We start from the raw sequence: 115,120 nt of genomic DNA on the forward strand, positions 1-115,120 counted from the left end.
AAGGACTGAAGGAATGGTAATGGGATACCTGCAGTATTCCTAGGCATCCTGCTTTCAGCAGCTAAAGACCTCATAGTGGGTCTCCCTGCAAAGCTTCAGGCTGGAAGGAAGGCACAGAAAAAGGGGATATAAGGAAAAGTCATTGTCTAATATGTTGTTTCCATCACAGCTCTTACAAGGTGCTGTTTGGAGCTAGGGGGAAGAAGCCTGCTAGGTGATAACAGGATGCAAAGGTGGTTCTTGTCAAGGGTATTTAGAGACACAGGAGAAAGGTTTGAGTACCCATAACATGTTATATTGGGATGAACAGGCCACAGCAGCAGCACACACAAAGAAGCTCCAGGAATCTTTCTAAAAATGTTTCCAAGGTAAAAATATTATCTTCATCCTGTTTTTATTTCAGAAGCAGTACAAGGACTCACAAGTTTTATAGTGATATCTTGGCCTAATCAAAACTTACAGAAGCTTCTTTAATTTCTTTAGAAAATGCACAGATTTTCACCTGTAAGCTCAAGAAAGTCCAGTTTTAAAGGTTAAGATGAATTGCAATCCTATTAATTTTCTAGAGCTGGAAGGGTCAAGATTTCTGTGATCCCAATAAGCCATTTTAAACAATCCATCAATGCCCTCTTTCTCTGCTTTTTTAGGTCTGCCCTACACCTTTCCATAGGAAAAAAATATGTTATGGGTTATGGTCCATCGTTATTAGGTGAGCCTGAAGCATTTGAAAGTACAAAAATAAATGTATTTTCCCCTTTTATTTTTATTGAGATCAACCCAGATTCAACAGCAAAGTTTATATCGGGGGCTCCTTGTCATGTCAGGGGCATCACCAGGGCACTGTTATAAGAAATGAGCACAGCCAGGCAAAGCAAACCTGCTCCAACCCGGAGCCACGATGCTATGGAGGAAAAACCCCAGCTTTAATTTTGTCTCATACTTGGGGAAAAAACTTATCCAATAACAAATACGTTTCATGACTAATAACCCACCAAAACCTGTCTTGGCATGCGGAGCTTCCCACGGTTGTTTTGCAGGAGATACAGAATCCAAAGATCACGGTATTTCAGGATATTTCCCCTGCCGTTTGTCTGTGCCAGTTCAGCGACTCCGCTCGCAGCCCGGCACTACAACAAGTCATTTTTCGACATTTTTAGGTACCCGTGAATGTCACTAGATGGCAGCAAGAAACTGCATTTGGAAACCCGACGGGTTTCTTCCACCTGCGTGCCCCCAGCATCCCCTCTCCCGCGGGCAGGGGAAGCTTCTGGGGGCTGCGAACTCACTTTGCCCGGGGGTATTAATCCCTTTTACCCGGGACACCTGTCCCTCGGGATACAGCTTGCTGCCTATCGCAGTCCAGCAGCTTTACAAACCCTATAGCATCCTTAACACACGCTAAGATCCCATAGACGGAGCCCAAAACCTCACAAGTTTCACAAAGCAGGCAAGCATCACCTTGCCAAGAAGCTGGAGGGATGTTCCCATATCCAAATTCTCTTTATGCTCTTTTTATCACACCTGCCTCACATCACTTCTTGCTTTCCCAGCAGTGAGTGTTGTACATCCAGGTGGCAGATAAGGATCTGCTGGAAACGCCCTCAACCAGCTGCATCTCCTGTCCATCCCAAATCGGGACCTCCAGCAGGAAATGCCTCCTCAGAGCATCTTTCCTCCACTGCCCCTGGTTTCTTTAGTGGATGCCTTCTCCAGCTGTGCTTACAACAGCAGAGGTCACATGCACTTGGTGTCAGCAGAGTGCTCTGCCTTCCTCAGCTACCAGGCATCTGTCCTTGGCCTTCCATTCACCCCCCCCCCCCCCCCCCCCCCCACCATCTCTGTCTCTTCCCCTCTGATTGGGCTGTTTTCTTCTAAGGATAATTTGGAGCAGCTTTTCCATGGTGTACCCACACACTGACTTCTCCTTCAGCTCTAAAGCTTCTGTTTCTTTCACCAGCCTCTCTCTTGATTTATTTTCTATTGGAGCCATCTTTTTATATAAATGTACTGATCTGCATGACAGAATTGCCTCTGGCTGCCCCAGCTCATCCTTCTGTCCTGACATACCTACAGAGATGCCCTCCTCACCTGTCTGACAGGGTGGAAGGCCAGAGGAGAGAGCGTAACTGGAATAACCCATTGGATTTGCTTCATTCTCTTTTCAGTATTCACTTAGAGGCAATGGACAACTTTGGTCACCCACCTGACCATGCACTGTGCGTTTCTTCACACCCTATCCCATGAGAGCTCCTCTCAGAGGGCAGGAGGGTCACTCATATATCCTGCCTGTGTCAACAGATTGGTGCCTCCTACCCAGGGGTAGAAAGAGCAATGTATGACAACAGGCTCAAACTCTTCTGTGGCACAAGAACTAGGAGCGAGGAGGCTGCTCACGGGTTTGCTTTCCCCAGCTTTATTTCCCACACAGAGGCACCCAGCCGTGCATCTTCTCAAACTGTGCACCCTTTGTAAGCCTCTGAAAGCAATGACAATCAGTGGCCACCTTGAGAGATTATTTTAAGGCCCTTCAAATGCTGCTTGAGGGAAGCTGAGGAGGTTGTACTGGGGTATATCATCTGTCATGCTCCATTTTTAAGCTCATTCTTTAGGTGAAGATGACAGGACAGGACTGAGGCGAATCCTTTATCTACAGCAGCACAGTGCTTATGTTCATGCCACACAATATAAAACACATATGCCCTGTATTTACTTCTGCAAGCTGCCTGTCTCTTGCTGGGGGCCCTCAAACCTGCCAGCATCAGCCTTGAGCCCCTCCTGAGTCAGCCACAGATGGCAAAGACAAGCACACAAATCAGTTATTCCCCGGTCTCCTGTCCATATTAACCACATTTCCATCCCTTACTGGCAAAAGGGGAGATGATGAGCACCTCTTACCAGAGGAGGGACAAGATCTGACAGACAGCCAAAGCTCCAGTTACAATTTCCCTTTGACATCAGATGCATTTAGCATCATGTGCACATGATCCCCTTTTCTGTCCTCTCCTCTCCCCAGCACCCAACCTCTGACACTTATTCCAGAGCAGCCCACAACTCAAGGAACCCCATATCTCATCTCTCTTCTGCAGCCTGCTCTGCCACAGGTGCCTGGCACAGGAGCCGGGACCTACTTGGGCAGGGCTGGGGTGTGAGTTGGGAGGTGCTGCATCCTTGAGCTAGAGTCCCAGTCCCATGGCAGGGGGTGCAAGTGTGAGGGCTGCCGGTGCTGACAGAGTCAGAGGTCATTTGGCAGACCTGTGCTTTGTACCTTAAAGCTGCACAAAGTCAGCTTTTTTTGGCCAGCTAAACTGACTTCCTTCTCTCTTCTGCTAACACTGCACAGGTTCCTTCCTTCACTGCACTGGGTTTCTAAAGACCAGGGGAAAATTATAGAAAAGCAAAGTGAAAATAGGGAGTTATTTCATACAGTCTATGTGTGTTTTTCCTTCCTTGTTAAGGCTGCTTTCCTCCTCTCTGCTAGAGCTGCCCCTTCAAAACACACTCTCTGACCTTTGATGTCTCACCCAGACCCAGCTAGTCTGCTGCTGTACCCCTAACTCTGGCATTTTCAGATTATTCTGTTCAGAGATCCCCATTTCACTCAGAGGCTGCAATTTCACCTTCTCTCTCTTTTTCCTAGCATTTAATCCAACCTGCTGCAGCACTACCTCACTAATATTCGCTGGTAGCAGCCAACCTTCAGCTTCACCAGCTTTCTATCCAAACCAGCTACAGTCCCAGGGAAACCTCACAGGCAGCAGAAGGGAATCCTTGGCATTTCCAGACCCTTCAGAGCCCATGCCAAGAAGAAAATAAAGCCTTTAGCAGAAAAAGTATTACTCTGTTTTCTGGTGCCCATCCAGAGATAAATAGATATTAATTTTCTAAAAGGCACAATACTGGCTATCACCATCAGCTGTATTTACCCCCCGCTGGGAAGGTCACTCCCCAGCCCTTGCTACAGTGGCTGCTTCACAGTTCCAGAGCACTCATGCAGCTTTGGCTCCAAAATGGGATTCGGCTGAAAACTCTGGATTAGTCTTCTGCTTTGTCCCGTGGGGAGGGCAGCTGCCTGGCAGAGGGGCAAGAACATCAGTGATTTCTCTTAACCCTGCCCCTTGCCATCGCCTTGGGTCACATCTGCAGAAAGGGGAAGAGCAGCAAAGAAAAGTCCCTAGAAAGCCCTTCAGTGCACAGAAGAAAGCTAGGTTGTTTCCAGACTTGTAAAGGCTCTGTTCCTGCAAATAATAGTGAAATTTTCCATACAGAGAAGTGTCTGAAATATTTCAGAGATATCCTTTAACTTCCATGAAAACACAGAGCCTCACACATCACAGCTGAAGTGCACAGCAATCCATGGTAAAACCCTTATCCCAGTTAATGGGAAGTTGCATCACCCCAGCAACACAAATCCTGTTTGGATGTGTCAGATGTTATGGCATTTGGACAACATAACCTACTTCCTCTGGCTGAATTTTCCCTTATTTCCAGAGAATCAACCACTGCAGCACAGCCAGGCAGGGGAGCAGAGCTTGCACTCAGCTGTGCTGCAAATCGGTATTTAACCTTGCCACTCCTGCAAAGGGGAAATTGCTGTGAATGAATCTGTGTAGGGCCAAACCTTGCTAGTTTATTCCATTTCTATTCCCACCCTTACTAGAGGTCAGAGAACAGAGAGATGGACACCATCCGGCAGCTTGCATGGCCCCATCCCCTCCTGCCCTCTCTTCCCAGATATGGGGAGTTGGCACTTGCAAGAAGCCATGAGGTGCCCCATTATCCTGTCAGCAAGCCCACACACAGGCATGATTCAATTTCCTCTGCAACCCATCCAAGACCCTTGTTCTCACTGTTGACAGCCCCCAGACTTGACCCATCTGTGGCCGAGTGCATCATCATGGCAGGACCATGGCACCTCTGAGAAAGGGTATCCTACTTTCTGGTGCAGGAATGTGGCTCTGCCCAGTGTCTCAGCTTCACCCTTCCTTGAGGCCACACAAGGAAGGTCTTTGGGGGGAGTGGGGGAGGAGAACAGGGAGTGACAAGGACATTAACACAGCCTCCCATAATCGCTCAAGGATGCTCAAGTCAGGGGCCTACAAGTCTTACACAGCAGAGCCTCATCTGCAGGGTCAAGTCAAGGAAGATGTGCCCACCTGAAAGTCCCACTAAAGGCTTGAAAAATTCCCCCAAATATGTTGGAGAAGGAGAAGAAGACTAGGCACTGGTGTCCAAGATGTCAGCTCAGGGCTCCGTCCCACCCCAGTGCTGGATCCACTAGGAAAAAGGCATGACCTCATGTGACATCCCATGACAGCAGGGCAGAAGGGTCCCCACATGCCTCCCCTCTGTGGGTAGCTGTACCTCCCTTGTGCCCTGTGGAGCCTGCCCCAACACCCAGCTCAGCAACACACGCAGGTCTCCATGGGGTAACACATGCTGTGGTGTCTATCCATGTGCCAGTCACTGAGCTACCACTTTGAGAAACCCACCTTCCAGATACTCAATACCCCCCTCCAACATCCAGAATCACTTCTGATTCCTCCAGGAGCGTAAAGTCTGACAGGGTGCCCACATCAACTATTTCCCAGCAGAGACTGGGCAACATTCAAGGAAAAACAGCTAAATGACTTGGTGAAATCAGCTGGTGAGAATCCCACATTGTTTTTTGCCTCTGAGTCAGACAGTGATTGTAACCTGCTTTTTGTTTCCTGGCCGCTGTTTTGACTGTTCGCCCATGTAGTCCCTCACTTACAAGTTGTTTCCATGCCGTGACACAGGCAGGAGATTCAGAGCAAGGAGCACAGCCAGCAATTGATGCCTCTCTGCAGCTTTTCTGCTCTTCTGGCTGCTCTGTTGCTTCCTGGGAACAGAGATGATGTAGCACAACCTGCAGTCACATTCCAATGGTGGTTATGATGGAAAAGGAAACACTTTAAAGTCCAAGACAAATCTCTCTGACACTCATCACTGTTCCCTCTTGCTCTCCTTCTCCCTTCCCACACTCACTTTCTCCTCCGCACAAAGTCACTGGTGAGCAGTCACTGGTCCTGTGCTGCAGCTGCTCCTCTCACACATCCCCTGCCCTGTGCTCCTCAGGGATGCAAGCAGGGTGGTGGGCGGGGTTTTACCTCAGGGTGTTTGACTCTCAATATTCCCAGTTTAGCCCAGAGATGCACTGAATGGAGCCCATGGATTTACTCTGGGTACCACAACAGTAAATGGAAGAATCCTATATCCGAGGCAGTATTTGGTTTTTCTTTTTCCTCTCTCTTTCCCAGCTTTCCCCCACTGCTTTCCCAAAGATGTAAGTGAAACACAAATGATACAGCATGAAACAGTACAAATGGTTTCTGGTTAAGCCCTGTTTAAAAATAAATGGCATCTTTGCTTTTAGTACATTAGCATCCATTTTTTAAAACAAATCTTGGGGAGGAAGCTATTATACTTCACGTGACGCAGTCCACAGAGTATAAAGCAGTCTCCTCTTCTTCTGTCCTGCCAGGCCATGGGAATGCTGCAACCCAGCAGCAACCCCAGCAGGCCCACATCAGTACCAGCTTTACAGGAAGCTTTGGATGTGCAAAATCCTGTAACAAGAGGCAGAGGGCACGTCTTCAGCCAAAATTACTGTAATTTCAAAGAATGAGCCAGGGCTAGGGGGGACAAGGATGATGGTGACACGTGATTTGCAAAGAGCAAAATAACTTCATCTTCTCCTAGAAAATGCCTCCATCCTGCCCCAGCAAAGCAATGTCCTACATAGCCACAGTGCCTTATAACCCCTGGACTTCTCCAGGCCTCAGGCAGCTGCCATGTATTTACTCTCAGATGCACTGGAGCATAATCACATCTGGGAAGAAACTGGTCACTTCAGGTGTTCCAAGGTCACCATGTGCATATAAATATATAGTTAGATAATGGCAATTATATAAAATTATGCTCTGTATGATAGTATAATGATAACATATGAGTAATGGGGCTTATAATAACACCTCCACTGCTGTGGTTATAAACAATCCTGGTTGTCACTGGTGCTTATCCTTCCAGCGTGACCTCAGCTTAATGACAGTCGCGGACATGGACTGACACCAAACCCTGGTTCTGAGAGGGACTCGCCTTCCCAGAGCAGTGGAAGCAGGATCACCAAGTATCTTGCTGTTCCTGTACAGATCAGCCTGGGGTAGAAGAGGTGAACTGCAGACATACCTCCCTGCAAGGGTATGTGTGGTGGGGGCACACACTTCCCTCTAGGCCACCATCACAGCCTGGGCCAGACAAGCCCTTGTAGATACTTAGAGCTGTAACACCCCCCGATCCCAGCCTGCACAGGCTCCAGGGTCTGCTGCAATCACTTGGGAGTGAAGATGTTTACTGTTCACTTAGAAAAGCCACCAGTAATCTTTCTTTGATTTTAACTAGAAGGCTGGGTCTCACCGTGCCTCAGTAACACCCAAAGTACACGGATGCAGGACCAGGAGACACGAGGTGCTTAGGAAGAGAAGGGGGCACCACCCTCCATTCCCTTGGGTGCTGTCAGCAACAGATGAGGCTGCTGGAGGAAGGCAGGCATGCAATCCCACCAGTCTCCGTGCCCACTTCCATACAGGGCTCGTCTCCTGCAGAGCTGTCATCCCACAGAAGTTTATACACAGGCACAAACTTGGCACAAACCATATTGGCAGCAGTGGGACACACATGCACATAACACTAAGCACAACCACAGGCCTAGACCTGGCACTATCCAAACCCAAGCCACAGCTGGGAAGAGTGACCAAAATCCTTAGAGGGATTATGAACCACCAGAAGCTTAGATTTAGGGGGTTGCTTTTAATTAACAAAGAAGTACATGCTTGATTTTTGCTGAGTGACTCCCTGTTGTTTACATACATGCTCTCTTATTTGAATTCTTTTTATTGATCCCATATGCCTCAGCTCTGGAAGCTGAACCAAGTCATCTTACAAAAATTAACAAAAATAATGTAGTCTTACACATTACTCCCATGATTTGTTCCCCTACACAGGTATTTGTCTTTCCCTACTTTGAAAGTGTTTTCCTCCATCTGCAATCAGGTTTGTTTATTCTCTGCAATATTCATTTCCAGAGGGATGTGGAGGGGCTTGGAGGAAGGATCTTGCCACACCAGGAGCTGCCAGGAAGCAAATGTGAGCAGAGCCCTGGAAGGCAGGTGAGACACTGGGGCAGCAGCAGTCAGGCTTCTCCCTGGGTCCCCAAATCTGCCTCCTCTTCCAGGCTCTTGTGAAGCATCTTTCATAGGCCCTGTTCAGGTCCCATAATGGGATTCAGGACATTGGGAAAAGCTTCTACAACCATGCCCACACCCCTTGTGTTTCCTCTATAAACTGGTCTCACCTTAAGCACACTGATAGTTTTACTGACTCATCTAAGATGGGATTGGTCATTGTTGAAAGAAGTTGACTCCTACATGGAGAAGAGAGGTGAAAGGACCAAATTCATGGCAAAACTCTCCCTTCATCTTGCCATGGTAGGACCCTGTCCAAGCTCCATACAAGTGATGAACAGGTCCCAGCCTAGCCCTGTGCAGCAGCACAGCCCTGTGAAGGAGACACATTTACCACCTTTCACAGCACTCAGCCAGAGAGATCCTCCGGAGTGGCTGCACTGGGTGCCAATTCAAATAATGACATAACAGCATGAACAGCTGTGACACTTGTCTGGAAGGAACAGGCAGAAAGAAAACTCACAAACATCACAGTCTGTATGAGGGACGTGACATTATGGGAAATCACTCATCTTCATAAATAGAATTAGTAAGAGGGTCATATTAACCAGCTGAACTTTAACCAGGACACCTCTAGTTAACTAGTGAAGTTTTCCTCCAAAACCTACATGCAATACAGACTGAAGCCTTTGATTAAACACACACATTAACATACCAGATGTCACACACTTGGTGGAAGAGAGAAGAGGAAAGTTTTCTTACAGCCAGCCCAAGCCCCGACACTGTCTCCCAGAGCTCTCCTGTGGCCGAGAGCCCTAGACCACACATCGGGATGATGTGGGGTGATGTGAAGACAACACAGCTGAGAGGTAGTAGAAATGAGTGTAAAACCCAGCCAACCCACCACTACCACAAGCATTCTTCTGGTTTCTGGGCCACCACAGATATATCAGGCCCTGCTGCACTTCCTCACGCAGCCAACAGGGACTCAGGTCTGGCTACAGCCCAGAATACCCCTGTTACCACTTTGCAACCACTACCCCTGAGGAGCCACCACATACTGCTGCTCCCTACTGAACCTTGTGATGATACAGGCTGGAGGCCCCAGGGCCTGTCACATTTTAGTTGTTTGTAGTTATAGCCCGAGCAAAGATAGAAGTTTCCTTTCCATTCTGATTATGTTTTTAAAATGACACTACCTCATTTAGTGCCACTGGCACTACAACACCGCTCGTGTCAGCTGACTTTGGCAGCAGACATGCTGCAAGCCTTCTCCAGCTAAAAGATCATCAGGAACACTGTCCCTTCCAGGCAACAGCTAAACAGGCAAAGTATAGCTCAGCAAAACTGAACACAGTGTGGCAGAAAAGAGATTAATTCTCTGCTCCTGGCAGTGCTTAGGGCAGAACAACAGAGTTTAGACAAGCCTCAGTATCCCAGGGAGTCAGATATCAATCCCTTGATCTTTGCCATTGCATGTCTCACCCTCCACTCTGACTGGGATTCCCAGGGAGACCAGGAGGAAAAACCTCCAAATGGGAGCAAGTACAGTTAAAAAAAACATCAAAGCTTTCTTGAGAGACATTCAGGAAGGTTCAAGGTCCTGAATTACCTCCTCTTGTATCTAGAGCGCTACTCCTGGGAACTTTCACAGGGCATTTCCAGGAGCCCTCTTCCTAGGGCCTGACCCACAGACCCCCATTCCATAGAATGGTTTGGGTTGGAAGGGACCTTAAGATCATCTAGTTCCAACCCCTTGTCATGGGCAGGGACACCTTCCAGTAGACCAGGTTGTAAAAGTCTTATCCAGCCCAGTCTTGAACAGTACCAGGGACAGGGCACCCACAGCTTCTCTGGTCAACACAACCAAGCAATGGGATGAGACACACTCACACAGGGCAATCCAACAGCTCCCAGAGCACCTTCCCCACTAGCTGTAGTGCCCAGGATGAGCAGGAACTGCTGGAAGCAGCAAGAGTCATCTACCTCTCACAACTGGGAGACACACACACACTACTACAGGCATCTGCACCCACCTGGGCTTAAATACAAGTTTTTTAGCCAAGATCCAGGAAAACACTATTACCTACTAACTGGGGCCAGTCCTCCAGGTTTCTCAAAGTTTGTCATCTTGACACTGGCACAGATCTCAAGAAGGTGAGACCGTGAAATTACCAATGTGCTTGGTAATGGATTATGCTAAAAAAGGGTCAGCGTCAGGAAGGATTTTTCATTTGCTACATGATACTACTAAGGAAAAAGATACAGGGTGCTCTTTCTCAGAGGCTTTGCCCTTCTTCAGACATGTTTTATAACCCCATTCTGAGAAATCAGAGATCCTGCAATTTCCCCTTCTTGGATAAAATACAAGCACATCTTCAAGGTGTGGACACAAGACTTGCTTGAAAGCTCTGACACAGTTATTCCAGCATCCCTGCTGAATTTTAAAGTGCAGCTATGTCTAGATGCACTGCTTGCTAGCCCAACTAGTGCTCAGATTAGGAAAAGGAATGACAAAAAAGGATTTAGTTTTTTTTATATTGAGTATCACAGTACAGATTTGAAGCCTTGAGTTTGCCTGTTGGACACCTGTGAGACTGAGCATGGCAGTGGCTGTAGACATAGCCACTACATAGGTGTTAACAAGGTGTTCTCTGGCCTGAAAAGCTCAGCATGAGATGTCCCATGCAAGAAGTAATCCATGGTAACAAGGGGAAAGTGTTTCCTCTGAGAAGTATGATTTTGTGGGTGGTATGGGATGCTGGTTTGGTTTTATTTTTGTTGTGGGTTGCATTGGGTTTTGGGATTTTTTGGCGTTTTTTAATTATGAGATATCCATGGAAAGCTCTGTAGAAAGACAAGCCTTTTTGTTCAAATTTTCCATGATTTCTGGTTTCCAAAGACTAAGAAGCTTTCAGACCAAAAAAGTTGTGGAGCTTGAAAGGACTTGCAGAGCAGGCACCAGGATCAAAGGACAGTGGAAAATGTACTTGCAAGGGCAATCCTTCTGAGAGGCACACCTTCAGTGCCTAAAGAGGAGGAAGGATTCCCAGGAGGACTCATGGGCCTCATGGAGAAGCATGACAGAATGATGATGGAGTGGGTGGCACCACCCATAGGGTCACCCCAGAGCAAAAATGGGAGACCAGGAAAGGTGTTTTAAGAGGGTGATGTGGGTTGTGTTTGTCAAACTGGAAGGGTGGATCAGACTGAGGGTAGTGTAGAAGGGGTTGTGGGTGTGGGTGGGTGGATGGATGTGCACACACAGAGGTTAAGAAGGTAAATGACATCTTTTGTAATCTCAAAAAAGATGGAGAATTTAAAATCAAGGGATTTGGTTACAAATAGCTCTGAAATAAAAGATTTTTGAAGAAAACTAGTCTTCATGACAAGTGCAGGAGTTGGGAAGGGAAATTGCACCTTGAAGCTGGGATCAAATCAAATTTGCATCCATTCACTTTTTTTATTTTCTGAAACTGGCCAGGAGATGTTTGGGTTGCTTAGACTAGTGTGATTTGGAATTTTAAATAATGGAAATTCAGAAATGTGTATCTTTTTCTTGGAGAAGATTGGTTGGTATTTTTCTTCAAAGTTGCCAGGTGAGGAGCTGGCAGTTCACTCATCTACCAGGTGGGAAGCCAGGCAGTTTGCCCATACTGGCAGCTGGTAGGCACATTGGCTGCCAGCAGCTGGTGTCCATCATAAGTCTGACAGAATGGACACATTCCCATCAGAAAGCTTGTTCCTCAGCAAACAGCAAGATCTTCTGAAGGAAAAGTGCTGTGCTGGAACCTTTTAAGTCTGCTGCAAGTCAACACCTGTGTTACTGTGTGGACTGGTAAGTTGCTCCTGCTTTGTTGCACATTCACAGAACAAGACAAGAGCCTTCAACACACACACACGAAAAAAATGACTGTGTTTAAGTGGAATAATATCAGTGCTGAATTTACTCTAAGCAAACTGGTGGGGGAAAAAAATGCACATGCATGACCAGAATTTTGACCTGCAAGTGACAATGGTGGTATTCTCCCCAACCTTCATCCTGAAAACCTGTTCTCAGAGGCAAAACTATCAAGACCTTTCAGATAATGTATTGAGGTGAAGAGCCCCACAGATGACACACAGGGTTTTCAAGGATGTGTCACCCAGTTGGAAAATCCTACCTTCAGATACTGAGTAATTGTAGCTAAACTAGAAGTACTTAACAGTAAACATCACCCTCATGTGTGATGCTCAAAACCACAGCTGTGATTGTCTCTTGTAAGCACTGCAGGATGTGGGTGTGGAAGGAAATTAAGGAGCACGGATGTCTGAAATTGCACAGCAGGATGTAGCCTCCCAGCAAGTCCCTCAGAAACTCGGAGCAGGAGGCCCCTTTCTGCTGCAAGGACAGGCAAGGCTGAGGGAGCAAGCAAAGAGAAAAGGGGGCTGTGAAGGAGCAGACTTTGCTTTGTGCAGCCTGCCACGCATCCCACATCCACCGCCTGGGGTAGCTTCAGCTCCTCCAGGTGCTCCTGGTATCTCCCAAGCCACAGTCTCCACCAGACTTTGCAGGAGAGTAGATCTTTAGTAATGCTGCACTCCATCTACAGAGAGCAAGCACCAACGCTGTCTGCACACCACTGCAGCAGCTCCCAGGGCTAATCCAGAGCCTGCCCCACACTCTTTAAAAGGATTTTAATGTCATTTACTCTTGAGAAAGTAAGTAAGAGCCATGACTCTTGATCCCACCTCTTCTACCTTCTTTTATCCTCAAAATTTCCATTAAGCACCTCTGATGTATTCAAATTCTTACCACAAATTTTCTATGTTATCTTTTTAAAAGCAGTTGAAGATTACAACAAAACGAGACAATGTCTTTACACTGATTTTTTAATGTTGCACATATTGCATTTTGTAACATCAGAAGAAAAAAACCCCAAAGTAAACCTTGAAGACAGAAAATAAATATAATTTTATGAATATATGCGAGAGTGCAAAAAACTGCATCTGTAAAACATTTAAATGCTGAATCATACCACAAAAAAAAAAATTTACAAAAGCACTTATTTTTTAATGCATGTCAGCTTTCTTCTTATAAACACAAAAATATTTTAACAAATCTTACAAAGATCAAACCCTTTTGCCCTTCACCAGGAGAAAAGTGGTGAAGAAAGTGTATTACCTGGAGGAAAAGAAAAAAAAAAACAAAAAATGGATAAACAGAATGTAAAACCTGCGAGGGGCAGGACAAGGGTCCGTGGCCACTGCTGGCTCACGCCGCACACACAAACACACCCAGTGCCAGACTTGGACACTTCCATCTACACACACTTAAAACACAGGCTTTTTTCAGAAATAAGCAACGCTGGGGCAGTTAAAAGAGCTCTCACATGGTGACCTTTGGTGCCTATGGATGCCAATGCCAGCATGGTACGGAACAGTTCTGCTTCTCTTCATTCCCAAGCCTTGCTCATTAGGGAATGCTTAGACCAGCTGAGCTCCAAACAGCTCATGTGAACTGAAGCTTCTGTGAAACTGGACCAGGCCAATAGCAAGAGACTTGGAAAATGAAAGGAACAGAGATTTGCTCTGGATTCTGGGGAGTTCTGGAGGTGGGTGGGTAGCTTTGGAAAGGGCCAGCTTGAGACAGGGTCCTGATGAAACTCCAGGATACGCTTGCACATGGTGAGAAGGCCCAGCATGACACATGCCATAGAGATGGTGGCACTTGAAGCCTCACCTGGATGAGTCCCTTGTGCACCACATCCACTGCATGGGCCCCAGAAAGCCATAAAGCTCAGGCACCTTCTTGAAATTTAAGCAATTCGCTGCACACGTGCTGCAGCATCACACATTCAACCTGTCTGGGATCTCCCGGCACGTGGCCAGCAGAAGCTGCAGCTTCTGTCTGGACATCCAGAAGGCACAAGCAAATTACTGACATCCTTAATTTTCATCCAAGAAAAGAGAAAGTCTCTTGGGAAGAAGGGAGAAGAATTAGGTTGTGTCCTCTAAAGAGCTGGTAGACCTTGTCAACCAGTATCATCTTTTATAGCTCAGATTGTGATGGTCAATAAAATTCCTTGCTAGGAAATTGCCTTTCCTAACAATAGAGATTTACTCAATTCAAAGAACTAACTTGAGGGATCATAAAAAACTCTCTGATATAACTACAAATTAGTAAGCAACATTTACTCTGGACTGCACCAGATCATAGGAATTTACCTTGCCAGGAACACTATGACTTTCTCCACAGGAAGCAGAAAAGCCTTCCAGTACGAATGCAATTAAAATAAATCTATCATACGATAAAGGCAATGATAATTCATCCTTAATATTTTATAATTACTAATTATAAATTATATTTGCATTGTATAAATTATAATAATAAATTATAAAACCACATTGGTTATGAGAAACTTGAGTGTCAAGACACAAAACAGACCTTTGGACTTCCTGTTCAGCAACACGATTCAGCTCTCACTTCATTACTTTACTAACTAGAGGACAAATGAAAATGAGAACAAAGTTCTCCAGAGCCTCAGCAGTAAGTTCACCTTCCAGCAGACTGCAGAAGAACCAACTCTTGCTGTTTCAGAAAAGGTACATCTTTATTTCCAGCCATGTAAATTACTATCTCATCCCACACACTCACATGTGAGAGATGTCTGACAACTGTTTTATAACTAGCACACTCTGTTCAACTGCTTCAGCATATTTATAAGATTATCCTCCTGTGTAAGTATACCCTAAAAAGCCTGCAGAGAGTTTGGATCCCTAAATTATGAATCTATGCAAGTATTTTTGATTTATATAATAAAAATATGTATAGAGGATGTAGATTTTAAAATTTTTTTCCCAGCACATGTCCAAAGTCTACTTAGCAATAGAAGCATCTCTTCTGTGAAGCTCAGTTGTAAGGCTCCCTTACCTATGAGCTCTAACAAAGCAGTCCTTATTTAGATCTTACAAGAGAACTTCTGAAGTCTCAATAGGTTTTTCTAAACAAGCCAAGTCTGGAATTTCTATCTTTGGTCAGGTATCTCAGCATCAAATTTCTTATTAAAACCTGGGAGAAAATGGTTGCAAGATTTTTATCCTCATACAAAGAAATCTACTAACTTTGCTCTAAGAATCTTTGGCCGGAAATACAGGATGAAAAATATGATCATAAAAGGAATTAGTTTGAGAAAGAATGACTGGGAGAAGATTACAGTGCAAAACAGATTTCAAATTTTTAAAGCAGTAGGCACTACAGCACAACCACCCATTGTGGTACCAGAGAACAGAGCAGCCTAAAGTTGATTTTATTGTCCCATTGTGGAAATGCAGTTGTTTCTGCCCACCTGTATTTATTTATTCATGCAAATATGGAGGCAATATCCAGTTTTTCTTAGTTCATTCAAGTAAAATTTGTGCACATTTTAAATTTATCTTGGGACATCATGCTGTGTTACTGGACAGCCAACAAGACGTAGCATTTAGCATCATTAAAGCACGGAGAAACATTCATTACTGTTATCCCTCATGCTGCTCTGGGGTAAGTAACTCCATGCACCAAAAATAAACCATCACTTACTGGAGGGCAGGACCGAATACCTACCATAGTTCTGGAGTGAATACTGCAGAGATGCATTTAATGCTGTAGCATGACAAATATCTTCTTTTTATTAAGAGATGGATTTGGGAAGAGGTGTCATCATCCTCATTTTAACACAAGGACATGGAATGCTGAATGGGATCTTCAGCTGTATTTAACAGAGACCCAGTGACTTGATGGGAAATGATGTGATATGTGGCCATGGAGATTTGTGGCCAGATGCAGTACAAATCCAGATTTCTAGCACTGCTCTCTTAGGTTGAGGAACTGACCTTTAAACACGTAGAGCCCAATTTTCATAAGGCCTGAATGCTCCTGGTTCAGAAGGAATGAAGTACTTCCCACTTCTGTTCTCCAAGAGAGACATCTGTGAATGCTCTCAATGTAACATTAAAGGCCTAAAACCCCCAAGGTGTCTCTCAGTGGTTAAAAGGCCCAAGAACAAACTGGTGATGAGTCCAGGGTGGGCAATGTGCTCCTGTGTGGTACCTGCACTGCCACAGCCCTGAGCTCGCCCCTGGCTGCTGCCCTCATGCCAGCCACCTGCCACAGGGGCAAGAACAGAGATGGGAAGAGCAGTGAAGCCTGGTAGTAACATGCACCAAATAACATCACACTGATGGAGTTCAGGAGGGTGGATCTACAGATATATTGATTAAGAAGAGTCCCATGTAGTCAGTCCTGGCTTTTTTCTTTCTCCCTAATTACTACTAGTATTATTTGTCATGCTTGCAATAAATCTTTTATAAAGTGACTTTAATGTTTCTTATAAAGTTAAAAAAAAAAAAAAAAAAAGGCAACACAAAAGCAAAAGCCAACACTGTAAAAAGATTCCTGCTAAAATGTTTCTTTGGAAACTCTGTGAGCATAGCCAGTTGGTGCAAAATAGCTGCATTCTGGAAAACAAAGCAATGGGGCTTTACTGCTCCCAGCACTCTGCACAGCTACTGCTCGACTCGGCCAGGTCAGGGTCTACTTAATGCACATGCTCAACTATTCCCATGCAATGAAAAGCCAGGATACATGGGGCACTGGACACAGCCTTTTAAAGAAAATCATTGTTGTAAAGCCTTAATTTTAAGCTCTAAAGTGTCTAGGGCTTCCTTCTTGGTCCATTTGTTGCACCTACCCAGCCAAACGAAGGGGTGCCTGTAGCTCATGCTCTCCTTATCCAGTTTTTGTGTAAAGACTCCAGCTAAAGTCTGGGCTACCAATCCACATCCAGACTTTTTAGATGCCTGGACTAGGGCTGAGACTGCCAGGCTGTGTTAACTCCTGCATGAGTAATTTATACCAGTTTTGGTACCCCCACCAGGCATCTAAACTGATGCAAGAGAGCTGCCTTCAGCTGCGTTTCTTTAACAGAGGGAAGAACCTGGGAGTTTCATTAACACAACAGTATTAATAAAAAAAAAAATCAGACACCTTCATTCCAATAGGCATTTTAGCTAAAACAGACCAGCAGAAAGAGGGAAGAGGACAAGGAAAGAAACCAGACTAGCAAAGGATGCATCAGTCATGGGTAAGATCACAAAACATGAAAAACTCTCAAATTTTAACACGCAAAAGATATTGGTGCATTGCAATGCTGGTTATGGTTAAAGAGACTGTACAGTTCCTACATCTTTGTCCTTTATGCTTCGTTAAAGTAAGACTTGCAACTTCAAGTTCATAAATAAAATGGAAATGACAGTAGTGCCATAAAAACATAGGTAGAAAAATAGTGCAAAGCCAAGGGCTGGACACTTTAATCTGTCACAAGTACCCCAAAGCACTACCATTAGTGCTCTTCAAGAAAACATATACAGAAAACATTCTTTATTTATTATAAATGGCAGTTGCCTGCATTGCACTCTGTATTTAGAATGTACTGACTACCTTTCTGCTTCCCTTCAAAGCTGAGGATGAAGAATAAATATAGCCTTTTGCACTGAAGAGCACTGCCTGCCCTCCAGCCACGACTGGTAGCAAAGTCAGACAGTATTTAGAAAAGAAATCAATTAAAAAGTAAAACAGACAGTATCATTTAAGGCCTCTGTCCTTGCTAGTCTGCTCAACAGACTACACTTTCTCAAAAGAAGAACACCAACCACTTCTGTTACAGTAACCAGAGAGCAAAGTTAAACAGAAAAAAGGTCACATTTACAGCTGCCAAGAAGGCAAGGTTCCTGAGGCTCGGCCAAACACCACACACAGACGCTCCTCGCAGCACTCTGGGTGACCTGCGCTGTGTGCTCAGAGAGGGGCAGCCGGGCGGAGCGCGAGCCCGACACCACGCTTGGGCTGAGCATCTCCTTCAAACTTCACAGCCCTTATGGAAAGGGGTTTGGAATTACAACCAATTCTATAGTGCAAACTCGTATCTGTTCCCACAGATATAAAATGCACAGACTGGAGTCCAGAACAAAAGCGCTACCGGCCCCGGTTGTGAGGAGCACCATCCATTAAGGAAATAAACTCCAGGGAGAAGAGTCTGATCTCAGCCACTCCTGAGTGAGCCTGGAGTAACTCCACCTCTTCAGGTGTAATTGATACCAGGGTCTGAATCGGTTTGGTGGTGAGGCACCAAATTAAAATGAAGCACTTATTAAATGACAGCCTTCCAGATTTAGAGTAACTAAAAAATATCAGTAACAGAGTTTGTTAACCTTGAGCAGGACAAAAGAAATACCCACCAATGGATGGAACTCACATTTACACAGCATTTCTCAAGTATTCACTTCAGCAGGTCCATAAGGTTTTAAAGGAGAGCTTGTCTTGGCCTGGTTTCAATAACTTTTTAACAGGGTTCTTGCTGCCACCCCACTTTCAACGTAAACTGCTGAAAAAATATACTGACTGCCTAGAAAACACATTTCCCATATGTACTTGGTATATCCGTGCCCATGCTGCCACTCTGTACACACACAGCCAAGATCCCAACACTCTGCACAAATGGGAATGGTATCACAGTCTTTCTTACAGTATTACCTTCACTGTGAGTTTGCTACACCCATGGTACTGACAAAAGGCATGCCCAATCGTAGGGAATTATGCATATTCCTAATATTTCCTGGTACATAGGTCATGTTTGATGTGAAGAAAAAGCAGCTTTCTCAAGGTAGTGCAGCATCTCAAAAGAGAGCCCTATCTTAGAAACAGTTTTGTTATTTGTTTACTTCTGTAGTTGAGATCAATGGTAAAAATCAAATGGATTTCAATGCTGAAAGAAATGTCATGGCAGTCAATTGACAGGAAACTACCAAACATATTTTCTTAATGGTTTGTTACCTTTAACGGGACACAAGCTAGCAGACAGAAGAACCTAATCAGGCTTCTCCCTCTTTTATAAAAGACCCAAAACTTTGTGAGAAATCTGAGTGTCGTCAAGAACCAACAGCAAGCATGACAGTAATGACTGGATCTGCAAAGGCAGAGTAACGCAGCAGGATCAAGTCATGTGCAGCTGATGGAAAATGGGAATGTTCTATTAGTCTTGAATGGGAGATCATATTTATGGTATGAACTACTGAATGGCGTCCTGTTTTCCTCTTCAGGAAGCAAAAACCTACACCATATGTACTGCACAATAATCTAGACTTTTCCCCCGCTAGGACTTGTTAGTGATAGAGTAGCCTGTAAAGAATAGGCACTTATCTCAAGGATTGGCAAATAAAAGGGAGCATTATTTGGTAGGTACGGCACCAAAACACAACCATTGTGCTTTCTCACATACAGATGCTGTACAGATGGAGACTCAAAAAGACACAGAGTTTTAGGTTGTTGGTGGGCTGTGTTTTTTCTTTTTGCTCCGGCAAGATTTGCAAATGCAACAGATGATGCATGGAGATGCCACAAGCAGCAAGGGAGAGGTCACCAGTGCTATGATACCTAGTCCAACGAGGATCCCCACAACCTGAAAGACACGGGGGAGAAAAATATGTATTTAGACAGCATGAAAAATAAAACACACATGTGCATGCAAAAACATAGCATAGGTCACAAAAAAGAAAAGATGAAAACATGAAAATAATCATTCTGGTCCTCCTCTGAAGGGTAAAATCTCTTTGCTTCATGCATGTATGAGAGCTCTGCCCAGCTGGCTTGGAACACACCTGTGTTCTGTTCCACATCACTGAAGCCCGCGAGTGGCCCAGCTTGTTTCTGCAAGGGCCTCTGTCGTAATGCCGTAAGAAGATATCATTCTGAAAAACAAAAGGAGAAGCTGTAAGAGCAGGTTACAGAACTGCAGGGAGAGGTTCAAGACCGGAGTGGAAACACAACCTTCCTGGCACTGCTTCGAAATTGCCAGCTGCCAGCAGACAAGTTCACCTGTCTTCTAAATAATTACCTAGAGAAACTTCTCTATGTTTGGCATATGTTTGGCACCTGAGCTATCATACAGCATCTTTCTTCCCCCACTTTTAAATAGCACAAGCACATGAGTTTCACCTATTGCACAAGCACCTGGCTTATAATTTGGTGATGATAAAGGAGACTGAAAACAACAGGCATTTCTGAAAACTAGCAATGTGAGGGATCATCTTCCTGAGATATTCTACCTTCTGTCCTCCTGCTACCTACACTTCACAGAAATCTTCTTCTAAGACTTAATAGGAAAATATAAAAAGTACAAAAATCCTGTTTCATTTCTCTTTTATCATTAATACTTATTAAATTACTCATTTTTTTTCTTCAGAAGGTGACTCATGCCCTGCATTACCCTCCCTTAACCACTGTGCTGTAACCTGATGCTGCTTCCCCTTTCATTTTTGAGCCCTACTCTCTAGCTTTGCAGGTATTACCTTCACCTACGCCTGGAGCTCCTGTAACCCCATACATTTAGAAAAACTACATTTGAATCGCACAACTAAAGAGTTTCTTTCTCTCTTTCTCCCTTTGAACTGACAAAAGCTCAAAAGGGCATGTCTGCAGAGTCTGCAAGAATCTGACACTCTTCTAGTTCAGCACAGTGTTAAGCAATCACTGTGTACTGCATGTACTCTGAGGCAAGCCCTAAGACTCGTGTTGAAAAAGCACGTTCACCCACACAGAAAGGGGACAGAACACTAAGGGAAACCTGTTTAGCATGCTGAGTAAAAGAAGGATGAAGAATGAGGAAGTCTCATTGTTTGCTGGCTGTGGAGTACAAAAAAGAAGACAAAAAAAGCCATGCAGGACAAAACATTTTATTTCAAGTGCTGGTAAAAGTCCTTTTCACACTCCCACGGTTGTTACTGATGACTGTGCCAAAAGGGCAAGCTGCCATATACACAAGTGCATTACTTCCAGGACTCTTATTTCTGCTAGGATACTTGAAGTCCACACAAGTTGAGAGTGGTTTGCAACCTCTGAGAAATAACTAGCAACATGCACTTTACAGTCCATGTTCATGATCCAACATTTTTATCCTCAAGCCTAATAACCATTCTCTTCAGCAAACATGGCACTAGAGATGGGGCAGTAAAGGAAACCTAGCTCCTCCTCCCTAGGAGGGAGCCCTTAAGCACCATACCATGGAACAACCCCCTTCACCCAGTACCATACCATTTTTTGGATAGTCTGTTTCCTTTGCTGTTGAAACAGGGGGAAGGCATTTATTTCCCTCACTCTCAACCAAACTGTTTTTAGCTACTAGAAGAGGAAATCAGAGCAAGGTATTGCTGGAACTAACGTCCAGAAAGCAACAAGTCAGTCCCATTTCCCTCAAAGAACAAACATGGATCCACAGACATGGCTATAACCCTTTATGGAAGAAATAAAAACGACACTGATATAAATAAAAGCACTGGGTGAGAGAAGAGAAAGAAACTGAGTAAGAAGCTGAATTGAGCCAAGAAATTTGCTAGGACAACAATGAATTAACAAAGAGCTTGCACAGAGCCTCAGACTAACCCTAACCCTGTTGCTCTTTATCTTGGTGTTTTTTCTGCAATACTTACATCCAAGTTCTGTAGACAGTACCAGCAAAACGTGTGCTTGCAGTTCTTGCACATCATCTGAGCACAGCCCTCGTTTCGCTCAATATAGATCCGACAAACTGGGCACTGCTTAATTGGTGCCTCTGTCGCTGCTCCAATAAGGAATCTAGAAAAGTAAGGAAACATTAAAGTGAGATGTGAACATAACTGTTGGTATTCAGGTCCACTGCCTAATGTATATTGTGCTTATTTTCCAGAGAATCTCATGTTGTTGTCCTAATGCACTCAGTGTGTGAAGCTTCTTATATTCGGTACAATACAATGAAGCATACCCACTACTAGGTGTAAGACTACTAATATCACATAAAAGTGAAAATCCCTTGCCTTGTTCTTTTATGCTACATAAAACCAGCACTCACTACACCCACAATTAATCACCTAGAGCATTAAAACTTAAGACTTTGTTACAGACACCTTGCACAATTCACTTAACAGGACTGGATTATGCAACTCGTAACATTGTCCTTGTCTGAATAAAATAGGCTTAAACTCCACCAAAGTCAGAGATCACACCTAGAGAAGAAAAATCATGGCAAAAGCTTTTTGGCAACTCCTGTTCCATGAAGTCTCTAGCAAGCAGAATGCTCTAGGTTTTGTCTTTCATTTCTTGAAAAAATATGATAGAAAACTCAGAACACGTGACTCAACATAACCTGATTCTGAAAACAAAGATGGATAGCCAAAGACATGACAATTTAAACACAAAAGGGCTTTCTTTCTGTAGATAAATGACTCTTACAACCTGATCTGTAGGTTGTTTTGCACTTAAGGAAAATGACCATAAATCAGGCTACTCACATCAAGTGAAATTTACACTCTGTGTAGGAGTTACGGTCTGTCTATGCAGAGATTGTATAAATATTAAGCAGGGACGATTTCTTAATCACAGTATAGGCAAAATTTGGATCCTGCAATATTGGTATATTGGATTTTTCGTATGGGCACAGGTCATAAGTCTAGCATGTGAACAAAGCCTTTAGGCAGATTTAAAATCCTGGAGGGCTTCATCTTTCAGAAGTGTCAGTTGCAACCCAAGCTTGACAAATACACAAACAATAGTATGTATTAAAAAATAAAATTTATCATTTAAAGTAGTATTTAGACTGAAACTGTATTTAGGAAACACCAGGAGAGACAGACAGTCTCAGAGCTGAAGCTGTGGACCTAGAAGGATGTCATTCCATGAACCTGATGCGAGGCCCTGTGATGAAAAGAACTGAAAGACTGCATGGCCTCCATGGATTCCCATCTTACCCCTGCTCGGTTGGTACTGGAGTAGTTTGGTTTTCCTGGCACAGGTGCTGCGGGTGCCATGCCTCCTTGCAAGAGGAGCAGAAGGTCAGGTGGCAGGCAGGGCACTCCACTGGCACCGGTGCTCCCGACTCACTTGGTGAGATGCGGCACACTGTTTGGCAGTCGGCTGTGGGGCACCATGTTCGCTGGGGGTCCAAGTGGACTTCTGAAATGCAACAGAGAGAGAAATAAAACTCTTTATACAGCCCCCTGCTTGTTCCAGTGACGTGTCTAGGTATACAACATCCAATTCTGCACAAGGGTGTGGGAGCCAAAGAGCTCTGCACCCATGCCGAAGGGCATTTGGGCCTTCTCTTCTTTAGGCAGGTCTGCATTTGTGCTCTGCTCAGCAGTTGCACTGAAAGCATTGCAACAATAGAAATACACTACACAGAACATGTTCCTTGCCTTTTCATAGGGAAGTTCAAAATATGAACCTAACTGCTGCTTGCTGAGAAGCACATGTCTTTTGTAACACTAGGTCACTCCATGTCCTTCACGTGTGCAAGCCATGCAGTAACTTCCATATAAACAGCAGAAAGACTGCAATTAAATTAATGTCAAGCTACTTTCCATGCCTTATTTACTCTCCTCTATCTATAAACTCCAGTTAATATTCACTGTATCATATCACTACTATTTGTCTGGTATCAGATTATTACAGAAATCAACATTCAGGGTGGAGACACTGAGTTACGGTCATCATCACATGGCAGAGAATGATAAATGTTGATCCTCTCTCTCACTTCCCAATCTTTCTTCAAGGAATTTGGACTTGCAACAAAAACCCAGCTGGGACACATTCACTGTTGTTCATTTGCTACTCAATTCCATGAGATGCAGCCGAACACTCACACCCTGCAGAGCTTCCCCAGAAAAGGGCTGTCATGCCTGCAGGAGCTACCTGCCCCTCCTCCCTCCCTGGGAGCTCTCTGGTACCACCACTGAAAATAAATAGATGGAGGGGATGTCTCAGAAGCCAGTGGAAATCCTGACTGTCAGATGGCAAAAGCCATCACAAGCAGATAAAATAAGTTGTCCCACTTGAAACAAAAAGGTGCACAAGGGCCTCATATATACGTTCTCTGGCAAATTTTGCTGAAACCACATGCGGATGTTCATCTTCTCTGCTGCCTGCAGGACACACAGGTACATGGTGCTCTGACTTCAGGTAATTTCTGCGTCAGAGCACTCCAACAGATGTGGAGAATTTCTATACCCATGCAAAGGTTGTCACCTATAATTTAAGCAGTGACAGCAAAACACCTGTATCATCTACCTTCAGCCACTTCATAAATCTAGTTGCATTCTTTCCTCTTACTCTCTTGCACATGCTTTCTCTGCCTCCCAAAACAAACAAACATTTTGCTTTCAATGGAATGAAAGCCAAAACAAATTAGTTCTCAGCTTCATTTGTGGGGAGAAGAGACACATGGCCAAGCAAGTAACTTTTCACATTTTCATACTTTTAAAAAGTAGTGTCCTGACTGAGAAATCTTTATTTTTCTAGGTTCCATTGGTGTCTCTTAATAGAAACTCTGAACTGGGTAAGGCCATGGCCTAGTACTTGCTATTGCATTTAGTCCTTCACACAATAGGTTCTGTATGTTTTCTGTTGAAAACGCAGCTTTGGAAACCTAAATTCCCCTATCCTGTTTTTGGGAGAAAGACGCGGTGTCTGGTTTTGACATCATTGGGAGGAGGAGAGTTGGGTTGTAAACCTGTTTTTTAACAGTTTGTTACAGCAAGATGTAATGCATGAGATGAAACTCCCTCCTCTCCCACTTCCTCCATTTTACAAAGAACCTACAGATGGTGTTTTGCAATCCACGCTGTCTCATACTGTTTGGTTTACCATGGAGTACAAGCAAAACCAGAAAAAACTAAAAAGGCACAGCCAAAAAAGGGAAAAAGGCTATCATCCTGCTCTGGCAAGTTGCTCCGTCTCTTCGTTAGGGCCATTTCTCTCCCAAGCCTTTCCCCTGCTTCCCTGCAGCCAGTTCAGCCACAACTCCCTCTACTCTTAGGAGAAAAGCTTTCCCAAACAGTGCCAGTTTTGGGCAGGGATCTGGCCAGTTTTCATAAAACATGTGAGCAAGCAGGTGAGATGTGGGTGGCAGACAGGGGAAATGCAGCACCCTGAAGAAAATAATTTCCAGCTCAGGAGAGGTACTCACTGAAAGGATGAGTTCATGATTCTTTTTTGCAGAGTATTAGCAACATCTCCTTTTAAAGTGGACTACTTTCGAGTCAGGCATAAAATGGAGATTCTTTTCATCTACCACTTGGCCTACTGAGCAATTGTCACAGAAACAAACAGAATGCATGTGTCCTACCTATTTACCATTTCTCTGTTTCTTTACTTCTGTTGACTACCTCAACCCCATCCTAAATAGACATAAAGCAATACCTGTTTCTTCTACTAAAATATGCTTCACAAAAGCTCTGTGGCTTGGCCCTGACTGGATGCAGAGAAGTTACAGATATGCAAGAAAGCTTGTTTTTTATTTGCATTCTAAGAACACAAAACCCACAAACAAGAGAACAGCATATTTTCAGTGCATTCCTTATTAGATTTACTGATTGTCTATAGATACACAATTCTATGCTAATTACTTCTCACTACTTTTTCACACAATGTTATTGGTCCATTAAAAAAAGAAAACAATGAAATTCAGAAGAAATATATTCTATTAACATAGCTAACACACAGATGGGGTAGCACAGATGGGGTATGGGGGAAATAGCTTTTGGATGTGTAAGTCCTTATTGGGGTTTTCAAAATTTTGCTCAAAATTTATCTCACAACGGAAAATGTCTGGGAGGGCTCTACCAATCACTTGAAAATCAGTAAGGAGTCTCTGGGTAGATTCTGGGTCAGAATTCATCCCCAGCAGATGCCATCAGCAAGGTTTATTGCTAGTTTCAGAAAAAGACTGCCAGACCAGGGCAGGCAGGCTTTGCAGGTAAGGCTCAGGTCTGAGAACAGAGCTTCATGCCAGCAGAAGCTAATAAGCCAAGTCCCACTGATGAGTGCAGAAAGATCAGCCTTGGGGACAGGACTAAATCCAGGATAGGCAAAAGGTCTTGGCTAGGGCTAGCATTAGTGCTGGGTGTCTGGGTCAGAGCTTTAGCTAGCAGGAATCGTTCCCAGACATCAATAAGCTGGATTTATTGCTGGGGCTGAAAGGCAAGGCAAAAGGGCTATGTCTACGTCTGCTGCTTGGACATCAGTTTTACTCATCATAAAGGAGCAAGGACAGATCTTAGAATCATAATGAAGAAAGATAGCAGAGGTGGAACAGGATTTGTCCGACTTAGGCAAGAAAGAAAAGTAAAGGAGGATTTAAAAAAGAGACAAGTTTCAGGCTTCTCTGCATGGGAGGCAGTAAAAAAAAAAGACGTAACAGTGAGTTTGACAAAAGATCATGAGTTCAGCTTTGGCTAGTTACAGAGTAGGAGATACCAGGAAACCAGTAGTTTCAGAATCTTCAGTTAAAAAAGGTTTTACATAAAACAGATGTACTGCAAGAAAGTCTCTTAACTCTTTAATATGGTGATTTAACAAGCTCTGATTTCCATTGTCTAGGACTGTAGACAAGCCACTGATTAGTTCATGAACTGGAGAGACTTCCTAAGGAATTAAGGAATAAACAAGAAGGTGGTAAAACAGGAGAGAGAAATAAAAAATGAAAGCAAGGTTTGGGATTTTTTTCCTTTCTTTTTTGACCAAGTGCCTAAAAATCACAGCTACGATCTGCACTTGCCCATAAACTTTGGGGTATATTTGAGTATTTGGCAGTTTTTGTACTTTATGGTCATTCACAAGGACTCATGTCAGATGAGATTCTGTAAAAACCTATATATTCTTCTATCTGATCAAATTTTCAAGTGCATTGCTTTGCCTAACTTTTATAGACCTCTGCATTGTCTTATGCATTCCCAGTCCACTGCATCTAAGCAGGCAGAGGAAGAACATAAATACAATCTCCCAAGGAGAGTTTGAAAACAGGCAGAGTCAGGGCAGTGTCTCAGACACACCACTCCGCATGGTACCATGCACTGAGGCCTTTGAAAAACACCGCACCTTCCAGCTGAGACTTTCAAGCTGCTGACAGTCTTTAAAACCAGGAATGGGATCTCATCCTTCTGACTAGCAAGTTTCTTCTTCAGCCTTGGCAAGGAACCATCTCCTGATGCAGAAGGGTGATCTCTGGGCATAGGAAAGCTTGGCCTCAGTGAGACCTTCACTTTCAAACTTGTTCACAAAATAGGCCTTACTCAGGAATGAGGGGACCTACTAATCCTCGGGAAGAAAAACGTGCTATTGGAAGAACAGTGAAGCCCCAGGCACGCAATTGGAGACTGTTGCCCACAAGCTTGAGTAAAAGTCTGATAATTCAGAAAGATGCTGCTTTTTCGATTCCTCAATACTGAAAGAATTTTGAATTTGTCTGTGGAGCACAGTCAGACCTAGTGACTGCTCTTAAAACTATTTCAAAGCAAAGGCATCTCCTCTGTCTCTTCCTTAACTCACTCAACAGGCTCTGTCTTTGCAGTATATAACAGTGCTGCCTCCACTGACAAAAGAGAAGGTAATAGGAACAAAAAGGATCGCACCTCGTTCAAACTTCAACCTCTTGTATAACTGAAACTGGTCAACAGGAACCAAACAGGCAATCTGAAATGAGAAACAAATACACAAAATAAGTATTATAAACACAAACTTTAAAAAGTAATAAGCACTGTGTTCAACACACCTGCTTTCCTGAGCTGGCTCTCAAATTCACCTTTTTGTTCCCGCTTGCTATCAGCACCATGTTCCTCCATACCCTGACTACTTCTCCAAAACTTAAAAGCAGTTCTTGACCTCCTCTATTTCAGCCACACAGTCCAGTAGTTCAGCCCATGTCTTTCTTACCATGCACAGGAAAACCTTCTCTGTGGATTCTGTATTTACTTCAGGCTTGTCAATTTTATTTCATGTTGGTTTAGTGTAACAAAGGGTGACATGTTGCCAGCCCTGGAGACTGCAGCATGCTGTTTGTGCACAAGAATATAGCTCAAATGAATGGTTCTTCATTCGTGTCTCCTGGCATTAATGACAGGGGTCACTTAGCTCTCAGGAACTGAAAGCCAGTCTGGTTTCCATTTTTTATTCATTTCATGGGGTTTGGGCCAAGACAGCTAATGCCATCGCTGTTGGAATTTGCCTTAGACACGGAGTAGCCTATTGGGAACCCAACTGAAGTTAAAAAATTTAGTCGGCATAGACAAACAGGCTTTGCTGATACATTTTACACATTACCATAATTAAACTAGCAGCCTAAAAGGCTAAATGCTCTAATCTCCAATTAACAGTCTATGTAAGAAGACGAAGTGCCCTATTTAAACCTAATAAGAAACCTGCACACAGGGTACGGAGGGTTTCAAAAGAAACTTCACAGGCATTTCAGGAGTCACATGTTTGTCAGATGCAGAATGTGGGATCATTCTCTTTATCTGATCTGTTTGTAATATTGTACTAGCACTGGAAATACTTTTTCTCTTTCACTGAAAATAAAACTAGACTAATATAAGACCGGGGACCTGATCATTTGAAGCACTGTGAGACAGTGTAGAACTGACAGCTTCAAAGTGACAGGCTTTCAAATCCCATATCCAGTATCCAACCACAGTCCCTCAGATTACTGTAAAGGGCAAAATTTGCCCTCAGTCAAGTGGACACTGGCCCTTGCTGTCCTCCTGGGCTGCGGGATATAGCATTCATGAGAAGAAATACAAAGTCAAAAATCCAATATATATTCAATATCATGCTGTGAATACATTTTCTTTCACAGATGGAAAAAAGAAAATTAATTTGTATTATAAAATATGAAATTGCTTTATTAATATCTCAAATCGATTGGACTTGATTGCACAAAACTGCATTTTGTAGCAGATGCTTGGATCATTTGTTTAACCTAAACCAGTGTAATACAAAAATGAATCCAAATTATGTCAAGATTTAATAATTTAAAGATTCATATGACTGTAATTAATTAATATTTAAGATTAATATGACTGTAAGACAGATTTTTCTGGAAAACTCTTCACCTGTTCATCCGAAGTCAGCTGAAACACTCTTGGAAAACAAAAAATAACTAAATCAAATGGCTAAAAAGAGCAGTTTCAGAAAAGACACATCATTTCAGTATTGCCCACTCCTCCTCAGGGCAGCTTCACATATAAATAGTTTGGAAAATGAAAAGAGTCGTCTGCATTTCTCTAGCTGGGTGAGCATTGGCAACCACTTTAAATTTTTCTTCATTACAACTAAATTAAAACAGTGAGTCTCAATGCTGTAAGAGCCACTTGAGTGAATTGTTTAGTTGGCCAGGGTCCTTCTGTACTTGCTTTTGCTTTTAACAGACAGTTTTTTCAAGAGCAGTTCTATTGAGCCCAGAATTTCCCATGTATTAAAAATCAGCCTTTTTGATTACAGTGGGAGTGGAGTTATGCATCTTAACACAGGTTTCAATAGGAAGCAGAGGCAGTGCTGAAAGCTTCCCATTCTCCTGGGGAAAACTTGAGCTTACCATGCCAGCTTTCCCCACTGGTTTCACTTAGCTCCATTCTTTTCCCCACGTATCCTCTTCACAGCTCAGCTTCCCCCTCCCTGCTTGCAGCTCTGGGTATTGAACGCACGCAGCCCATCACCTGTGCCTGACTCCCACAGGCTTGGAAAGACCAGGTCCTGCAGCACCCACGCACAGGTCAACCTGAGAGGTGCTGAGCCAAAGCCTCTCACAGATTTAGTACCTTTAGGCATGAGGAAAACAACGCAGAAATTCCTGCTGCCTGAATTCAGTGTCATGTAACAGCTGTATATGCAAACTTAATTAAAAGAAACATGAATATCAGGTCCCCATAAAAACCAGCAAATCCTTTCCTCAGTGAACTTTTAATCTCATTTACACCTTATCGAGAAGGACAGTCATAAGCACAATAAGGGGATTAGGTGTTTATCTCCTCCTGCTTGGCATCAGTCTAAATGTCCATTTCCAGACAACTTCTCGAGCCCCACCTGGGTGTCTGTCCATCCCAAACACCTCCTCTCCTGCACAACCACTCACTCAGCAACCCAGCAGATGGCAAGGAGCCAGAAGAGAAAGACCATGAGCATATCAGAAAGCAGGCTTTTCTTATTCTAGGCTATGAAATTATTCTGTGTAGGAAGAAATGCTAGAGGACAGGTTTGGGAATTTTTTTTTTTTTTTTTTTTTTTTTTTTTTTAAATACTGGGGGTTTTAATAAAAAAAATACGGGCAAGAACTCTCCAGAAAATATCTTGCTTTGACACTTATCAGACTGTTAGGAGTTGAAATAAGTTTTCTGATTTTCCAAACCCTGTAAGCAGTATCTGCAGTTAATATACTCTTGCTATAGAGCACAAGAACACACAAGAGCTATTGCTAAGAACAGCAGCATTCACCTGAAGTAAAAATATCCATGGACAAAAGCAAAATTTTGAAGGCTTACTACCACAAAGGGCTCCACCCGGACCCCTACCAAGCATCCAAAAAGATCATGTCATCAAATGTGTCACAATAACAAGGATCCCTGCTACTACATGAGACAAAAGAGCAAAGAAAGGAAATTGAAAAGGTTCAAAATAATTTAGTTCAGTATACACAGGGGCAAACTTTTCCAGGCAGTGCAGTAACCAGGACCCAAGGAAGAACAACTCCCCTGTTTTTAAACACTGGCTACCACAGTGGAAAGGGAAAATCACTACTCCACCTATTCTCAGGCTTTCAAGGGAGATGCAAGGAGGCAATCTAGCAAATTGAATAGATCTTACTTCCTTTCACACCCATATGAATCAAACCTTGATAATGCCAAGGGAGGGAAGTTCAGCAGGACAAGAGCTTCTAGCAGACAGGCAGCAAGGGTAGATCCTGCACAGGCAGCAACAACAGCAGTTTTGAAAGGGTGGCATTGCCCACCTCTGCCAAAGCCCCACTCACAGAGGCACTGTCTTGTTTTGCAAGGAGTGTAAAACGGTTTCAACAGGGGCTGTGGTTTGCTTTTGAAAGGGGTATGGGAGTTCAATCTCTTTATTTTGAGAAATTACACCCACAACTTTCTTCATCAAGCTACCATGCTCACTAGAGTCATAATTAAATACTAAATTATTCATGTTCTCCATTAAAGAACTCTTCTCTTATTTAACGACAAATAAAAACAAAATTAAGGCTCTCTCACTTGCTCCCCTAGGTTTTATTTTAAAACAAGTAAGTAAGAAGAACAAAAATTTTTATTCTGACCCTGAAAAAGATAGGTCAGCCTGCAATGTTTTCTCACGTTCCTTCTCATTTTACCATTTCAATCTCCTCGAGCAAAATGTACACTGACTTTGAAATTAAAAATATAACTGATATTTTAAACCGAGTCCCAGTGGGATTTTGTGTTTGGCTATGTATGGAATATAACACAATTAAGAATTTTAAGATCTGGGTTACTGTCCTATTTCAGCATTGCTTTACAAAGTGCTGACAACCCTCTGTCAGGTTAGCACTGGTGTAGATCAGGGATTTACACAGACAGATGGACAATGAGCAGGATCTGCACTGCATGCAAAGGCATAATTCTTTACAAACTTAAGAGCCCAAATCAGTACCTCCTTTAAATGACTCTTGCACAGTTTTAATCCAAATCAGATTATGTATACATGGATCACTGCATCAATGTTACAAACCTTAGAACAATACAGGAATCACAAACAGCAAAGCACAATGCCCTAGATATTATCTAAGTGAGCATTGCATTAAAAATCCCTGTATACAGTGGAGATTTACCTTGATTCATAACTTACACTGGTGACTGGATTTGCACCAAGCAAAACCATTTCAAACCATGATAAATTACCCCTTATTTAGATTAGGGATATTAACTGGTCCAATTAAATCAATGGAGCAAGTTCCCAAGAGAGACAGGAATATTCTAGACAGAAGAAGTCTGCATGTTTAAAGAGAACTGCATTAATATAAGATGTTTCTTCTACCTTCTGCTTCCAGGAAGAAATCCAAATAATCTTTGTTTATTGTACCATTAGAGCTTGAAAGGGCAAACATTTTGTTTAACAAGACTGCTTTTAAACTTTCCTTGTTTTGTGTAACCAGCTATTTGAAAGAGAGTCTGTAGCCAAAACCATTGCCTGACCACCACCACCCCTCATTTATTTCTGCTAAAAGACAGCTATACTACAAGCAGCTGCTATCTAGATTTAATAGGTCAAGATACGACCTCGGATTGCACTTGATTTCAAGCACTTCAGTGGAACAGTTCCTTCTGTTTGAATGTACTATTTGTCAAAACAAAAAAAACTGCTGGGAAATATACCAGTTTCAACTAGATTTTGTTGAAGGAAAAAGCAATCCAAGCCAGAGGGGTTTCAGAAAACATATTTTCAAAGTACTGGAAAGTACAATTTTCTAGTTCAAATAACTTTTCACTTTATGCACTTTAAAAATCTGAAACATTTTTTTCCGAGGTCCAGAGGGACCCAAAAAGTTAAGCCTTAATTCCCAACATCTCCTGTGAATAAGCAGTTTACTCCCCAAGTACTGATGAAATATTCAACTGTTTTAGAGAAACACATTCCTGCTATTCACACTTGCTCATTTCTTCATGAGACATACAAGAAGAAATTCTATTCTGTGTTTAAATTGTTAACCAGAGTTTTTGCCTCCCTCCATCCCCCAAAAGAAACAGAAGAAGCACATGAATCAGAAGCAAGGCAAGACCTTTGAAAAAGCTCTAGTTATTTAGTACCAAACTAGACAAACCCTTCAGAACTTTACTGGGAAGATAAACAGGACTTCATTCTGATTTGTCTTAATGAAGCAAAACAGGTCACTGGAAAGCATTGAAGAAATGTTACACACCTTGAATAAGGACCTTGAGAGGGAGAAGAAGAGGAACTTTCATAGCTATACTGTGTTGATAGCTATACTGTGTTATAAATGCTTATAAGCTTTATTATTAATTCTTCAGTTTTCTTATTGAAGAAAGCTCAATCCAAAATGCACTGAAGTCAATGAAAAGGCTTTCCTTCGCTTCAAATTATGCCTAAATTCACCTTTATCTCCCTTGTGCAGGCTATGGCAAAAGGCACTTAAAAAAGCAAACAAAACAACTGTTCTAGCTAACATAATGAGATGCATTTAGCCCAAAGTATAGGAACCAATTTAGCACCATGTCCATGACAAAGAGATTGAACTGCTATTTTTTCTCCAAACTGTAACAGTACCTGATGAACAGCAGTCACAGAATAGTCTGAAATGAACATGACATGAAAAATACACCTTTTCAAAACACTGATGCTATCACAGAGGAGAAAAAAAAGGACCTTTTATTTTTGTTTTTCCCCACAGTACAGGCAACATGTCATTCCTCATAGCACTGTCCTGGTGAGGAACCTTGTCCTGCCAGAAGCCAGAGACAAAAGCTGCAGACCCTCCAGAGGTGAGAAGCCTCATACTTTTACATCAGGAGTATGAGAGTGTGTAAGGAATAAACTGTAACTCTAAACAGTATTTCCACACCAAACAATAGCCATAGTTAAACACATTCTCTATCATCTGATAAGGTTCTGGATTTTTAAGAAATAGCTTTTAAAAGCCACATTTTCACAAAGAAAAGCTTTTCTTTATAGAGGGAAAAAAAGGAATAGAGAATGTTCATACATAAATCTGGAGCTTACATACTATTCTTTCAGATTGTTAATGGAGTCAATCTATTCTTTCAGTCATTCCTGTTTTTTTCTGGGTGGTTTTCTTCCTTAAAGAAACAGGTATTTGGTAAAATACATAAGCAGTAATTTTAACCAGGTTGGGGATTTGTTTTCTATTCAAGCAGAAGGCTTGTGTTTCAAGCACATTGCCAAAAGGGAGTGTCAGAACATTCAGTCATCCAAGGGACATCAATGCACATTTGGGCTGTTTAGTCACTCTGCTGTCAGCCCAAAAAACACCCAAGGATTAGGCCAGTGGTCCATTAATACATGCCCCTGGAGTGTCCTTTACTAAGGGGAAATATATCTCTCTTAATTCCTATAGCATCAGAACCCTGGTTGAACAGAGCAGAATTCTTCCTGTCATTTGTTAATTTTCATTTAAAAATACATTTTCAATAAAGGCTAGATGCCTCCAATCTGGTGCAATGGGTGGAAGGACATTGCTACACCCTCTCTGTATCTTTGTAGAAAGAGGAGGAAGGGAAACAGCTGGCTACTTTTAACAATAGCTGGATTCAGCCAGAAAAAAAAGCTCCACCAATATGCCTGCATGCTGTAACAAGCATAGCTGTAAGTCCTGTGCCCTGATTCAACTAAGCACAACATTTCAAATGTATGCTGGAGAGCAGATCCTTATTTTTTTATGGAGAAAAAGGCATTTTTCAATGCAAGGTATCAGGAATCACACTGTCACTGATGGCACTTGAATAGGATTATATAGTTCTTATGGCATCTGTATGCACAAGGCTCATGGGAATCCAGAAGACAAACTTCTCTTCTTCAGATCAGGGATGAAGATCTAGTTCTCCTTTAGTTTATTCCTGCAAACAAATGCTGAGAGAATGCACAAAACCAATCAAAATCCCTTAGCCATCTTATTTTTCCTGGGGTTTTTTTTTGTCCTATTTGTAGGGACATTCCTGCCTCACAAAGCAGGCAAGCAAGCATCCCTTGGGTGTATCCCAAGAGACACCCTCCATATCTCTTAAGACCTACTTCTACTTGGTGCTGTGCAGACACCTTTCTTTCCATGTAATTATACAGGCCTGTATGATTATATTGGACTGCAAATTGCTTGTTGCAGCCCAAGATCAACATACACAAGGAAATTCTGGCCTTGCATATCATCAGTCTGAGTTCTTGCTCTTAAGAAAGATCAAGAATTTCAGTGTTTGCAGTCAAATCAAATCTGACTGAACTGACAGTCTAATGGAGGCTCAGCAATTCTGGGATACAGGGTATTCTGGTTAAGTCACCTGCATGGGTAATTCAGAGGTTGTCCAGATGCCAAGTAAACCTTTCCCCAAGGCATAGAGGGAGGGAAAAAGGGGCTAAACCCTTGCAAAACATCTGTTTGTTCCTATCTCCTCTTGTCAGTCAGGCCTCTTGCAAAGAGCTCATTAAAGGTAATTAAAGGGAGGAGAAGGTGTATGATTATATTTATTATGCATATAAAGAAATTTGGGGGATATAAGTTAAAAAAAAAAAAAAAGAGAGAGAGAGAAAGAAAGAAGTATAAGAAATATAGATACCTCTGCTTCTTGTAGGGTCCCATGGTTCAAGCATACCATGTCTGGACATGTGATAGGAGAACCACAACCTTCTTGAATTGCCAGCTCCATGTACTGTTTTAGACACTAGAAACAAGTAAAGAAAAGAAGAAAAAACAACATTATAGCCCACATGTTGGTAACAACCAGATGGCAGAGATGCTGCACAGTTCCCACCTTCAGCACCTTAATTGGCTGTCCTGAAGCTCCAGCACACAGCAAACATCAATTATTATAAGCGTGAATGCTACAAGTCATTACATTGGAAAGAATGCAACAAAGAACAATTAATTATGCATGACTTCATCTGCCAAGCACTGCGTTTACCTAAGTCAGCAAGTCAGACCTTTCAGTCCTAACAAGCCCTGTGCTCTGCTAAACTGGGATTGGAGGATTTGGCAGGGGGGAGTATCTTTTATCCTAATTAAACAGACTTCGTTCCTTTGTTTTTGCTCCTGTGTTCTTAATTCAGACTCTCAGCCAGCATTCTCCATTGTAGGAGAACTCATTTACAAGAAAGAGATTACTGTTCTCAGCTGCACAAAAGGGGAAGGGGGTTTATAACCTGGTTGGGAGGTTTAATCTGCCCTAGAAGATGTGCAGCTACCAGTTCCTCCTCCCCCTCAACCCCCCACACAGATAAAATAATTTCCATGGTTTATCATGATTTATCATCAGCCTCTACTCTACCCAAAGTCCATTTCCAGCATGGAGGCCACCTTACAAATGTTTCCAAATTGTTCCATTACACAAAAAAGCAGGCTTCCCCTCCATGCTCAAAAAGCCCTCTACTCTGCTCTCCCCACCCTTGATTTGGCATGCAAGTTTCAAATACATTCAGCTTGTCTTTATAGCACATATTATAGAGTCTTCAGTAAAATCATGGCCCAAAACTCATGCAATATACCAAAGAACAGTACTCGAATTGTTCCTCCAAATTGCACAGGTAAGTAAGTAAGGTCACTTCTAAATAAAATGAAACAAGAAAGTCTCCTCAAAATAATGGCAAAGCATACAATAAATTGCAAACCACCATTAGCAAAACAACAAAGCGTGGACTTCTGACAGATTTTGGTATCAGCTTGCATAGTTAACTGTAAATGAAAATAAACATGTTACGAAAGGTAGGACTAATGTAGTTTTTTTCCCTACAGTTTTTATATTTCATGCCCACATGACAAATCCCCTCCCCAGTACTGCTGACTTCTCCCCTTATTGCCCCATCAGTTTTCAAGAAATATGTCAAAGAGAAATATGGTTTTGAGACCTCTGTCTCTTTGCCAACTTTTGGAAGAGGCTCTGAGTTCAAAAGCTAATGGGTAGGTGATGGGGAAATCACAGCCCTTCAGAGTATGGCATCTTTAGAATCCCCGAAATCATTGTTTTATTATTTATAAGGATTTAACATTCAAGTCTGTGTTAGTTTAGACTATTCTGAGAAGGCCTTGCATATTGTGCTCTGATTAAAGAAATTTCCTCATTTGTATTTTTTATTGGAAAACTGATTCCCTCTTAACCATCAGGATAATTAGGACTTTTACAAATAGAAATGAGATTTCCTTACTATTCTGTCTCTCTACTGAAATGTCCGCATCCACATTTTGCTTAATTCTGATAAGCTATAGAGAGATATTAGTTCAAGCAAGTAGAATCGGCTTAACTTAGTGGGATTTTAAATTAACTTACTTTTGATACTGGAAGTATATTCTCTTAGAAGAACGTTGGGATATAACCTAACTGGTAAGCTTTAAATATGTAGCTCATTAAGCACTAATGTATTCAGATCCAGCATGCACCCCTATAAGGAAGCAGCAGAGCAGGTTGTAAGGAATTGATGGTGCAAGTAGAATGTGGGAAGTGACGGAGATACAGGTGAAGAGCAAAAAAGAAATGTCAACAACTGAAGGCAGTATTAGCTCCCTAGGGATTATCAGCCCAGATTTAACCAGGAGCTATTATTTTATTATTCTAACAGCAGTCTTGGTGCCCTGTCCCATCTTCTCACCCACTTCTCCCAAAGGCATCTAGGCACAGTGCTTTTACAAAGTCAGTTTACCCCAGATCAAATCACCCCCCAGCACTGCAGCTCCCTCACAGAGCACTGAGCAGTAAGCAGGTATGGAACCACAGCAGTGCCTGTGAGCGGAATCATGGTGCTGCCAGGGCCCTGCCCACATCTGCCACCATGGTGTGGGCAGTGGCAGCAGGTGACATAGGGAAAGCCCACAAAAAGCGTGCCCAGAGGCCAGGGTGGCTCCCAGTGCCATTACTGGTGCAGATGAAGGCTGTGGATGACTTTGTCCTGCAGCTCCATGTTCATTAAGCACTGAGCATTGCCCACATGCTTCAGCACATATCACAGGAGAAACCAGTCTGCAGGTGCTCACTCCCTGCACAGATTTCCTCCCTGGTTTGTACCTGAACCAAGTCTCTTCCACAAATAATGTAAACAGAAAATTCTGCCCTCAGAGTCCCATCCCCAAGGCCTGTGCATACTGCAGTGTGTAGAGTGCATTTCTTGGATATGTGGGCAGAGCCTCCTTACATCTCGCTCCAGCTCCTCATGGGAGACCTGATTACTTTCTGGATCAAGTCTCAGGGCAGCATTTGGTGAAGGGCAAATGTTTCCCTCCCACCAAAGCATTTAGGTTGCCTTAATTCCTCAGCAAGCATGAGAGAGCAACATTTTACTTTTGCTAAGATCCTGGGTTCTGTCTCCTCTGTGGTGCTGCCTGATATTTAGTAATTTGTTTTGACAGCATGGTACAGTGGATTTGTATTCTGGGGGCAGCTCAGGTCAGGTAGTTACAGAGGGAGGATAAAGCCTGAGAAGCTACTGCAGGCCCAGCAGCAGCCCAGAGGCTTGTTCTTAATTTAGACTCTCAGGACAGAAGCTCGGAGCACTGACGATTACGCTTCCGTTCAAGAATGGGCATGAGGCTCTTAAGGAGCTTCGATCCACAGTATAGATTTTGCCATCAGTTTCAATATGCAGTATCTAAGTCATTAGGGGTACCAAGGCAGGAGAACAGAGGTTTCTGAGGACTGCTAACGGAGCTGGATGATTCTTCTCTTCTAACCCACTGCTTGGTTGTAGGTGAGCACAGGTGGGCAACCAAAGCCTTCTGTGTTTGCAGAGGGTGACTTGGACAGATTTTATAATTGAGCTGTGCAGTGCCACAGATCTTCAAGTATTTCCCAGAAAATCTATCTCCCTGTTAAATCATTTTTATAGGTATGAAATCTTTTGTCTTGACCTTCTATGCTTGGAGGTGCTTTGGGTGCAATACAAGAAGGACTTAAAGGTGCCGGGAAACTTGAAGGAAGCATTTAATATTTACCGCTGAAGGATTAAGCTTTTTTACCAAAGTACGTACATGAATGAAGATGTGAATTTCTTGTTCCCTCTTAGCACCAAAGAAGAAACATTAGAAAAATCACTAAAATTTTAAATATGCCTTCAACTTTTGCAGCGAAACTGTTTTCAGAGGGGTTTTACCATTATTTACAGCTCAGCCACTAATTCAGCTGCTTACTTGAGAACTGGCAACTAAGAGTATCTGAAAAGATGCAAGCCAAAAACGTGATGAAAAGTTGTTTCACTGTCTATATAATGAATCACAACTGACCTTCTCAGCAGTGTGTCCTCCCACACTTTAGAGAGTACATTATTACAGACATAAAATGGCAAGATTTTTTGTGCATTCTGCCTACAAAAACCAGCAGTACCTCAGGAAAACTGCACACACTACATATGCTATTTAACTGCTCTTCAAAGGGAAGGAAAAATCAAGATGCTCTGTCTTCTGTGATACAAAGTGTTACCTGAAAGGGTCTTAATCCTGACATCCAAGAAATCAGGAGATCTCAACACCCTGGGCTACACTCTCTCACCATTTTCCTGCAATGTGGTGACTTTTGAGCATGGAGAGCAGTCAGCAGCTGGAGTGACCTCAGCATCTAAGGATCTGTGGCTTACAGTGACATTAATGCCATCCTGTTACTTTCCATGGCCAGAGCCAGCAAAGCTTCCATGAATGTGTCACATAGCCAAGGCAGATGGTTGAGACGACAAACTAAAAATCTACCGCGGTCTTGCTGAACAGGTTAGAATCCTGCTGACTACAGATCACACACTGGAGGCTTGATTCCACTGTGTTCACCCCTCAAAGAAAAGGCAGACACCAACACAAGTAGCATTTATTCCCATACCTGCAAGTGTGCTCTAATCAGTTACATACAGTTTACTCAGATTTTCCCTACTGAGCAACTCTATCATGGATATATCTGTGTTCTGGGAAACATAATAAAATCCTGAGGCATTCAAGTAAGCAGGATCAAATCAAATGCAATAATGTAATTCCACTAGTAAAACTCAGTACACCTAGCAGAATGTTTTGATGCTGATCTAGCTTTGCAAAGCACATTTTGCTCCTGCTGGACTACTGTCAACTTCAGTCAAAAGAGGACTACAAGTATTTTTTTCTCTGCCTGAGATTCATAATGTATAATGATATTTTTTTTCCAGTAATTTGCTGTCAAAGCCTTTTGGGGCAAGATTTTTTCCTCTTATGTTGGTTTTGTCTTTCAGGCCATCACCTTCCTCTATTTAATAAAATAAGATCAATATCCAGTTAGCTACTTCACAAAATGCTACTCATGAGTATCTAGTAAGTTAAGGCCTATAAAGTACCTGGATAAAATTATCATGCAACAGATATGCATCTCTTTTTTTTTTTTTTATCTTGCAAGACTTGTAGGAAAGATTATGATTTAGGCAAATAATTACTAATGCCCAAGTACACATTCACCTCCTAGAGCTAAGGGTTTGTTGAAAGAGTACATTGAAATGTGAGGAAGCATCTTTAAAAATACACTGAAAAGCCTAATCTAGGAATGGACAAATTAGTAATAGAAAAGATTCCTTCTTCAGTAATAAACAGAAGTGTTTTCTGTGATCAGCTTCAAGCCCCAGAAAGAAAATTCTGTTCAGGCTGTTCATTGATTTTTCATTTCAACACTTCTGCATACTGCTCTAACTTCAACATATTTTTTCCCCCAAGTATATTGTACAGAGGGGATTTTTAATGTACTGACCAAGAAAAAGATGTCTGTTTGGAAATGTATTTACTCTGCAAAGAGTTCATAACAGTTCTGCATTTTAACATAAAAATGAGTTCAAAGTATAACTTCAGTGTTATGTTGCTAGGTAATGATGGGACAAAGGTACTACATACCTTTCACTGTGAAATCTGAAGCTTCTATTCCAATCCACTTTCAGATAATTTATGTATCAAAGATAAAAGATGGGTCTCAATCATTCCTACATACTGCTTTTCAAGTACCCAGACGTTCCATTACCTTGCTCCTCTCCCACCTGCTTATAGTTCTTCAGCTCCCAAAATGCAGTCTCATTAGTTTGGATGCAAAAGCATAAAAGAAACCCCATATGTGATATGACAAAACTGAACAGGTACCTTTATTAAGAAACATGGAGGGATAGCTAGGAAGAAGAAAGAAACAGAAAACACTGGCATTTTTTCCTGTCAAATGCCACAGATATTGCTGCCAGCCACTCTGTAGCAGTTGGTACAGGATAACTAAAGGTACTTGTCTTTAATTCAATTATGGAAAGGTAAAGAATAGATCTGCAGTATTTCCCAGACAGTACTAGGCCATGATCTATATTAAATGTGAAAATGCACAAAATGATTGAAGGCATCTTGCCAAAACAAGGTCTTTCCTCCTAACATATAACTTGAAGACAATTTCCATTAAAAAAAAAAAAAAAAAAAAAAAAAAAATTCAGGTCTCCCTCTTAAAATCCACAGGAATTATTTAAAATGTTAAATCTCCCTTCCGGATTTGTCCACAAAACTGTATTTGTTTGGGGTTTGGGTTTTGTTTAGCCTTAGCTTTTTTACAGACTCCAGATTTGAGGGAGGGATGTGGAAATACTGTATATGGAGAGAATACTTAACTTTTCAGTTGACATTCCAGAGTGTCTCATGATTCAGAACAGATGAATAGATAGGCATTCCATTTTTATTTTAGTTCTGGGCCATGGTTATGTACCTTTTATTTGGTAAAACAACATTCATTTATTTCTTATGTTCTAGAAATGTTACCTGTCCTTCGGTGCATACACAATCTAGTATTACTAATTTTGGTGCAACAGTTCATGTCAGAACTCTAAATTTAACCACCTGATCTACCCAGTATCTAAATCAACTGTCTACTAAGATAAATACACTCCCCCCGACAGTACTCGTAGTGCTTATGGCAGATCAATATAATGTTAAATAATATGTTCATCATTGCCACGACATCTGCACTTCAGTGTGCTCAATCTCCAAAAGGGATCAGTCACTTTCAATACGTGGTACTCAAACTCCCGCAGTCTCTCAAGTATCTCTCAGCAGGTCTTGAAACTAGATTAAACAAGTGTATTGGCAATCAGCTTGAAGGCATTTGCACTTCAGTTGGAAAAAAAAGTGAGGCTTTTCCAATTAAAGAAAGTTTTTAGAAACTACACCACAAAAATAGTAATTTCTTAATTTGCTACAGATAAACTTACAATAGGCACGGTTTCAAATGAGAAACAAAATTCCAGTGAAATATGCATAATGCCCAGTCTCTGTTTTAACTGCTAAGGACCAGATATAGTGGTTCATGAATGTATAGAAGATCAAATGGACAGAAGATCAGGCCACAGAAGAGCCTTATCAAGAAAGACGCTTGAAAGGAAGTGAAAAAATGCCCCTGTAGCTTCAAAGAACACACAGTCAGCTCATGGCTCAGTATAAGGGAAGGAATAACACCTCTAACAAGCATTTTATTTTGTCACGACCAAATGAAAACACCAAGCAACCATGACAATGGACCAGAACATAATTGCCTCCTCTTGGTCCACGAGCATATTTTTTATGGGATCTTTCAAATGTACCTGAGAAATACACTGTCATCAGCTTTGTTCCAAAATATCTACCAGTGGTGCTAAATTCTGCTCAGAAGCACAGTCTGAAGCCAATTTACTCATGGCCCAACACATCCTGGCAGCCTTTCATAAAAATCAGGAAAGGTTCCTGGTAATCACTGCCATGTGGTACCACCAAACAAAAAAGGACCAGAGAACAGGACCAGAGAAATTCACCCTTCACAAAATGTAACCAGCTGCAAATATAATTTCTCTTGCCAAAAATCTATGTCAGGCCAAACCTGGCCTTACCAACGGCTACAAAACAGACACGACCATAAGGCTTATGTCCCAGTCTGGCTCAGTTACCGTGGCACTTTGAGGCACTGACAACTTACTTCACATTGACTTCTTCATTGGTTAAATGCAGATAACACCAACTTCATTGATGCAATGCTGTCATTAAAACATTAGTTCCCTCTTCCTCCCCTGTCTTCCCTTGACCACACCATACAGAGACTGCCACCTCTAGTGACTTCAGAAACGTGCAGTCCCCTCTTCCTGAATACTAGTATCCATCAAAAGGCAATCTGTGCTCTTTTGGTACCCCAACTCTGCCTCTGGTGTTACTCTGCACAGAAATACATGCAAGAAGATCTTAAACCATCTAAATTACTACAGACGTGCTCTGTGTTCAGTGCCAATATTAGCAGGTGTAGGAATTCTCAACTTGAAAACACAATTATTCTGAAACATTTCAAATGTCGAGCTGGGAAAAAAAGAATCCCAAATGTCAACACTTCCAAATGGAAAACAATCTGAGGTGAGCTTTTTATAAGTAAGTGGGGCATTGCAGCACAAGGTATATTTAGGAAGAGGAGAAGGTAGTGAGTGTTCTGGTGCAGCCGTGAGAAGGTTTCTCCTAGGATGGGGAGAAAAGGAGGAAAAAGAGGAGAACAAACCCCTTCTTGAAAACTAGCACAAAGAAACAGATGCAATACTAAAACCCAGTGTTGGCTAGATGATGGCAAATCCAAATCTCCCCTTACTTACAAGTTTTACTAAGTATTATTTCAGTGGATTATTCATATGCATTTGCTTCACTTAGCAGGTATCCCATTCTTTTTACCATCTGCCTCTGCCTAGTCCTTCATCTACTCAGTCTCCTCTGCTCTCAGACTTTTCTGCTCATGTTTTTTGCTGAAGACCCTTCACATTAATTTTTCCAGTTTTTCAGTGCTCCCCTCCACAAATAATCTGAAACTTCACAGCATTAAGGGCAAAATGTTACTATTCAGCCACCCAAAGGAGGCAGGACAATGCACAGCTGTTCTTAAAAAGATTAAGGAAAGCAGAGGAGCCTCAGAGTGCCCTGCTGATGAAGTACCAACAGAGAAACTGCTACTTCTGTAAGAGTTTCTTCTTCTCCTCTAGTAAAAGCAGCTGGCAGCAGCCTCTTTCTGAGGTTGAAGCCCCTCAAGGCCCAGGCAGGCAGCTGCCCACAGCACCATGCTGTCCACAGCAGCAAAGGAGCCTTTTTAGCCCAATGTCTAGCCCTAGCCTTGCTGTCACACATAGCTAAAAGTGAGGCAGAAAATCTTGCTCTCCAATTGCCTTTGGAACACCTCCTACTTGTAAGAGCACAAGACAGCACAGAAGCTACCCAGTCTTGCATGCTGACTTCTCCTTTTAAGGCTGCATGAAGTTTAATCTCATTTGGACTGCATTGTGTGCATCAAAATAACAAACAGGTAGATCATCATGGTATTTGTTTTGCACATTTTGTAACCCAGTTGCCTCATACACTTCTCAGAAGTACAAGACTCAACAAAGAATTTGCTTGGGGGAAAAAAAAAAAAAGGGGTGAATCATGCTAATTCTGCACAAACCTGTGCCAACAATACAGAATAACATACTCGAAAGCATCTTCTGTTTCCAGTTTGTTACATGTTGTCTTCGGCATCTCGAACCCTGTGCCAGTAAACAAAATAGATGAACATAAGCTGCTGCTTGACATAAACAGCAGCAATCCCATTTATTGCTCACCTGTCACTGGGGCTCTGAAATTCCTAGGAGGACAGAAGGAAGGACAAAACCAGAAAGAATTGGTTTGCAGAGAAAAGCCAACCCTGGGCTTTTTACTGACCCCTAAGACCATGTTTCGGCAACAGCACGGGTTCCCTTCTGTCACCACTGCCACCAAGGCAATCTTACCGCACCTGCTAAAACCTCACATCCATGACTGCATACAGGCTACAGACTCACACCAAGTCTTTCATAGGGCCCTTGGTATTCCCAGTGTTACTGCTAGTCCTGCACTCCTCACTAGCACTTCCAAAGGATAGTTTATGCTGTGCCAGACACCAGGGCATTTCTAGCTAAGGGGATGCAAGATGCACGTGATCACATCATTCACTGTCTCCCCCTGCTGCTTTCCCAGTTTCAGCCATGTTTTGAAAAGGTAGGAGTCTCCTAGATGCACACTTTCCAGACAGTCTAATGAGCACCAAAGCCTGGGCAACACCCAGTGTGCAGTGCAAAGGCAAAGCAGGGAGGGTGACCTGTCCATTCCTGGCACTGCCCCACCAGAGCACACCTGAGTCTTACCTGAGCGAGGCACGGAGGGAGGAAGGTAGGGAGGAAGGGAGGATTTAGGAAATTTTATTAGAAATAAGTATAATATTCAAAGTATTATTCTGTAAGTGGATCAATCAAGATGTAATTAATATTAGTTTGCTTTGGACCCAGAAGCACTGTATTTTTTAGCACCATTATGGTGTGGTCAGACACAGTGTATAATTATTTCACGTACACATGTGAAAATACCATGACCACCACGGGTGCAAAAACCTGAGTAGCTGCACATCCAAGGAACAAAAATTGCAACAAAAGGTAAACCTAAGGGACTGCTGATAAGAAGGACATCCCCCCTTCAAGACAAGGAACAAGATGAGCAGTATGAGGAACAGATGAGACCCCCTCCCCTTTTGGAAATGGGACAAGTACCATAAAATTATGCAGCTTGAGCAGCACTGAAGCTGAATATCCATATGTAAAAGTGTGCACCATGGCATGGCACTCTGCAAAAGTTTTACAGATATAGGAAATGAACTGAATAATGTAAAGTGCAGTCCTCTAAAACTTTCGCAGATAAAATATATCTCACATCCCTGCCCAACCATCTTCAGAGATCGGTCTTTCATTCAAAACTAATATACATCCAAACACATTGAAACCAAGTCATTAGGTACACTACAGCCATTTCCAAGTTCTTGGGATGTGTAAATGTGTGCTTTATCTCACAATGCAATGGAGTCTTATGCCAAGTGCAACAAATGTGGAAAAATACAAGGCTGATGCCTCTTCAGACCTGATCGGGCTACCAAGTAAGATGACAAGTATGTTCTGCAAGCCATCTGCTTTTTCTGCTCAGAACAGAGAGAGTAAAAATGTTTACAGTTGTTTGAAAAACTCCTGCCCTACTAGCAACATTCCACCAAAATGCAAACATGCACATTCTAAAGCACGGTTTACTTACTTTGGCTAGAACACGGCTTTTATGGGTTATATTGTTTATTGCAAGAGTTTCTAAACTGAAAAAATAGCTGTACACCATTCTAAGTAGTTTGAATGCCTTGGTTTTACAGGCTACAAATGGAAAGGAAATACAACCTCACCCCCGCAGATATCTAAATAGTAACAATTTCCAATTATTTCAACAGCCACAAATGCTGCAGTGAAAAACAATCATACTTGCAGCACCATTGTTACAGTTAGGAGGGGAAAAAAAGACCTCATATGTAATAGAACAAAAAATTAACAAAAGCAATGGTTTCAGCTTATTGGATCAGAATCTATTATATCCATGTCAAGCCCTTTTCTATTTCAAATTTAATACTACTCTTGGATCTATAAAATTACCCTTAGTGATAGAAGAATAAGCTATACAAGCTGAGAGCATTGCTAGCTGAAAAACTGATAGGGGCTCAATCCTATAGCTCACAGTGGGTACTCTTACCCCAACATCTTTCTTAAGTGCAGTGTGAAGGTATCTAGATGTCCTGGCATGGGTGAGAGGAAATTTAGGGCATGGCACACCAGTACAGCTGCTGCAGGCTGTGCCCCGAGCAATCCCCCATGCAAGTCCCAGCACTCTGTGTCAAGCTGCTCCTGACATGGCTTTTTGGAGGCTGCCCAAAAGTGCAACTCATATGGCCTCCCAGAAACTGCTTTGGCTTCAAGACAGAAAGCCATGGAGTCAGGTTAAAAGTTTCCAGAGCCGTCTTTCTTACAGGATGCAAGATCTACATGTCTGAGCAGGCATCAGCTCAGACACGTCCATCGGAGGACGTCTGGACACAGACAACAGTCACACAAAGGCTGGACTTGGAGCATAAGCACAACTGAGACATATTACGCCCACTGAAATAAATAGAGCGTGTCTAAAGGCTTCTCCCAGCTGCATTCAGGCTCACTCGTGGCTGGCTCTTGGTTCACACAAAGCCAGAGAAGTTTGCACAGGTGCCAAATCACTGTGACTGCACTCTCCATGTCGCTGTCACAGCACAGGAGCACCAAGCTCACAGTGGATGTTCTTCCTGGCGCTGGCCAAGTAAGAGGTGTATGGATGTGGTGGCAGCTGTGGCACCAACAGGGGGGAACAGCAACATCCCCAGCCATCAATGACCCCTTTGGCCAGTGTTCTGGAGGAGTGTGGAGTCCAGCTCCGCCTGGCACAGTCCTCAGCAGCCCACCCTTCCCTAAGGGTTACTCTGCCCAGCTAACACTGAGGTTAATGTACTATTAATGCTACTAAATCAGAGACACTGAGTTCTTGGATAGGAGTGGCATGGGACCACGGCGAAAGTATCAACTTTTCCAATTTTATTTTTTTGTATTTATAGCAGTATCTTTACACCTACCTTTTAGATATGTGCTCTTAAAACTTGTTACAAACTAAAATACAGAAATGTTTTGTGTAAGTCAGTATGGAAAACAAACTTCATGAAGTTCAGGTTGAAATGCATATTGATCAATCTTACCCTAGTTTCTTGAAACACACAGCTAGATCCTCATCCTGTTTAAGCTACCCTGAATTCAGCATAAGTGAAAATATTCTCACCCTAGCTGGCTTCACAAATACCAAATTTCTTCCACGAATTCAAACAATCAAGGGTAAAACTTAAACATACTTGCTTGATGCTTATCCACAATTTGTTTTTAAAAAATAGAACTAAGTACATTTATTCTAGAGTAAAAAAAACAACAAACCACCTCCCCCCATAACAACCCCAAAACAAAACAAGCAAACAAATGAAAAACAACAACAAAAAAACACCACACCAACATCCTCCAGTGACTTCTGACCTGTTTCCAAAATCCATTAGTCAGGTACATCAAAGGCACTATCACCAGAGAAACTAGGTCCATTTTTCCCTTGCTGACAAAGACACGAGAAGAGTACTACTATCTGCAGGGCTTTTATCAGCTCATTCAAACTCTGCCTCTATCATTTCCACCAGCTTTATTTGATCTGAATTCACAGGCCAGAAAGTCTTTACTGACAACTATAAGCAATGCATGACCTGGGCAACATCTCTGCAGCATGGAGGCAAAGGTTCAGCAGGCCGAGGTTCATTTTTGTTTAGGTTTTCTGATTGCCCTTAGAAGTTATATAAAAGGCTTTAAAGGTCTCTGAGAACTCAGAAAAGGATAGCAGGGAAACAAAAGCTCACAGCTATCCTATGATGTTTCAAAATTTTGCTTCAGAAAAAAGTAAATACTGAGACTGCATGCAGACTGCGTATGTTCTCCAACACTCCTACACGGCATCTTTTCCCCTTTTATTACTGGGTTTTATTACGATTACTTGCTATGGGAATGTATGTTAGAGTTACAAATTATCAAAAGCAAAATGACAAGAGAAATCTTTTAAATAAGGCAAGACAGGCTAAAACCAAATGCTCTTTAGAAAAGCATCCTATGTCAACATGGGTAACACATGCTTCTTGTACAAGACAAGCAATCCCATCTCACAGTTCTGTCCATCTTCCATTACGCCGCTTCTGTAACGTAAAGGCACTGACAGATCTTACCGCTGTACAAAAGATGCAGCTGCATTCCTGTAGAGTGGTCATCTTATCCAGGGAATATTCACAGAGACATAGCTTGCAAGTGAGGAGAGGCTCCAGAGCTAACTCTCCAACTTCTGACTCGTCTGCTGTCATGGTGTGAGGACAAGCCTTCCCAGCAGAGCCCATTCAGTCATTAATGGTCCACTCAGCCTGAAAATATAAATCGGCAGCTGAAACATTGCACAAGCCATGCAGTCACTTCCATTGCTCTGAGAATTCACATCTCAGATCCATAAAAGTACCTGCGTACCCAAATGTACTGCTCAACATCTTGGGGCCAGTCTCAACTTCAGGCCATTCAAAATTTACAAAGAGAGCACACCTCCTCAAAAGACCTGAACTGGCTGGGTTCTCTGAAAACATTCACCTTGCTGGCACAAAGCACCTCAGCCAGGCTGCTTAACATCAAAATAAAGGAAAAAACCAAACAAACACAAAATAAAACTCACACAGATGGGGAATTTAATACATATATATATATATGTATCACTCTGCCTTTCCAAATGAGTTTCAGATTCATACTCTTCCCACCCAAATGGGATCTTTCAGTCTTCATTGCACCCACACATCTCCAGTGAGTGTCTCCACTCCCACTTTCTATTCCAGTTGGTGGCTTGGGAACTCCCCTAGGCAGTGCAAGACAAGAACAGATTCTAGGCACGCACTTCAAACATTTAGTCTGTAATGTAGGTGGTGGGTACCATGAACTCCACCTTCTCCATGAGTTGTCACTAAGATAGTGAGCTGGCACTCTATTGCAAGAGGGGTGGTGAAGGCATCTAAACCCAGGAGAGGCCTTCAGATTGCACGTGTTACTTCATGCAGGGCTGGAGCTTAAAACTAAATTAGTGAGAGCATTTCATGTGCAGTCCTCTTCCTTGCATTGCCTTAATGATGCCAGAAAGTAGCTTTTGTGCATCCCACTTCCTGGCATCCAGCTCTTCTATTTATTTCATAGGCCCCTGAGGCCTGATGTTTGTGAACCAAGAACTAAGTGCACTAGCACTTCAACAGGGAGATGCTCAGCAGAGCCATGTTTTCACTACACACAGCAGTGCTCAGGGATGAAACTTCTATTCTTTGATGAGCAGCAAATGGAAATATCATGCTTGCATGTAATGCTTTCTGGCCTAAGCATTTGAAAACACTGCACCATAATCATAAAAAATCTCAAGACCCTCTCTTCTTACACAGTAAAGACACTGAAAAAGGAATTAAAGAGAACATCCTTGTGCTTAAGCTGAAACAATGGAAATCCCTTTTGCAGATTTTACTCACCTCAGCACAGACAGTGGGGTTCATTACAGTATTTAAGGCACAGGAAATCTATCCCCACCTCTAAGAAACTTGGCCCAACTTCCACAGACCTCCTCCTGAATACACTTTGCTGATGGCAAGACCTTCACGCATATTTTACAAGCAGAAGCCTGATAACCAGCTGTGCACAGCTGCTTGCAGCAGCACCAAGAGTGCAGCTCCAGTAAATCTGAAGAGCATGCATCACAAATGAAGGCTGCATGAACATGAAAACAATCAAGACCACTTCAGGTGCCTGTCAGATCTGACATCTCATGAGGCAAACCAGAGCCTTGAGCCCTTTGGTCCACTTCTGCTAGCCTCCCCTGCAGTCCTGAGCAGGGCTGTCAGGTCACATTTGGCAGCATGTCCCTGCTGCCATTCTGTGGCTCCCAGAGTGGCCAAAGCAGCTGCAGACAGTCAATGCGCGCGTATGTGACGTGCTGACTTGCAGTACCTGCTGAATTCCTCCCTAGAGGGAGAATGATGGGGCTCTTGGAGTTTGTGGAACCTTTCCCTGCAGCTCCCATCTCATAACCTGACTCACAGCTGAGCCCATCCTCAGGCTTGTCCCCTAAGCTTCACGCGCTATGCTCCCACAATCTGCAGGAAGACATTTTCTCTTCAAAAGCCACAAAACCACAACAAATCTGGGAGCACACTTACCCTTTTTTAATTTTTATACTTTGCAGTTTCCTAGCCTTGCTTGTCAGAGAAGCCATCAGATTTGCACCTTGGAATGTCTCTCTTGTAAGCACACGGTTTTAAGAGATATGAGAGTCATGGCCAAGATTCTGGCAACCAAATTCCTGACCACAAATCCAAAGCAAACTCTCTTTATGGCTTGCTATCACTAGTTTAAAACATATGCTGTTCCCACATTATTCTTGTTGCAGTCCTGGGACCTGCTACTATGATGCCCCTCACAATTTGCTCCATACAGCTGCAGAGCTGGAGCTCCAGCATGGCCAGAAGCCTCAGAAGGAAGCCTCCCTCTGAGTCAGGAACTGCAATAATTTTCTATAATTACTGCAGCAGGGTGGGGGGGAACACTGAGTCACTGGAAATGCTATGGCAGATCAAGAACTACCTGTTATTTAAACCTACATGCTAGACGTTATCTCAGTATTTAGGGGAATTGTAACACATTTACTCAGGCTGCTTTTCAACAGCAGCTGCATCTGTACAGGTGAGCTACTCACCCTCACTCTGCACTGATCTGAAATGTCTTCATTTATACAGTAAAAGGCAGCAATGTTAAAAGGAGGGATGCACAAAAGAACACATAGGAATATTTCGGGATGTGGGAACGGATATAAAATGGATACAGCTATTTCAAAAGTCAGTGTTCTTCTTATAACTAAAAGGGTTGTGACCCTGCATGCAGGCTGCACTAAGCAGCCATAGGAAGATTCAGGTGTATGATTGAGGTTTAGGGCTAGGGGATAATTTTAGATGGTCTAAATCCAGCACTCAGTGTGACAGACTCCTGATACACTGCTCTGCACTAGTAGCAACCTAATGCCACAGTGTGCTGGCTGTAGGGACTCATTATGATATCCCATTGTCATTGATGCTAACCCTTGTCCCTGAAGACTGTAGGTTAAATTCCGTTTTGCTTCCTGTCCCACCACACATTTGCCCTTCCCTCACACCAGGATGCCAGAGCACAGCTGAGGTTCTCCCTACAACAGGCAGAGCACCCTGTGGAAATCTCCAGCAAACAACACCAAGCTAGCCTGGCTCACCTCACCGCAGCCTCATTAAATCCATCGGAGTTCATCAAACGAAGCAAACAGGATCAGAGGACATGGAGGCAGCTCTGTGTCTTGCCTGCTCAGCCCTTAAAGGAAACGCTGTGGGTACCAGGAAGAGCACTCCTTCCACGCTCCCTGAGAGGCCAGCTTGTCCACAAGCAGCTCTCCAGGTCAGGCTGGCACAGGCAAAGCCATCCTGTTAGCACTGAACACCTGCCTGTCAAAGGGAGAGCAGACGCACAGCCTGCTTGGCCAGCTCCTTTTCCCAGAGCAACCCAACCCACTGGTCCTTCCATCTGCCCACCAGAACTGGGACTTCTGTTACTCCTGCCAGGGGACAGTGCCAGGGGAAGAGCTCAGGGCTATGGAGAAGGGTAGCCCCATCCAACTGCAGCTGGGCTCTGAAATCAGGTCTGCAGGGGAGGTTCATTCTCATCATCATCAGATCTGATGGCAGAATCAATGGGAAAAGATACATCTTCCTCCAGTTCTCAGCCCTCTTCTCCTCCTGTTCTTCCCCAACGCTTCAAAATGCATTGTCCTCTCTCAAGCTCTCCAACTCTCCTCAACTTTACCAGCCTGGCAGAACTCACTTTTCCAGGTGCTGCAGGGAAGCCATGAAGTTCCATCTCAGCTGCTCTGAATTTTTATGGCTTTCACTTTGCTATGCTTATCCCACAGACTGTCATTAGTTAATTACACATCCATCAGTCCTCTTTAGAGAGGATTAAAATTCCTATTGTAATTACAAGTGAGTTGCCAATAGGTTAGATTGAAAATAAAGCATCTTGGATGTGTGTGTCGTGCAGGGGAAGAGGGAGTCACTGAAGAATGAGTTAGTAACAAAGAGGAAAAGACCATTCCATATTTGGTTATATGTACAAAAGTGATCAGAAATTAAAGTAAATGGAAGGTTTCTGAAAAACAATGGACCCTCATATAAATAAAATACATTATTAAGCATTAAAATCTCCCCTTTCATGCTCACAAACACAAATAACCTGTTAGGAAAGCATCCCAAACAAAGCATGAAATGTGTCACCAAAACTGTAGTGCAACACCTTAACTCTGCAAAAAAACCTCCACTGAACAGGCTCCATGAGATGCTGTGGAATACAGATGAACACATCTCAAGGGCATTCTAATCCAGAGAAATATACTAGTCTGAATCCTGCACCTGCATGAATCATGGCAAGGAAGAGTCAGACTGGCCCCAGTACGCGTAAACACTCAGGAACTCTAAAGAGCCACTTTTTTTGCCTACTTCTACCAGTCACGTACATGCACACACACGCATATCGTGCTCCTTTCACGTTGCACAGGATTTCCAGGAAATTGGACATCTTTCCTCAAATTGTATGCTGCTCATCTCATAAGGAGACTCATACTTCCCTGGCTCTGACCCTGATGGTGCTGATGCCAAAGGATAAGGCAGGACCAGAAGGTCTGAACCAATGTGAGTGAGCTATGAAGGGTCAGCCCCATGGGGTGTAAACTGCACAGTCACCAGGACCACAGCTTGCCAAGCGCTCAGACCCGTCACCGGTTCCATTTCACTCATCTGCCTGGTGACACTTTCGCTTTGTCTCTGGGAGGTGACAAAGCTTTGTGCTTTCCTGTAGCACTGAAACATCTCAACACTACCCGTAAGCAAGAAAACAGTGTGTGCTCAAGGCAGAAAGGGTAAGTACAAGGAGAAACACTAACATGAAAGCATGGAGATTTTTAGTGAAATATGAAAAACAGAACACAAGCACTGGAGGAAGGAATGCAGAACTTGTCTGCCTTCCGGGCCTCCTGACACCACAGTGTCTGATGTCTAGCCTTGAAAATAACTTCCTAACAGCAAGTATCTGCAATGCCTCCTTCTAGGCAGGTACCCATTGCAAATCCTGGCATTAGTGTCCTGAAGTAGAAACTACTAACTCCCAGTGATGGGAGTGAGAGAGCACCTGCGTGGGTGTGTGGCACACAGCCAAGGTCAAGCCACCACAGCTCAATGGAGGTGTAAAAAATCGATGCAACCTAGGGCTGAAACTTTCCCTGTAAGCACAAATTTTAAGGTAACATCCTTGTTACAGTCACACAAAGGTTCACTTGAGTCTGCCCAGCTGCCTCAAACCATGACTACTACCAAAGAACAGAAGTTACTCTGTATATGGGATAGAGCAAACAAGCCAGGCAGTCTCCTGAGCTGCAACATCAGAAGGACATTGTCAGTGTGCCTGCAACCGACTCGCTGTATTTAGCTAAAAAAGATGTGTCTGGATGTGACTTTCACCACTTAGAAATATCACATACAATCATTAAAGCCTCCTGCGCTGAAGCTGGAGGAGAATGAATGGAGTATGTTCAACTCCACAAGTTATCCTTTCATTTTTCACATGCTGCATCCAACTGCAACAACACACCTCTTGCAGAAGCTACTTCAAGTTGTGTGAAACAATTCTGCTGAAGTTAGTTAAGCTCTATGCTTTTATCTACAATTAGAGTTTAAAGGAAGCCAATAAATGCACAAATACAAGACACATTGCTCCAGGAAACATTAATGGAACAAAAAGGGTCCTTAATGTGTTTTCCCCCATGGGATGGCATGTCCATCCTGTGGGCAGGGTGAGACCTGAGAGGCCCCTCTGCCCCAGTACACCCTAAGCTTGCCATAAACCAGCACCCAGGCATGTGAACTTGCATACACATGGTGGGATTGAAAAGAGGTATAAGGATACATGTGGGTCTAACACCAAGGACAGCACTTCTCCCTTTTACAAAAAAAAAAAAAAAAAAAAAAAAGACATTTAGTATCAAAACAAACTCACAGCACATGTGCTACACTCTTATTTAGTGTACCAGGTATTTCCTAAACTTTCTTGGAGAAACATTTGCAAGCACTGCAAGTAATTCTTTCTCACGCCCTAGAGATTTTTCAAATACTTCACCCATTATGAAATTACTTCAGTGCCATACAAAAACCTGGTCTGACATTGTCCACTCATGATTCTGCTGTAGAAAAAGAAAACTACTTGAAAAATACAAGTGTTCAAAACCAATGCTAAAAATCAGGCCCTTGGGGAAAAAGAGCAATTACAGAAAGATTTTAAAAATATAACAAAGTGGTACTAAGATAATGGGGTCAAATTACAAGACATAAACTGAGCTATGAAATTAGGACACGTGAAGACAGCTGTCAGAAATCCACACTTCTATCAGTTTCAGCAAAACGCCATCATTACCAGTTTTGGCTACAAGTCCTTAGCTGTTCCAACTCTCTCATGATAATGTCATTCAAAATTCATTTCTAAGACAGCTTTTTGAAACTCAGCAGCTCTGCTCAGAGGATTAGTCCAAACCAAGTGCACTAGGGCTTCTGTGGTCTCACAGACAGATCACTAACCCACGGTGCATTCATTTCTCCTTATGATATGCACTGCCTACACAGAGCTACCTATCCAGTCCATAGAGCATCACTTATCAGGCAGGGATTCAGTTAGGCTGCAAAACATATGATTAAAGCTTCAATTTTAAAAAGCCTTCATCTTCAAGAACGAAATTTAATCATATGTTTAAGTGCTCCTGTGTATCAAAGCCCAAATGTTCTGCTTTATTGCAATGAGATTATTAAGTTAAACAAGTACTTAGATTTTCTGACATCATGGTCTCAAAAAAGCAACCAGATCCACAAATAGAAGGTCTCGTTTTAAATACATTTTTTAATATATTCAGAATTACTGTATTACATCTGATCCTTAAAACAGCAAGCACTTGATTACATGGAGAACCCATTTCTGGATTACCATAATACACCACCAAGCTGAAGCATTAGAGCGAATAAAAGCATTTCAATATCTGTTCTCTTTGAGCAAGGCTTAAGAAAAGTCAGGTGTATAATATTTCATGACAGCTTTCTACACTGTAAAATTTTTATTGTCAGAAGACTTGTTTAAAGAACAAGCAGCCTAAATAAATGTGCTGTCTGGTACATGAGAACACACCGAAGGCAATTTCTCTCACTTGTTTTCATTGGAATGCCTGGGAAAAAAACCCAAACCTTGAGCTGCTGTTCAAGCAGCAGTATCTACACGGAGTATTTTCATATCATGCTAGCAACCAAAAAAAAAATATATCAAATATTTTTAAAGGAATGCAGTGAGTGAAAAGCTTCTTGCACAAAAAAAATGTTAAGGGACTGACCATAGTAATTCAGAATATCATCTAGATTTCTGCCAGAAACTTTTATTCCAGTACTTTAGGATGCTTAAGATACACATTGAACAACTTCCCAAATATCACATGCACCCAATCATTCCAAAACATTCTAATAAACCAAAACACCACTAGTTCACACAGGTATCAGTCTCCACAAGTCTTTGAGAGTTCACTTGTCAGATAACTTCTCTACTGTACTGTAATACTGTGAGGTATGAGTAACTTTGAGAATTGAGAACACCAGCTCTTCACAGTAATTTCTTGTGACCCGAAGTCAATATGTCCTCAGGGAGGTGGGGTTTTTTGCAAGAAGACCATGGATATTAACTGAATATAGCAAATCTTTTTTTTTTCTTTTTTTTCTGAAACAGATGTGACTCTGCAGTTGTGGGAACCCTTTATGTATTTCCTTGCAATACTTTTTGAGAACAAGCAAGAGGAAAAAAAGTGGGTTTTTTCCCCCTTCCACTCTTAAAAAGCAGGGGAGACCAAGAACAGGGAATCTAGGAGCTAACAGTGAAATGAATGCTGCTACTCCCAGCTGAAGGGAGCTAGGAAAGGCACTTTTGGATCACTTAAAGATAAAAACATGTAAACTAAAAGAGAAATAACTCAGCCTGTTACTAAACTGAAATACATAATCAAAACATGGTATTTGACTCTTTTCAATACTGACAGGAGCCACGCAATACTCATTGAATCCATGAGGATGGGAGCAAGCCATTCTGCATGGGGTGAGGTCAGACCATATCACAGAAGCCACCACTTTCACTCAGTTCTGTGCTTGAAACTAGGACACATCAAAGTTCAGGACACAGCTCTATCAACACTGGTAGGCTGGAGAGACAGTTTCCTGCACCAGATCTACTGGATGTGAGCCCTGGGCAGGCCTGTGGGCTTCAATCTTGGGGGGACCCAGATGTATCAAGCTTACTGTGCCTGAGCCGTGGGATGGTGCTGGCCACAGGCACAGGCTTAGGGTGACACGTCTGGTCCTGCAGGAGGTCAACAGCAGGATTCTCCTAAGGTTTTATGTTCATCCTGGTCACTGAGCTCAGCAAAGCTGATCAGCACAAAATGCAGTGAAACAAAGTGCCATCAGACAAGAGAACTAGAATGTTTTGGCATCAAACATTTCCAAAACATATTCAAACAACAAAATTATACCAAGTGGAATTCCAAGGACTGGTTACCAGGTCTAAGATTAAAATCTAAAGCTTTTCTAAATAACATCCTCTGTTCTTAATGACACTGTGCAATGTATGCTAATGCTAAACTACAAGGAATTTCCACCCAAACTAGTTTGGTGCACTTCAGTTTTAACATCCTGTTGACAAAAAGTAATATACCACTATTAAATAAAAGCACATGTCTTCAAAATGACAAATGATAGATCTTCCTCTCTGACCACGTGGAGGCTTTTGGTAACTGTGGCATTTACTAAGTAAAAGGAATTGAGCTTTTGGGAGGTCAAATGGGTTGATAACTTGGCTAGCTGTCTCTGCTGAAACAGGAATAGGAAGTCAGATGTAACAATTTGCCCTTGACACAGAAAAAATGTTTATTTTTGTTAATCGGATAACAAAACCTTGGGATATGCTAAATCCCTGAGCTGGAATATTTACAGTTTAGATAGGGTGTGTTCAGAAGACATTTGCAACACTGGCCCTTTCTAACATCAAGGATTTTTAGGAGATATTTGTAAACACACATTGTTAAAGTGAAAGCAATGGAAAACAATGGAAAAGCAGGGGGAAAACAGAGGAATCAGCTTCATGTGATGGTTCATAGCTTGCACTCCTCTTCTAACAAGAAACTAATTGGGCTCTCAGGGTCCCCTGGCTGGATACTGCCAAAGCTGTGTCTGGAGCAAGCAGCGTCCTGACTGCAAGGCAAGCAGGTCAAAGCAAATAGAGACATGACACAAAGCCAGGCCTCCAAAGGGCCAGCAAGAAACTTTGTGGCATCAAGAGAAGCATGCAAAGTTTGCCAGAAGTGAAGGAACAACTTAGCTGACAGAAACAATGAAATCTCCACTGTGATCCTCCACTGAATTCTGCAATATGTACTGAAAGCCACCTATTGAAAAACAAAATTAACATGTGTTTATTTTCAGAAGGGGTGATCTGAGAATTTTTTTTCAGTGCTTGCAATAAGGTAATACCTTTAACATCTGTCATTTCATTTCGTCGAGCCACAGAAAGTGCAAACTTGCAAGAATATGGTCCTGCAGACTTTTTTCACTGCAAGCATTGAAAAGAACTTTTAACTATTTTAGATTTACATCAACAGAAATTGCAGAATAAGTTGATTTTCCTTTGATAACAATTTTTGTGTGACTGCTCAGTGAGCAATACTAATACATATATTTTAATCTGCCCCTATCTAATCTTACAGTCAAATACACAGCTCATTATTACAGAATAACTATGTTATTCAAGATAACCAAAATAAAACAATTAAAACATTGAAAACTGCCCTTGATCCACATATATCTCAATGACTTAGAAACCTTACCCAGTGGTAACTTTCAAGTCTTAGCTCCAAGGACAGTCAGTGAATCAAAGACTGGGAGTCAAACCTGAGGATTAGACCTTGGGGAAGTCACTATCTCTAACATAAGCCTTTGCCATTAAGAAAACAACATGAATAGCTACTGACTATGCTGAAATTTGGCAAGAAACAACAGCAGAAGTTTGGACCTGGACATGAGGCTGTTTTGAAACTAAAAGCATTTACTGAAGTAACTACTACTGCTTTTCGCGACTGGTAATTAAACTAGTCAGAGTGTATCCCTAAACCATTTCTCTGCCAGCTCCTCAATGAGCCCTTCCAAAGACAACTGGAGATGAGGAAAGGAAAAGTTCTAGCTCTGGCCAGATCTGCAGAGGTAGAAAAGAGAAGTAAACTCCAGTAAAAATCCCCTGACAGAGCATCTCTCTGTTTGTACTCTCAGTGTTCACGTTTCACCTCCCTCTTTCCCAACCCATGCATGGGAAAAGGTAAGAGCCCAGCATGCTGGGAGAGAGATCCTGGGAGGAATTCTGCCGCAGGCAATTCCTTCCATATCGCCTACCGCTCCAGCGTGGAGGAGGACACGTGCCCAGGCTTTCAATTTGGGGCACCTCTAACCTCTGATAGGCATCACGTACATGCTACTGAACAGAAGCTGCAAACTATGCTGGAACAGCAAAAACACCTTCAACTACTATTAGTCTTACACTTGACTAACAGCCATGTATTTTTAAAACAACTGTATATTCCCACTTTTATAAATAAACACTTGTAACAGATGGGATCTATTTTGCTCTGCACTTTATTAGCAGTGTAAGACAAATATAACATTTTCTTAAACTTGAGTAAAAAAGCTGTTTGGCTGATGACACTGTCTGCCACACAACACAATATTGTCTCACTGCTGCCCTGCCCTCTCCCACCCTATTTTCCACATCTCCCTTCTGTTTCTGTGTTTCAGGCTCCAAGCATTCACAAGAAGATTTCTGCCTGTACTGTGCTGAGCACAGAGAACAGAGTTAGTTTCTCAGGGGCTCGATGCAACTACTTAGAAATCCAGATGTTAGTATAAGACATGTAATAAACCAGAGGTGTCCATCAAACTCAGTCAGAGGCTTGCATTCATCATTCCCTCACTTCAATTCCAAATTTCAACCTTCATTACAGAAATAATTCCAAGTGAGAACAGCAACCTGTAAACATGTGAGGTTTCAGCCTCAAGCGCCTCAGCATCTGGTAACAACTGGCTAGTCTCTACATGATCTTATCCATGAAGTCAAAGTACTGCCAATGGGAGTGTTTCCACTGGAGCATTTTTCAATGGACCTGTGCAATATGTGTGCAAAGATAAGCAATTGGGAGCTTATCTTGGAAAGAAGCTGCTCCACCTCCCAAACTCTCAGAAGAATGAATATGTAGAACAGAGCACTGAAAGAATTCATACACTTATTATATTACAGGATGACAGTTTTACAGAAACCTTTCTAGACACCTTTCTGCCAGCTGGTCTTTTAATTATGACTATGACAACAAATGCTCATAGGCAAAATAGGCATTTTGTCCTCATTGCTGCAGAGTTTGGGAAAAGACAAGAATTCTTGACTTTTTCTCTACTCTTCACAAGTGTATGTTTCCTTAATTTGTTGGTCCATCCTCCCAAAATGTGGTAAGCAAAGTTCACAAGGGGATTGAAATTGCTCAAGCCATGCACACTGCTTGGATATTTGCAACAAAAACATTGACCAATCCAAAAAATACATGTCCTTATAGCAGTATTGTCTAAATTAAGCACATGTATGTGGCTTCCACTTCACTCCAGGCAAAGGGCATGACTGCCTTTCCCACAAATTCTCTGTGGAGACAGTGATGAAGAATCCCCAGCACTGAAACCATCAGTGCAACCGTGGAGAGGTCAAAAGAGTGCAAGATTGCATCTTCTCCATTGTGCAAAACTTCAGCAAGCAAGTTATTGCTGGCCCTATGGATGTTATCTTAGCCCTAAAATGGGTAAACCCCATGGGGAGGAGTTCCAGAATCAGCGGTTGGCAGAGCGCCGGCTGCTGTAAGAAACGTTCCAGGGAGTGCAATGGTAAACAGCCCACAGGATCAGCTCCATTTCCCCACGACTACAGCTTTGTAACCTTCTTTTTTTTTGAAGGGGGTGGAGGAGGGTGGTAAAACTGGCTTTTTTCCCTTCATCATCTCCCCACCTCCCTCAGAATGCTTCAAAAATTAATCACAGGCAGAACACATGAACTCTCCCATCTACTGCTCAGATAAAACCAGTGCCAGCCTGCGTGTCACTGATTCTACTTAATTCTGGAATTTTCTTTGCATGCAAATGATTAGCCTGGATACTAGTTGTCATGAAATGTGTTTTTCCTTCTATGTACATAGGAGTTTAAGAGCGTGCAATTTTGAATTATTTGCAACTATATATACATGTGCAAAGAATTCTCCCCTATGCCACAGCAACATTCAGTACATAAAAGTGCAAGCAGAGGTAGCCTCAAAGGAATCCTGCTAGTCCCTGAAAACAGACACAGCTCTTCTGTTTCAATGATTTTTCCTTTTTGCAAATATATAGAGCAAATAAATGTTTTCAGATCTGCAAGTTTAATTCCTGTCTATCTGAAAATACAACAGTTTGTATAACCAAACATGAATATCATCAAAGCTTCTACTGTATACCCAGACAACATCCACTCCTTGAGTAATGACTTGTGTCTTATACTTTCCATCCTCTCCTCATTTTTACAACAAAGCAAAAGGCAGAAAAGCTTGCAACAGACACAAATACTGAGACAAATACAGTCTCAATTAAAGGGCAGAGGCATGAGCATGACAGTAAAAGGGTAATTTTTTCCTTCTAGTAAAAAGTGATTCTGTATTCTGTCTCCTAACCAGCATCTGGACAAACTAGAGAACAAGGTCCATAAGAACAAAATGGTTCAACAAGTCCAAGTGCAAGCTGCACCTGGGTCAGGGCAGTCCCAGACATGGGTACAGAATACGAGAAGAATTCATCAACAGCAGCCCTGCCAAGAAGGACTTGAGGGTTCTTGTGGATGAAAACCTGGACATGAGCCAACAGCATCAATGCTTGCAGTCCAGAATGCCAACCACACCCTGGGCTGCACCTAAAGCAAAGTGGGCAGCAGATCAAAGGAGGGGGTTCTGCCCCTCTACTCTGCTCTTATGAGACCCCACCTGGAGTTCTGAATCCAGCCCTGGGGTCCTCAGCACAGGAAGTATACAGACGTGTTTGAGCAGGTCTAGAAAAGGGCCACAAAGATGATCAGAGGGCTGAAACAACTCTCCTCCAAAGACAAGCTAAGAGAGCTGGGATTTTTCCACCTGGAGAGTGGAAGGCTCCAGGAACATCACTGTGGCATTCCAGTACCTAAAGGGAGTCTATAAAAAAAGGGAAAGTAATTTTTACACAGGCAGATAGTGATAGAACAAGGGGAATGGTTTTAAACTAGAAGAAGGGAGATTTACATTAGGAGCTAGGAATAAATTGTTTCCTCAGAGGGGTAGTGAGGCACTGGAACAGATTGCCTAGAGAAGCTGTGGAAGGCCAGGTTGGATAGGACTATGAACAACCTGGTCTAGTGGAAGGTGTCCCTGGCCATGGCAGGTAGGTTGGAACTAGGTGGTCTTTAAGCTCCCTTCCAACCCAAGCTGTTCCATGATTCTATGATCTCTCCTTGCAACAAAAAGCATGTGTAACAAGTACCCATGATGGCTGTGTCTACAACAAGCTCAGGAAGTACACAGGAAGAAACAGAAGATTTGTTCTAGTGTGCATGAACCCAGAAGCCAGATTCATGCATCCCAAATCGCTGTGCCTGGGGCTGGCTGGCTTTGGGACTCCAGAGATACTGACTCGCTCAGAAACCCAATGAGCAAGGAAGCTTGTAGGTCCCATATCTGAGTTAGTCCAAACTCCACCAAAGCTGGAGCTGTACTTGCAGGAACCAAGGACACTCAAAGAAGAAGGTAAACTGGTGTTTATGGGTTTTCTCTTGCAGGCTGAGCAGATTCCCCTAAAAGTACGGAAAAAAAACCCCCAGATCTTGGGCAACTCATGACATTTTTTCATCATTATAACAGAATGAAAGAAACCAGAAATGGGGAACACATATGTCATTATGCACAAGTATCAACACATATGAAGAGATCTAGGAAACTCCAAAAACGGAGTGTTTTTTTACATAGCTACTTTTTTTATTTGACAGTGTGTTTGCAATGCAGTTAACCTAGTTATGCTCTCACGCCTAGAAATTTCTACTTGGCACCTCTGTTCCTCCTGGAAGACTACAAGTTGGAAAAGTCCTACTTCAGCAGGAAGGGAAGGATGAGGACCTTTGTAATTTGAGATACTTTTTTTTGTGTGTGTGTTTTAGTATCTCCTTGCAGTGACCTACTTTATGAATGTAAAGCCCACTCAGTTCCCACTGAGCCGAAACCATTTAGAAGAGACACAGAACGATTACTGAACACTATTTTCTTACTGATCAGCACAAAGTTATTTGGCACAAGCATCTCTGTAAATGTTTGTCCAAGACTAGGTAAATTTGCAGTGTTCGATGGCCCTCAGACCTGTGCTTCTGTCAAGTGAGAAGGCTCATAGTCTAGCACTGGAGCCCAGCTGTGCTTCAGCAGAAATACAGAATGCCAGAGGCTGAGCTTAATATCATTGCTGTCTTTCCCTTCGGATCTGTTCTTTCTTGTTTTGTTCAGTGTTTCCCTTTGCAAACCAAAAGAAGATTAATTTTCAAATGGAATGAATGTTAAGGGCAAAGAAGAGAATTTGTGAAGCGCATTATACTGGGCTCTGCTTTGGCATGGAGAAACGCAAGGAAGAGGAGGGAACTGTACCCACCTCTAGGCAAGCACCCAGAGGAAAAGCACAGCTCCAGAATCAGCCTCACGAAGCTGAAGGCAATGTCTGCTCTAGGATGTGCAAGGAGGTCTGATGGACTCAGTTCACAGCGATGCTGGCAGCCTGCCACAGTATTTTGTTCATGTGTGCCTGAGATATCCATGGGCCCAGAGCTGTAATTATGGTCTCAGATATCACAGTACTACTAGCCCAGGAGATATTTATGGATCTGATATGTACAACCTACAGGCACTGTGAAGTTTCAGACACATTCAAGAAAACTCCCCACTCAACAAGAGAGACAGCAAGTCTATAGCAGTTCTTTCGAGCTACATCAAAGCAACACACTCCACTGGGTCTCACCACTAAAAGTCACTGAAAGGTCTGGACAGGGTGAACTGCAGGCACAGGGCTCAGGCTCACACTACCGATATTATCAGAGGCATACTAATGAGCTGCAAACCAGGTTAAGCATTAGCACTGCTTGTTTCCCTGTGGAGTGACTTGCTGCTTCTCACTTCCTGCATTTTAAATTAACAATGATGATATGGACAAGTACATACTTTCCTCCACCAGAAGGGAAAGGGCAGACAACCACTTCTACACTATTTATTTCTACAAAGTTTATGAAGCATTTAGAGAACAGAGTGCAATCCAAGAACCTAGCTGGAGAGAAAAACTCCATATTGTTTGCTATTTATATTGATAACTTCTGCCCCAAAGCATACTATCACACAAACAAAATCACCAAAATGTCACATCTGCAGGAAAGACCATGATCACCAGCAAGGTGCACGCAGAATACACTTCAGCATGGGGAACAGAAACTTTACCAGGTTGCCAAATGCTAGTTCTACATGAAGCCTGGGGAGGTTTCTGTGTCCTTGTGTGAGCAGACAGGACTTTGTGTGAAATACCCCCATCAGACAGCAAGATGCATGGGAGAAAATGAGTCCGATTCTCATCATACTGGCTTGGCTCTGGAGTAGCTCCGGTTTATTCTGAAAGAATACCTCCCACTTTACTACAGCTTTAGACACTTTGCAAACACACACTTGTCAATCCAGAATCTAAAGCATTACTTTCAGCAGCGTAACTGCAGCCATGCCCTTATCAATGTGGTACTTTCTCCAAAATAGTTTGTGTTTATTGACGGAAGGGTTTCAGCCACTTTCACGTTAAAGCAACAACCCAGACACCCACTCACATTCAGGCATAGACAAGTCCTATACAGGACAAGAATCACAACATTTTGAAAAATATTTCAGGACAGGATTTTGAAACTTCTGTTTCTGTAAATATTGGAATCCCAAACCCAGTGCCTGCCCTTAACAAGTCCAGTTGCCCTTCAGGCTGAGAGCAGCCAAACATAGCAGACTGCTCTGCCTGCTCACAGTTGGAAAGCTGCACGGGGGTATTTCAGTTGTGGCCTATATCTCTGCTAAAATTTACTTCTTAAAAGCATTCAGTGCCTATTTACCAAGAGGATTGGAAGTCACCCTGCAAGGCATTCTTTACTATAGTAAGTCTAAGTATTTTACAACTTACAGTGCTCTCTGAAGGAAGATATTTGATATTGCTGCATACAGTTAGGAAGCAGAATGCTTTTGTATTACAGAAATTCAGACCTTTAAAACAAACTAGACTGAAACATCTTCATTATTAAAGCTGCTTTGCACTGAGAAAGCCTTATGATGAGAAAGCCGTGCAAACATTCCAGTAAATGCAGTTGCCTATTCTTCGTGTCAAAAAATTTTTAAATGCAAACTAGAAAACAAAAGTATGGTATATTTTGTATGTGCTTACATAAACCACATAACCCTAAACCCTGAGCAGATTAGAAGTGTACATTAACACGGATTAGAAGTTAACACTTACAATACCGATGAATATATTTTTCCCTTCCTGATACCAGCTGCATGAGACTGTGGCAGAAGAAACGCCTTTAAACCAGTAGGAAATCTCAGCATTTTAAACTCAGCCTTCCTCCAGCTTAATCAGGCATTTTTTCAGTATGAAAGTTCTTCCATTTAAACTAAAACATACTGATAGTATGCCATTTCAGCAATTGCCTTCCACACAGATACATCCTAATACTACAGCATTTTTAAAGACAGATCTTTTCACACAGATATTTCTTTGAAAGTTACACTGACAAAAGTCATTTCACCCTTTTCGGAAGTACTTGATGTCTATTTATTTTCAGCCTTTAACAGTCAGGACACCAAGGTTTCCTTTTGCTTCAGCTCTAAGCACCACATAGTTTGATTTTAGCTGAACCACAAATAACATTTATTTTAGCTATTTAATAATTCTAGTCTTCACCTCTGGGGGGGAAAAAAAAAAAAAAAAGCCCTCTTCTACTTTCTTCCATTAGAAGCAAAGGCTGGCTTTCTGTTCTTTTAGGCTATCCTTTGCTCTCAAGAAAAAAACCGACAGAAAGCTGTATTCCAACATACCTTGAAAGGAGAGCAGCAGTCACACTCACTGCTAGCTGTGTGACTTTTCAGTAGCTGCGCTCAGACTCCGGCGTTCCCAAGCACCACGGTGTCACAGAGCCCTGAAGCTCGCAGTGAGGAGCGGAGCAGATTGCTCCCACACGCCCTTCCTCTTCTCTGGATATCTGACAGCTGTACACTTTTAAGGACTGCAGCAGGACTCGTCTCCCAGCCCCTGTGCCACTCCGAGAAATCATCCCCTCCCTGCTATTAAGTGCACGCTGCCATTAGATCCTAAAAGCACGTCGCAGCTTGTATGCAGTAGCTGTGGGAAAGCCGCATTTATTTATACAGGAAGCGTGAGTACAGCACTTCCTACTTCCCATCCGAGACTCAATTCAGCTGCAGGTGATTCCTTAAACCCTGTCAGCTCCCAGCCAATGCACACCCTTACGTTCTGATTTGGGTATCGGTGCAGCTTTTAACCACAACTCCCATCTGAGCCCTGACAAGGTAAAACTGAAAGGAGCAGGGCATTAGATGCTACACTCATAAAAGCCCTCCCAAATTAACGTGTTTTGGGAGAGCACTTTGCATACCAGCTGATGTCTGAAACCTTGCTGGCTTCTGCTTGTGGAAAATGTCACCTAAAAAAAAAAAAAAAGTGATTTCTTCACGTTGGAGGGGAAGGGGGCAAAAAATCTAAACTCACAAGTAAAGTACAAGTGTAATTTCAGATCTGAGTGTTTAATGATGATGGTGCTCATCTTATTCTGTCAATACTAAAATTTCACTCTTTAAGCTGTCCCTGTGTGCAAGAGGGGTTGGGAATCCTGCATTTCCGTATTCCAGCAAGGGTGTGATTTACAGCAGCCAAGTAGGAGGATATTTAATTGTGCCACATGACACCAAACCCTCAAGAACTTTTCCTGCTGTAGGAAATGCACCACACCCACAGATAAGAAATATAGATATATCAGAGTGCAGGGGGTGCAGAAAAACAGAAGGAAGTATAGATGTTAATCTATAATTTTCTCCTTATGATGAAGTAAGTTTACTTTGTACTTCATGCAATCATTGCTGGCGTTTTGCCTTCAGTACTTTCCTGTGAAAAATTATATATAGGCATTTCTTCCAGGGTGTATAAAAGCTCACAGCTGAGCTTTTAGTTATTTTCAGACAATTATACTGCATAGATTAATTTAGGAAAAAGGCAGTAAGCTTGTGCAACTTTAATTCAGCCTCCTTGCTGAATTACTCCTTTATATTACAGCTTTGCTTGAATTACCATCACATACTCTTTTCCTCTCAGAATAAGTACAAACTTAGAATTTATCTATTTAACACTGGGTGTTATATAGCATTTAAAATATATTTATATTATATAATTTATATATACTTTTGTTATATTTATATATTATTTGTATATATTTAGCAAGGGAGGGAGGGAATAATCACCAGAAAAAATATAGCTGTTCCAACATGTAGAATCTTGTTGATCCCTATGGTGTTCATCAACAGGGTTACAACAGGATTTGGCAAACTAGAGCCATGTCACATATACTGCCACTTGAGCTAGCAGAGCATTTCCCAGCAGAAGCAGACATATATAATCTCAGCAGTGGCCAATCCTAGACAGGACTCAAGAAACACTTAGGGCTCAGAGCTGTTTTTTTAGGCTCCAGAGCAGTAGTGAAAATGTGAAATTCTTTGTAAAGCTTTATGAGTAGAAAAGGATTCTCCTTCAGTGGTCACATTTTTATCCTCCATGTTCTGTTTTAGTATGAAATAGCTTGAGCCCCTATCACTGCTCTCTTCACTACCTCCTCTCTGTTCCAGCTCCTCTATTTTCTTCCTGCAGCTGCTCCCTTTGCTACTCTGCCTCCATCACACAAGTACTTGCTAGACCACAGATGAAGCTCAGCAAGAAAACTCTTCCAGTTCTCAGCCCCTGTGCTCAGCACCACAGCACTCAAACAGCAAAAGGCAATTAGGAGAGTGGTGAGAGAGGGAGGATGAAGGAAATCAAGACATTCATGCAGGTGTCGGGAAAATGGCAGGGCAGTAAGTTCAGAAGCAGAGCAGAGCAGGGCAGCTGCCAGTAGTAGAGTAGAAAAAGTAGCATCTGGTTTGGTACTTACTCCTTGCTGGCACAACAAAACAAAAACAAGCTTCACTAAAGCAGCCTCCACCACTGAAGAGACTGAACTGCAACAAAGACTAGTCATCCTCCCTTCAGATGAATGATGAGGCCCACATGTGTCCTGGGGGGTGGGGGGGGCTGTTCTTTTAAACTATGAAAACTAGATTTAGTACATTAAAATGCACACAAATTCTGGAAACTTCAGCTACAAACATACCATCATATTTTTATCCCATTTCCTACTATATGTCTCCATGCAAGTTATAATGTGATTGCACAAATATGCAAAACTGCTTACAACAAAATTATTTTCCCTTAGACATCACAAAATCGGTGAGAAAAATTAGGAATGTTTCTCAAGACATTTAATTAACTGGAAGTGTTGAGATATGCTTGTTCCAAGTACTCCACTTCATGAGTATCAAATCCTAAACTGTGGAGCCCAGATTAACACACTGGACAATCACTGATGCTGTGTGGACAGCTGGCTATGCCCCTGCTTCCATCTTCTCTTCTGTATTTGCCCCTACTTCTGTGCTTATCCAGGATCTCCGCAGCAAAGAGGAGCTGAAGGTGACGTGGCACTGCGCAGGAGCTCAGGCTATAAGGACTTGACATGATCAATACTGATGATTCTTTCAATTGCCATCACCAAAAGACGTGAGCTGGACTGTTAGGAGCTCTTCTGCCAAAATGATTTCTCTTCCAGCTATACCTCGAGCCCAGGTACTTCACAGTTTCACAGAAGCACATCTTCTTGGCAAGCTAATTTTGTGAAGTGTTATGAGTCATGCTAAAACTGCTACCCAGCTCAAATCCCTGAATCTCTTAACCCAGATTGATTGGTTTCCTTTTTGAGCCAACAAATAAAAAAAAAAACAGTTCAGACTGCCACACAATACCAGACAAGGCACAAGCTAAATTCTCCCCATTTGCTTTCTTCTTGAGTAGCAGTGATGTAAAGCACAGAACTGAGACAGTCCAATTAATCTTTTGGACACTCTTAAATGATGCTTTTATACCTCTGGGCTGGGGGAATGGCTGAGCCTTTGAGATGTCAAAATGCAATATCACTGGAAACTTTTAGTTGAGTTACTAGCCAGAATAAAAATAAAGGCTGGCATAGTTAATTACTAACATTGCTGTGTCATCCTTGCAGCGACTTGAAATACTTCAGAAATGACTAAGACACTCTGCATTCGCTGAAATTACTAATTAATTTTTGACATAGATGAGTAAAAAAGTAATAGCATGACCACTGAAAAGATCACTCACATCCCACAAACAAAATACCATTAACAGCAAGTGAAAACACTGAGTTAGTGTATTACTAACAGCTTCATTGTAATTCTACATAAAGAAATAGGACTAGCTTGTGAAGGAAAAAAAGAAATTTTCACTACCCTGTTTCACAATTTTCAACTAAAAAAAACCCAAATATCCTGAAAAACAATTGCTATCCATAGGTGTAACATAAAAACAGGTTCTGTAACAAGCTTTCTAAAACCAGAGCCTAACTAAAAAAAAAATTAGTCTTTATCCATCTTACTTTTTTACAGGCAAATAACCCATCTCCCTGTGGAAAAAGAAAGTATTTGTAGATGTAAGAGAGACAGTTTCACAACAAAAATAGATACTAATGAGTAACATAACTAATGCTGAAAACTAAACAGGAAGGGGTTTTGCACAGGGAGTATACATATATCAACTGAAGCTGCAAGTGTGACGCCCCTGATGTCATGGACTATTAATACTTGTCTTCAGTGGGTACTATTTTAAAGAGGGATTACACCATCAAAAGTCATTTGTGGTACCTTCATAAACCAAATGTTTTAAAAAAGAATCTCTATTCAATATATGTGTTTATATAATCACACAATGCTAGAAACAATATGTCAGTGCAAAGAAATACAGAGCTATGTAATATTTTGCATGCAGGCAAGATTTAGTCAGCATAGCTACAAGAAAATCAGGATCACATCTTTTCCTGTTTAAATAACCCTATTGTTCTACAATTCTGACTTGGTATGCAAGTCACTCACTGACAAACCAGGCTTGAAATCTTCATTAATCCCTTTAGCTAAAACATAAAACTTTATTATAAGGAGTTTTCTATTGGAGTGAAATAAATCAAGTTAAACTATTTCAAAAGAATAGTAGGTGCAATCTAAAGAGCTTTTTATTTTACAGTAAAAAGGGAGTGGGATGGCACACTGTCTACTGAACATTTAAAATGATTATGATCTCAAAATGTGTGGATTTATCTCGGATACAAAGAAAAGTGGTAGGTGACTTACACTCATCCTGCTCCTATGAACAAAGCAAAATGCAGTATTCATTAAACTTCATTGGCATAGTGGACCAAACAAAATCATATGGCTTCCATAAGTTCTGCCATAAGTTCTGTATTTCTGTGTTTCTTTTCTATCCATATTTTTTCCTATGTTTATACTTGGAACTATCTTTTGGTATTTGATCCATACAGAACCATGCTAGAGGAAAAAAAAAAATAGAGCCTGAGCAGAAAACTATAAGAAGTCAGCCTGCTACCCCAGTGGGTAGATTTCAGGTGCTTAGAAATCTCAGTTTAAAGATCAAGGGCAATGGCTTTGACAGTGTATTACTGGAATTCCAGTGCAACTCCTCTTCTTGGGACCATGAGGCATTGAGACAAAGTGTATTTGCCCCCACAGCAAAACCTGCTGGTGGCAGAGCTCTACTGGCAATGCCACCAGGAGCGAGCATTTTGCTACTGGCAACCAAACAGTTCTGCAACAGCTCTACAGAAATTTTTGCTTAGGCTAACTCCTTCCTGCTCACTAAGTGTGTGAAGAACCAGCCTGCAAAAAGAAAACAAGCTAAGTTGCTATGAGCCTGCCATAAATAAGACACTGATGAGCTGCCACTGAACAGCAGACATCCAGCCCAGGGGCAGCGAGAGCAGCACCCTCAGCCCAGGGCACATCCTCAGCCACCTCCTTGCACTTGAGATGCAGAAAAGAGGCAGGCTACTGTCACACTCCCCCTTGACCTTCTCCTGTGACATGAGACATACCAGCCATCGTTTCACAAGGCAGTTGTGTCCCTCCCCAGCCGCACAGTGATCATCAATGATGTGACAGCACTGCTTCTGCAGCCAGGGACACAGGACACCTCTCAGGGTCAGAGGCTACTGTGTGCAAGCAGGTCCAGTTCCCCAGCTGGACAGCACATGTAGCTCCCCCCAGACCAGCACCACCTCATGAACTGATGATAAAAAATAAAATGAAACCAAACAGCTTGCTTTGCTCTCGTGTTCATGTGTTACACATACAGAAGTGGAGTTGCTCAGCTCTTATGGGCAGCAGGTAACAGGCGAGACTTTCTAGCTGCAAAAAGAGGAATTTATAAAGCAGCATTGGAGGAACCATACTAAATACACATGAAAGAGAAGACACTGAAGCTGTCCTCCTGCCTTCTCTTCAAGTCAGCACACATTTTCAACAAGAGTATATAAAGATTGCATGGGGATAACTTAAGGCTCAGGTAAATTAATTTATTTTCTATTAACTGTGCTCATAGCTAACTTCAGAGAATGGCACAGACTTTCAATTATGCACGGATAGTTTTCTTCCTTTTGATTGTGTGCCCAAAATGACACACTGTGTTGACTTTTAACAAAGTGTTTTGGTCATGTACCTGGAATTGCAGTGATTTCAGACATCAGAATCACCATCAGTTTAAAAATTGAGAGGGGAAAACCATCCTGGCAGACAAGACAGAAAGCTTCCTCTGTAACAGAGGAGGTCACCAACCTGTCCTTGTCATAAGATAAAAATGTGCAGAATGTTTTCATGTCTCTGATTCTACTGTGTTTTCTGTCCTGCCTCAAGCTCTTAACTGCTTTTTTTGGAAATATTAAGAGACAGCTTCCAACCCAAGCCAGTCTCCTAGGTGATGGCTTTGCCTTAGCCTGATGAGACTCCATCTATAGATTTAAAAGACAGCTAGAATTTGGAGGGGAAGCTGGCAGAGGGCACCTAATAATACATTTCAGCCCAGACCTTGTTGTTTTAACTAACTTCTGAAGTCAAGGATGGGCAGATCAGAGATGAGAGAGACCTGAGACAATTTTATGGCTATAAAAGCCAACAATAGGATTTTCACAGACATCTGGCAGGAAGGACCAAGGTGGCAGCTAATGTATACCTTTGATTCATAACTCTTCTTTAGTATTTAAGTATGACACACTTAGCCTTTGATTAATTCAGGGTGAGAAAGAGTTTCCAAGTTGAGAGAGGTTACTTCACTGGACTGGCTATGCAGGCAAATAATGGAACTGAAACATACCCCTAGAGGAAAACCAAGAACTTGTCCCCCTCTCCCAGCATCCCTCTCCTTACTCAACTTCCAAGAAGGGTCTCCATGCCATTCCCCTCCCCTTTTACAGTCTCCTTTTCCTACCAGAATTTACATCTCACCCATTTATGGTGAGAGCGGATATGAAAGGTTTGCCCAGATCCACTTTTCTCTCTATGGACTTTAATCATGTGGTCACATAACACAACCAATCCTAAGTTTCTAAGGATTTCAGTCTCTCAGCAGGGCTATTTGAGTGAGCCTATCTTCTCCCTGCTGCTGTAGGCTGGCCACCTTTGTAATGGCAGCATCCAACAAGGACACAATACCACTTCCCAGATGAGAAGCAGCAACGTGTTAAAACATGTGCAACTGTTTGCTGGCAGCATTCTTATCACATCACAGCTGTAGTAACAAAATCCAAGATTGCTTCACATTCCAGTCTTTTGTTAGGATAGTGATAAAACTTTTTTTCCCTCCTCTGCTCAAAGCAGAGCAGACAGCAAATACAACAATCTCCTTGGAAGGACATCTTTAACACACACCACCTAGCAAGAAGTTGTTAAATTCAACAATCCCAAAATTAGTATAGTGGGAACTCAAAGCCAGGCACATTGTTTGCTTGCTGCAAGCGACATAAGGATTTATTCAGTTGCACTGAAATAATTTGGGAGGGCTTTACTTAATGTTGTTTATTTTTGTATCTGCTACAATCAACTGCCAGATAACTTCATTAAAAATATGTGCTTTTTTTACCTAGAAATTTGTTTAAGTCTCTAATAAAATTAGGGATACCCAGCTGGGCAGAGAGAACATCTAGGAAAAGAAACCTGAGCTTTACAAGTCTCAACAGGGGCAGAAGGGTAAGAGGCATACCAAAACCTTTGCTTTTCCAAACACTGCTAAAATCCAAGCAAATAGTGTTTTCTGCTTCAGTACTATCTGCGGTCATTGAAGAAATGACAAGTGAACTCATCTTTTTGTTAAGCTTGACTTCATCTGTGAAAAGCCCCTGGTTCCACTTAACTGCTCTATACTCATCAGGAAGAAATTTAAACAGATCAAGTACTTCCTCCAAGTTTTTATTTTATACATGTACACATATTTCCTGGGATATGACAAAACACAGTCGGGGCAAAATGCATCAATAAATCTGTTTCCACAGAGAATTACTTTGCATTACACAATATAAACAAAGCTTGAAATGTGAACTCCAAATTTTTAGTTTCCATGAGTTCTTTCAAGGTGAAGAAACTCTGCTCAGTGAACTTTGACTGTGAGTAAACAACTAAATTTTTCCTTATTCTCAGGATAACTCTCTACATGATTGCAATTTACATATGTTGGGAAAAACAATATCCCAAATCATAGGGAATAGAAATAGAAAATGTGGAAGAGAAGGAGGCTTTAGACAAAAGGAGAAACAACTGGCCTACTTCCAAAGCCTGAACACCTCTCTCACTTATGATATGATCAAAGCTAGGTCAGATCCCACCTGCAGAAGGCAGATGGGAAGAAACTTCCAGGATCTTGAAATCTGCCAAGGAGATATGAGACAACATGAAGTTTAAGGAAGGTTTGGTGGATGAGAGGCTGGACATGATCCAGAAAAGCCAATTGTATGCTTAACAGCAACCATGGCCAGCAGGGCAAGGGAGGGGATTCTCCCCCTCTCTGCTCTCATGAGACCCCACCTGCAGTGATGAGTCCAGCTCTCTGATCCCACATACAAGAAGGCCAGGGACCTGCTGGATTGAGTTCAGAGGAGGACCACAAAGATGATCTGAGGGCTGGAGCACATCTCCTATGAAGACAGGCTGAGAGAATTGGGGGTGTTCAGCCTGCAGAAGAGAAGGGTACAGGGAGACGTTATGGAACCTTCCAGGGGCCTACACAAGAGGTGGAGAGAAACTTTTTACAAAGGCATGTAGTGACAAGTCAAGGGGGAATGGCTTTAAACTGAGAGCTGATTTAAATTTGATATTAGGAACTGAGGGTGGTAAAACCCTGGAACACATTGCCTAGCAACGTGGTGGATGCCTCATTCCTGCAAACATTCTAGGTCAGGTTGGATGTGGCTCTGGGAGATCTCATCCAGCTGAAGATGCCCCTGCTCATTGCAGGGGAGTTGTACTAGATGGGTCCCTTTAACCCAAAATGTTCCATGACTCTAACAGGGGCCAAAGGCAGGAAAACCATTTGACTCTCCTGAATATGAAATTAACAGCATGAAGAGACTGAGCATAACACTCTCTGGTCTTTCTGGTTTTGGTTCATGAATAGAGTACATTTGCTATAATGAAAAAAAAAAAAAAAAAACAGGTAAAAGGATAGAAGGATCATAAGCACTTACAGAATATTTCTAACACTGCATGAAAAAACACTAAGACCTTTTAGCTTTGTGTATCTTCATGGCTTTTTGAACAACATAAACAACAAGATGACAAACAGCACCTCCCAGTAGCCTTGCAGAGAGCAAACACAGTGTCAGAATCCAGACATGTAGCATCCCCAGGACCCCTACTGGTGATCACAAACATCTCACCAGTCTCTGAGTGTCCCAGGGAGCAAGCTGCCACAGGCTTCAGCTGGGAAAGCAGCACAAAGCACCTCTCTGGGCTGATAAAACTGGAACAAATAGGCTGCTTCCTACTGAGCAAACTTCAGAGTAATTATACAGCACAACTTGGTAAAAACCAAGAAGCTCCACCTGAGACCCTCTTGAAATATGGTGATCATCAGACTATGCCACAGAAACAGGGTTCACAATAATGGCTTCTTGCCTTTGGGTTAAAAAAAATATCAGATCGTGATGTGAGATGTAGCACTCAAACTTTGCATGTGGAAACAGAATTTGGACAGCGGGAGAATTTAGTAGCTTATTTCCTGATCATACTGGTTTAAGGATTTGAAGAATTTCTGGCAGTTCTGTTTAATTGTTTGTTTAGGAATAATTATTTCTCTCCCCCCAAGCAAAATGACAGGAAACATGAATCAAGACTGTTCAAAAACTAAAATAACAACTTCCTTTGTCCTTACTGATAACATTTTTGGTTTTGTGACTTGAGTGGGTATTTGTGTGTGAGTTTACTGTGAGAAATCTTTTGCCAATGAATCATTATTTTGATGCAATATTTTACATAAAGCCTACAGTTGATCTTTTGGGTAATTTCTTTTGTTGTCAATAGAATTAGGAAGGAGAGGAGAGAACTGAAAAACACATAGAAATAATAAATAAAATTAATGTTTTACAGGAAATCAGATGTTCTCCTGATGTTCTGCTACAGTTAATTTCCACTAAACACAGTAATGTATGACGGGAATGGAGATAGTGACAGTGACGGAAAAATTCCAATAATGTGCTTTCATTCTTTGATTGTCCTTCCAGGAAACAGAGAAGTTGCTTCAGCCTCCTTCAAATGGCAACAAGTGCACAATAAATTTTTTATCTTTTAGTAATAACCCAAATGTGCAACACTCCACATACCAAGATGTTTTCAGTTTCAATACTATTATGGGCCATGAGGCCCATCCATCACTCTGCCTAGACCACAAAAAGTCTGTTATTGGCACTGTGTGAAGGTTTAAAATTCTCTCACATAAAAGCATCCCTAAGCTGACAGTCAAGACCTCTGCTGTTTCTATACCATCGACTACCAAACAATTTTATTTTTTTCTATTGTAAAAAGATTACAAAAAGCTTGTGAATTTAAAATAATGAACACTTGTACAAGTGTTTCCAGCATGTTGCTGAAAAACAGTCAGTGAATAAATTATTTTCCTCATTCAGAAGGCATTGTAAACCATGGTTTTTCTCAGGAATGAAGGTTTATTAATTTGGCAGATTTTATGCTCCAAGCTTGTATGGGAAGAAATGGTTGAGCAGCAAAACTGATGAAGCCTGGTTTCTAAGGACTTGTGTGCCCTAACACTACTAGAACAATAACCCTGTTTCCCTGGTATCGTTTCCAAAGTGCCCCTGGAGCAAGGGCAGTGCAGTTTATGACTTGCGCTGACCCATATGCACACTGATCAGTAAGCCTTCTATGTGATGCTGGGTTTTTGACGGGATGTACCAGAAAAGGTACAACAGGGGAGCCCTGCCTGCCTTTTTACATCGATGGCTCAGAAAGTTGTCAAGTGTATCAGCAGAAAAATTGTGTAATCCACATGAGCTCTATTTCCCTAAGAAATTCAGTTAAGCAGGAGACTTAAATCAGCTCAAACCTTTAAGGATTAGACTGATCATTTCACAAAATCATAGCAAAAGTCAGGGCACTTTACTGGGTACTCTTCAGATGTGTGACTACGTACAACCTTTCTGTTTCATTATACACAGTAGGAAGTAAAGAGAAAACTTTTATTTGACATTTTGGTTTTGACCACTGGAAGCCAACTTCAGAAGTTTTGCAATAGGCTTTCCAGCTCTTTAACAAAAAACACCTGCAGCACAGATAAAAGGTTTAGATTTTTTTTCTTTTTTTGTAGGCTTTGCCACCAGCACCCTCTGACCTTGGAAAAGCACAGTAATTTTATCATCTGTAACACCACAAAAAACCCCCACAACCTTACTTACCTGTATACAAAGTATAAAACACATGCCCCAGCTGTCCTGTATGCTTTGTTACAGACTGTAAAGTGTCTTGCATTCAAGGGCAAAGCAGTGAAACACAAATTTCCAACAGGGAAATCTGGAGTGAATTAAAAGTTGTAAAGTTAAGTCCCTATAAAAAGAAGTTTTCTAGTGAACATCACTGACCTGATGAAGTATATTTGTTTGGAAGATAATAGAAATGACCCTTCAAACAATACAAATTATCTATATGTGCTTTTATCAATCCTGCCTTAACTAAGGTAGAAGAGATAAATGCCATATACATTCAACCTGCTTAAATACTAGATGCTAATACAAAATAAATACAAAATGCCTGCAGAGGTGCCACGGGATCACAAGGGGCCACTGATACCTCTCATTTCTGAATCTCTTCCTGTGTTCTTCCTTCCACCTTCCCACCATCTTCCCTTTGACTCATGCCCTTTCTGTCTTGTTATCTCAGCCACACAAAATCTTTGGCAGTCAGTAACTAAAACTTCCTGCACTACTTGTCTGAACCTGTCTAAATCTATTCTAAAAGTCTAAAATCTTTTCACCTTTTCTTTAGAATAGTTGCTTCCATCAATAAGCAAAATCCCAAATATCCCACTGTGAATATGGCACTAGCCCAAGATTTTTTGTATCTGTAGAAATATATAACATGCTCCAGTGTGCTTGATCTTGTTTTTGCCTTAAAGGCCTTCTTGTGAAATGTGTTGAACGGTTTTTCTTCTAGTATTTACATCTGAGTTCCTCTTCTACTGCAAATGTAACATGCATGACCATGATATTTTAATGTTTGTCATTAATGTGTGCATAGGATTATCAGAAGGCAACTCCTTCAGGTAACACCTATTTGACAACTCCTAACTGCTAACATTTCTACTTTTAAAAGAAATGATAGGAGGCTGTACTTTGTGAGACTATGAAGTAGCCTGGTATCAATACTTTTTATGTTGTAGGGTTTCTGTACCCAACTTCAGACTGTGGTCCCCCTGCCAGGCATCACCCTAACACACAAGAAGCTGCACTGTCAGAAAGAGTTCACAGTCTGAGCTGCAGTCAGAGGGAACCAGTGGAAGAGTTGTGAAATAACACGAAAAGTAAGGCAGGAAGAGTGTGAGTGTGAGAGGAAGAAGATACAAGATACCTTTGTACACAATGGAATTAGTCAGAACATTTCACATTTCTTCTTCAGCCTCTTTCTTCCTCATCAAGAAAATAAATAACTGCAATTCTTGACCAGTACTAACTAGTCATCACCGTTGGCTGGCCACTGGTACAAGTCATAGAGGAAGTAAAGAAGCTGAAAGAAGAGATGTTTCCCTTATGAATAATAAGGCAAGGTGCTTTTTTTAATAGATGAACATAAAAGTTCATAACGACACAAGCAAGGATGACATAGATGGCAGAAGACAAGGGAGTAGCAGTGAGTTGTGGAGGACCAGAGATGTAGAGAGGAGAAGCAGCAATCCTCCCTGCTGAAAGGCTGTGGGAGAGAGGGCTCTCAGCATGAGCTACAGGCCAGCATAGGGACTGAACCAACAGCTGAACAGCCACAGCCAGCACCACAGGATGTTTGATGGTAACACCTAATGCCTGAAAAACACTCACTACAAAACCACATATTTCCTTTCACTGTTTCCAGAATCAGTCATTTCGTCACTTTAAAAAAACCCAACAAAATCCCCAAAACAACAACAAACATTTTCAAGTAGATTTTAGGCATTGGCCAGAACATTTTTCCAGACTCAAGAGCCACATGAAACACTCCTGCACCAGTTGATCTCAAACATTTTAACACAAAGCTGACCGTCCCTGCATGGCATGATTTCCCCCCTTTTCAGCTTTTCCTTGTTCATCCACCAACCCTTTCCCCACCTGCCCCCTCCCCCTCAAAAATCCTCACTGTTTCAGACAGGTCTGTCAAGAACCTGTTTTAGTAATCAGTAGGGTGCTCCAGTTACTTCATCATGACACAGATATTGCCAACACCTCTAATGCGGAGGTGTTTCTGGCAGAGTTTGTGTTTTGCCATGTAGCCTTCCTCCACAATGGGAGTCACCTCAATAACAGAAGACATTTTGCTGACAGTCACAACTGAGAGGAACTTTCCCTGGCATTTGTAATTGGAGCTTCAGTAACTCATTGTCCTGAAAAATGATACAAGGAAACTATTCTAGGAGGGATTAGCTCTTAGTTAGGAGATAGAAACAAAGCAGTGTTTAAATGCCATGAAATCAAGGAGCACTCCACAGACCACTCTGGAAGAACAGTTCTGTGTGGACCAGCTTCCTGAAAAACAGATGTAGAAGGATGTAGAGACCAGGCTCTAGAAAGCTGCTGTTTGTCCGTCTGTCACTGGGGCTGGCAGAAGCCAGGCAGACAGGTTAGTGATCCCCTGACTCAGCCTCAGTCACACAAAGCTTTGCCTTTCCTCAGATACAAAGTCCCAAGCCCTGCTAACAAAATCAGCAAGGGATCAACTATCCCAGTCCTTAGCTAGACACGTTTCTCCTTTTCAAAGTCTGTTTAAGCCATTGAATCATCACGAATGATGTTTTTATCAAGCCTGCCTCCAGTCAGGTGGCAAATGCAATACTATTCAATACTGCCTGGCAGAATAATTGAAACCCAGTGTGTGCAGAACAGTACTCTGCTGCCCTGAAGCTCAGATCAACTCCTGAGCATTGCTTTGCCATGATTTTAGACACTGGGAAAGATTTTTGCCTTTGAGAAATACCATGGGCTCCAGAGCTCCTCCTCCATTTCCACCTCCACTTCCAAGTGAGAACAATTAATCTTTTTTGCCAGCCAGACCCAACTGAACAAGCTCTCTTCTTTTATATATATATATATTTTTTTTTTTTTTCAGTCCATTCCCCCCATATTGACATGCACTACAAGAAAACAGTATTGGCCCATTTGTGCTCACTGCAGCTGTTCAGCCTTTTCTGGGCTGTGCTGCATTTATAGACTTCCTCTTGGGACAAGTGCTCCATTTTGGGTAAAACTACAGTAAAACAAGAAACAGCTGATAGAGGGGTCTGGCCTGAAAGTCAAAAGGTTCACACAGCATGTCACCAACATCTGGAGTGTTGGACAACCTTTAGTTAAGTACTGTGATCATACAATTGCATTATTTGTCTTAATATCATGCACAAAACAAACCTGATGGTATCTAATGAGCTTTTCAACTTCTGCAAAAGGCAAAATCACCAATCTGTATTAACACTGTGTGGGAATTTCCAATAAGGTTTCCAAGAGGGGGAAAAAAAAAAAAGCCCTGTGCTGGGATAAAAGCCCTCTGCTTCTATACCCCATCTCTTTCAAACAGCTGCTGAGCAAAGTGCTAAATGAACATGCTACAGGGTCACCTGAAAACCAGCCCTGACCAGTTATTCAGTGGTCCTTCAGAACAAAATAAATATTGAACACTTCAAAATGCAGGTCATATTTATTCTTTACCCTAGTTTAAAAGGGGAATAGTCAATAACGTAGACTACTCAGTCAAAGCTACCGCAGTAAAAAACCACAGAAAACATTAACGAGAGAATGCAAATCGAGAGCTGTTGTGATAACTGGATAGTGTCTGGCATTAGCAGACTGAAGAAAAACACACTACTGTGTAAAAGGTGAATAATGTCTGAAAAGAAGTGCAATTAGGACCAGCTATCACAGGGTTTAACACACTATCTCTTCAGACTACACCAAACAGGTTCATGAGGATCTTTGCTAACTGAAATCAGATAGATGCTGCTGGAGGAGGAAGTTAGTGGTGTTCCCTACAGCTCACTTGCAGGATAAATGTCTTTGAGATCCAGAGCACCAAACAGGGCACCAAACTACACTTTCCTTTTCTTTTGTTTGTTTTGCCACACTGTAGCTACTTAGTAGCTTGCTCACTAAACTTTATTCACTCCTCTTTCTGCCTTCCTTTTATTTTGCTCTGTATTACAAGGTGCAGGATAATGTTGTTAAACAATCTGTCTTGGGGTGACCTTACGATGTGTATCCCATATCGCTGCCTATGTCCAGAAATTAATTTTTGTGCCTTTCTATGCCTCTAAACTGAGCCTGAGAGGGGGAAGGAAGAAACTGAGCAAAACTTTCTCAAAGCAGTTTGCAGCTTGTTCAAGGTCACATAAAGATAGCAGGTGTTTTTTTTTCCCCAGCTGCGGGAGGGGAGCGAGGAAGCACCCGGCTTGCTGCTTTCCAGTCAGCTTTTGGCAGTTTTTTTTCCAGTGTCTTGTTCTCCAGAGGGAGACTGAGAGTTGAACTTTTCCTTCTCTCGAATTTCGGATTTTCTCCCTTTTCTACTGGACTCTGGGCACAGAGGGCCTGGCCCCGGCCCAAACCCCAGCTCCAAGGAGACCAAAGGGAAGACTCTAACGCTTTCCCAGGTTTTTCCTCCACAGCAAAAGATTTTACCATTTAACATTATTTTCCTTTCCCGTGTGTTTGTTAAATAAATAGTTTTATCTTCTTCACTTTCCTTTGAGGAAAATTTTTTTTTTTCCCGAACCTGGTGGGGGAGGGGTGGTTGTGCCTTCTCTCAGAGGATATATTTCTAAATTTGGCCAAACCGGAACAAATTTAGTGGTGCCCAACGTGTGGCTCGAAGGAAAGTGAAAAAAACCTGTGCTAATTACATTTTGGTTTGAATTTACTTATTCTGTGTTGGGGTAAAGTAGTCACTCAACCATGCTGGTTGAGTTCATAATGTCTCTCTGGCTCGATGTACTCATGTCTTTCTGGTCCTTAGGCTTCATTGAGGTACTGGTGCTTTTTTGGTCCCTAGGGTTGTTCGCCTATCCACAACTTGCTCCGATCTTGTCCTTGATATGTAAATTTTACAGAGAAGGGAGAAAAATCAGCATTTCTATTTTGCTGTGCTCAGTGATAATGATTTATAAGAAGTTGACAGAGGTACAGGCAGCTGTTCGAGGTGTGTATAAGTGGTTTCTCCGTCCTAACCCCAGTCCTAGCTTCAGTAGCCTGTTTTGGGAATTTATTAGTAATTGCACCCAGATTGTTAGAGGAGGAGGAGACGGGGTTTCCCTTCCCTTTAAATTTGATAGGTTATCTTTTGAGAATGTTCAGTATCTCCTGGATGTTAAAGAGACCACCCTCCTGGTATTTAATCTGGTAATCTTCCTCTATATGATTCACAGCTTCTCTAGAATAAGAGCTCAGATTTCCAGGGTGACTCCTGAGACACCTGACCCAGAGGTGGAAAATCCTGAGTGGTGTGGGGAATGGGAGGACATCGGCCAAACCCTAAAGAAATTCTCTGACCCGACAGTTTGGGATTTCCCATCTGAACAAATTCAGAAACCAGCTGAGGTGGGAAAATATCTGAAAGAGAAATACAATGACAATTCCAATGAGAACAAGCTCCTTGCAATATATTGGGCTTTGGCATATGCCTATCGCACACTGCAGCAGGTAATGGTAGAGAGGCAGGAAGATCAATCAGCAAAGCCTGCAGATACCCCAGTCACTCAGGCTGCAGATAAACCAGACTGCAAGCCCAAACCAGATGAAGAGTCTAAGCCACTGACAGTGGCTCCTGTCACGAGGAAAAAGCACACAACCAAAACTGATTGCCCAGTGAAAGATGATGATGATGCAGGGGAAGGAACCTCAAAACCACCAACTGACTCAGGCACAGAAACCATTACTGAGTCCATGTCCATAAAGGACCTTCACAGCCTAAGAAAGGACTACACCTGACAGTCTGATGAATCCATAAAAAGTTGGATGGTCCGTATTTGGGATGCGGCAGGTGATGATGTGATGCTGGACGGTGCTGAAGCGAGGCATTTGGGATCCCTGTCACATGATCCAGTGATCGACCAAGTGATGAAAAGGGGGGCTGACTCTACCAGTGTCTGGAGACGAGTTTTGACAGGCGTGATTGAAAGATATATGTGTAGAGATGATCTCTACATGCAGCAAACCCCGTGGAAGACCATAGAACAAGGGATCCAACGCCTGAGAGAACAAGGGGTGGTTGAGGTTGTCTTCACAAATGACCCAGGATTGAGAAGTCCAGACCGGGCCAAAGTTATTCCATACATGTGGCGAAAACTCATACAGCTTGGGCCACCAGAATACACTTCTGCTTTAGCAATAATGAAACCAGACTACGGTGCGAATGAGACTGTGAAGGATATGGCAGTGAAGCTCCGAGCATATGCAGACTCTGTGCATGGCCCAACACATGCAAGAATCGCAGCTGTGGAAACACGTATGCAGAAAATGGAAGATAAGATGGAGAAGAATCACCAGGAGATTAAAGAGTGCCTTCTCCGCGGACGTTCCCCAGAGAGAAGGCACATCCCACGAAGTGAGCTGTGGAATTTCCTGTGTGACAGTGGGGAAAACATGAGGAACTGGGGTGGACAACCCACTTCTGCTTTGGCAGCACGAGTGTGTGAATTGAAGGAGCGCAAGTCTCAGAAAGGAGGATCTACCAAAAAGGAAGTAGCCCCAGTTGTCTGTAGCCAAACTGCCGGAAATGATGGAGAAGACGATGGCATTAGACAATTCCCATGAAGGAACCTCTAAGATACAGGCCCAGGGAAAGAAGGATAACCAGGCATAGAGGGGCCCTGCCTCTAGCCAGGTAGAGGCCAGGGAAAACCGTGTTTTTTGGACTGTGTGGATTCGTTGGCCTGGTACATCAGAACCACAAAAATATGATGCCTTGGTTGACACTGGTACACAGTGTACAATAATTCCATCGCAGCATGTAGGGGTAGAATCTGCTTCTATTTCTGGTGTAACAGGTGGATCACAAAATTTGACCTTGGTGGAAGCTGAGGTGAGCCTGACTGGAAATGAGTGGAAGAGACATCTCATTGTGACGGGCCCAGAGGCCCCGTGCATTTTGGGCATAGACTTCCTCCAGAATGGGTATTTTAGAGACCCAAAGGGACTCAGGTGGGCTTTTGGAATAGCTGCTGTGGAGACAGAGGGCAGTAAGCAATTGAACACTTTGCCTGGGCTATCAGAGAACCCGTCTGCAGTTGGCCTTCTGAAGGTGGAAGAACAAAGAGTACCAATTGCTACCTCGACAGTGCATCGCCGACAGTACTGGACAACTCGAGATGCTGTGATTCCCATCCACAAGATGATCTGGAGAGCCAAGGGGTGGCCAGCAAGACCCACTCACCCTTCAATAGTCCCATTTGGCCTGTGCGCAAGTCTGATGGGGAATGGAGATTGACTGTGGACTATCGTGCCTTGAATGAAGTGACTCCACCGCTGAGCGCTGCTGTGCCGGACATGTTGGAGCTCCAGTACGAGCTGGAGTCCAAAGCAGCGAAGTGGTATGCCACTATTGACATTGCCAATGCATTTTTCTCCACTCCTCTGGCAGCAGAGTGCAGGCCCCAGTTTGCTTTCACCTGGAGGGGTGTGCAGTACACCTGGAACCGACTGCCCCAGGGGTGGAAGCACAGTCCCACCATCTACCATGGACTGATCCAGACTGCACTAGAAAAGGGTGAGGCTCCAGAATATTTGCAGTACATTGATGACATCATTGTGTGGGGGAACACCGCAACAGAAGTGTTTGAGAGAGAAAGTTATCCGGATTCTCCTGGAAGCTGGTTTCGCCATCAAGAAGAGCAAAGTCAAGGGACCTGCCCGAGAGATCCAGTTCCTGGGAGTAAAGTGGCAAGATGGATGGCATCAGATTCCCACTGAGGTCATCAATAAGATCACTGCAATGTCTCCACCAACCAACAAGAAGGAAACACAAGCTTTCCTAAGTGCCATAGGGTTTTGGAGGATGCATATTCCTGAGTACAGCCAGATTGTGAGTCCTCTTTACCTGGTTACCCACAAGAAGAATGATTTCTATTGGGGCCCTGAAGAGCAACAAGCCTTTGCCCAAATCAAGCAGGAAATCGCTCATGCAGTAGCCCTTGGCCCACTCAGGACAGGACCTGAAGTGAAGAACGTGCTCTACTCTGCAGCCGGGAACAATGGCCTGTCCTGGAGCCTTGGGCAGAAGGTGTCTGGTGAGACTCGAGGTCGACCACTGGGATTTTGGAGCCGAAGCTACAGAGGGTCTGAAGCCAACTACACTCCCACAGAGAAGGAAATCTTGGCAGCCTATGAAGGAATCCAAGCCATCTCAGAGGTAACTGGCACAGAGGCACAACTCCTCCTGGCACCCTAACTACCAGTGCTGGGGTGGATGTTTAAAGCAGAGGTTCCCTCTACCCACCACGCCACCAATGCCACATGGAGCAAATGGATTGCTCTCATCACACAGCGCACCCGTATCGGAAAACTGAATCACCCTGGGATTTTGGAAATAATTACAAACTGGCCTGAAGGTGAAAACTTTCGTCTCACTGATGAAGAAGAACAAGTGACACGTGCTGAAGAAGCTCCACCGTACAACCAACTGCCATCAGAAGACACACGCTACGCTCTTTTCACCGACGGTTCTTGTCGCATTGTAGGGATGAAACGAAAGTGGAAAGCAGCAGTATGGAGTCCCACATGACGGGTTGCAGAAGCTACTGAAGGAGAAGGTAGATCAAGCCAACTCGCTGAACTCAAAGCTGTTCAACTAGCCCTGGACATTTCTGAAAGAGAGAAGTGGCCAAAGCTCTACCTCTACACTGATTCATGGATGGTAGCCAATGCTCTGTGAGGATGGTTAGAAAAGTGGGAAAAAGCTAATTGGCAGCGTAGGGAAAAACCCATCTGGGCTGCTGAAGAGTGGAAAAACATCGCTGCCTGAGTAAGAAAGCTGGTTGTGAAAGTCCACCATATACATGCCCATGTCCCCAAGAGTAGGGCTAATGAAGAACACCAAAACAACAAGCAGGTAGATCAGGCTGCAAAGACAGAAGTGTCACAGGTAGACTTGGACTGGAAACACAAGGGAGAGTTGTTCCTAGCTCGATGGGCCCATGATGCCTCAGGCCATCAGGGCAGAGAGGCCACCTATAAGTGGGCACAAGATCGAGGGGTGGATCTGACCATGGACAGTATCTCCCAGGTGATCACATGCACTGCGATCAAGCAGGCCAAGCGGGTGAAGCCCCTGTGGTATGGTGGGCGGTGGTCCAAATACAAGTATGGGGAGGCCTGGCAGATTGATTACATCACACTGCCTTAAACCCGCCAAGGCAAGCGCTATGTGCTCACAATGGTAGAAGCCACCACTGGATGGCTGGAGACCTACCCTGTGCCTCATGCTACAGCCCGGAACACCATCCTGGGCCTTGAAAAGCAAGTCCTTTGGAGGCATGGCACCCCTGAGAGAATTGAATCTGACAATGGGACTCATTTTAAGAATAGCCTTATTAACACCTGGGCTAGAGAACATGGCATTGAGTGGGTGTACCATATCCCTTACCATGCACCAGCTGCAGGCAAAGTGGAACGGTGCAATGGATTGTTGAAAACCACTTTGAAGGCACTAGGTGGGGGAACTTCCAAAAATTGGGAACAGAATCTAGCAAAGGTCACCTGGTTAGTTAACACCCAAGGTTCCACCAATAGAGCTGGTCCAGCCCAATCTGAATCCCTGCATACAACAGATGGAGATAAGGTCCCAGTAGTGCATGTCAGAGGTCTTTTAGGAAAGACTGTGTGGATAAATTCTGCCTCGAGTACAGACAAACCCACCCGTGGGGTTGTCTTTGCTCAGGGACCTGGTTGCACATGGTGGGTAATGCAGAAAGACGGAACAACACGTTGTGTACCACAGGGAGATCTGATTGTTGTGTGAAAACCACCTGTAGTGTGAAATGCCAGTATACCCCTGCTTGCTGATTGTCACTGTCACTGTTCATATATAGCTGTGTATATATAGATATATATATATATATGTATTAATGTGTGTGTAGAATTAGAATATCTTAGTTTGGGCATTGAGCCAACAATATGGGATAAGGGGTGGAGTGTCTTGGGGTGACCTTACGATGTGTATCCCATATCGCTGCCTATATGCCCAGAAATTAATTTTTGTGCCTTTCTATGCCTCTAAACTGAGCCTGAGAGGGGGAAGGAAGAAACTGAGCAAAACTTTCTCAAAGCAGTTTGCAGCTTGTTCAAGGTCACATAAAGATAGCAGGTGTTTTTTTTTCCCCAGCTGCGGGAGGGGAGCGAGGAAGCACCCGGCTTGCTGCTTTCCAGTCAGCTTTTGGCAGTTTTTTTTCCAGTGTCTTGTTCTCCGGAGGGAGACTGAGAGTTGAACTTTTCCTTCTCTCGAATTTCGGATTTTCTCCCTTTTCTACTGGACTGCTTGATTGCTTTAACGTCAGAGCACATTGGGAGGACTTTCCACCGGGCACAGAGGGCCTGGCCCTGGCCCAAACCCCAGCTCCGAGGAGACCAAAGGGAGGACTCTAACGCTTTCCCAGGTTTTTCCTCCACAGCGAACGATTTTACCATTTAACATTATTTTCCTTTCTCGTGGGTTTGTTAAATAAATAGTTTTATCTTCTTCACTTTCCTTCGAGGAAAATTTACTTTTTTCCTGAACCTGGTGGGGGAGGGGTGGTTGTGCCTTCTCTCAGAGGATATATTTCTAAATTTGGCCAAACCGGAACACAATCACATTTGTGAAGGTCAGAAAAAAGTATCCTTTTGAAATAATTCAGTGGGAATCAGCAGAGGAGTTGCACACAAGGACCAAAGACGATTCCATCCCCTCCGAAACTGTGGCTTGTCATAGGGGCATACCAGGCTTGAATTACCCTTTTGATACAGCTACATGCCAGTCTCGATTTTAAAGATCCATTGCAGTAGAACTACTGCCTCTGCATTCTTTTAAACTATTGTGAAGAAATACGAACGCAGAAAGATCTATTTTCATATCAATATTCTAAAGGCACATAAAAGGGAATCTAGCTTTGTCCTCATTATTTATACTGTCAATAGAAAGCTTTAACTAAGTTACAGTATTATTATTCAGTTGGATTTGGTTTTTTGTATAGCAAACATATGTGAGCTATAAATCTCAAGAAACAAAAAAATCTATTTAGCTGTAGGCGCTTTTATTATCACCAGCAGTCTTAGGTATGCTTTCAACATTTTGTCTGTTCAATGCTAATGGCAATGGATTAGGCAGATTAGATATGCCTACCAGTGCAGCTCCCCGATAAATTACAGACTTTCTATCCACAGCAGGCCCTCAATAATTCCATTTTCTGTAGAAATGAAAATGTGTCTTTGGAACAAAAGAAAGCACTCAGCCGTAGAGCCATTCACAGGAAGTTTTGCTGGTATACAGCTATATGTCAAAGCATGCCTACTGTTCTGTAAGTCACCCTGGGAACAGCAGGACTAATGAAGCCTGGTTTCCTACAGAATTATGTCCTACATTTAGCACCCACAGTGTAAGGCAGTCCCTGAGCCCTCCAGTGCAACAGTGTTCCCTATGCTCCCTCACTGCAATCTTACACAATACCTGAACTTCTCCATCCCACACACTGCTCTGCCCAAACGTCCTCCAATAGCATTTCTCCACTGCCTCCTCTCCACGCCCTTCCCCTTCCTAGAGTCAGCATCCTCATCCTTCTTTCTCCTCGGCTCCTGCCAGCCTAGTGCTACACCTGCACTGATGGGTGACCAGCAGCAGCTGAACATAATGAATGAGACCTGAACTCTGTCTCCTCCAACCTGGCAGGAACCACTACAAGCTGGGCAGTGAGTCCAACACCACTAGAGGGAAGATGGACAGACAAAGGAATGCATAGGTGGTTGCACACACAATGTTTTCTTTGAAAGCTAAAAATCTAATCTCTTCCAAAGGCTGCTGAGATGCTTCTCAGTGCTCCTTTTTGGAAACACATCAGCATGAAAGACTTACCAGAAAATTCACCCTTCAAAAATGTCCTGAGATAATTATTTTCATTGCACAACTTCTGCTTCCGGGAGTTCATTTGCACAGCTAACTCAAAAGAGAGAAAATATTCAGTAAGCGTGTTATTAAATTTTATGCATTTTATTGAAGCCTATAAGAAGCTATCTAAAAAGATCAGTGCTGCTGCCTCAGACTGAGGTTCTCAGCCTTATCTTCCACCTACAGAAAGGCCTTGGCATGACAGAAAAGGATGCACTATGCAATTCCTCAAAAAAGATGGACTTGTGGCAAGCTTTTCAGTTTACTCTAGCTGCAAGACATCAGAGCTATATCAGCAAGAGATTTAACAAGGTTTTGGCTGCTGTGTTATAAGAGAGATCTCAATAGCAGTCAAACAGTTTTTGTATTTTTAAACTGTGTCATGGAGCCTAATGCAAAATTTGCTCTGTGGAGGAAAAAGTATGAACTCTTGGCAAAACCAACATGGATAGTTGGGGCAAGCCCACAGGATCCAGCCTGTCTTTGTGAATCTTTTGACAGGCTGTCCCATGAAAACTAAATAAAAAGCAGGAGTGGAAAAATAGGGACACAGTCATGGATACACTGAGTGTGTCTGTATGCTTTCCATTGGAATAAGGGTTATTTTTTACCACCACCCACATAAAATTTCCCACTTCCAGCTGAACTTCTCAGCTGAAAACTGGGAGACATCAATTTTAAATAACGAGTAGAGAAAAATATATCTACATACCTATCACAGGAAAGTATTTAACTGTGATTATAGTCGCCAACACCCACCTTCTGAGATTACGAATAAACTGCATTTATACAAAAAGCTATTACCATTAATTGTATTTCTTATATGGTTTACTAAATATCTGTAGATTCTATAAACTTCGTCGAAACCACGGACCTCTTCAACATTCCTACTCCTACTGGTATACAAAGTAATGCAAATTGGTTTTGGCCCATTACCACCATTTTCTATTGGCAGAAGTCAGGGCCTAACATTAACATTTCACTTTCTTCCCTCCCTTTTCTTTCATTCCCTCTCTACAATCCAAGAAGACATTACCTTTTCCTCTAGAAACAGCCATTCCTTTGAAGGATGATATTAATACAACTTGTTATAAACTAAAAGAGGCATTAAGGCAAATAATACTATACATGAAAGAGGATTCCCTGCGTATGTTAAAATTCCCAACTGAATTTCTTTCATCAGAAAGACAGAGCTCTAAATGTGCTTTTAATTCTTTATTTTTTTTTATGATTAAGCTTGGCATAATTACTTATTTACAAAATGTCAAAATTATACATGTCATTAATTTTTCAAAATGTTTTTACCAGCAATATTGTCAAATGTTTTCTATAACAAGTTTTTGCTTCAGAATTTATGTAATACAGAAGAAAATTATTCTCCTTCAAAGAGTCCTGTCCTCAGATAAGTAAGCATTTAAGAATTACTTGATTCTTTTAAACATAATCCTTTATCTTCTAATGATGTGAAATACATTAATCTTTCCTAACTCTATTTGTCACAATTTAGTTTCCTCCTGATATGCTACAATTCTTGGCAATTATTTTAACCTTGCCCTAAAACCCAGAACTGAAAAAGCCAGAAATATTAAAATACATTATTTCAAGTAGAAATTTTAGATATATATAAATTCACATTGGCAAAAACTTAGTAGAAGTAAGAAATGAGCTCGAGCTTCCCAGAATCACAGTATTTTGTGTTCTATTTTTATTCAAACAAAGCCCAGTCAAATAGAACTAACCATGACACAGAAGACTGAAATAATTTTTAAATGCATTATCTTCTTTTCACTGAGCATTCAGTCTGTTCAGCTTAGTGCCAACACAGGCTCTCCTTAAACCCTAGTCTGCACTCATGGGATAAACTGCTGATTATATCAAAGGAACCTTCTCGTTGCCAAAGCATTTGATACCTGGCTGGCATTTTCCCTAGGCAAGTGTGTTTTTCAAGGTCTGTGAACTTTATTGTAGCTTATGCTATTTTGGTCCTGTGATAGTTAGAAGCAGCAGCTGAGACAGATCCAAGCCTGTCATTTTCTAATCCAAGTCACCACACACATCATGCTTCATCAGTGATGAAAAATAGAAATCCAGCAGCCGGACGTGTCTTTGGCCAGAGAGTGTCCAGAAGACATTTTAATGAAGTCTAATGTCCATAGCTCAAATTCACTCTGTGTGCAGCAAACTGAACTACACAGACAGTGCATTCATCCTCAAAGAAAACTGAAATTACTTTGATTCTGGTAATTGTTAGGTCCAATATTAGCAGTGTTTAGGGAAAGAGAGCTATGCTATCCTATCCTCCATGGAATCACTTCAAGGTACCACAGCAAGATGGGTAAAAGTAAATGCTACTACCCAGAGGATGAGAAGAAACTAAGTACTTCTGTCCTCATTCCTGTGCCAGCAATATTTGGAAATAGCAGCAGAGCAGGGATATGGGTAGAGCAGAGGTGATAGGAGTAGGGTTATGGTCAGTGGGGGAGTTATTGGACTGCAGTGGAGAGAGGGTGAAGACCTGAAAGAGGTCTGGAGGGATTCCCAAGTGTCCCTAGGGAGTGGATACCAGCAAGGAATTAGAGGGTTCTGAGAGGGGTAGAAGATTTAGGAGCAGTCAGGGACAATTTGTGTCTGTAGCAGGTTTTCTTCCCCCTAACCTTTCCTGCTCCTCCTCACAGTCTGACCTCAGTACAGCTGATCAGCTGTACTCAGCCTATAGCTTTTCGACTCTGTATCTTCTTTCCCTATCTTTTTCCCAGGCAGGCAAAGCACCCCAATTCCATCTCCATCTCTCTTAGATACCATTTTCCACATACTCCCTTTCTCCCACTTCCCTCGAGAGTTTCTGGCATGTAAGAACAATAATGTGAGCTTGATGGGACTTGGAGGAGACAAAACTATAAAATGGACCACAATGTTCTTTCCTTGCTCTCTTTGCAAGCTGTTCTGGTCAGTTAACACTTCACTCACCATCAGTAAGAATCTTTCCTGACTAGTTTAATTCCTTCTTGTAAATTCATAGCCCCCTTTTGGACAATGGATATTTTGAGTCACCACGTCTCAGGAACCTGAAAGAAAAGCTAGATGGGAATAGATCGCTCTGACCTTGAAACATTTCAAATAGATCTCCTGCTCTTGTGCCCACTACACCATCACATTTCTTTACTTCCAAAAATTCCACTTGGAGGCAGAATGTTTTGTACAGAACACCACCACCAAGAGCTAAAAATAAGTTGCATATACCTGTGACTGGAAACAGTACAACAAGGCCAGGAAAATCCAAGAAAATGGGGAATGCTTGACAGACAAAGAGAGTCTGTCAAGTAAAATTGCCCTTCTGCTGCCAACATTATTTAAGACAGAAGAATCTCCACTGGTTTCCAGGACATTGGTCCCACAAATAAACTATCTCCCAGCCTATATTTCAAGTCTCAATTGCTGCTTTGATGATTGACTTGCTATTGCAAAAAAAAATACCCCTTCATTTTTCTAAATAAGCAGCCTACTCATTGTTCTCTAGAAACTTTTCTTGAAATAAGCATACATTTGTGTCTATGTAAAAGCTTTACATTTGAAAGCACAGTTGTACTAATTTTTGTTCATAATTTCAGGCTTCCCTCTGGCAATAAAAAATTATGCTACCTAGAGTGATGTAAATTGGGTACCATAATAACTAACTCAATTTTTAATGTCTCTCCCTTTCTTTAATATCAATTACCTTCTGCAACACCACAGTGTCATTGAAAAACACTTGAACAAATTATGCACTTTACAAGGAAAAATCAAGAGGATGTAGGAAAAAAATGTATCAGACTACAAAGACAGTGTAAACCAAGGCAATGAGATCACTGTTCCCCTACAGCTTATAGAGTGGTCCTCTTTTACACTTTTTTTTCCCATCAGCATAGAATAGGTTTTACAGCTCCTCCTCTCCCCCACAAGTGGCATCAATTAACACTGGACTAAACACACTCTGTCCACATTTCAGCCAGGGTAAGGTGGCAAAGCCTTTTCAGGCTGCATGAGAAATTCAGACCAGCTAAGAACCATTTCTGACATTAATGAAATGTATAATGTTTGGCCCTTTCTTGAAAAGCAAGTTCAAAGTGATTGAAAAACACTTCCAAAGAAGCATAGCTACATTTTACATTCACCTCTGCATACAGTAATCACGTTTAATAGAATGTAAGGCAGACTTGGGCTTCATCATGCAGGGGCTATTATAAATTAAACACCATGTAAGGAAAAAAATTTAAAGGTGGACAGACAAGCAGAAAGAAAGATAAACCATGCACATAAGATATCTTAAAATAAACCCACTTGGAAAGGGAACATGAAAAAAATCTTGACTGCTAATCAAAAAAATGTATAAAAATTTAAACTAGTTGGATGACTGCATATAAAGGCCACACTTCTCAAAAATTCCAACACTTGCTACATAACAACAGGCTATACTGCTCTAGTTTTGAAGACACTGATTTATTTTTTCTTGAAAAGGGAAGCCTTACACTATTCTAATGAAAACAGTGGGTTTGATTATTTAGTTCAAGATACCAAAATGCCTTAGACATATCCACGATGATAAACACGACATTGTATTCTTTTGCTTTAGTCTAAAGAGCCCTCTAGTGCTCACCACCAGCAGCCACAATATATTATTTCAAATAAGTAAAGAAATTCCTTGCATATCTCTGCCTATTAGCTCTACCAAACACCTCCAACTAAGGGAAAGAAAATGAATTTTAGGCACTGGGTGATACATCTGCATGAAGAAAATAACTTCCATAGTTAAGACTGTTATTTGGAAAATATGTTTATGATGCTTTCTGTATAATTTTAAAGGACTCATGGGTTTAAATAACATTTCAGTCATCCACTCACAACATTCATTGATGAAATTTATTTATATATAGAAAAACAGCTTCCGTTTTCAAAATTATTTAGCTCTCTCAGTCACCACTGATCAAAGTCAGTGACTAATGGATCACGCTGCAATTATCTCCAGAGAGGTATTTTTTTCCATAAAGGTTCTATTCAGGTAAGTTCATGAAGGACCACCCCATTCCCCTTTAAACAGTTAATTGCAAAAACCTTCAGACCATGTTTTGGAGAAAAGGTACTATTAGCTTAAGATTTCTTATTCATTCCCATGCCCCACTCCCTCATCTGGGTCAACAAAATTGCCTGTGGAGATAAGCTGTGAACCACACCACGACATTCTTCAGTGCTACCACAGGCTGTAGAAAAAACATAGAGACTATGCCTTCAAGTTCCCTATCCACCATCCGAGAAAGGATTTTAACCCATTACTCCATTGGAAAGAGCTACAAGACAGAGATGTAGGAATCCATAAAATAGCACAGAATAATCTTACGTTTTGTCCAGAAGGAGGCTACTGATAGACTAATGTGATCCCCTCTGTAATGTCCAATGACTTGAGTCCCTGCTCCTAAAAAAGTTTAGTTTAGCAGTACAGCACTTGTTATTGAATCTCCTACCAGTAACAATGCAACAATGGATTTATCAGCGAGGGGTGGTTGCCAGGTATCACAGAATGAATACCATTCCCTTTTTTAAGGGGAAACTGATTCTTATCCAAGCAGCTATAATATTAGAATGAAGTTAGTACAAGATTTTAACTGGTTTCCTTTTCTTATCCTAGCATCAGCAAGTTACTGTCAGTTACACCTTAGAAACACTATTTTGTCAACTGCAGTCACAATCCAGATGTGAGAGAAAAAATGTATTCTCTGCACTTCAAATTTAAGAAACTACTTGTATACTTACAAACACATGCCAGTGTGTTGTTCTTTCACTGTGCAACCATTATCACACAGAATTCCATACCCAGACTTTGCAGTAAGCTTTCAAAAATAACCCAAAAAAACCCTGCAAAGCCTCCCCAAAGCACCAAACCTCCCGTCTGGTTTAGCTGAAGACCTATCTATGTTGTATTTACAGAGACACAGACAGAGCCTTTGGTCTTAGCAACAGCAAAGGGTTGCATAGAACACTGCCACCCTTAGAGACATGAAGCTTTCACAGGAGATTATGAGGTTACTTCAGATCTCAAAATCTCCTAGACCCCACCGTGCACCCAAAATTGTCCAGGACAAGGTACCTCTACTGCCTACGTCAGGAGTAGAGAATATATGTATCTAGAGGATAATGAGATGGCAAAGACAAAACTATTATGTTCCTTAAGCTATAAAAGTGTAACTTGTATGGACTGAGTGGTTACACTGGTACTTCTACATCACTTTAACTAGCCTTGATAACAGCTCTTGAAAGTGAATTTAAAAGTTTCTCAGCCTGAAGGATACTTGTTGTCAGCAAGAGAGGCAATTCTTCATCCAACCGAAGCATTTTCTTTACGGGGATAATGCAATAAATATCAAAGTATTATGGTGTTTTATTCCTGCTTCTTTCATGATTTATAGTAGCTTTTTATATCCACTGCATGATTGCAATTGAAAAAGGGCCAGAAATGTAATGCTGCAGTGAGATAAAAGCTAATATATTAAATACTTATGCAAAAAAATATTAGATTTCCATAGCTTCTTGATTTCTAGAAAGACTGTGCAAAAGTTTTGAGAATAAAGTTTGACAGCAAAGGCATGCCCTCTGACAAGACTGATATTCATACTCGAGATGTCATTTCAAAGTCCACATTTAGATTTGCTGTAGTATAAGGATATATTATGTGCAATCAAAAACACTGCTAAATGAATGGGATTAGGAAGCGTAACATCAGCCTTTGTCTGAGCTCTGTTAGGCAAGCTGGACATATGAAAAGGCACCTCGTGACTGCTTGTTCACTCTTCCATTAGGAAGAATATAGAATATACAACACAGTCTTAACTCCTGTATGTTTACTTAGAGGATTCTTACTTCAGGGACTTGAAAGGATACATTCGTGTTGTATTACTGTAAGAACAAGAAGTGTGAATTATTTTCAATATGGAATGAAAATGTCAAATCACTTACCTCAGAGTGTTTGTGCAAAAGCTTTAGAACTGTTCATAACATCCTAGCATTAGCACAAGCTGGTTATCTGAAAGTAAATGAAATTGATGCTTCCTATGAAATCAGTAAAATTATCTAGGGAATATAAGAAAAAGGAAAATAGATAAAATCCTGTAGTGAATTTAAGTCGATGGAATTAATCTATTGAGGTCATTAACGACAAGGTCAAAGCACATACAACTTCACCAAGAACAACAGTACCAGAGAAGAAAACCTTGTTTTCCCGAAGGAAATTTACCAATGCTTTACTATTATTATATTTTTCCATGTAAATTAGAGTTCAATTCTCAGTGTCCTGTTATGATTTCCTTCTTCCTGTAACCTCCATTAGAAAATGAAATGCAGCATGAAAGAAAGCAGACTGACACTAGAACAAATTAATTATGATGCTCTGACACAGGGGATTGGATTGTTTTATTATATTAACGATAACACAGATTAATTTTGAAGAACCCTACTGGTCCTAATTCACAGAAACTAGAGATGCCACAAGACTCTTTCGTTAAAACAAGCAATAATTTCCAAGGTCAGGAAAGAACTTTGCATGCCATTATTTGACAGGAACATTTTCAAATACTTCCATGACTCAAAAACATGTTTGACAGCTGCTCTCAGGTCAATTGTCACAAACACAAGGTTTCATTTTTACCCTGACATAGCCAAAACTATCAACTAATCTATCCCTTGAGAACGACACAATATTCCAAATTTATTCAACATTTTTTCTTCTCCTCCTTGAAAAAAGGTCAGGGTAGGGAAAAAACCATGAACTGTAGATCCCTATTGAGAGATGACTCTGCAGAGGTCAACTCATGTAACCATGCACATTTTCTTCATCTGAAAACTGAAAACCATAGCATGGATATGAATCTTCTGCAAAGGTTTTAAAGAGAACTGTAATTCGGTAGCTACAAAGTGCTTCTGTCTTCATCTTTTAAAAGCCCATTGAACAGAAATAATTTACAATATGTAACTTCATACTTCCTGTTCCACATTTGATTAATGACCTATTTTTCTTTTCCACTTCTCAGAGAGATTTCAGAAATGAACACATTTTCCTTCTGCAATCAAAAAGGTTTATGGATCTCTTAAGACTTTACAAAGATCTCTTCAAATGCACGTTAACATTACATGTGAAAGATGAGGAGACTTACATATTTGCCTGAGATGTTTTCAACCCATTTCAAGTGAAATAAAAGTCAGACATTAAAAATTTTACAACTGTTTCATGTAAAGTCAAGTATGAACTGAGCTCCTAGCTGAAACTGAAGCTACTTCAAATTCTGTGGAACACAGACCAAAGCAGGGAGCCGCTGCACAACAGCAGTACATGCTACAGCCACCATCCTGCCTGGCAAAACCAGGCTGGAGCCCTGTACTCAATGTGCACCTCTAGTTACGAAGCTTTAAAGAAAGCAGCCACCAGTACTTCACAGGCCTCACATGGGAAACTGGTTGGATTATACGGAATTAAGAATGGTGTGACATTAAAATTCAGCACTTCAGAGCAGATAGTAATAGTAAACAACTAGAAAAGCAGCCAGACTCTTGGACCTTCCACAGGCAGCTGGAGTGCTCACCTCTCAGCAGTGGCTACTCTCCTGGTCCAGCAGTGCTGTTCTGAGCACATGTCCAGGGGCTGCCTGCAACTGTTCACAGACTTTAGACAAGTGCAGTTTTGGTTCCCTGCATTTACAGCATTGTTCCTTATGGTAGCATATCACATGATAAGCAATATTTGGCACATAAACCTCCAATATTTAAATAACATTAGGAAACCTGATTTTAATCAGTTATTAATCACAGTCTTGTGTCTGTAATTGCCCTTCCTACAATAATACACTCAAACCTTTATGGTCATGCCTTCAAAGCACAAATTTGCCAACACTGACCTAATAGAAAAGAATGTATTAGAATTCAGCTCCATACATTAGAACCAACAAGTTTTCTCTTTTAAAATAAACATAATTGGGAGGGCAATAGGATTTGGGAACTTTTAAAAGTGTTCTTTGTAAAAGTCATTATATACATTTAGCTACTTGTTTAAAGTTTAATTAAGAAGGGGGGGGAAACAACCTCTCTGGAAAGTCGTCCAGCTCCACAATGCTTTGCTGTGTACTTTAGTATCTGTGGCTCACATGGCATAAGTAAGCCCTCTTTAGGTACTGCTCTAAGGTCTACCCAGAGCCTTTTCCAGGCTGAACTACACCAACTCTCTCAGCCTGTCCTCATATGGAAGGTGCCCCAGGCCTCTGACAATCTTCAAGGCCTTCCACTGGACTTGCTCCAACAGATCCACATCTTTCTTATGCTAGAGGCCCCAAAGCTGGACACAGCACTCCAGGTGGGGTTTCACCACAGCAGAGCAGAGGGGCAGAATCCCCTGCCTCAACATGTATCACACTTCTTTTGATACAGCCCAGAATGCAATAAGCTTTCATGTTCAGTTTTTCATCCACCAATTCCCCTTATTTCAATCCACTCATTTCCCAACCAGTATCCATGGTTGGGATTGCCCCAACCCAGGTGTAGGATCTTGCACTTCGCCTTGTTGAACTTCATGAGGTTTGCATAGTCCCACCTCTCAGGCCTGTGCAGATCCCTCTGAATGCCATCCCTTTCCCTCCAGCCTGTCAACTGCACCCCACAGCTTGGTGTCATCAACAGACTTGCTGAGTTGTTTTTGCTTGTACTACTCAAGTACAAGCAGTAGTCCTAAACCTAAAATAATATTAGTGAACAAACAACTCACTGTTTTCTCAGAACACATCCCCCATTTCCCTTGTTAATGTCATCACGTTGTCTGAGTTGAGCTTGAACTAACAGCTTTATATCCCAAATTCTTCTGTCAGAGGGCCAAGGGGAGAAAACAGATAATGAATAGGCAAAGGATAAATGAGTGCTTGGTGGCAATCACCCAGGAGATGGACACAGAGAGGCAGGAGCTCAGTAAATCCACACATACAAGTATTCTGGATGAGGGAGGTCCTCAGAGGCCATCAGTTCCCTACTGCCACCCCAAGGGTATCACCATATGCACGCTCTCAATCCCTCTATACATTTTGCCAGTCCAGCTTCTTCCTGTGCTTTAATTCATTCCTGAACCCCTTCATTCACTAGTTGGATCTCCTGAGCTGATGGACAACAGGACCATCAAAGCTCCCTTAATTCCCAGGCAGCAACTCAGGACAAAGTAGCACATGCATCTGTCTTCTGAAAATAAAGGACCAGGATACAAACCACACAAGGGGAGTCAAAGGCAATGAGCATGTAATCAGTGCTGAAGGGCACGCTGCATACTCTGGGACTTTTTTAAATGCCTACTTTTTACAGCTTTTGTGAATTAACACACTTAGCAGGCTGGTGGGAATCTGAGTCATCTGTAACATAAAATCAATGTATTCAAATGTTAAAAACCAGCATGTACAAGTTTCAGGTTTTAGGAGATATTAGAATTGTAATTTATTTTGCTATTAAAAATATGTGTACATATACTATGTAAAAAATCTAATGTTTTATTCAATAAATAGAATGGAGAACTGTTATTCATATTACTTAACATTTGGTTTTAAGACCCAAGTCAGCTAATCTCTGGGGATACTGCAGAATCCAATGATTAAAACGGGTTTCATTAGCAACACAAAAAAGAGAAACATTTCATAAGAGCTAAAAAACCTCAGAAGGATTCAAAACAATTAAAAGACTGGTTTGTTTTGCTAATGACAAAGTAGTTCTAATTCTTATTAAATTTTCCCTCTATGACAAAAGACCAACTTTTTGATTCAAAAGAAAGTCATTAGAACTGTGAGGACAGAAAGAAATGTACCCTCAACTGAAATTTTACTCAAATTTTTACATTGTTGTTTTAAATATTTAGATATAATGCCTCCAACACATTCCAATCTGGTGCAATGGTGGGTTTCCCCTGAAAGATGAGCTCCTACTTGCCTCCTTCCCCGTCACTTCTTTCTTCCTTAGCTTCTTCTCCACCAGACCTGGTAACTGTCAACCACAAAGGCAGACAGTCCAGCTGACTCATCTGACAGAAGATTTAGTCAAGTCTTCTGCCAAACTCCAAAAATGAATAAACATTTGTCATCAGACCAGTTTACTGGACTTGCCCCAGCAACAGAGGAAGTATATGAATTGGTACAGAAATGTAATAGAAATCCACTTTTTCCTACGGGAATGGCAGTTGCACTAGACAGCATCATATCCATGCTCAGGGCATAGTTTTAAGCTAAAACTGACCTAACTTCATTTTACCTCCCAAAAAGAAAGAGGGTCCTGACTTCTAATTTGTGCCAGAATAGCACTGGTGCAGGCATGTGATCTGCAAGGTCTGGGCACTGAGCAGAACCTTAAATGACAAACAACCTGATCCCTTTCCAACTGCTCCATGTCTATTATCCAGTTAATCATGCTGCCAAGAAGAGCTAGAAGTAGCACAAAAGAGAGCAGCAACACTTGGTGGGTGGCCAGGAGGAGGGCAGAGACACCCCCTCCAGCAGAAGCACAGACTGAAGGAATTTCCATGCAAAATCGAAGACAAGGGCAATTCCTCCAAGGGCCCGGAGTAAGGTAAGGAAGGAGAGGAGCTCCACCTCGTGAGGCCAACAGGCACCAACGGGCACATTCGTCCTCTGTAATCCTTACACAGTCCCTGTGTGATGGATGAAGGGTCAGGGACATGTGAAACTTTCCCATGTTCGAGTGGGTTCTACAGTTTTCACATCCTTCCACTCCCCAGTATTGTTCATTTTCTTCTGACAGTTTAATGAATGACACAGAGTGATCCCACTAAAGCAGCACCACTTTTGCAATAAAGAAATAGGAGTTCTCTTCCTAGGCCACTAATATTTTAATAAATAAATAAAACAAATTGTTTCACTTGAGCTGTTTTTGTTTTTTTCTTCCCATCTTCATCTCATTATACACTGGAAGGATCTGGAAATCTACTGCCACACAAACGTACAATAACAGCACAAGCAACATTTGTCCCTTTACCTGTCTCCTCATCAGCTATAAACATCAATTAATGCATTTCTTAAATTATCTTCAGATTTTCTTTTAAAATATCCTGAAACACTTGAGTTCTATTGGACTTTTCCAAATGTATCTGAAAATGTCAATTGGCACAATCAAATATAGACAAATTTACATATTATACTATATTTGCCAGAATCAAATACAACACAGAAAGCAAAATGGGCTCTGCAATGATTACAGAATGCAAGTAAGGAAAAAACCTGCATTCAAAAAAAAGTCCCAATATACTGTAAGAATGAAACATTAAATTTACCTGAGCAAAAGACAGAATAGAAATGGTTGCAAGTCTATGAACACTGCTTATACCAGCCTTCAGAAGAATCCCAAGCACAAAACCAGGTACTGTCAGAAGAAAGCAGAAACCAACACCTAGTAGTATTTCCAAAGAAGCTGCTTCCAACTGCTCTGGACTGTTTCAATTCATTTTCATGACTGTTTCTCTGAGGTCAGGAGCAGAGCCCATGCCAAAGAACATGATCTGTTTCACTAGTCAAAAGGGAGTATTTGGTTTGGGAAGCACCAGGAATGTTTAAGGGGGCATATTTTGGGGCTTTTTGCAGGTTACTACCAGAAAAATCCAGATTATTGGGTCTAGATTACAGAAGAAGAAAGTGATGTGTAACTACTTACAGGTTATAAAGAAGTTCAATGTACATTACTACGCACAAAGTTTGAAAAGTAGTCAGTGTTCCTAGCCAGAACCACATAAGCGAGAAAGATTCCACATGTTCATCCAAATGAATCTGTACAGAATGTAATCATAACTCCAGAGAAGGAAGCGTGCCTTATCTCACCACTAACTGCATTCAAAATTTCTTCTTGCAGTTTCTCCAGGATGGCCTCACTGTGTGAGGATCATTGGAATCAGGGATGTCCACATGAGCAGCAGACTTTCATACTGCTTGAAAAGTGTGGGAAGATATTCAAGAATACATTCAAGAATTGCATGAATGAAGGACTCTTACAACTTATCTACACAAAGAAGTTACTCTTCTTTGTATTAATTGAGGGTATGAATATACAGTACAAATTCAAACACTCAACAACTACTTCCATGTGCAGTGAGCTGAACACTCCAGTATAATGGAGCATTATGATTCAGTATAATTTACATTGAACAAGAATATTCAGTAACACCCAAAACAGGAGCCAATGTGGCGCAACGGGTGTTGTGTACATTCTACCTTTTTCCCCCAGCAACCTCTCTTGGAAGAAGTGTTTTCAGTGTCAGTAAAATACAAACTTACACCAAACAAACAACCAATGAAAAAAAAAAAAAAGAAACAACCAACAAAAACCAAACAAAAAAACCACCAAAACCAACCCCCCTATACAGTTTAATTAAACACAGATTTCCAGGAGAGACCACATTCCTACTTCACTGTTTGTAGACTGCTCATTTACAGAGATGTTCTTGCTACTGATGCAAGTTCTGCCAAAACCTGCAGCTGAAGATGTTAGGGAATGCTGAAGATGTTACCCCTTTCTGCTGCCTGCCCCACTTTCTGCCAAAGATGGTCATTGCTGCAGCACAATAAGCAATATGTCCGTGCCTTGTGCCCCCCCAGTTCACAGTCCACTGTATTTGCTTTCTCTGAACATGAGTTTGAGCTATGTACCATCCTGGCTGCTCAAGAAGTATCCATGTTGTTCTGCTGCTCTTTGTCCAGCAGACTGAGGAGTGAAGCAGAACAGAGAACAAGACATAGTAACCTCTGCAATCACCCTACCACAACTTAGAAGGGTTTATTAGCCAGAACTTTCAGGAAGATTAATTTGAAAAAGCTTTTAAAATGTATTAGTTAAACCATAACTGAAGCTTAAAAGTGATTGTAAAATGCTCGTTTAATTTACTTAAGGAGTAAATTTAACTTAATGTACTTTAGAATTCACAAACAAAAATCACTTCCAAATAAAAAAATCCATAACAGATTTGAATGTGATTTAACTGATAAACTTTTGAAGTTAGCTCAAATTCATAATATAGAATGTCCATGAAGTAACCTGGAATATTTTTCCTGAATGTTCCTATGTACACAAGCTTAGAGACTGCTATTCATTTTTTCTGAGACACAAAATGCAGTGAAGACAGAGGGCTGTGTTTAGCACTGGGCAGGAAGGTAGCTATGAAGAAGTGTGAAGTGAAAGCATTTCAAGTAAGTATTTTTGTAAGGCACTTGCAAAAATGACAAAAATGGCTCTGTTGCCTAGCTCATTTTTCAACTGAATTACTTAACCAGATGGAAAGCCAAGATATGTGACCTTCTGTGCCAAGTAAGGTCACATATCTGGGTTTGGGGTTTGTTTTATTCTTTTTCTTTAATAAAGTTTAAAAGTAGAAACTACTCTGAAAAGCAAAACTTTTTTTGAAAACTAAAGGTGAATGCATCTTCTAAGGGGTAATTGCTTAGGCAATTAGACACACAATAAAGCTGTAATCTAACAACACTCAGACTTCTAAGAAAATACATGTATGATACCACCCCTGTATTATTGACCATTCTGATGCGTACTACAGGCCAAAGTCTTCCTTGGCAAGTCACCTCTTAAACACACCATTAAAAAAACCCCCGAAAATTAAATATATACACACCTTAAATAAGAAATAGCCACAACATAACTAAATTCTTACTCTGACGACAGCCATGGCATTCGTTTTTAATAAGGTTTAAGTTCTATAGTGAATGCTAGATCCTGCTTCACTTTTCAGCATCTGGATTCCCTCACATCAAAGCCTGCAGCAGGTTAGATGGAGGCTTAAACTTACAAATTGAACTGACCTTTACAAGTCAGAAGTGACACACAGCAACTCTGCAATTGAATCACTCAGTCTGTGTAGACTCCCAGCTGGTTTCAGTAACAGGATACATCAGATTGCAATTTACCATGGACAAAAAGACTTTTCTCACAGTTGCTACATCCAGGACTTCATTAAAACATTGGAAAGATTTTACGAGGCTTTAGGACCTGACAGACCTTAAAGCAAATTTTAAGGAAAATTAAGCAAATTGTTAGTGTTTTGGACATGTTTACTTTTAAAGCCCAAAATGGGAAGTGTTACAGAACAACTAGGCCAAACAATATTATGTAGTACAATCTTATATAAAGCTTTAAAACCTGTTACAGAGATGTCAGCTATGTTACATTATTAAGGTCTACAATCCTGCACACAAACTGTAGAAACCCTGAGTATGTGAATAATCCATCTTTATTTGGTGAGCAAATCAGGAAACCACTCTCATAGGTACTTACAGCATTGAGGTTTCAGAACCTATTTCTGAGAGGCAAGAGGACAGACTTCTTCCAACACATCAGAGTGTTCAGGTTACAAAGCTCATGTGTGATCAACGCTGCAATTCACTACCAAAAAGTCTAATTCTCATGAATAATAAAAGATGCTTTACATAGTGGGCACTAAGTATTTCCCTTAAGGCCTAACTAAGCATCCAAGGAAGTCTCATCCTACTGAAGGCCGTAGCAAGTGTAGTAGGTATTAGTTTGTACTAATTGACAGCAGTTTAAAAGCACAGTAGTACAAGCCTCACCAAATGGTAGCAACCAGGCTGCAAGTCTTTCAAAAGACAAAATAGCATAAAACAACTTAAAGTAAACTAGAAACAGACACCAGAATTTTAAAATATTTTTTCAATCTTTTATTTCCGAAGTAATTAAACTCTCAATGCGAAATGGCCAGGCTAAAACTGTCAAATTATACAGTTGTGTTTATATAACGCCAGTCTCTTTCTCCAGCTACATTTCAAATGGGAAAAGCATACAAATCTTTTTTTTAATCAAAACCAGGCAAGGTATTTTCCCATAAGCTTTCCAGGAAAGTAAACCTCTGGACTAAAACCAAACATAAAACTTTCATTGGGAAAGGAGACTATTTCATTAAATTGTAAATATGCAAAGACAACATTCAGACATAAAACGATGGAGAAAATTCTTACATAACTTTCCACTTAGCAGCTACTACAGACTACCACCTATTATAACACGAACATAACATAATTTATTTCAAAAAACTCAGCTGAATTCAAGGCACAGGCATCATATTGTGTGCTCTCTACTTCTGTCTGATTTTTGTACACTGATCTCCAGCATCAGGAACAAATGCTCAAAAAACATGCGAACATGTTCTACTCCACAAAGCCACTTTTGTCCACATAACTATGCATGTTTTGTTCCAAAAAGCAGTAGATAATTTCATAGAATCATAGGATTTTGATAAGTTTGATGGTTTACATTTTTCCAGTATTAAAGACTTTCAGCTTACTTATAAAATAATTACTTGAAGAAGCTGGGATATTTATTTTGAAATAGGTATCACCTTCCTCTAAACTGAAGAAATACAAAAATACCTGCAACAACAAAGGTTCTGTAAAAAGAAAAGGTCTGAAGTGTCTTGTAAAATTATTTATATGAAAACTGTAGAATAAAATTTGAAACACTCCAGAAAATGAACAAAGCCAAGGTCTATTTTACCAATTCTTAAATCTTTTGAAATTATTGTAATACACCTATCTGTGGATATTGGATCATTAATAAGTTTAAGTGAGACAATTGTTCTACATAATGTTTGAAATAATGCACCATCTTAACCTGAAAAAATACCAGTTTTGAAGTGAATTTTGCATTTCAAGATCTACCTTAAAACCTGCTCACAATGTACAGAAAAATGTGGGAGTGAGAATACAGGAGACATCAGACCTCTGGATACTTTCCTCTCACTAATACCTCTTTGCCCTAAAATAGGGCACCTACAGTAACAGATGTTTGCTTGCTTTGTGCTGAAGTCCTGAAAAGCACAAACAGCCAAAGTTCTAAAGTCACCGCCAAAAATTGAAGAAAATAATTGTGTTGCAGTTTTCATGCCAACAAAATATGCATAATAAAACACATACACATTCACAAACACAGAAAAGAAGATTTGGAAGTGAAAAGTCATCAGTTAATAACCAGTAAATGTTCAGGTTTCTGTCCTGAATCCCAGCTGCCTTCCATGGATCACAACCCAGTGTTTCATCCTAATAAACTGAGCTGTAGAGCATGGTGAGGCTGCTGCTTCATAGGCAGCAAAACCACCAAAGGAGACAGAATGGGCAACAGAACCATTTCCAGATAAACTGTTCCTGTTAGCAATTAAAGGTCTTCTGGGACTGTACAGCTTGATCGGTTTACTCTGCTCTTTTCTACTGACTTTTAGGAAAGATGTTGTAAATTTCCATTTTCTTTTTCCACTGCCCACACAGTATGGATGGAAATCAGCAGACTTGCAGCCTATTTCCAGTTCTGCTATTAAGTAATAATCATACTATGTTAATCCTTATTTTACCAAGACATAAGATAGGAAAAAGAAAAAACCCTAACCAACCAAAAAAAAAAAAAAAAAAAGGAAAAAACCACTGACTTTACCTGAGCAACTAGTCCAAATTTAGTGGTTTGGAGGTGGTTTCACTTAGAGACACTAACTGGCAAATTCCAACTAGTTTAAGAATTTTACCTAGCTAGTCTGTAAATTTTCTGGAAAAGCTACAGATGCATGTAGGTAGCGATGTGATGTTATTCCTGGAAAGTCTATTTGTAATGTCCACATTTCAGAAGTGGCATCACTCATCTTCAGGCAATTCAATACTCAAATTCTGCCTTCTGTGACATCCCTGCAATAATTTGGACTTGTACAGGGATTGCTGTAACCAAAGTATTTTACAGAGCAATCTAATTTTTAGAATTACATCAAGTAAAATAGTGTATTGATATAATCTGCAAAATAAATAGGATACTAAAGTACTGATTTCCATGTAAGTGGATACTCTTGTATTTGAGTATTTTGACCAGAAAGGCTTAGCCCAACTTTACAGGCATGACTTAAAACACAGTATACAATTCCATTAACCATTTTAAGAACTTACACAGCTTCCTTTCACTGGACATCACACAACGTTTCATTTTTTGAGCAAGCTTCAGAATACCCCTGTTAGAGCATGGTGCTAACAGCACCAAGGTTGTGGGCTCAATCCCTGTATGGGCCATTCACTTAACAGCTGGACTCGGTGATCCTTGTGGGTCCCTTCCAACTCAGAATATTCTGTGAATGTGTAATTATTTACTCCATATTATACCTACAAAGCCCAGGTACAGAAACGTTCACTAATTTGTCTTTGATCACACAGAGGATGTGACTATCAGATTCATACACGTAGGACTTGAAACTTCTGGTTCCATACTAAAAAAGCCTTTCCACTTTTTCAAAGATGAAGATTTAAGCAATATTTGGTAAAACATATTTAAATCTTGAGCAAATGTTTTCTAAAATCCATCAACACATGTAAATATCCTACTTTATACTAGGAAGACTTCAGAATGTATCTGTTATTGTCATGTGAAAAGGACTGAAATATGAAAAGTCTGTTTAAAGGAACAATAAAATTTACAACTACAAGCTTCTCTTCTGCACAGAAAAAAAAGTTGAGCAGCCATTCAAGATCAGTGTGAATTTAAGTCAGTGTCTTCCTCCACAAAGAATGGCTGAAGTCCTAAGAGTAAAATTTGGGAGAAGTCAAATTCTGCAGAACTGGCTCCAGCCTTCCCAGTAAATATCCAGCTACCTTTCCTTTTGCATAGTAGCATCTCTAATCACTCCTACTCCAGCATCTTCATTCCTTTATACCATACCAAAGTAATACGTGTCCTTGAATTTCATTCCTACTTGCTACAAGCAAAATTATCCACCTGACGTTTTAACATGGGGAATTTTCTCTTACCTATTATATATAATTCCTGCAAGCCAGATCGTTTTATCTGGTAATTACCAAGGTGCAGTCTTTATTTTAAGCTCCAGTAAGAAAGAAATTTTTATCACTATGTCCACAGCTGCTAGTCAGGAATGATTAGTTTCACAGTTTTCAGACCTTGCCACATCATTTGAATGCACTATACAATAGCACATTTCAGATTGATGAGCCTCTTCAGCCAGTACATCCACTGGAAAGAGTGGTGAGTGATTCAGTCCTCTTAGCGTAAATGCACTCTCCCTTTTCATGGTTTTTTATAATCATTATTGCATATGGATACCTCTTGGAATTATGTAACGTATGATGTCAGTGCAAATCTATCATGCTTCAAACTTTAAATAAAAGGCATCTATCAAAGTTTACTTGGAAAAATAATAAATGAAAAAGCAACATGGTGGAGAAATGTAGTGACAGAATCTACAATTACAAACATCTAACCTTTCTATAATATTTAGATTAGGCTGCAGCTCAGCAAAAACTTCAGAATGTTTCTTTTAATTCTTTAATTTCCCCTTCATGTAACAAAGAGTTGAGTCACACATTCAAAATTAGGTGTTAAACCATGTTTTCTCCAAAATAAGGATACTTCTATTAAAAGTGACATTTCAGATAAGTGTTACAAAATTTGTTTCCACTTAAAAGTATTGCAACAACATTTAAGTAAGACTTTGACAATCCACTTCCATTCAATCATACTTGAATATCAAATTTCTGTATAATAAAAAGATAAGGCCTTTTCCCTTTACGTTCATTAGTAATTTAAAATATGCCTCTCTAGGTTCTTATGCTGCAAGCAAACTTTACCTACATGCCTCCTTAAATATGCATTAACATAGAACAAGAACAAACCAAGACCTCACTTACAAAACAGTAAATCTGTCCTCTGCTAAACACCTGGAGCTCTCTACAGGCTTCCTGCAACTCTCCTTGGTGTCCTAGGCCTTGGTGGAGCCCACCTCACACTAAGAGGAAGCCAGATGCAGAAACCAGTGAAGCCTCTGAAGTCCAGCCACCAGAGAGGAAAATATGAGCTTCCTATAACTAAATTGTCTCTCTTTCAGAATGTCATTGCTGGAATCCTTTCAAGACTTTAAAAGTCTTTCTCATCTGTAATTTGCATGTTTATTTATGTGTGTACACATAAAATAGTTTCCCTAAAGCCTTCAGTTCTGTCATATCTGAATTTCCACTACAAAATCACCAGGACTGAAAGCTTATAGCTTTTAGCTACACAAAACAGCACTGTGGTTTCTTGTCTCTACTAAAAGCATATGTTACACCTATATTTCCAATTCAGCAAGTCCTAGTAAAGAGGGGAATCAATTAAACTGTGCTTTATCCAATTTACATACAAATCCTGTATTAAAAACTTCAACTTGAGCTGGCAAAGTAAAAAAATATGACAAGCTATTGAACAAATTCAGGCTCCAGTTACAGTCAGGTAACTGCAGTAACAGCTCTGAAACAAATAAAGTTACCATGGTGTAAAGTCTGAAGTAGCTGGTAATAGAACTTGATCACCTGGCATTTACTCACTTCACTAAACTTAAAGCCCTGCAAGGGTCAAACAATGAATAACTACGTAATTTGTGAGAAGAAATGCCTAGAAACCAAGGATATGGAGGTGAAATGAGGATAAACACTTTGCTTCCATACTGAACTTCATGGCTTTGTTAGTCTAAGCCAGGCTATGGATACTGCTTTAATATGCTATGAATATTTTCTGTGTAAAATTACAGTAATTTAAAAAGAAGGCATGGTTCATACAGAATTCACATGGAATTTTAAAGTAGATTGAATATTACAGCCAGATGTATAAACCCTTAAACAACTTCAGTTGGGATTTCTTTTTCCATATAATAAATGTAATTGTTGCAACTATGGACTGAGAACACTTGGATACTTTAATATTTGTTTCTGCATCTAATTTATGTATTTCATCGTAAATACTAAGAGACTGAACCTGAGAAGTGTGCAAATTAGTCATAGCAGTAGTCTCTTCAAGGCTAAGAAGCTTTTGTAGAGTTGCACTTGTACCTTACATGTAGCAAAGCACACCTAAAGAAAAGGTATGAGAAAAACAACTTAAAACTGTCAAATTTACCGAGTACATGCTGACATTAATGTTATCTAAAATTAAAATGAAACCTCGATTAGGCTTCAGAATATTACTTGTAAGTATACAAAATGAAATCCCCACTAAATGCCACTATCCCATTATGTTAGCCCTGGAGCACACTTGCATTCCGTAGCTTCCAGTCGAGAGGAACCACATGCAAATCCCAAAGTAAACTTCAGTTAAAATTAAAAAGTTCGCCTCTTTTGCATAAGATAAAGCAATTAACACGCATGCCTCGAGCCAGCAATCACCTCCTGTTCACCTGAAAGGCGGGGGTGGAGAGGCTTCGGGAGAAGCAGGGAAAGGGCTCGACTCCCTTCCCCGCGCTTGCAGGTGCCGGTCGGTGCCTACCCGGGCCCCCCGGGGAAAATCGAGGCCCCGGCGCTGGGAGCGCAGCGCCTCCCGCTGCCGGGGCGCGGCGGCCGCTCGGGACGGCCCCGGCACCCGCCCGCCGCTCCCTACCTGTGCCTGGCCGTGGGCTTCTCCTGGGTGCGGGGCGGGCGCGCTCCGGGGGCGGTATCCCGCGGGAGGGCGGCCGGGGAGCTGCTGCGAGTCCCCTGTCTGCGCTCGCCTCCTGCTGCCCTCGTAGCTCTTCTGCCCCGTCGCGCATCCGCCTCCCGGTCCGGGGACTGCCGGCGAGCGCAGGGACCGGCGGTGCTCCGGCCGCCGAGGCCGCTGCCGGCGGCGGTCCCGGGCGTGCAGCTGCAGGCAGCGCTGCCGCCGCCGCCTCCCACAAAGGGCAAATTCATTTCCCACGTCCCGAGCGCGGCGGCGGAAGGGCTCGGTGCCGGGTGGGTCCCACCGCTACAGGGCGTCTGTGGGGGGCAGGACCTCGCTCGGGAAAGAAAAGCTTCTTGTCTTCTGGAAAACGTTGCACTATATCATGTCAGGACGATAAGTTATTGCCAAGATCACCTTAAATTATTAGAAAGCCACAGTGTTTTCATTTTTCTCATCCTTGGTTCTTTGGTCGTTTTTTTTTTTTAAAAAGAGGTTGCCAATACCTGTACACGTGTGTGGAAAACCACCAGTTTCACTGTGTAGCACAACTTGATGATGGGCTAGGTGCAAACTGTTCCTAGGGCAAAGTATAATAGTCCCAGCAATGTTTTCCATTTACAACGAGTTCAAAAATGTGTAATTGTACAAAAACCTATAGACCTGTCAAGTAGAAATTTACAGACTCAAACCTTTAAGGCATAAATGAATGGACAGTGTTTCTTTTTCCAAAGTGTGAGTTACATAATATTTGCATAGCTCTCTGGCACATCCACGCACTATTCATTGCAACGCTCTCCCAAGGTAGCAGGAGGCTGGTAACTGAGCGAGCATTCACCACGGGTCAGATTCTGTCCTTGCCATGCTTTGCTCTGGAACCATCCTGCGAACACAGCTCGATAGTGAGAAGCGTGTGGGACACTAAGGCAAGAGCCTTTTTACACTCCTCTCCTTTGTGTCAACAGCAGAGTTTTATAGGGTTGTTGCCTGCGGGAGCTACATGTCAACTGTGCAGAGTTTCCAGGCTCCTCCCGTAGAGATCTAAATATTGGATCTAGCAGTAGATCTAAGTACTTCATTCAACACATAAAAGCTGTGCATCCTTTGACTGAACATAGAGTTGTAGTTGTTACCAACCACACACAAAACTGTAATTTTCAAACCCTGCAGAGTAAGATTTGACTTCATGGTAACTTGAAGGTAAACAGAAATCCCCACACAGAGCTCAGTCTGACAACACAGACACAGATGGAAAATGTGCCTTCATATACTACTTTGATTCATTGTCTGTCTCTGATGTTTCTTAGTACTTTACAATTTTGTTGAATCTTGCACATACTTACCCCGAATCATGGCATAAAAAGGGACTTCTGAAGTATAGTGAAACTGTTTAGATTGATTAATATCAATTACACATTTCATGTTTGTATTTGTATTTACAGGGACAACTCCTTAAGCTTCTTAAGGGTCAGACATGACAAGCGTGGATGATGCAATAGCCTGCTAATCCTGAAACACTTAGATGGTGTATAAAAAAGGAAGTGAATGAAGGATGCTGGATCCCCTTAGGAAACACTGTGCAAATTGAGTGTTCTTATCAGTCAACAAATGTGAAATACCTTGCACAAAAATGCAGTTAACACTTGGAGATCCTCAGCTTGTGTTATTGATCGCACCATAACTGCATACTACTCAAATAGTTTTCAAGTTCTCGTCTTTTAAATTGTATGAATTAACACAATCATTGGTTCATATTTAGAGTCCTGCTTTCAGCAGCGATTAAATAACCCTTAGATTCAAAAGCTGTACACTGCCCCCAGTGTTAATAAAGATGTACTTGGCATTTGCACAGAATTTTCTCAGAATTTCACAGGCCAGGCATTTTGACATTTCTAGGAAACATGTTGTCACATGACTGTTAAAAAAACCCTGAAGTGTGGACACACACATACATATATTTATATGACTCATACAAGAACAGAAAGCAACAGTACCTACATTACTAAAAAGGAGCATCCCATCATTTGTTGCTGTGGTATTTTACTCTATGGATAAAATTCCAAACGAGTGGTACTTAGTGTCTGATGCAGGGCACTTTCTCTGCAATTCACAGAATTTTTTTCTGTAGTTATGCCCACAGCAGACTTGCCAGTTTCTGTGCTGACAGCAGGACACTGCAGTAACAGGTCACTTTGGAAACAAAATAAAGGCACCCTGGGGGACTTTGTATATCCTGGGAAGCCTACATTTCTGCTCCCAAAAGCTTCTCATACATTGTTTTGTGCTCTATACCAAAAGCCAATAAACATTGCTTGCTAATACAAGCTGCTCTGAACTAACTGAAAAGAGCTTTTTTTATTAATTAACAGCGGCTGGTGACCATGTTTAAAACTGCACTGCCTGGTGCACTTCAGCATAAAATACAACCTTCTAATGTATGCTCAAACATGCAGCTGCCCCTTTTTACAGCACCCTCAGACCAGTTTTCACCATTTAATGCTACTGAGCTATGATGTCTAAGAAACATACCCTTTGATGTCTAAAAGTGAGCCCCAGGTAGCTCCAGGATAACTATGCTTTATAGAACTGGTGTCTGCAGATGGAGCTAGCTGTCAAAGACTCAGTGTCCCTATCATTAGGACTGTGATAGAAGAGGAGCAGACTCTCTGTGATGGAATAAGGAGAGCAGGCTATAGGAAGCAGCTCTTAAGAACTGCTTACAATGACTTACTCCTTTCCAATTTGTCCTTCTTCCAGGACAAAGGCTTTTAGGTTGCATTTAGAACCTTTCATTACACCGTCTAAACACCTTAGATAATGCTAATATTTTATGCTAATATAACTATCCCATCCAGGGCTTTCAAATCTCAGCTGAAATCATATAATTAAGTGAACTTCATCAGACTGGGAGAAGGCAGCAATATAGAAGTGTTGATACAGCAAAGTATCCCAAAGCAGTATATTGAGAATGAGCATTCCTACTCATAGTCAATATGGGAAGATAAACCAGTTTCAAACTATTTTCTTGTACTTAGCAATTTCCCTTTAAAACATACCTGATTTTTTTTTTTTCAAATTGGTCACCTCCTCCCAAATTCTAGCTTTGCAGATTTTTTCTGAAAAGTCTTCTTAATCTGTCTGGTCTCAGCCTTATCTGGGAGATGCAACAACCAATTAGTAAATTGTTAACAGCATACTGAAACTACTCCATAAACTTGTCGATCAAAAAGATACTATGAACGGCATAGAAGGTCTCAAAAAACACAATCAAGAGAGTTATAGCTGTTGAAGTTCTGCTGGAAGAACCTGGGACAAAATGAAATTTACCTTCATTGAGTATATCCATTCCTAGAATACTGGATTCCGTTTATGTTTAAGGGTCTGTCAGCTACTACAGTGGTATGACTTCACTAAAAGGATCAATGAAACCATTATCTTCTATTTCTCCTCAAGATGAAGGTGCATCTAATGTGGTATGTGTAGAGTATCTACATACCTAATTCAGTTAGGCGAATCATCTCCACTGGGTAAATATCTTTACAAAATGACGATCTAATTTATCATCACAACCTGAAGCACAGCCTTTGGATGTCTTCTGTCACAATTCTGAATTAATCCAAACCTATTCATCTTATGGGAAGTAGTTTGTTGTCTTCAAACATCTGTCTTGTGCCATTTGTGTAGCCCATGGCTCAATGATATTTTTGTCTCCTTATTGTGTGCTAACAATAAGCTTGTCTAATTACATATTGTTGGTAAATAATTTACATTTTCCCTTTTAAAACGACTGCCATCTGTGATTGCACCAGCTTTAAAAAAGCTTTAAAATAAGGAATCTGCATCTCTCTTGCCTAAATTGGGCAGTGACTAATATACACTCCCCAGATTTTCCTTTTGTACGCAGTATATAAATCATAGTCTTTCCTAGTACCTTTATCCTACATATTGCCCAGAGCAGCTGTGGATGCCCCATCCCCGGAAGTGTTCCACACAAGGTTGGATGGGGGTCTCAGCAACCTGGACTAGTGGAAGGTGTCTCTCCCCACAGCAGGGGGATTAGAACCAGATGACTTTTAAAGTCCCTTCCAACCCAAACCGTTCTACGATTCTAAATATTTTGTAGTATTTGTGTTACACATATTTCCTGGGTTTACTACCACTTCTATGGGACTATGCTTTACATGCATCTAAGATGAACAATTCACAGGAGTGTGACACTCATTTCCTCTCTTTTACTATCCCTTTACCTGGTCCCTCCCAAAGTAAGAGTCACATACCTACAGCTCCTCACACTAGCCAAGAAGCTGCTCTTGGGACAACGCGGCTTTGAGACAAGTCACCTGCACTGGCTAGTTCGGGCTGCTTTCCTTCTCCAACACACCGTCTGTGTACCCCTGCTGAAGGCACGTGGAGACCAGCCTGGCCTCCTCTCAGGCTCCAAGACTAAGTCTTAAACTTCAAAATTAAACTCAGGCCACAGCGCGGGGACTGGGAGCGGCCCTCGGCTCTTTCGGGGGTCGCCCGTGACCCTACATTTTGCAGGAGCAAGGAGGCGACCTCACACCTCCGCCGTTCCCTCCCGTTGGCCGCAACCCCCGTCCCGCCGCGCCCCGAGCGAGACGCGCCCGTTGCAGCCGCGCGGGACCGCCCGGCGCCGCATCCCGCCCGCGCCGCGACCGCACGGACGCGCGCCCAGATCCGACACACGGAGCCGCGGCAAGGAACAGGCGCTTTAGACCGGCCCCCGCGGGGAGGAGCCGCGCTGGAGTAAAACAGAGGAAGTGGGAAGAACGCCACGCGCCGGGGAATTGTTCATCGTAGGCGCGCGTAAAGCACAGTCACGTAGAACTGGTAGTAAAAGTAGGATACATGTGGAACACAAATACTACGAAATACTTGAAAACGTAGAACGGCTTGGGTTGGAAGCGACCTCAGAGATCATCTAGTCCCAACCTACCTGATGCGGGCAGGGACACCTTCCACTAGACCAGGTTGCTGAGACCCCCATCCAACCTGGTGTGGAACACTTCCAGGGATGGGGCATCCATAGCTTCACTGCGCAACCTGTTCCAGAGGTATTAGGAAACACTACAATTTATATACTGTGTACAAAAGGGAAGTCTGGGGAGTGTATATTAATCACCGCCCAATTTAGGCAGGATAAGACAT

At 41.9% G+C, this 115,120-nt stretch overlaps 1 protein-coding gene across 4 annotated transcripts; it reads right to left on the reverse strand.

Moving 5' to 3' along the window:
* Window positions 1-13,055: 13,055 nt before the first annotated feature.
* RNF144B (ring finger protein 144B) lies at window positions 13,056-109,823 on the reverse strand. 4 transcript variants are annotated; one of them, XM_069008005.1, is made up of 9 exons: window positions 67,654-67,736; window positions 66,112-66,159; window positions 48,378-48,566; window positions 35,349-35,453; window positions 27,657-27,717; window positions 22,998-23,202; window positions 21,705-21,849; window positions 19,878-19,967; window positions 13,056-19,678 (listed from the first exon to the last, which is right to left on the reverse strand). In XM_069008005.1, the coding sequence occupies exons 3-9, from the start codon at window positions 48,540-48,542 to the stop codon at window positions 19,538-19,540; spliced, it is 912 nt and encodes a 303-aa protein (XP_068864106.1). In that variant the 5' UTR covers window positions 48,543-48,566; window positions 66,112-66,159; window positions 67,654-67,736; the 3' UTR covers window positions 13,056-19,537. The 4 variants fall into 4 exon arrangements, with proteins under 4 accessions (XP_068864106.1, XP_068864107.1, XP_068864105.1 ...); XM_069008006.1 differs by lacking the exons at window positions 66,112-66,159; window positions 67,654-67,736 and adding an exon at window positions 109,716-109,823; XM_069008004.1 differs by lacking the exon at window positions 66,112-66,159 and having other exon boundaries at window positions 67,654-67,738.
* Window positions 109,824-115,120: the final 5,297 nt, after the last annotated feature.

This window comes from Aphelocoma coerulescens, chromosome 2 (assembly GCF_041296385.1).
Source record: "Aphelocoma coerulescens isolate FSJ_1873_10779 chromosome 2, UR_Acoe_1.0, whole genome shotgun sequence".
Classification (NCBI taxonomy): Eukaryota; Metazoa; Chordata; class Aves; order Passeriformes; family Corvidae; genus Aphelocoma; species Aphelocoma coerulescens.

Bases quoted from the DNA above. Each gene is read 5' to 3' on its own strand.
- RNF144B (XM_069008006.1), bottom strand. From the start codon at position 48,542: ATGGGCTCTGCTGGGAAGGCTTGTCCTCACACCATGACAGCAGACGAG. The intron at 23,203-27,656 runs GTGCGATCCTTT...GTTGCATTTCAG, and splicing joins GAGGTTGAAGTTTGAACGAG to AAGTCCACTTGGACCCCCAG. The intron at 19,679-19,877 runs GTGTGTTCCAAG...CGTGTCTTTCAG, and splicing joins TGATGTGGAACAGAACACAG to GTTGTGGGGATCCTCGTTGG.